The sequence below is a fragment of the Neltuma alba genome, unplaced genomic scaffold, assembly GCF_004799145.2.
Source record: "Neltuma alba isolate B1F8T4 unplaced genomic scaffold, ASM479914v2 tig00011679_pilon, whole genome shotgun sequence".
Lineage (NCBI taxonomy): Eukaryota > Viridiplantae > Streptophyta > Magnoliopsida > Fabales > Fabaceae > Neltuma > Neltuma alba.
The window spans coordinates 8,895-113,782 of record NW_021636318.1 but is presented as its reverse complement, the minus strand read 5'-3'; the positions used below and the strand labels follow the sequence as shown (position 1 = coordinate 113,782).

The 104,888-nt window shown below is 36.5% G+C and overlaps 16 protein-coding genes across 26 annotated transcripts in view; 6 read left to right on the top strand and 10 right to left on the bottom strand.

Moving 5' to 3' along the window:
- Nucleotides 1-10,373: 10,373 nt before the first annotated feature.
- Nucleotides 10,374-16,564, bottom strand: LOC114716551 (39S ribosomal protein L41, mitochondrial). 3 transcript variants are annotated; one of them, XM_028901564.1, is made up of 4 exons: nt 16,319-16,564; nt 11,842-11,938; nt 10,878-10,942; nt 10,374-10,740 (listed from the first exon to the last, which is right to left on the bottom strand). In XM_028901564.1, exons 1-4 carry the CDS (start codon nt 16,478-16,480, stop codon nt 10,672-10,674), a joined length of 393 nt encoding a protein of 130 aa, XP_028757397.1. In that variant the 5' UTR covers nt 16,481-16,564; the 3' UTR covers nt 10,374-10,671. The 3 variants fall into 3 exon arrangements, with proteins under 3 accessions (XP_028757397.1, XP_028757399.1, XP_028757400.1); XM_028901566.1 differs by lacking the exon at nt 16,319-16,564 and adding an exon at nt 12,654-12,734 and having other exon boundaries at nt 11,842-11,993; XM_028901567.1 differs by lacking the exon at nt 16,319-16,564 and adding an exon at nt 12,094-12,207 and having other exon boundaries at nt 11,842-11,993.
- Nucleotides 14,879-16,311, bottom strand: LOC114716545 (probable polyamine transporter At3g13620). Its single transcript, XM_028901555.1, has one exon. The coding sequence runs from the start codon at nt 16,190-16,192 to the stop codon at nt 15,092-15,094; it is 1,101 nt and encodes a 366-aa protein (XP_028757388.1). The 5' UTR covers nt 16,193-16,311; the 3' UTR covers nt 14,879-15,091.
- Nucleotides 16,565-22,343: 5,779 nt separating the features above from the next.
- Nucleotides 22,344-35,546, top strand: LOC114716542 (isoamylase 3, chloroplastic). The gene is made up of 24 exons (XM_028901551.1): nt 22,344-22,835; nt 23,273-23,336; nt 23,419-23,487; nt 24,053-24,210; nt 24,470-24,563; nt 25,622-25,858; nt 26,373-26,477; nt 26,846-26,950; nt 27,322-27,456; nt 27,546-27,632; nt 27,997-28,048; nt 28,688-28,751; nt 29,284-29,383; nt 29,710-29,810; nt 30,684-30,735; nt 30,934-30,996; nt 31,842-31,931; nt 32,009-32,081; nt 32,822-32,901; nt 33,246-33,350; nt 33,431-33,529; nt 33,626-33,687; nt 34,267-34,375; nt 34,972-35,546. Exons 1-24 carry the CDS (start codon nt 22,702-22,704, stop codon nt 35,083-35,085), a joined length of 2,352 nt encoding a protein of 783 aa, XP_028757384.1. The 5' UTR covers nt 22,344-22,701; the 3' UTR covers nt 35,086-35,546.
- On the top strand, nt 35,275-37,879 carry LOC114716525 (proline-rich receptor-like protein kinase PERK9). The gene is made up of 2 exons (XM_028901522.1): nt 35,275-35,362; nt 37,443-37,879. The coding sequence occupies exons 1-2, from the start codon at nt 35,275-35,277 to the stop codon at nt 37,877-37,879; spliced, it is 525 nt and encodes a 174-aa protein (XP_028757355.1).
- Nucleotides 37,880-39,635: 1,756 nt separating this feature from the next.
- Nucleotides 39,636-40,536, bottom strand: LOC114716549 (blue copper protein-like). The gene is made up of 2 exons (XM_028901561.1): nt 40,362-40,536; nt 39,636-40,276 (listed from the first exon to the last, which is right to left on the bottom strand). The coding sequence occupies exons 1-2, from the start codon at nt 40,525-40,527 to the stop codon at nt 39,870-39,872; spliced, it is 573 nt and encodes a 190-aa protein (XP_028757394.1). The 5' UTR covers nt 40,528-40,536; the 3' UTR covers nt 39,636-39,869.
- Nucleotides 40,537-42,013: 1,477 nt separating this feature from the next.
- LOC114716546 (uncharacterized) lies at nt 42,014-44,988 on the bottom strand. Of its 4 annotated transcripts, none has more exons than XM_028901556.1 (6): nt 44,533-44,988; nt 44,155-44,427; nt 42,936-43,132; nt 42,700-42,805; nt 42,491-42,610; nt 42,014-42,321 (listed from the first exon to the last, which is right to left on the bottom strand). In XM_028901556.1, exons 1-6 carry the CDS (start codon nt 44,722-44,724, stop codon nt 42,184-42,186), a joined length of 1,026 nt encoding a protein of 341 aa, XP_028757389.1. In that variant the 5' UTR covers nt 44,725-44,988; the 3' UTR covers nt 42,014-42,183. The 4 variants fall into 4 exon arrangements, with proteins under 4 accessions (XP_028757389.1, XP_028757391.1, XP_028757390.1 ...); XM_028901558.1 differs by having other exon boundaries at nt 42,936-43,090; XM_028901557.1 differs by having other exon boundaries at nt 44,164-44,427.
- Nucleotides 44,989-46,482: 1,494 nt separating this feature from the next.
- LOC114716547 (uncharacterized) lies at nt 46,483-47,826 on the bottom strand. Its single transcript, XM_028901560.1, has 5 exons — nt 47,581-47,826; nt 47,431-47,502; nt 47,271-47,356; nt 46,977-47,176; nt 46,483-46,742 (listed from the first exon to the last, which is right to left on the bottom strand). Exons 1-5 carry the CDS (start codon nt 47,766-47,768, stop codon nt 46,641-46,643), a joined length of 648 nt encoding a protein of 215 aa, XP_028757393.1. The 5' UTR covers nt 47,769-47,826; the 3' UTR covers nt 46,483-46,640.
- A 2,351-nt stretch (nt 47,827-50,177) lies between these two features.
- LOC114716550 (uncharacterized) lies at nt 50,178-51,641 on the bottom strand. 2 transcript variants are annotated; one of them, XM_028901563.1, is made up of 6 exons: nt 51,595-51,641; nt 51,436-51,519; nt 51,270-51,352; nt 50,965-51,164; nt 50,627-50,728; nt 50,178-50,279 (listed from the first exon to the last, which is right to left on the bottom strand). In XM_028901563.1, exons 1-5 carry the CDS (start codon nt 51,603-51,605, stop codon nt 50,636-50,638), a joined length of 471 nt encoding a protein of 156 aa, XP_028757396.1. In that variant the 5' UTR covers nt 51,606-51,641; the 3' UTR covers nt 50,178-50,279; nt 50,627-50,635. The 2 variants fall into 2 exon arrangements, with proteins under 2 accessions (XP_028757396.1, XP_028757395.1); XM_028901562.1 differs by lacking the exon at nt 50,178-50,279 and having other exon boundaries at nt 50,493-50,728.
- A 1,672-nt stretch (nt 51,642-53,313) lies between these two features.
- Nucleotides 53,314-54,852, top strand: LOC114716544 (RING-H2 finger protein ATL54-like). Its single transcript, XM_028901554.1, has one exon. The coding sequence runs from the start codon at nt 53,453-53,455 to the stop codon at nt 54,560-54,562; it is 1,110 nt and encodes a 369-aa protein (XP_028757387.1). The 5' UTR covers nt 53,314-53,452; the 3' UTR covers nt 54,563-54,852.
- Nucleotides 54,853-59,730: 4,878 nt separating this feature from the next.
- Nucleotides 59,731-61,154, bottom strand: LOC114716559 (transcription factor bHLH96-like). Its single transcript, XM_028901578.1, has 3 exons — nt 60,687-61,154; nt 60,191-60,592; nt 59,731-60,109 (listed from the first exon to the last, which is right to left on the bottom strand). The coding sequence occupies exons 1-3, from the start codon at nt 61,059-61,061 to the stop codon at nt 60,014-60,016; spliced, it is 873 nt and encodes a 290-aa protein (XP_028757411.1). The 5' UTR covers nt 61,062-61,154; the 3' UTR covers nt 59,731-60,013.
- A 14,468-nt stretch (nt 61,155-75,622) lies between these two features.
- Nucleotides 75,623-76,931, top strand: LOC114716558 (RING-H2 finger protein ATL11-like). Its single transcript, XM_028901576.1, has one exon. It carries the CDS (start codon nt 75,911-75,913, stop codon nt 76,916-76,918), a length of 1,008 nt encoding a protein of 335 aa, XP_028757409.1. The 5' UTR covers nt 75,623-75,910; the 3' UTR covers nt 76,919-76,931.
- Nucleotides 76,932-82,794: 5,863 nt separating this feature from the next.
- LOC114716557 (putative clathrin assembly protein At4g40080) lies at nt 82,795-84,261 on the top strand. The gene has a single exon (XM_028901575.1). It carries the CDS (start codon nt 82,826-82,828, stop codon nt 83,969-83,971), a length of 1,146 nt encoding a protein of 381 aa, XP_028757408.1. The 5' UTR covers nt 82,795-82,825; the 3' UTR covers nt 83,972-84,261.
- A 255-nt stretch (nt 84,262-84,516) lies between these two features.
- On the bottom strand, nt 84,517-87,167 carry LOC114716524 (protein DETOXIFICATION 27-like). The gene is made up of 8 exons (XM_028901520.1): nt 86,910-87,167; nt 86,284-86,825; nt 86,101-86,187; nt 85,947-86,003; nt 85,300-85,538; nt 85,089-85,207; nt 84,916-85,005; nt 84,517-84,828 (listed from the first exon to the last, which is right to left on the bottom strand). Exons 1-8 carry the CDS (start codon nt 87,165-87,167, stop codon nt 84,775-84,777), a joined length of 1,446 nt encoding a protein of 481 aa, XP_028757353.1. The 3' UTR covers nt 84,517-84,774.
- A 1,015-nt stretch (nt 87,168-88,182) lies between these two features.
- On the bottom strand, nt 88,183-91,686 carry LOC114716523 (protein DETOXIFICATION 27). Its single transcript, XM_028901519.1, has 8 exons — nt 91,417-91,686; nt 90,783-91,324; nt 90,606-90,692; nt 90,462-90,518; nt 89,753-89,991; nt 89,001-89,119; nt 88,792-88,878; nt 88,183-88,699 (listed from the first exon to the last, which is right to left on the bottom strand). The coding sequence occupies exons 1-8, from the start codon at nt 91,684-91,686 to the stop codon at nt 88,649-88,651; spliced, it is 1,452 nt and encodes a 483-aa protein (XP_028757352.1). The 3' UTR covers nt 88,183-88,648.
- A 6,582-nt stretch (nt 91,687-98,268) lies between these two features.
- On the top strand, nt 98,269-99,123 carry LOC114716522 (extensin-like). Its single transcript, XM_028901518.1, has one exon. The coding sequence runs from the start codon at nt 98,269-98,271 to the stop codon at nt 99,121-99,123; it is 855 nt and encodes a 284-aa protein (XP_028757351.1).
- A 1,608-nt stretch (nt 99,124-100,731) lies between these two features.
- The window catches only part of LOC114716540 (chaperone protein dnaJ 1, mitochondrial), a 7,865-nt gene continuing 3,708 nt past the window's right edge, over nt 100,732-104,888 (bottom strand). Inside the window, exons 13-20 of one of the 5 annotated variants that reach the window (XR_003737647.1) lie at nt 104,463-104,554; nt 103,983-104,054; nt 103,380-103,436; nt 102,506-102,554; nt 102,323-102,392; nt 101,964-102,053; nt 101,182-101,371; nt 100,732-100,944 (exon numbers count right to left, since the gene is read on the bottom strand). Coding sequence is in view for 4 of the 5 variants with exons in the window: in XM_028901547.1 (XP_028757380.1) it covers nt 101,850-101,886; nt 101,964-102,053; nt 102,323-102,392; nt 102,506-102,554; nt 103,380-103,436; nt 103,983-104,054; nt 104,463-104,554 (467 nt within the window). In the remaining variant the exon portion in view is untranslated. Of the gene's footprint in view, nt 100,945-101,181; nt 101,408-101,713; nt 101,887-101,963; nt 102,054-102,322; nt 102,393-102,505; nt 102,555-103,379; nt 103,437-103,982; nt 104,055-104,462; nt 104,555-104,888 lie in introns of those variants that run through there. The other 4 variants (XM_028901547.1, XM_028901548.1, XM_028901549.1 and 1 more) reach the window with 4 other exon arrangements.

The window sequence follows — 104,888 nt, the reverse complement described above, 5'->3', positions numbered from 1 at the left end:
TATTTAGTTGGGAGAGTGAGGTGGCACGAGAAGCTTTAAAGGCGCCGGAGGGATAGGGATACGATATGAGGATTTAGAGGGGAGAATTATAATTATAAATGGGGAATTTGGAATACCAAGTGGGGACACAGAGGCTCTGATGAACTAACCCCCACTAATCACCGCACCTGCCCACATACGCCACTTGTACTCGCAACCATAAATACTAATCTCTATCATGTTCTCTGCATCTTCCTTGTCAGCCCCACCCCGACCATCGCCAACTCTAATTAATTATTACTAGCTTCGTATCATTACATATTACTGTTCCGTCACTTATTATAAATTTTTTTAATTAAATTATACGGCTTAAGAAAACAATTAAAATTAGTTAAAACTAATTAATATGTAGTAACTGTAATTTTTTTTTCAAATATACTCTTATATATAAATGCGTAGATGTGAGAGTAATAGTAGGATAAATAAAAAAGGAGAATATATTAAATTATAAGTAAAATAGTAGTAATACATTAAATGTTCAGACAAATTCAAAAAAAATCTTATAAAAAGAAACAAACCTATTTAAAAAATTAAATCTTATAATAAGAGACAGAAAAAGTACTCCTAAAGCTCATAATAAATAAAACATGTCATTCACCCGCTTCCTCGTCATTTTTTAAACCTATAAAATATTTAGGGGAGTTGGAATGTTGGATCCACCAACTAAATTAAATTTAAACACATGCTCTAGTTTCTGCTGACTCAACCATTCATTTTTACTTGGCAAGATCTGTACAAATTAATTAAATAAATCATCCATTTGTTATATAAATTAAATTAAAATGAATTCACTTTTTCCTGTCAACTGTGACTTACTTGACCTCCAGCTTCAAAAACTCCAGCCTTGAGTATAAACTCATGCGCAGAACATGCCACTCTTTCTGGCAAAATAGAATTTTGTTCATCAAAATGTATATAATGCGTACGTGACAGAATTAAATTATCAATACATGTGTTTGGGTTTTTCCTGAAAGAGAAAAGTTGGATCTAAACCGTGGACGATGATGTTGAGTTATTTGTAAAGAGCACGAGGGGTCCCACCATATATCTTTGTCATTTCTGAAGTGGGGTAAGTAACTTGAACATCAGATTCGGATGTGTCCATATTACTTCTGCGGTATGCTATCTTGTTGAATGAAACCTCTCCTGTCCCGTAGTGCTCCGTTTTTATTTTTATTATTTGGTCATTGTCAATTTTTACTAATTCACCACACCAAAAATTGAACGCATTAAACAATCACACCGTCGAGTCCAGGAATTGGCTGCATCTAATTAATTTAACCAATATTTTACTCGTGTCAATTACGGGCTTAGTGCATTTAATACTCATCTCATCTCAAATATAAGAATCATCTTATAATGTAATTTATAATACAAAATAGATCTTATGTAATAGCCGCAATTTTTTATTGCAGAATACTTAAATATGAAATTGATTAAAAAAATACTTAAAAATTGAAATACAGAGTTCCATGAGCAGTAATCTGCCTGTGTAATGAATGGCGGAGGTGGAAAATTTTAAACCATGTTACTTGAAGAAAATCATACATTAAATGAAAACGAGCAACGGAAGAAGAGATTAGTGCGTCTATGAAAAGTATACTTCTTCATCATTTAATCATTTGAAAGAACATACATTCATGGTTTGGATTTTTTTCCAATGCAAAGTGTGCAAGACATATTTACAGCGATAGAAATAAGGATAATGAATGCTTCAAAGTTCAAACATTAAAATTAGTATTGTATTGTGTGTTCAGTATTTATTTTTGGTGTCGCGCGCGCACAGCAGCAAACTCTCTCTCTCTCTGTGCATTATAATATTCCATAAATTTGTAAAGAGTGAATTACTGTTAAGGATTTAAATTGGGCGCTGAGCCGGGAAATTCTAAAAAGGGACCATTACATAGCCATTAGAGGCTTGAGTATATATCCATAATTGGCAATGGTCTAATGCAATTAATAAGGGACATCAATGTCAGTATACAGTTATGGGGTTTTCAGCGACTTTTAAAAATAATTTCATAAAATTTTATCTTGACTTACGTTAAAATATTTTTTTAAGTAATTTTAGAGTATGCCAAATATCTCATTAATGATGTAACTTGAGGAAAAATGCGTTAATGATGTAGGCCAACAATAAAATTAAGCCCATTTTTGGGCTGGTGAGTCATCCAGCCTGAAGCATTTTTGGGCTGTTCCAAGGTTTTGCGCGAGTGGCCCGCCATTTTGTAGAATGCGAGGACACGTGGCGAAAAACTAAAATTCCCGGAGGAAGTGAACTACTCCTCGGTCCTTAATATAGAACCCAATTATTGAGTTGGTTTGGTCCTAAATATAAGACCCATTTATCATATTTATCAATAATCTCTAATTACCCCTATAGTCAACCATAATCAGTAGAAGAGGGAAGGTGAGAAAGATGATTAGTGTTTAGGAAACGTGTCAATTTATTACAATTAACTAACTTACCTAACTCCCTTAATCCAATCAAATTAGTTAAATGGGTCTTACATTAAGGAAGGAGTAGTATGGAAATCAAACCATCACTGCTTTGGGTCAAAAAATTTATAATTAACCAAAAAAACAAAAACCGTGAAAGCGATAGAGACAGAAAAGAAAGAGGTTCGTTGGATCAGATTTCGAGATAGTTATTACTCCTCCGGTCCTTAATATAGGACTCAACTCTTGAGTTGGTTTTAGTCCTAGATATAAGACCCATTTCTCATATTTATCAATTTTTTGATTTTTTTTAAATTACTCCTATGGATACTCCCTCAACCATAATCAAGTAGAAGAGGGATATGGGGTATTAAGAAAGACAATTATGGTATTTTAGGAAAAATTTGTCATTTTTCTTATAATTAACTAACTTACCTAACTTCTTTAATCTAATCAAATTAGTTAAATGGGTCTTATATTAAGGATCGGAGGAGTATATAATAATCAACTAAAAACCTTATTTGACGTGCCTCAGCCTTTTGATTATGATGAGTTCACTGCTTAAATTATTTCACGTGTTTGCGACCCAAGGACTAATTTATCTAAATTCTAAACATGTGTTCACCAAATATAGAAGAAGAATTGTCCCCCTCATATAGGATAAGGATTTGAACCTCTCACCCCATCCGCCAGTAAAGTTATACCAGCAGGAGGCAAAAAACGGAACAAACCCTCTGAATGAACTTGATTATTACTGGTCAAAATTTCATCAGTAACCAAGCAAGCAACTTGATCGAAGCTTCCTGTAGAATGCCAAATTTCCCATCAGTGAGTAACTTCACTGGTGAATAGAATATCTGCGAGGGAGAGGGAAAATGTGAAGAAATTTCCGTCGGCTACTTTTCTTATTCCCTCTTATCTGTCTACCTAATTATGAACAATATCCATCGGTCATGATGTAAAAAGGAGGAGGAGGATAAGTTTATTGAAAACAAGCAGCAGTGGACTTGGAAATCTAAACCAACATTGAAAACTTGAAAAGAAAGCAAAATCAATTTGGCAAACACCAGCAGACCCTACAAGTGCCACTCTATACGTATCCCGAGATGTGATAGTGGTTCACAGGTGCTAGCTGTAGTTTGCAGATTAAATAATACCCATCCGCAAGGGTCAGCTGAAAAGTGCCAAGATATGCAAAGTGAATATGAAATACTATCTCCCACCTTTAATATAAGATCCTCTTTGATTTTTATTTTGGTTTAGATATAAGACCCCAATCTACTTTGTTTCTCATATTTATACTTTTTTTCCAAAATAACCCTTCTAACAATGATAGTTCTAGTCAATACACTTGATTAGCAAGGATATTTTAAGAAAGACAACATCTATTTAGGATAAATAACTAAATCAAGTTACTTTCTTAATCTCCTCAAATTAGTCAACTGGCTCTTATTATTAGGATCAGAGGTAGGATATAACTTATAATCATACCATTTGTAAATCTTGATCACGCGCACATGTGTAAGTATTTTAATTTGACCTGAAGTCATGATCATCATATATAACTTTGTGCATTTACATAAGCAAAGATACTGTCTAAGCAATATGCATGATGCGACCTATATGAAATGGTTCAATTCCCTCAACATTTACATCCCCAACACATTACCCACGGGAATTATGTTTGTTTCCGGTAGAAAAATCGATGAGTTATGCAAAGTTTATGATCAACACAGACCCTAGAGGCTGGCTAATAACAAAGTGTATAATATTCAGTTCCTAACGTATACACTAATAACATTAAACGGTATAAAATGTTCGATCGCGTGCTTCTCATATGGTGGTGAGTACAAAAGGAGCTGTGTAACTAATCATGGGCGCGCACTATAGTACGTCTATTTTTCCTCTAGCACTACCGTACGTATGTCTTTGTATAATGTTTCTTATTATTAATTTTTTTATTGTTTGGAGGGCATGTTTTCTGGTACTAGAACATGTACTGCGGAGTTGTCGTGGCGAAGATGGGATCTGCTCTTCTGCTGCTGTTTCTCTGGTTTCGATTGTTTTTATATTGGAGAATTCCAGGTGTGGGAGGAGGCACTGAACTGACTTTGAGCTGTGTGTAGTGCCAACTCAACAGTTGGAACTTTACAACGCATGCAAAGGGCAGCTTCGTCCAAGACTTATACATGGACTCACGGGTCCACGAGCTGTCAAGTAGGGCTACGTTTCCGCATCACGACCACCTCTGCATGTGTATCTGACTACATAGACTAAATCATATATAAGAAAATTCCAAGTCTCGTACCCCAATACATTGGACCCACCAATGAAAATTTTAATCTAATTAAGCTCCAGAAATCTTCGGTTTGATCAGAAAATTTTGACAACTCCTGCAGCAGCCAAGTCACTCCACTAACAAGTCATCTGTCTGCGCAGCTAGCTAGCTGTAATTTCGTTATTCAATTTGTTCTCCGGCAGCTTGTTCTCAACCTTGTTGGTCACAACACGCAGGGCCAGACAACTTTAAAAGAATCAGATCTTAAAAAGGAACAATAATTCCTGTTTTTTTTCCTCCTGGATTCGTTTGCGAAGATACAAGAACTACAATACCTGTTCACATAAGCAAAAATATTGCTGCTTCTTTCTCCTCTCTCGGGGTTCAAAGGAAAAAAGAAAAAAAAGTGTACAGGACACAAGATTAATACTGTATACAAGAATACACATGCATTCCATCCAATTCGAGATCTTCTTTCTTCCCGTGTTTGGAAAAGGAGAAAAATGGAAGAAACACTATAATCCACCCAACACTAAGGCAGAAAAAAAAATTGAACTTAACGTACACCAATTAGAGAATCATCATCATCATCATCATCGTATATTTTAACAAGCATATCTCTTGGGACTTGTGGAGTTAAGCAACCTGGACCAAAATCCACCTTTTCTAGCACCCGCAGCCACGGAGCTGCTCTTGACGAGTCCTTTTTTGCCGTTCAAGAAAAAGATGGATGAAACTGATGAAGAGCTATTGCTGCTTTTAGACTCCGTAGTAAAAGAGGAATGATGCAGAGGAGAAGCACAGGAAGAAGCAGAAGAAGAGCAAGACAAGACAGAGAAGAAGCACAAGACGTGGAAGCAGTAGAGTAGGAGGAGGATGGGGTTATGGAGGTTGGAAGAGAGAGTCGAGTAAGCTTTTCTCTTAAGCAAAGAGAACACACGCCCGGTGATTGCTTATGCTTCGAGTGCTTCTTGCAGCGACCGTCCGGCGGCTTGAACCACCCAACTCCGTCTTTGTCCTTCGAAGATTTTCTTAGTTTTAACATTCTGGTCCTTTTCCTGCATCACTGCGATGGTGTCGGTTTATTATATAGACGCAATAATGTTAAAGGAAGGGTGTGTTTCCTTGATGCTTCATGGGAGCTTCCTTTCCTTCTTCTCAACATGGCCTTTTTGACATAGTGAGGGAGTCGAACGTGGACGGGTGAGATGGACGTCAGTGGGACCCAGGGGCAGAGCCGATGGCTGTGATTCGCTGAGAGTCGCATTCACAGGAATGTGGAAAAAGGCAAAGCCGTATCAATTCAAGGGGCGGCCTAAACATTTCTCAAAATCAAACCCACCAAGGTCCACGGCGTAACCCTTGGGTAAAGAAATAAATCTAGTTTGGATCTCACCACTGATCGAATTTTGTAACGGGAAGAGTTCGAAAATACTCTATACTAGACCCGGTAAATTGCGCTAGAAAATCATTTCACATGGGAGTAATCTGTAAACCAGAGAGTAAAAATTTTATTGCATTGTAAAACTAAAATTAAAACATCACCCTTTTCTAAGCCAAAATTACCTGGCAGTCCAAACTAAGAAGATTAAATACAGAGAAGTCCCAAAAATTTTAATTTTACAAGTTTTCCTTTGAATGACACAACTTGAAATCTAAACATAAAAGTTTGTCTTATAAATTAAACATAATTTCTTGAATTTAACTTATAAATATGAATTTTTAGGATCTCTATATTTAATATAAATATGAATTCTCTAACCTAGGGCTATGGATAATGTTGTCTTTTTCTAATGTAGAGAGGACAATAGTTATTAGTTATATCTGTTAAAGATGAGTGTATTATTAGGCCTCGGAAGGAATTCACTATATATTTTTTTTTATGTTCTTATCTATGTTTATGAATACATTTTGTGATTTTTCTTCAAAATTTCAGTTTTTGAAAAAAAAAACCATGAAAATTATATTTTATCCTCAACATTAGGTTTTCTTTTTCAATTATACTATGTCCAGGACAATGCAATATAGTTACCTCCAACATTTTTTGTGATAAATTTAAGTTTATTTTGGTTGTATTGAATACATTGGTGATAATAACGGGCTAATAGCCTAATACTATTACTCCTCTACTTTAAGTTTATAAAGTAGAGAGAAGGTCTTGTTGTTCTATTTATAAGTTACATTATTAAATAGGAATAAAGTTAAAAAATAGTTATATTTTAAAAAAGAATTAATACAATTTAAGATTTTTTTTTGAGTCTGTGTAAAATATATTGAAAATGCATTATAAATTGGATCTGAAAAAAATAGGAAAAAAATAGGTTGCCTGTAAGAAGTTGGTAGTTGGATTGAACATATATTCATTTTTCTTTTTTTTTGCCAACGCATAAATTTATTTTTCTAAGCTGCTTCTCTGATTTTTTTTCGCCATGAATCTGTTGTTCTTATGTTATCTATAAAGTAAGGAAAGAGTATTATCTTTTCAAAATAATTCGCATGATCAAAATTATTATGCCAAGGTATACTTTTACTCTATAATTTATTTTACAGCCTTTTTTTTTTGAAAAAATATATATTAAATAAGAATAAAATTTAAAATTTTTTAAATGTTAAAACAGAGTCAGCGGAGTATAATATTTTTTTTCAAATTAAAACACATGTTGAAAATACCGCGAATATAAATATGTCAGAATATTACTATTGTACTAAAAGAATTAAAAAGTTTAGTTAATATTTGCTCTAGATCTATGCTAATTTGTAAATTGTGGGATTAGACGATTTGAACGGTAGGTTATATTTTTAAATTTTGATTCTTTCAAATTTAAATAAAATAAAATGGAAAAAAATAATCTCTTACTGTCAACTGAAAATAATTCTACACGTGCTGGCCAAAAAATAAAAAGCATGTTTAGGTGCATTGCTCTAAAAAAGTTAAAAGATAAAGCGAGCAGACAATTTTGAAATGAAGTTATTCATCATTGATATTATCAATAAATTTGTACTACCTCCTATCTTATTTATAAGATCTTATTTGTAATTTATAAATAAAACTAGAAGTAGTATAAAATATAAAAATATATAAGAAGTCACACCATCTATAATGCGCGAGCAATATAACTTAGCTTGATCTCTATAAAACCACTCTAGTCAACCAATAGTGTTAGATAAAAATCAAAGATCAGCCGGCTTATTTTCGTATCGATAAATACTGTTCATAGGACAGTACTTGCTGCTTGCGTGTGGCTTTGTGTTCTGAAATTTTTTTTCTTTTTAAATTTTAGGCTTGGTATTTTAAATTTCAAAATCCCCTCCGCTCTCCTCCTTTCTTCTTTTCTTCATTTTTTGGTCTTTTGTCAGGCATAGTGCTTCTCTCTCTCCCTCCCTACTTTTTCCCTTATCTTTTAAGGAGGTTTTTTTTTTTAATTGAAAAGTGTCGTCATTACAGAACCAACAAATTAAAAACACAACAAGTAAAACTCTCATCATCGCCAGTGGAAAGCGTTTGGAGACACCCATGGCAATGGAAAATTCTGAAGATCAAAACTTTTATGTGGCTCTTCTGCCACAATAAAATTCACACGGCGCAACTAAGAGCGAGCAGGGGACTTCAACCAGATAAGAGCTGTCCATTTGGGTGCAACCAAGTAGAAAACGCTATGCACCTTCTTTGTGAGTGTGTCAATGCTAAGGAAAGATGGAAAGGTGTAATCAAGCCCTTAATGTGGGAAAGCTTCTATTCTAAACAAGGAGTGGAGTGGGTTACATGGAATCTTACAAAGGAAGCAGGAGCTGATCATACTAAGAAAATTCCTTGGGCCACCCTCTTTGGTTACATTTGTTGGGATATTTGGGTAGATAGGTGTAACCGGCTCTTTAATACAACAAACACTAATAGTCCAAGCAATGGGATGTCTACTTTTTTTAGAGCTTGCCTTGATCAAGACCTACTAGAAAAGTGCCAGTTCTACAACCTCAATGGAATAAATGAAAGGCAAAGCAATAGAGATGTGGGCAGAGAGGTCAGGCTGGAGGTTGATGGATTGGTACTGCAAGATGGTAGAAGCGGATGTGGTGGAGTCATAAGAGATGGAGCAGGTAATCGGATCTGTGGATTCAGCTGCAAGCTTACTAATGTTCCACCTGCGATTGCGGAGGTAATTGGCATTATTCATGGCCTTAACATGTGCTGGAACAGAAATTACAGAGAAGTCTCACTCCTTTCTGACAGTTTAGAGGCAATCAACCTAGTCACCAGAGGTTGTGATGACCAACACCCTTTTAAGGATGTCATTGATGATGCCCGTATTATTGTTAACCAAAACTGGAAGGTTTTGTTGTACCATGTGTATAGGGAGGAAAACCATTTGGCTGACTATCTAGCTAATCTATCCCATAGCCTTGATACTTCTTTTAGGATCCTTGATCAACCTCCCCTTTTTACCAAGAGGTGGAAGGTGATGCAGAAGGTTAAACTTCTTTTCTTTGTTTTGTATTGTCTTGCTGTTCTAGCTCTGTATCCAGTTTTTTACTCAAAAAAAACAAAAAATCTCATCATCCTTCTTCCCTACTTAGAAAGAGTGGGGGGTGACTCAAAACACAAAACAGGATGTCCAAACTATGAGCAGCTTTAACTAGGAGGTCCGCACTAGAGGTCTTCCCTGTAGATGAAGAACGGCAAGACCTGCCAATATCTATTCAGAAGCAATCGTGCATCATTTATAATGTCATAAAAAGGGTGATCTGCATTGCAACCTCGCGAAACCAAATTTATAGCTTCTTTAAGGGGTGTTTGAAAAGTTATAAAAGTGCTTTTCAAAAATATTTTTACATAAATTAAGACAAATTATTTCGTATATCATAAAATTATTTTTAAAATCATAGTTTTGTTTTTATCTAAATATCTCCAAAATAGCTTCAACCCCCCTATCTCTCGCTGCGGATTGATAACTTTCCTAGAAGAATCAACGCTCCTTCTCCTTCGCTTACAAACACTTTGTGGGAGCTAGAGTTCGCAACTCTGGCATCCCTCTCGCCGGGAACCATTGGGTACGCATTATCAATATGAATTTATCTTAACAGCATGATCCTGCTTTGTCATTATGCAATATAGGTTTTAAACTTTTCGAGTTCCCGCTTTTTTGTTGTGGTGCAACAGTATACTATATATTAGTTATAAGAGCTTGGTCTTTTCACCCTACAAGCTCACTTGGACTCATAGTACCTGTTATTGTATGTTATATTATTGCATATATAAGCATTAAATGACAATAAGGAATTTTGTTAATAATATGGGTTAATGCATGTTATATTATTGTACATATAAAAAAAGTAATATGATTGAGCCAGCAAACGTACGGGAATTTTTGTATGTATTCCATCTAACCACACTTAAACCCCCATCGCATCACATATTCGTCCTCTGGTATACTTATTCATTGTTCCATTGATTAACATGTAAAAACAAGTTTTATATTGATGTAGCAACACTAGCACCACAATCCAAGTATTGATAGTGTATTAGTGTTTAGTTATTTAGGAATCAATGGGAATGTGGATAACATTGTGTAAGGCAAACTTCAAATGGAATTAATCGAATGCAAGCATTTAAACGGACATGTGATGTGGAATAATGAAAGAATTTTGGCATCATTCAGTCCAAAAAAAAAATGGTAAGCATATTGTTTTTTATGGAAGGCAATGCTCCTGTGCATCGCATGGGGGAACATGCTAGTTGTTTTAATACTAACATGAATATTTTAGTCGGAACTTAAATAATAATCTACATAAGGAAGACAATGGACATGATTTTGCCACCATGATATATGATAACTGCGTAGATTATTTCTGCGGGAGATACAGCATAACAAAGAACGATGAGCTGCATGGACAAAATCATCCTCCACTATTTGGTTACACTATTTAGTCGCCTCAGAAGCCTCGGAGGTATTGACTTCTCTAGGACACTGAGACACATAAGGTTTGAGCTGCAAAACAGAAGAGTAATATTTAGCGATGAGCTTGGAGTATACTATTCTAAGGATTTCGGGTAGAATCACAGGGACGCGACAAGCACTAACATAACAAGAAAGAAGAGTACGCAAATATACACAAAGATGCAGACCTTGAAATCAGTCAGATCGGGGACGACATAGTTTGGCAGTTTTTCTTGCATTACTACATATCCACCTGCGAGGATTGGGTTCCAAGGATACAACTTTTACTCATGTTTGGAGTTATTAAAAGTCATCAACATACACTAGCAACAAACTCCCAAGATAAAATCAATGGAATTAGTTCCTGAAGGGCCACAAATTTAATCAGTCAATGTGCTGAAAAGTTGAAAAAGCAACTTTAAGCCTTAACCAGCCATATATTAGATCAACAAAAACAACATCCTGAAGTTGACAATCTCTACAGCTAGAATTTCAAAGTTGTAACTTATAATACAATTCAGTAAACATCAGCACAAATATACTAATACAGCTTAGACTTTCTTTCTGAAGACAAACAAGTAGTGACAGATTTCAACAATTCTGATATTCAAATTGCTAGGATATTAACAACCACCAATGCTAAATTAAAAGCATGTTCCCTATTTAAACTCATAAGAAAAGGACCCCAGAAGGGTCTGACATTCAATCAAGCAATCCGTCAATCCCAAAGATGTGTTGCTGAAAGTTAGACATTGACATGAACAATTTTCAAATGGGAGACTCACAATAGAGGAAACTCATTTGAATATATATATATTTATATATATTTCCACATTCAGGGATAATTATAATAATAAAAAAGACCATAATGTGGTCTAAAGACTCTAATGTCTAAAGATATTTACGTCCTGACCTCTTTTACTTGTTTGATATTCTTATGTTGGAAATGTGTTAGCCGGAAGTTCTTAACAGTTTTCTACTTCTATTCTATCTCTTAAAACTGAATTCCCAACTGCTCCTCCAAAGAGAAAGATGTACTCAAATAAGTTAACAGGTTATATAAACCATCCCAATGGTCCATCCCCAATGTGTTGTGCAATAATAGTAAACACCAATCGCACTGCAATGTATTAAGGTGAAAGGTGAACAAACCTTTGCGCGTGTGGAAACCAGTAGGCTTGCAATTTTTCCCTTTGTAGTAACCTCGTGGAGCGCGTTTTGATGATAGAATGTCAAGGGATGAAGTTCGCTTCCTTCGAAACATCCTTCCTATCCCTAGAATTAGTCCCAAAGGCATCGTATCCCTATTCAAGAGTGACAGAATATAATAAGCTGACAATTAAAAAGGGAAATCATGAATGGGTTCAGGAAGAACCATCACTACTCGAATTCAAGGAGAAATACCTTTCAAACCAGGAACAATGTTAGAACAAAATCACTGAACGTCTTAGAATAAAACATAGTATGACAAGCTCAGATACAGCTGCCAAAGCCATCGGACGCAAGAAACAAGGAGCTGTAATCTTCTTTGTGATAACACGTGCGTTTTTCAAAACAAACATTCAAACAATTAATCAAATTCAACGCGCGGCTAAACACTTTCAGGAATATTTACTCGGACGAAAGACGAACTTTAAGACCTATTTCAACCATTAATTTTGAAGGCGCTCGCGACAAGCATTGAAAAAAAAAAGGGTCACAAAGCATCGCCCCTACTACCTGGCAAAGTAAAACCATGCAGTCACTATTTTGCTCGGGGCCAAACCATTTCATACAAATAGAACTGTATGGTATCAAATTCGACATGCAGAACTATCCCGGCCAGACCCTATCATCGAAGCAGTTATAGTTTAAACCCTAAACCCATAAAAGTTTTTGAAACTAGAGATCAGAAAATTTATCGCCTCCTTGCGGGGAACTTAGCTGGAGGTAGGAAAGGAGAGGTGAAGGGATCTGACGCTTACCGTGATTTCAGTGCGGGCTGCCGATCGTCACAAGCCGTCGTCGAGAGCAACCTGAAGTATACGATTAGAAGGTAAGAAAGGGGAATTTGCTTTCATCACTGGGCTGCCTCGGACCACCCAAGTGACATAATTCAAGTTGGACTAGGTATGGCCCATTTTGCATCCATCTTGTTGACAACTCAAACGATCAGGGCCTTGAGCCCTTGAGAGTGAGAAGAAAGAAATATTGGAGGGGAAAGAAGCTACTGGGTCAGAATGAAGACTTGGGCTTGAAATAGTAAGGCCCAAAAGTTTCGATTTAAGTCAGACCTACCAAAGGGGAGGCCCAACCTTCTGTGAGGGGCCTCCAGAACTATTATTTTCACCCGAAATAACAAGGGAAGCTAAGCTTGAGAAGATGAACTAAACAAACAGAGCCTAGCTAATGTTGGGATGAAGATCCCGGAAAGCTGCTCCTATGATCATGGCCTATAAATTCCTGCAGGAAGAAAAACTTAAAATTTCAAAAAACCTGTTGATCTGATTTGGATGCCGAAGTCACATCTTCTTCCTCATCATGCTGTCAGTCCACATAAATGGCCCAGGGATGCTTTGAAACGCAAGCGAGTTTCGAGATAATCTTTTCAAAGCATCGGGATGGATTATGGATGCAAGAACTAGTTCCAAATTTGCTGTAAACTATACGAATTAAAAATTTATTTCCCCTATTTTTTATTAACAAAATAATTAAAATTTTTATTTACACATCTATTTTTCTTGTTGAAACTTTTTATCTTATTTAATCTTATGATTAGACAATGCTTGATTAAGATTTCATTCTTGAACAACATCCCGTCAATAGACAATACTTAAGCAGGGGCTAGGAATCGCGTAAATGATTTCCATCGCCAGTCAAATCAATACAATTGGAATATTATAATAGTTCAAACTAACTATAGGTTGCAGACCTCGGACTTTCTGTTTCCAGTCCCAGATCTGCAGTCCCCCCCCCCCCCCTGAATGGTTTTAGGACCGCATTGCGAAATTTTCATGGGAAACTAACTTTCCCGTAAAGAAATGTTGCAGCAATACTGATGAATTCTTGTGATTGCAAACAATAAGTGTTAGCTGGTTCATGTGTAAATGAAGGAGTTGTGCTTCTGGTGGATCTGGAGATTCTAACGGGCAGAGGTTTGATTGGCCTCGACATTTAAATGCTGAGACGTTGCAAATAAAACTGTGACTTTGTGATTACACCGTTGGAAGCACACACGATGACTTTACCTATGGCTATGAACTGTCATGCGTGCTTCATGGCAAAGGAGGCGGGGACGTCTATCTGGCTTATATGTAATTGCACCCGGCTCTATATTTGGTGTGGTCAGTCCTTCCTCCTCTGGGCATGAATTCAAATTTAACTTCTTTTCAGTTTTCACACTTACATAATGGAACCTGATACAAAAACCTCACTATTTTCCCACGTATAGCCTTGCTAATTCAGTAGTTTTCGTGCAAGACTCCGCAGTCTAATGCATCTTTATTTCATGATCAGGCGGTTAGGGCCAGTCCACAATGTTGGGCATGCTGCACAAGCTTTGTTTTCATTGAAATTTTCCTATTTCACCATATATATATATATATTTATGTTTATATTATATCACAATCACTTTAATCTCAGGCTTCTGCCACTTTTGTATGGAAAAAAAAAAAATTAAAATTCACTTTTCCTCCTCACAAGCGGCAGCAACACATTGAGTCATTGAAGATCAAAATCTAGGCAAAGCCCGGTAATCACTAAAAAAATATTTCTTATATTCATTTCATACAGTAAAATCACTTAAAATAAGCTAATCTAAACACATGATTTTAACCAAGAAAGAAAACATGAGCCAATAAATGTCAAATAATTCAGTCCCAAGAAAATTAATGTTAAATAATATCAATTGCTCGTTAATCGTGATCTAGACTTTGTTTGGGAGGTTTTCACCACAAGCACCTGAAAGTAGAGCCTTATTGTTTTGGGTTCATGCCTTATATTTATAGATGATGTTTGGAAGGTTTAAAAAAGGAAGAATTGCAATGAGATCCCAAATAAAAAAAACAATTGAAAAGCAAGTCCCAGAAGTTGTCATTCTCACTATAGGACTTGTTATTATAGGTTGTTGAGATTGTTATTGAGACCTTTCGGTAATTATTTCTGTTCTGTAGGATTTGATTGTAATTCTCTTTTTTAAAAAATCAGAGTATACAAGAAAAAATAACTTTATTTTCTTGGTTTTACTTTGACACACGTACTGATTGATCACATGAGAAACCAACGGTTCCTGAAGTACAATGGAGAAACATTTTGCACCATGTCATTAAATAAAAAGGTTAAGATACAGTCAAACACCTGCAATTCACAAGAAGGATGCAATCATCATGGATATCATGGTCATAGATACAAGTCAGTTACATCACTAGACACCAGTTTCAGGTTCAGGACGAGGACGATCTTCATCAACCTTGCCAACGTTAAACTTCATCCAGTTCTTTGACTTGCAGACGGTCATGAGAAAGAAAAAACCAATCCCCGCCACCGTCATGATGCCACTAACCAAATAAACAATCTTGGTAGCTATAGCTATTATCAGTATCAAAAACGCAGATGGTATCAAGCACATAATCACCAGTAATGGCAGCTTCACGGGCACCCGAAAAGGCCGATCAAGCATAGGCGACTTCCATCGCAACCAGAGAAACGAAGCAAATTCCAATAACATGCCCAAACTGTACAATAAATTCGCAGAGGAGATGATGTCTTGGAAATTCATGTAAGAGACTCCAAGTGCTATTAAAGTCGAAATCATAATTCCCACCCAGGGTGTATTGAACCGTTTAGATCGAGCGCCGAAAAAGTTGGGCAGGATTCCGATATCTACCATGCCCACACACTGATAAGCACAACTGCTTAGCTGCGCTTCAAACAGCCCAATCGCCGACAAAACTGAACCAAATTCAATCCAATACTTCAGCCATTTTCCGGCAATCATTTCTGCGGCTTGAGCATGAAACCCAGATTCCCATTGAGTCTGATCTAGAGGAATGGATCCGATGACAGCGATGAGTGGGATCAGATAAGACAGGCAAGTGAAAATCACTGAAACTAAAAGAGCCAGGGGGAAAGTTTTCTGGGGCTTATCCACTTCTCCTGCTAAAGTACTAACATTATCCCAGAAATTCAAGTTCCAGAACAGAGTGTTGAAGAATAAAGTCCAATCCTTCTTCACTCCCTTTTGACCTAAACTGAGCCATCTATGGGGACGAACCTTGGGAATTGCAATAAGAGACATTAATATAAAAGGCGAGAGAGAAATAACAGCAAGTATAACAGCAGCATATCCAACAATTGTCAAACCAGTAAAATTGAGAAACGAAAGAGCCAGGGTAAAACCCATTATTGAGATGTAGCGAGGCCAGCCCGATTCGAGAGCGGGAATTGCTTTCTCGACGTAGTTAATGCAAAGAACAGGGAATGAAGCAATATTGATGACGCCACAGAGGAATTTCCACGTGCCCATAAGAGAGCCCCAGAAAGGGCCAAAAGCACGCTCAGCCCAGACGACGTATCCACCGTTACCAGGAAAGGCGGTGGATAATTCTGCAGTAATAAGAGCTTCTGGGACACTCCAGATGAAGGGGAAGACAAGGAAGCCAATGATGGCCAAAAGGGGTCCTGCCGCCTGAACTGCTGGCTCCTCGCCATACGGGCCTCCGGCAACTTCAAAGTATATGAGGAAGATAAGAGGGATGAGACTAAGCTTTTTGGTTCGGGACAGGGACGCAGCCGCCGGGGCCTCCCCAGTCATGGTGGATCGGGTTGGCCTCAGCAAGTCTCTTCTTCCACGGGCTCTCAGACTCCAGAGCGAGCAACTACCGCGCTAAAACCAGATACATATATCTCAAGATTTTGTATCCCATGGAAGTTTTTTTTCCCGATACGCATCGGATCCCATGGAAGTTATCAATGCATATTCAATTCAAATGCCTGTAAAGACGAAATTATAAGAGATGCCGTATTTTGAAATTATTAGATATACTGTATTTTAGTGGAAACAATATAGAGATTATATGGAATGTAACAATTTGAATTCTCCGAAATAATTTATGTTTAGATTAGATTAACAGGTTATTTTTAACATTTTTCTTATTTGATTTTACTATTAAAATTACTAATTATTTTTCTAGTTGAAAATGTTTATTTTGATTGAATCTGATACGTCCACCGGCGTATTTTTAAAGTATGATCTCGATCCTTCAACTTCATATTATATTTTAATTTCCTTTTTATTTTTTATCTCTTAATTTCATTTTCTTTCGGATGCTTTGAGTTTTAAAATGTAATGGGGAAAAAAAATCTAATCTTAAAAAAAAACTCCATCCCCCTTTTGCCGGCTTGAACGTGTTCGTAATGTAACTGATCGGAGATCAAAGTTGTTGGCAGCAAGGTTCACTCAATAGCGGCAGCATTATTGAAGATGCTTTTGAATCTATGTGCCGATGCCAAACTCCAATCGCCGACCATGAAAATCGGATATTGATCCTCCCAGATCTCTCTTTCGTTTTCCCCCCTCAAAATCCCGTCTTCAAGTAAAAAGTAAAGAGTTCAAGTTTAATAGTTTATACTGTTATTGTGTCACCTCAAAATAATTTAAATTGTTAATATTTGATTTGTACATCTTACAATTGCAGTACGTTAAAAATAAAAAGATTTAAATTTATAAAATCTTATAATAATTGTCTTATAAGATATTAAATCTAAACTATCCTTTTTTTCCCCCAAAAAGAGAAAAGATGTATAGATCTGCTTTCATAGATTTTTTTTTTTAATGTAATACAAGTAAATACACACAAACATATTAAGGCTAGACACATTCAAAAACTCATTTAAATATGATGGGTGGTGTTGCTATCACACAACTAGCTGTGGCTAAAATTTCTGGGAAAATTTTTTGCTTTCATTTATTGATATCAGTTTTAGCCATATGTTTTTAGGGTCAAAACGAATGTATATTTCCAATAGAGTACTCATATGGTAAGTGAGATTTTTTTTTTTTTTTTACCAGCATGTGGTAGGTGAGATGGAGAGGCCGTTCGGTTAGGGGAAAAATAGCCTATTACTGATGACTATGAGAATATAAGGTATATATATAATGATGGAATAGAAATAATTGTACCAAATAAACTTCGGAGGCAGAAAAACAGAGAGGGTTCACAATCCAGTAAATGTTGAACGTGCTTTTCTTCATCGACGGCGCAATCTATAAGTCTTGTTTAGAAGCTACAATTAGACATTTTTGTTAGGTTTATTTAGATGCTGGAACTATTCCTCTATTTCTTAATATAAGACTCATTTAATTAATTTAATTATATTAAAAAAATTAGGTAAGTTAGTTAATTATAAAAAATGCGACATATTTTTTCTACAATATCATAATTATTTTTCTTAATACTCCATCTTCTTCTTTTACTTGATTATGACTGAGGGAGTATCTACAGGGATAATTTAGAAAAAATTGATAAATATAAGAAATGTGTTTTATATTTAGGACCAAAATCAACTTAACAATTGAGTCATATATCAAAGATCAAGGAGTATTTACTTTTCAATTTAAGAGTATTTTAAATATTAATGGTGGTGAGGTGGCTAGCAAAGTTAATACGCAAGGGTGAGAAATTGTTCTGTTAGCATTTATTACCCTTAATTGGTTGACATTTTCTCTTTGTTTTTTTTGTTTTTTGGGCCAGCACTTGGTTAACATTTTCTTAGCACCGTTTCTCTCTCATAGGGCAAATTCTTTTTATTGAGTTTTGAAAGTTAGAGGCCAAAAAGCATTTAATGAAAATAATGAATCAATTCAAGACTTTGCATGAAGTCAAAAAAGAAAAGATCATTTGCCTTTTCGGCCCTTTTACCGCCCTGTTCACGGTAAAATGAGAAAATCATAATCAGCCATGGACACCATGGATCGGACTTGTTCATCATTTTAAGGAACGGAGGAGTAATTGGATAAAAAACGCTGGCAAAAAAAAAAAAAAGGGAACAAAAAGGGTCCTGCTATCTCTGCAAATTGATGAATTTTCACGTCCCCATTCAGTTATAAAAATGCGTTTTATCATTTTTATTTCTTAATATAAGACTTAGTTAGTTAATTTAAATAAATTAAAAAAGTTAAAAAAATTACTTAATTACATCATATATTATATATTATATGATTTTTCTAAAATACTTATATATATTATTAAATTATATATCAGTTTATAAGCAGATAAATTAGTTTCCAAAAACAGAAAAAATATAATATTTTAAAATAATTTATTTAATTTTTTAATTCTTATAAATTAGTTAGTTAAGTCTTATATTAATAATCAGAAATAATATTACGTAAGAATTAGTAAATCATTGTTAATCATCTATAATTCAAAAAACGTCACTTTTGATTCCAATATCTTTTAACAAAAAATAAATCCATCATGTCCCAAAGCGTAGGAATTCTTTAGTGGGTTCCTCTTCTTCTTTTTTGGGTATTTATTATTTTTCTTAACAGTTAAAAAAAGATTGCATTTTAAAGAAACTAGCGGTCTAACACAGAATTAACCAATTTTCTTAGCTTGTATAATTAATTAGCCCATATGTTTGCCTCGACGAGGTATTTTAAGTGACCGTAATTGTACTTTTGATAAATATTTGTCTGTTTTTTTTTGACAATATATACATTTTGATTTTTTTTTTTACTTGAATGAGTAGATGCTGGCTGCAGCATGGAGGGCGACTAACTTGTTTGGAAATGCATTGATTTTCACCAAAACCAACATAAAACCAAATATACACATCATACTCAGCCTGATACGTTGTGAACCCTCCTGATCAACTATGATTTTAGTTTCGTGTAGCACTATCAATATGTTACTTCTGGTATTTAATCTAAAAATTAGTTTAATATTTTATTTGATCTTAAATATACAACTTTGATATACTTTGTTTTTTATATTATTCATTTCTTTTTAAAGTAGTCCTTATAGTAAATATCTATATTACAAATTTCATTATATAGTAATTCTATCTAATATATATGATTAGTAAAGGTATTCTGGGAAAAATAACACCTAATTATTATAAATAATTAATTTAACAAATTATTTTAATTTACTTAAATTAGTTAATTATCTTTTAAGAATCAATATGCAATTTATATATATTGATGGAGGTTCCACAACGAGAATTATATTATCTATCATTTTTTTTTCTTAGATTGAAACCGGATATTGCATTACCACTTCAAAATAAGTTACAAAAAGAGAGAGTCACTCTATTTTTCTTTTATCAATTTTTAACTCAATGAAGGGTAATCAAAGATATAAAAAATTCCTATCAAATTATATGCTGACTTAGCAAGATCATCATTATACAAGAAATATGCTCTATGCATACGTGAAAGAAACTATACCCTTACTATTAAATGAAAATTATAATTCGTATCATTTACCATTAAATCATATTTAATAATAACTATTAAATGTGGTTATGAAAATACAAATAACTTTTAAAAAAAAATCCCCTTTTAACAATCACACATTTATAAGTAATTTTAATAAATAAAAATATAATGCAAACAAATTTTTCAAAGTCACTAGTGAAAAAAAGTATCCAAATAAATATTACCAACATCATTTTTAATCAATATTAATAACAAATTCATGATTATCCAATCACAATTAACCCAATTAATTCTTTTACACCATAATCCAAACGGACACTTCTACCACTCAACCAAAAAAGAGGCAAAAGATTTGTTCATGAGATCGGATCATTACATGGTGCTTTCGCTGGTTTTGCACGTTAATCGATTAGCGTTGGATTAAAATTTCAAGAGCAGAGTGTGAGTTGGCAGAGGTGGGAAGTTAGATCCAGTTTCTTCAGCTTCACAATCCCAAGTATATCTCTCGATTTTGATTCCCCAGAAAACATGATCGCTAGTTATCGGAGATATCCAGCGAGACAAGTTAGATATTTCCAGGAAAAGACAGAGACATGGATCCACTTGCCCCTTGGACGGACTCCATTTTTCCTTCAACCAGACGATCGCGTTCTGATTACATGCAAGAAAATCCCACCTCGCGATTAAATGAAAAGAATAACAATGTTATATGACCCCAGAATTTTAAAAAATATTCAATCAATTTTTTACTACTTTCGCTATTTTTACGACTTTCGCTCTTTAATACTAGCATAAGAATTTGAACGGTTGTCCTTAACACAAGAGTAAAGATACCATGTCCCACAATAGCCAACACGTTTGCACAGAGACTAGCTCCTCGCGCTTGCCGTGCAAATTGAATCCTCTCATTTAGAGGTACTTTTTGTACCATGATCATGATGACAATAGATTATTGGCAAAATCTTCAACCATTTAATAATAGGGTTAAGGTGCACTCAACACCCCGAACTATTTTTTCAGGTGTATCCAATATCCTAAAATAATTTTTGGTGCATTCAGTGTCCCAAACTAATTAAAACGGTGCATCCAATGTCCCAAACTAATTAAAATGGTGCATCCGTATCCTGGACTAACAGAAAAGTTAAGTTTGATTGTTAGTTGATCGAAAAATCTGACGTGGCGGACACGTAGGCGTCTGATGTGTATTATTTTGACAAGTTAAGGTGCGCCCAGCACCCTAAACTATTTTCCCAGGTGTACCCAGTGTCATAAAATAATTTTTGGTGCATCCAGTGTCCCAAACTAATTAAAATGGTACTTCCACATTGCAGGCTAACAGAAAAGTTTCGTTTAACCGTTACCTTATTGATTCAGCTAAAAGTTGACCAAAAAATCCTACAGGGCGGACACGCAGGCATCTGATGTGTATTATTTTGACTGAAAATTTAATTTATTTCCTCCTCTTCTAACGTTTATCTTCTGCTAGTTTTTAAACTTAAAAAAAAGAAAGACCACCGATCCACCCTCTTAAATCCTAGTACATGTACCACCCATTCAATCCCATCTTCATCTTTAACATTTTATCCCATTTCTTCCACCACTCCGATTTGAAACCACAACCGCTGTCACAGCACACTTCCATCTTCATCTCTGTCGACTCCTCATCTGACTCACATTTGCTTTCCTTCTCGTAGAACACAGTAAACTTCCCCTTGGTCACTCTATCGACATCGTCATCGCCTTCCGAGAAAACACCCCCGCCACCGGGCTCGTCTCAGGAGCTTTAGTCAAAATAACACACATCAGACGCTTGCGTGTCTGCCATGTAGGATTTTTCGGTCAATTTTCAGTTGAATCAGCAAAGTAACGGTCTTACAAGACTTTTCTTTTAGCCTGGGATGTGGACGCATCGTTTTAATTAGTTTGGGACACTGGATGCACCAAAAATTACTCTAGGACACTAGGCGTATCTGGAAAAATAGTTTAAGGTGCTGGGCGCACCTTAACTCGTCAAAATAATACACATCAGACGTCTATGTGTCCGCCACGTCAGATTTTTTAGTCAACTAACGGTCAAACTTAACTCTTCTGTTATTCCGAGATATAGATACACCATTTTAATTAGTTTGGGACATTGGATGTATCAAAAATTATTTTAAGACACTGAGTGCACCTGAAAAAATAGTTCGGGAGGCTGGATGCATCTTAACCTTTAATAATATGCCAAACAGAGCTATCTTGAATGTGTTCCACCCGACGTGAGTCTCGGTAAATGGCATGTTGCTTGCACCGGCCTCTCTCGAACTTCTCCTCTTGCTCTCAAATCACTCTATCGGATCACGTGGCAGACGTGAATTGCCATTTTGATGCCACGGAAGCCTCTCCCGAAATCATAAAAGCGTCGAAAATTTGTGCCAACGTCTTGTTGCCAGGGTGATCATAGGCCCCATTCGCATTTCCCCTTCCAGTAACTACAAGCACGAACCTGGTTCCTCCCCCTTGCCACTCACTTGCGCTCTCTGTTTCCTCTCGTACTTGAGGTTTCGCTTACAAACACGAACCTGGTTCTTTATGCTCCCCGGAAAGTACTAATGGTGCTTTGCCAGCCATCACTCTGCGGTTCCAGAGCTGCTATTCAGTTTACGCCTCTTGCTTCAGTTTCTTCCAGTCGCGACCGCGGGGGCAGAAGTTCATTTGCAGGAAATTCTTCTGCGCATGCTGCGGGGTAATTAATTAATATTTATCTTTATTTTTACTGTAATTTGATGCCTGTTTTTGTGGATCTGCATGTGATGGATTGTGATTCAACTTCTGGAAAACATAGTGTAAAATGTGGTTCTTTTATCCATGGAACTGAGGGATGCATGTAAGCATGCTGATCGAATAAAGTAATACATGCTGGAGCTCTGGAATCTTGGTTAACTGTTGGTTCAGGTTTGGTAATGTATACCCACCCGTTGCTAGAGTTGGACTTTTAACGAGTTTTATGAAAATTACTAATCCGATTGATTGTCGGCAAGTGCAAGTGGTTACTCTTGTTATCTAGATGATTTTGTCGCTAATTCTGCTGGTGACAAGGACCGTGTTCTTCTTTGACGTATTTACAAGATTAGAGAAGTTTTCATTGCTTTATTAGATTTTAACTTGTCTTAACCTTACCAGGCTGAACTTAAGCAAGCAACCATCGGGAAGGAAATCAAACATCGGGCATAGAATTCTTAGTATGGTATGTCATCGCCATGCACTAAGAACTCGAGAGACCTATTAACACTATTGTAAATTTTGATTAAAGTTTTGGCTTACGTTAGACAAGGGACAGTGCCAAGGCTGGTACAACTAAGGTTCATGGTCGTCGTGCTCAGGAAGGCGTACTTGAGGTATCCATACAATTTTTGTGTGTGGTAATGCACTTACGAATTTCTAAAGTTTTGGGACAGAAACTGTGATCTTTATTACAACAGAGATGATTGCAGAACAAGTGGAGTAGTTACTGCAAAGAAATTTTTATAGGAACTACTTAATGCAGCTTAATTTGTATATTTACTCGTCCACATAAAAGCAATAAAACCGGGCTGGTGGAACCAATTGTTAAATTTGAATTTTAATCTGATTTTTCTGAGTAGGCGAATATGCATATATGGCCTTCAAAGTTACGGAAAAACAAATAAAGGTGGAAAAACAACAACTTGAGATGCCTCTACTTGTAAAGTTTTATATCATGAGCTTTTCCTTGTCTGATTTTCTAGATTTTCTGAAAGGATATAAAGCCAATACATCATATGTAGCGTATCTATTATTTATAACTTTAAAATAATACTGTGCCACAACATTCTCGCCTATGGGTTCTTTTTTTTTTAGAAAATCTTTTCCAATTAGGTTCATTGTTCTTCAGTTCAGGTGTTTAATGGGAGTTGTCCATATAATATCTTATTGCAATTGCAGGAAGAGGTTTCTGAAGTGACCACCCCATCATGGAAGATTTTTCCTGGCCAGGCATTTCCATTGGGTGTATCAGAAGTTGAAAATGGGATAAATTTTTCCATTTTTTCTCAGCATGCTACTTCTGTGACACTTTGCTTAGTCCTTCCTGAAAATGAGAGGTGAATCTGCATGTCTTTATTTATCTTTCAATTTTTGGACACGAACGGTCTTTATCTTGCAAGCGATGCTTTGTTGACTGTAGCATTGCCCGCACTTTTTGACCCAAAAAAAAAAAAATGCCTGCACTTTAGTGAGGCACAACTTTACACTTACGTTCTGATTTTGCTTTACGACAATATTCTGGGTTTATACATATCTAAACCTTTCTGGTCTCCTTTAGTTTTGCTTATTTTTCTTTTGTTGGTGCAAATTCTTCAGGGGACATAGTGGCACACTGGATGGTGGCATGACAAAGCTGGCTTTGGATCCCCATTTGAACAAAACAGGGGACATTTGGCACATATGTATTGAGGTACCCCTGCTGTTAGTTCACCTGAAATTCTGCCTCCCTGCTCTTTAGTTGAAATTGCACCCTTCTCACTTGTTCTTAAACTTAAAAAGTACAAAATCTGTGTGAATATTGTAATGGCCTTCCAAATCGGAAAGTGGTAAGAAAGGTTCTCTCTCTCTTTTTTTTCTTTTTTGCATCTGCATAAATTTTTTATATCTATTGCAAAAATCTGTATCTGATGTGTCTCCCTGAACTGACAAATATGAAATTTATTCAGTGTATGTTGCTCTGCAGTAAAAGTATTTAAATTGATGAACAGAAGCACATAGCATGCTATTTGAATGTTCATGGTGGATTGGTTGCTCTTATTACCAATGGTGATGCATTTTGTTAATTGGAATTTTTTACTTGTAATGGAAGTAGACTTTTCAAGTCTGATGCAGTTGTACTATATTTCTATGCAGGCGAAAGTTTCAATAACTGACACGATGCACTTGTTGACCCTGTCTGATTTTTATTGGACACTTGTAGACATTAACTGTATGGATGAGAATTTTCATGAATGGGGAGATAAGTTGTTGAGAGATTAAAACATTTTTCAATACACTCATTAGGCGCTTGGTGAATTTGCTTTTGTTCATGGGGCAGCCAACCTAATTGATCTTAAATTTTGGAATTTTTGTGGGTTCTGTGATTATTAAAAGGTGTTTGTTAGATATTTATAGGAGTTCATGTAATTAAGTATATTCGATGCTTGCATCTTTGGTTTTTCATGAGAATCATCCATGCTGCTATAGTATTAAACTAATCTGTGTTGGAACAATTTTGAAATTGATTTATGTAAATATTATATGCTTATGTAGTAGCAATGAAGTCATGAGGTGCAAATATAGCTCAAATTGTTTTTGTTATCTGTTACAACTTGTAAGTGTTTTCCTTGGCTTCTGAGTGTTTAATCTGTACGTGTCTCTCTTCACTTTTTCCCTTTTATTTTATTTAAATTTTGTGATGCAGAGATGCTTAGATGATACACTAAAAGACAGTACCATGTTAACATGTTTTTCCACTCTGACTTACAGGATCTTCCACGGAGTAATGTTCTCTATGGTTATTGTATAGATGGTCCTCAAGACTGGGGGAAAGGGCATCGGTTTGACAGCAGCATTGTGCTTATCGATCCTTATGCAAAGCTAATTGATGGTGGGCGATATTTTGGGGATACAAGCATGAAGTTGTCTAAGTTTCTCGGCACATATGATTTTGACAGCTTGCCTTTTGACTGGGGTGAAAACTACCAGCTTCCAAATATTCCAGAGGTAGTTTTCCTGTGACAGGAAACCTCTTTAATACCCTCTGAAAACTTCACAACGATAATTATTGGCTTTTGAGAGGCCTGCTCCCTGCTAAGATTTCCCCGGCCAAAGTTCTCTTCCTGTCATCAGTTTCTTCCTTTGAACACTTCCTTTCAACTAATCTCTCAATCACTCCCCCACTCCGTCACTGCCTTCCCTTTTCTGCAGTTTGGACCTATCAGCAGTCCTACTCTCCTCTTTTCTCTCCTTTTTGTTTTGGGCTGCAGCATTTGGTGTGCCATCCTATCTTCATGCTTGTATTATGTGTTAGCTCATAAATGATAATTATCATGAAATCCCCCCCCCCAACAAGATTAAGGCTTCATAATAGTGGATTTCTTGGATGTGGCGGCAGATGCATCTATCTCTATCATATTTTACCTTTCTCTACGCATTTATAGATGGAGCCAAGTGATTTTCATTTGTGTACTTTGGCTGATACTAGATATTTCATATGTTTGGCTGTCTGCTCTTGCAGAAAGATCTTGTTATATATGAAATGAATGTTCGTGCATTTACAATTGATGAGTCTAGTGAGTTGGATCATGACATTCGTGGCAGCTATCTTGGTGTTATTGAAAAGGTAATAATTATTCTTTTGTAAGAAATCAATATCATATTCTGGTCTGTGGCCTCTGAAATTTTCTTTAGTACCTGTGATAGCAACTGAATAGAACTTAGACTGAAACATGGAAGGGAGGATATAGTTTCTGTTAGAGAGATAAGTGTATATTGAACATGTATGACTTGTATGGAGAGGAACAAACTCCTAGCACATAAACAAATATTCAGAAGAAAATTTCTAACTAGTTCTTGATCTGATATTTATACTAAACATCCTAATTGATCAAATACAACTAAAATAACTAATGGCAGAGGAGGGGTATTATGTTTTCTTATTGAAGTCAAGTCTTATGTTTTCTTATTTTCACATATTTTATTACTCGAAAGATCCCACACCTTCTGGAGCTTGGTATTAATGCTGTGGAGTTGTTACCTGTATTTGAGTTTGATGAGCTGGAATTTCAGAGGCGTCCAAACCCAAGAGATCACTTGGTAAGTTGGAGAAGTGGTATGTTCTACTGTGTGTTATGAGGTGTCGTATAATAGATCCTTGTTTTGTATGTTTGTTTTTCTCATACCGTATGTGTCATTATGTGCAATTCAATTTCATTTGGATATTGGGGCAATTATTTTGCATTATATGTTTATGAAATTAAAACTGATCATCTTAAGGATGAATAATTCTAATGCCGTTATTTATGTCTCTTCACTGCAGCAATTAGTAAATGGAAAGTTAAGCCGACATTTCTAGTGTATTTGTGTTATTTGGCTTTGCTAATTGAAGATGTCAGTATCTGTAATACAGACTTACTAAATGTCCTTAATGTACTGAAATTTAGTTTTTCCAATATTGTTTTTCCAAGATCAATACGTGGGGTTATTCAACAATAAATTTCTTTGCTCCAATGAGTCGCTATGCTAGTGCTGGCGGAGGACCAGTTAAAGCTTCCTGGGAATTCAAGCAAATGGTTAAAGCTTTACATTGTGCTGGCATAGAGGTGGCATGAGTACTCAAACCTCAAGTTATGAATGGGAACACACTTTATGTTTTGGCTTTTAAATTACAGTGGAATTTATTTATAAACAGGTTATTCTGGATGTTGTCTATAATCACACTAACGAGGCTGATGATGCAAACCCGTACACTACTTCATTTCGCGGAATAGATAATAAGGTGATATTTGACTTGAATTTCTGTGATTATCTGAGTATGGTATCTACATTTTGGTTTCTTACTATATGGTCTGGATATATCTGAATGTTTGACTCGAATTTGTGTGATTGTCTGAGTATGGTATCTACATTTTGGTTTCTTACTATATGGTCTGGATATATCTGAATATACTGTAAAGCAGTTTGTCTTAGAAATCAATATATATTTTAGTTTCCATGTCAGTTTCTCCTCCACGAAGGTGCCCTGTAGATAAGTTCAATAGTCTATGATTGTCCTCATGGTATAGATCATTGAAAAAAATGCGCTCTTCCTTTATTTGAACCATCCTTATTTTCTCTTGACATATCAACTAAGGTATTTACAGGTTTATTACATGCTGGACAATGATGGACAATTGCTGAACTTCTCGGGTTGTGGTAATTCAACATTTGTTTTAGTCTTCAAGGTGTTATCTTTACAGTTTTGTTCAAGTTAATGTCCATTCTACTTCACCATTTTGAAGTTCTTAGTCATCAAACCATTAACTCAAGGTCCATCTACACAAGTCTCATAGTCGAGTTCTGTGGGTCTGATGTGTGACTGAAGTACCTACTATTGTAAATGGTTCCTTACAGAAAACAACAATGTAAAATAGACTCTGCTACGTTGTTAGACACCAGTGCAAAATGCACCATGATATGATGATGCCAATCAAATAGGACTAATTCTTTCTTTGATGTTCATAGGGTCAATAATACGTTCTTACTTCAACCTATACTAACACAACAGGCATATAGATATAAAAAGTATGGATTGATATGGAATTCTAAATTTGCAATGAAAGTATACTTTGAAGTTCACGACTAACTTGCGAACCGCCTTGTTTGTAATTTTTATGAAACAAATTTGCCAAATCCATTTAGTAAAGTGATATGTTCTATGATAGGACATGTAATTGCAGACTTCTTTATGCACTGTTAAGAATAGATCTCTTTTGATCTAGCAAAGATTCAGTTTACTGATGTCAATATGTGAAGTTCTCTCCTCTGAACTTTGAAGTAATTGTTTATCCGCAGGAAATTCATTGAATTGTAACCATCCTGTGGTCATGGAACTTATTCTTGACAGCCTTAGACACTGGTACAAACTACTTGGATTGAATCAATTATGGATATGGTTGCCAATTACATATCTTTATTTATCTCATAGAATTCATGTAACTCCAGATTCTTCTTGTTATTATATTACAGACTTGTTAACTTGGAATTTATGATATTCTGGCCTCCTAAACTTTTAGGTTTAGGTACTCATAAATCTTAAAATTACCTGTTTTACCCTCTTTTTGTATGGTTGTTTACATAGTCAACAATGTAGACTATGTTTCAATGTGGCCACTTTCATAATCGTCTTTGGGGATCCAATCATGTTTGACAGTCTAGCACAATAGCTTAACTGCTGTTAGTTATGTGAAATAAGTAATCTTCAGTGAGGGTGCATAAATTACTAAACAATTCCATAATAACCTTGTATAACGTGAGGAACTCGAAATTCTATGCAAGCACTATGCTACTTTGTGATTTATATATTGTTATTTTTTGGTTTTAGAGTTGACTAGCTTATTCACATCAATATGATTGTGCTTACTGATTAACATTATTTCATATTATTGTAGGGTGACTGAATATCACGTAGATGGGTTTCGATTTGACCTTGCTAGTGTCCTTTGTCGAGGAATTGATGGGTCCCCACTTAATGCTCCCCCACTAATCAAGGTAATATTTAATATGCACAGCATGTTTTGCTGCAAATAATTTGCTGTGGTGGAACATTGTTGAACATTGTGTGTTGAGATATAGTGATAGTGATTAAGTTGCTCTTCCCCTCAGCAAAATAATTGCGTGTGTAAAAATTTTGCCACCATTATTTATTTATTTATTTTCTGCAATCATTTGAATATCAAGGCACATATGTGGACACAATCAAGTGCAACTTATAGGAAAATAGGAATTTGGAATGCAATTAACCATTTTTGAGTTGTCAAACATCTGAGGAGCTAAACTGCTTCTTAAGCATACCAATCTTATCATTACTTGTCCAGGCGATTGCCAAAGATGCAATTTTATCAAGATGTAAAATTATTGCGGAACCTTGGGACTGCGGAGGTCTCTATCTTGTTGGAAGTTTTCCAAATTGGGACCGGTACTTCTTGTTCAATCTCTTGTTTATGTTTATTTAATATAATATGATTATATTACTGCACAATTCAAAAAAGCATCCACCTATGGACTTAAAGACTTCTGTAGAAGCTAGTCACTAATTTGAACTGTAACATTGAATGAATTAATTGTGTTACACATTGTTATGTGGGTTTTAATAGTAGTTAAGGAGGTTAGTTGGCTAGGGGACTAGTAGAAATAGGAGATATGTCAGTGTAAGACCCATTAATGTGTTACTATGTGTCAATTGGTTTTCCTTGACAATGCTCCAATCTCACCTCCTGAACTGCTTATGGTTAGCATCCCCGACCTCACGGCCATGTACTGCTGAAAACTTCGATTTGAATTAAAGACTTCTTAAATTCATCAATGACGTGCGTATTCTACTCTAAACAATTGTGATTATGATCATCACCACTTGGAGCTCCACCCTATGCTCAAGATCTCCAAGGTGTTCATGCGGCTCTGATACCAAACATCAAAGGGTATTATTGACTTGTTAGACACTTGTTACACTCACATATTCTCTATCTTTACTAATCTCCTAGCTAATTAACCTCCTTAACCACTCTTAAACACCACTTAAAACACATACATTTGTGGAACTTGATCTTTTCAAAATGAGATTGATCACTGCAACTTCTGATGATCTGCAATAATGCTGATAATTAAACCTCGAAGCCTACTTCGTAGATTGCATCTATAGGTTTTTATTACAATGGAAACAATAAGTTGAATAGAATAATTTCTGAGATGGATCTCACGACTTCTCTGGAAATTTTTAAGAGGAAAAGTATATTAATTTTTATATGGATATAATGATCGCCCGGTTGTTTAATGTTCGTCTTTGATAAAGGTGGGCTGAATGGAATGGAAAATATCGTGATGATATACGGAGATTTATCAAGGTAATTGTAAGGGAAGGAACCTGGCTATTTTGTTTTAGTTGGTTAAGCAGTATTATTTGCAATAGTAGCTTGCCATCTCATCCATCAGGTTGCTCAAATGGATATTGTTATTTCTTTTGGACCTGTTGAGAGGAGCAAAATACACTACTTGTATCTTTTATTCCTGATTTGTCGTCTTTTTACCCAAATATAATCTAGGGTGACTCTGGTATGAAGGGGAGCTTTGCAACTCGTGTTGCTGGATCTTCTGATCTTTACAGAGTGAGCATCACTATTTAGTGCATTTTATGCATGATATTTCTATTGGTTTAATCCTTGCTTCTTCTTTTTCTTGAACTCGTGTGGACTTTTATGATATTGATCCGTTGTGCTAGAATACTAGAGAGAGTTCACAATACTCTCAATTTACAATATATACCACAAATGTATGATTTTTAACGGAAAGAAGAATTTAATGAAAAATAAGCCAATTCATTCAATGGATGACAGCGGTCGTAAACCAGAAACCACAAAAAATCCACTACCATAAATGTTTGATAATCTATACAAGGATAGCTTTTTCTGGAACTTATTATGTGGTATCATCACAACAAGGCTCTTTCCTAATTGCCGAAACCAGATAATTTTTCCTGCAAAACTAATTTGGCCAAAGTTAATGCTTATAATTAGTTGTTTTGGTGAATTCTATTTGCTATTAGTGATCATAATTCCCTCAAAAATCACCTAGGTCCAGCATCTGAAAGCTTGTAGTTGATTTTGAGAAAATTGTTATTACTTAGATGTAGGCATTCACCCAATTTATTAGTTCAGTTGTCAATGCAGTTGTCATCTTTGTTCTGGTTCATGGCAAATATGATGTAAATATGTTCTTATTTTATTTTCTGACTCTTTTCCTCATTACTTTCAAATACTCTTAAGTTTCTTTTTATTGAAGTGGTAGACAATATCAACTTTTACCCCCTGCATTTCATGTATTGAATTCGTGAATTTAAACTTTGTAACAGCTGATGTTCACTTTCCAATTTTCTCGCAGTTCCTTTTTGAGAAAACTAGACAACTAGTTATATGGTAACAGTTTGGTTTGTTTTCATTCATTTATTTTACAGGTGAACAAACGCAAGCCTTATCATAGTATTAACTTTGTTATTGCTCATGATGGGTTCACCTTGCATGATCTTGTTTCATACAATTTCAAGGTACTTAATTCTGTTGTCGAGTTTGTCACTCGTCACTGGAACTTAATATCTCCTTGACTTGATTGTTGGTTTTATAGCACAATGAAGCCAATGGGGAAGGTGGAAATGATGGGAGCAATGATAATTTTAGCTGGAATTGTGGTTTTGAAGGTAGGGTCCAAATTTTAATGCTTTATCTGTTCTGAGTAATCTTATTCTTTGATTAGCAATACCCATTGCACTTTTAGACCCTCATGTTTTTTTCCAAACCGCTTATCAATGTGTAAATATATTCGATGCTGTAGGATCTGAATATCAGGGGAAAGTGCACAGTTATTGCTTAAGACAGAAATTCACTCTCCTCGTACCATGTACTCACAAGTTTCATATGTCAGCATCGCTAAACATTGTCTGATAATGTTATTCATACTACTTGAATCATCAATTGCCTAACAAAAAATTCATACAAAAGTGATTTGATATGATAACCCTGTCCCAAAAAATTCTATAAAAATGAACCTTTGCATATAGTTTGAGTTTTTCATTGCAGCATTGATGACATTTAGAAAGCAACTATGTTAGAGCCATTGCTAGACACTGCTGAGCGCATTTGTTGTTAGTCCAAGTAATACATACTTTTTCCTCCGTGGTTGGGGAAATATTTAAGAAGGAGCTAAGAGATGAATCTGAAAAGTTGGCTACATGCGTGTCCCTCCTTTTTTTGGAGGACTGGCTGCTTGGCAATATGGACCTTGTAACCTGAACCTTTTATCAAAGAATTCAGGATGTTGACAACTTGCATATAGTTTCTAGGTGACTTTTTCCAAGGGTTCGCAATGTTTTCAGTCAAATAATTGAGTCAGTTTTGAACTCAACTATTTGAATTATCTGTATGTCTATATATATGACAGGGGAAACTGACAATGCTACTATAAAGGCTTTACGATCACGGCAAATGAAAAACTTCCATTTGGCGTTAATGATATCCCAGGTACATATTTGAAAAGCACTATTACGTGCTTTCAATATTTTGTCAGACCGTGAATTTGTTTGGTCTTCTACTGAACTTCTACTAAATTTAATTTCTCCAGTTGACTACTCTTTTTTTCTTTTAAAAAAGCAGTGTATATTTAGTTTACTTTGTTCTACTATATGGCATTTTATTTTCTTTTTTATTAGAAAAGAATATCGTAGCTGACTCACCTAATGGGATAATACTTTGTTGTTGTTGTGTTATAAAAGAATATAGAAGATGCTGCTTCATGATATCATTTGTTTGCATTCTGCTGCTGGTTCAACTAGTTCAGTGACTTCAGTATTGTGATAAATGACCAGGGCACACCAATGATGCTAATGGGAGATGAGTACGGCCATACTCGATATGGAAATAACAATAGCTATGGGCATGATACGGCCATTAACCATTTCCTTTGGGGTCAGGTAAGGTTATAACAAGTATACTTTCGTTTTCACAGCTTTGCCGAGATATTTCTTAATGGCATGATCTGTGTGCTTATTAGTTGAAAGCACGGAAGAGTGATCACTTCAGGTTTTTCTCAAACATTATAAAATTCCGGCATGGGCATAATGTATTCAGTCATGACAATTTTCTTGGCAAGGTAATCTCTTGCTTTGCATTTTAGTAAAGTAACCACAAATGTTGATGCAAATACTTGGTGCCAGTTGTTCTTATTGAGCAATCATTATTTATGCAGAATGATATAACATGGCATGAAGACAATTGGGACAATCCTGACAGCAGATTTCTTGCATTTACGTAAGAATCTTATTATATATGTATAGTGGGAATTGAAATTGAAATATCATATCGCATTTTCTAAAGGTTTCTGTGGGCATAATTTGCACTATTTGAGCATAGAGATGTGTTTATAACATAACTTGTTGTGACAGCATAATAGCTTTCTGTCCATAAACCCATCAGGATTTAATGGAACTCTTGAGCCATATAATTAAGATTTCATTCTTGAACAACATTCTATCAGCAGACGATGCTTAGGTTGGTGCCAGGGATCGTATAAATTATTTCTACAGTCAGTAAAACCAATATGTTTTCAAGATTATAATTGTTCAATTCGCTATAATTTTGTAGACTTCAGTGTTTCTGTCCCACTCTCATATGTGCAATCTTTTTCAAATGGTTCTAGATTTCACTACGAAATTTTCATGAGAAAACTAGAGTTGTACTATTGGTGGATCTCAAGATCCTAATAACAACTAACCGAGGTGTTTGATTGGCCTTATCACTGAAAAAATCAACATTTTTCTTCAATGAGTTTACCTCTGACTTTGTGATTTCATAGTCAGGAGCACTTACAATGACTTACCTGCGATGCAGGCTTCATGACAAAGGTGGCAGAGACATGTATCTGGCATTTAATGCTCATGACTTTTTGGTTAAAGTCATGTTGCCTCCTGCCCCAACAAAGAGGAGCTGGTTTCGAGTGGTTAGTTCTTTTTGGCATGAATCCAAATTTAACTTCATTTCACCTAACGCCCAGAAGCACTACCCCAGTTATTAAAATTATCATCCCCTGGGCACTGGCTGCCCTTTGAGGTTTGGCAAGATGACTGAAAAAAGTGCAATGCGAGATTGCAATCAATTCAATGAGGACTGATGGAACAGGATGAATAGAGAGAATAAGAGGGGAGCAGAACCCAAAGATTGTGTTAAGGCAGTCTGATGAAACCCAGAAATCAAACCTTTTATGTAACTTATAATAGTTTAATTTGGTTTAGCCTTTTCAAAGAAAGTGAACAAGCATATATTCTAAGTCAACTTTTGGTTTGGTTTTAAACATGAAAGGTGACCAAGTTGAACCAAGGAACGTCTTTAGGAATGCGCGTGCGCGCTGCATTTTTTCACCCCGTAAAGTGATTAAAAATCCATGGCGATCATTGTAGTTTGGAAAAGAATACAGCACTGCTTGTTGTGCACCGCCATCATTCAAGTCCTGAACAATGATCATTAGTGCCATTTGTGAGAAAATTTACTTTCCGGTTTTCTGTGGTTTTAATTAGAATTCGGCCTTGCTCCATGCAGGTGGACACTAGTCTCGAATCTCCGGATGACTTTATCCTCGATGGTGTCCCTGGCTTAGGAAGCACCTACAATGTAGCTCCATACTCCTCCATTCTTCTGGAAGCTAAGTCTTGATTGCTCAATTTTTTCAACCGCGTGAATACCGGAAAGCTGCTTTAAGTTAGTTATTCCCGCACTTCAACGAAGTTTGAGCTTGACTTAGTAACGTCTGAAGTGTAGCTTGACACTTGTAGATATATACCAAGCAGAAGAAAACCTATATGTGTGCAAAATGAATGAGCATCGCACTTTTGAAGGGGATTAATGTCGGATTATTTCAAGAGTCCAACAGGACTGGATAACTTGGACGTAGTTGATGCAGAAATCGAGGAGTCTGTGAGCATGTCATGGCGTTTATTTTGGATTTGTGTGTTCTCTAAGTTCAACATATGATGTACCAGTTCATTAATCAGAAGAACAGTGTGTATATGTGGATTTATGGGTTTTTTAGAATATCACGGAAAATAACTCATTTGAACTTTCTATTGTATGATTGACGACTAGAGGGTCGCAACAAATTGATAATTTACAATTAAACTTGCGATTCACGACTCAGCGTGTTGGAAATTTGAAGACAAACGAAAAGGGATCCAACGTGTCTTCCCAAAATAAGAATGCAGAATTTTGGGAGGCGGGATTTAAGCACCTGAAAATTTGCGTTCTCTTGTTTAGTAACTTTTTTTGTTTTCTTTTTCCCACACCACTTATATTTGAATAGAAAAAGTTTAAGTGAGTTGGATCTCGAAAATTTACTAGAATTAAGGTATGCCTCTAGATTTGGAGAGCTCCTATAGAGATACTTATAAATTGCTCACCAGTAAGGTTTTCACATCAGCAACGAGATTTGAATTTATGACTTTATAGGTTATGAATTGACTTCTTACTAATTAGACTAACTCTTATTGATTCACACCACTTATACCACCTTTAAAGAAATTCGTATTTAAATCAGGGCTGTTGCATCCCAAAAAAAAAAAACTCGGTTAATACAAAGTGATATAGTCTTGAAAGAACCCATAACCGCATGGTGGATCTGAGAAACGGTCTTAAGTTCATTAAGCCGAAACCTACTTTCCACTCCTTTTGAGCTCTTTGCACTGATTTCTTCGTTGTCATTCTTTGTAACAGCAGCAACCCCTAAACTTGAAAAATTCGCCTCCCTTTTATACCGTGTGATAAGACAGAAGAGAGAAATATTTGGGTTGGATGAAAAGTAAATGAATTGTCCCTCAGTCTTCAAGTCTTCATTCAGTGCTTATCGTTGTGATGACCACCATGTGCTCATCACTATAATGCAATTTAAACTATCTAAAATTTAATATAGATGGTTCAGATTTAAAATTTTTAATATACAATTTTTTCAATGATAAATTTATTTTTCAAAGATGATATTATATTTATTTTAAATTTTGTATCTATTAAAACAAAAAGTTAATTAAAATGTATAAAAGATTTAAATTCAACCTAAACAATCTAAAATCAATCTGGATGGCCCAAATTGTGATGAGCACTTCATGGTCATCACTGTGACAAGCATGAAATGTGCTCCTTAGTCTTTACGTCATTAGGTATGGTTGAAAAATTTAACCAAAAAAAATTGTTAATTTCACGCCATAGTGTGAACTAAACAAGGAGTTAACTTCCTCAGTTTTTTAGTTAGTTTCATAAAAAAATGCACGTAGATAAAACTGCTAAACTGTTTTATCATTTTTTATCTGATCAAAGGATTCATGCTAATTGTTATTGTTCATCCAATCAAGTTACTTTCTGTCCCATGCCTTCCATTCAGTCTGCACAAATAAACAATGCCGGAACCATAAACCAAAGAATTAATGATGGGATTAAGTAAGACTAAAAATTAAATTTTTCTCTTTGGTGCTGCTGTTTTAGATGAGTAAATTACCATGTTGATTATTGAAACTAATAGCGAATGAGTATATGGATAATAAATGTACTGCATGTTGGGTGTATATATTGGCAAAGAAGAACACGGTTACCAGTATGCAGGAACTTCTGCGTGTTTGTTGGAAGCAAATATAGTAAAGCAGGGAAACCAAATGTCCTGGCCACGCAATTGTTCTACAACGGGAAAGTCCCGAACTTGACGGAACTACAAAATTGACCGAAAAGAGTTCATAACAAACTGTGGGAATTTCTATGTCCGCTGATAGGATCCGGTCATAGCGCTTGACTTGACTGGTTAGGACCCGCCTAGAAAATGTTCCCTGGCGTATTGACGCCACCTTCCTGGTTCCTATATATACCGTGCCAATATCACGCCCCCCTCCTCACTCTCTCATCCCAACTCCTTTTTTTTTTTTTTCCCCCTCCCCTCATTAATTTAATTCCTACTCTTAATGGCTTGCATGGCTCTCTCCTCCGTCCTCCTCTTCACCTCCCTACTCGCACTATCCCCTCTTGCTGCCTCCCAGCAATCTCCCTCTTCCTCCCCGGCCTCTTCACCCTCGCCCTCACCTCCACCCCTGCTTCGCCGCCGAAATCCTCTCCTGCGCCGGCCTCTCCACCTCCTCCCCAGGCCTCTCGCCCTCCTCCCAAGGCTTCTCCCACCCCCACTCCCCCTCCCCCTTCCCCTCCCTCTCCCCCTCCATCGCCTCCTCCTCCTTCCCCCTCTTATTCCGCTCCTCCTCCTCGCAAGATGGCGTCTCCAGCACCCCCTCGGACTACCTCACCTGCCTCTTCCCCATCCTCCACCACTCCTCCATCTCCAGCCGCCGATGGGCCCACAGCCGTTGTTGCGCCGTCGGATGCTCCCGCTGCTGGGACTCCTGCCTCCGGCGCCGTCGTCAACAGAATTTCGGCCGGCGGATCAGTAGCCGCTGCTGCTTTGGCTGTGGCATTGCTCGTTTAGATCGGATCGGAGCATGGTTAGGCTTTGGATTAATAAGTAGCGTGAGCACATTGAGCCCGAGTGTTAGTGATACCCTTCTTCGAAACTTGATCCGGTCATAGGTGGACGAAAGATTAGACATTGTAGGAAAGTTTTTGGCACCCCGAAGAATTATCATTTTTTTCTCATTTCATTGTTTCTGTTGAATAAAATGACGATTCTTTACTCTTATTTCTTTTATCTCGATTCGATATTATTATTGATAATTTATTATTAAAAAACAAAATAAAAACACAAACTTAATCAAGTGATCATACTGCCTCCGGTCCTAATTATAAGAGTTAGTTAACTAATTTGAGGATATTAAAGAGAAAAGTTAAGTTAGCTATTTGTAACAAATAGATGTTATTTTTCCTAAAATATCTTAGATATTATCTTTCCTAAAATATCCTTACTAATCAAGTATATTGACTAGAATTATCATTATTAGAAAGATTAATTTAGAAAAAAATACATAAATATGAGAGACAAATTAAATTGATATCTTGTATTTAAGATCAAAATAAAAATTAAACAATGTCTTGTATTAAAAACCGGAGGTAGTATTAAAAATAGTTGCTTCAAAAAATAATTACTTTTACGACAACAATCTGTGACTTGAAAAATGATTATTAAAGTGAAAACGGAAACGGTTTTCCTTGCTTTACATTTGCAAAAGTGCGTGGAAGGGGATTGTCCAAATTTTTTATTTTTCGGTAACAGATTTTTAAGTATAAAAAATCTACCAAACTCAAAACAAGTACTAAAAATATACTTCCAAAGTCACGCACATATTTCCCACCAAGAGAAGAGGCATGTGTGTGCCACCTGAGGCTAATTTAAGTACCAAGAATACGGTAAAATGGAAGTGAAGATCAAGAGTTATATAAAAGACAAGGCGGCAGGTATGTAATTTTCTCCCCCCTTATATTTCTTTTCTTTTCTTTCTTTTATATAAATAAAGAACACGTATATTTTTTTTTTTGGTACATAAAATTTTTGGAAAGGGATTGGGTTCACCCACGATTCAAAGGCAGGACAAAATCTCCCTTCCTCCTAGGTCATACTAATGTTAGGCAGGACGAGCCATCAATTACTCTCAGACGTTTATCTAGGCACCTAGGAGCTAGGATGCTTCCCCAAGTATCGTGACTGGAACCACAACAAAGTGGTACTCCCTAAGAATCAAACACATACCAACTTGGTTATATGTCTCACCCCCTTTACCAGCTGAATTCACTGATGGTGGGTAAGAACATGTATGTTTCTTTCATACGGCTGGCCTCTTCCGTACTTTAACTATTAAAATGAAAAGATTTTTGTACCAAAAACATGAAAAGATTTAGTGCTCAGGCCCTAAGCATAATTGGGCCTAAATTTGGGATCTGTTCTTCAATTGTTGCTACTGCGATTCAACTCGAACGGGCTTATAGACTGAAATTAGTTATTGCAGAAAAGGATATGGCCCATAAAAGTAAAAATGCAGATTACGTGTTCCCATTCCCATGCCCCAAAACACCTCATAAAAGGGTGAAAAAACAAATTGCCGTGCAAGTCATTTTTTTTTTCTTTTTGGGGGGGGGGGGGGAAGCAGCTTGTTGTATCTTCAATCACCTTCTTCAAATACACTGACTCAAACTTTGCTATGTCTGTAATTTTCTCACTTCTTGTTGTATCTTTGTATCTTTTTTTGTTTTTTGCTGAAGCGGAAACGTTAGCCAGTTAGCGTCCGACAAGGTGAAGGATCTTGGAATAATTACTCAAGAGGACACACACAATAACAAGAGAGAGAGAAAAATAGAGAAATAATTAAAATAAATGGAACCATAGATCAGGATAAATACTACTAATAAAAAATGAAAAATAAAGTAAAATAGGCCGAGCAACCAGCAAATGGAGCAAGTTAAAAAAAGACGATGAAAGCACTGCCTCTGTCCTGGCAATACGGAGCAGGGGAATGTGTAGCCATGACTCACAGAAAGCGCAACACGCCGTATGAAACCCAAGAAACACTCAGAATAGCCACAACGGGCGAAATGCTCCCGGCCGAAGAAGACGAATATGTCGTAGAGGATGGGGTGGTGGTGGAGGAGGAAGATGGGGTGGTGGTGGTTGGGGTATCACTGACAGACGAGCCCTTCCCGGGGGAAGGCGTTGCGGAGGGAGCAGAAGCTTTTCCGGCCTTAACATCAACAGATAGCTTCATGCCACCACTACAATGTCCGGGAACAGCACATATGAAGTAGTGGGTGCCGGCGGTCTTGAGGGGAATGGTGGTGGCTCCACTGCTGTCTGTAGAAAGCGAATTCCCGGTGGTACAGGATTTGTAGTCGCTCTCTTTAACTTCGTCCACTGTGTGCCCCGCTCCATAGTTAAACACTGCGAGGTACGTTACATCCTTCAGAGTTTTAATTCTAAACATGATTATCACACGCAAGCGAAACAATGGTTAAGAGCATCTTACCAAGAGAATCACCGACTTGGAAGGTTTTGCCGCTAGCCCAGGTGCCATAATCAGCGCCGATCGCCCAACCAGAGGTGTCTCCGACGGTGTAGACTTTGGCCAGCGCCGGCAGGGCCATGTTGATCGCTACTAATACACACAGAATGCAGACGTCGGAGAGTGCCATTGTATGAGATAGAAGGTAACGGAAGAGGCTTTATCGCTTTGAGACGGTGTGGCAGATTGCTTTTGCTTATATAACTGTGGAGGGAGGGGTTGGAGTTGTTAGGGATTGGTCCACTTGGTCTTATCTTGCATGAGGATAGCTTGAGTTACACTTCACACCTAATGTGGAGAAAAAAGTGGGCCTCTTGCTCTTTTCCAAATTTTAATTATAAAATAGTGGTTGAGAGGAATTATTCTGTTGCAGTCACTTTGTCGTTGACATGATCTGCCTGCGTGTTCTCTGTTGTGATAGATTGCGAATTAAGGAAAAATCAACACAAAGGTTAACTCCAGATTAATTTCGTTGATATCTCAACTTTTCTTAGGTTGATGGGAATCAACCTTCCTTATATTCGAAATATTTGATGTTATGTTCGGATAGTTTGTATGTGCGCGTGCGCGCTTGTCCTATTCGCATAAACTGCAAAAGGAAGATGGAACTTTAGAAAATGAGCGTTTTCTTAGAGTCTACACATCCTCAGTCGCCAAAACTTTCTACACTCTGCGCTGTGTATAAAGAATGTATCTGCATAGTTGTGTTATCTTTAATTCTTCATACCCAAATGAAGTAGGTAAAAAGTAATCATGCTTTTAAAGGTGGGGATCCCGTGTAAAATAAAAAGGTTCGAGAACGAGGCAAACTTTGCAGGTACATTAATATGGGAAAAGCTTGAGATGGAAGCAAGAATGAACAAGTCAAAGCGAAGAATTGGAGTGATGTTTATAACGAAGGGACTTGAGAGATGAATGGGGACCCTGGGAAATCTTGATCTTAACTGCCTACCTAACACTGACTTGCAAAGTCATCTGTCCAGAGGCTCTTTGGACATGAACCCAAAAGCTTCTCTTGCTATTTCAATACGGGGAAAAAAAGAAAGTTATATTTGTTTTGGGATGTAGGGTCCACTGCATGCCAAGTGTTCGGCTATTAGGCTGGGCTCTATCAATATTGAGTTTCTTTTAAAAAAATTATAAATTTTAAAATATTTTATATTACAGTGTTTAAGGTTATTAGACAAATACAGAACGATAATTAACAACCTCATAAAAAAAGTTAACGTTAGAAAAGGACTGTTTACCATTTTTCAGTAATAATATGAAAAACACGAGTGTTGGAATTTGAGAGCTTCAGACCAGAAAAAACAAAAAGAAATTTGAGAGCTTAAGTAATGGTGAGATCATGATTTCGTGTGAACCTTTTTTTTCATCCTCGATGTCCTGAATCGAATAATTATCCTCCCTCAGACAAATTCTCTGGATTATCGAACACCAATCAGCAAAAACATTTATCAGAAATGAGTTCTGCGATAATATTTCGTGAGAATGTTCGCTAATAGTGTGGTGTCACAGCATTGTAGATTCTATGCTGAATATAATTTCCTTTCAAACTACTTGCTACAGATGTATGGTACATGAATTGATCATAAGTAACCATTGCAAGGGGAATATACTGTTCAAATACAAATGTCAAGAATATTACTATTTCGTAGAAGAATGATCAACGACATTCTTACAAGAAATACGCGTTTATGAACTCCATCAGTAATCGGAAACATTATCAGATTTTTTTTTTTAGCCCGAAGAAACAATAAGGCCTGTCAATAATACACAAGTAACATCACTTCTTATGCATTCTAGAGTCAGGAGAGTTAGTTTGTAACGGTGACAAAGGTGTTCTTGCCGTATCCATATCCTCAAAATCAATCTTTCTCTCAATTGGGCTGCTTGTCTTGGGACTAGACTTTCTCTTGTTTGACTGCAAAATCCAAAAAAGAAATTAATCAATAAATCTTACTAAAAAGAGTCATATATTCATATCAAAGGCGTAGAAAAAGAAATGAAACTGCAGTTGCAATGCAACATTGGCAACCACGCTTGCCATGGATGTATATTTGCATGATTTTCTTTAATATAAATTGTCTCACCGTGGCAGATGCACTGCTACTATGTTTCCCACCAGAACCAAGATGGTTCCTTTCCTTTAGCTTCAGTAGCCTTTTGTTCTCCTTGTTCAATATGTTATTTTCATCGGAAAGTAATTTGACCTACATGTATCATAATTGTTCAAAAGTTAATCAAAACTAAAACAATGATAAAACAGGAAATGTTCACAACATAGTCAATAAATCTTCACCTCCTCCTCAGCTCTGTCAAGGTTAATCCTCAAATGCTCCTTATCTTTCTCGAGTGACTTCACCTCAGCAACAAGGGACAAAACTTTCCGCGTTGATGGCTTTAGGCTACCACCATGTAATATAAGTTTACAAATATCAATTAACAAAGACTGGAATGATAAAAAGTTGTTAGCCCTAATACATATGCGCTGCTGTTGTTTTTGCCGTATGACATTATACGAGGGCTACTACTCACCAGTTCCACATTGTTAACAACTTCTTGCAAGCTTCATTTCCGCTGTTTGCCTCCAAGAACGTATATGCAGAAGCACCATCTTTATTTGTAACCACTGACAAAAGGGCGTCAAGTAAATTCTCTTCCACTTCTGTGCTATTAGAAGATGCACCATCCTTAAGGGCAAAAAAAAAAAAAAAAAATCTGTCAGGCAAAATCTGCAACCAGAGGAGCCGGCACTTGCAACAGTGATTACCAATTCAAGATCGTAGAATTGTAATTATAAGAAAACAATACTAGCATACTCCTGTATAGGAAGTTTACTAATAATGATAGTTGATTACTGGACGTCATCATTATGATGAACCCCTATAATTAAGGATCATTTAACCGAAGCCAAAAGTCAATAATATGATTCTGGTATAAAGGGTAAACAATGCATCATAGCTATGATAAGTGAGAATACAAAATGAATTAAATCTCAATGATGAATGCGATAAATGAAAATCAAAACTAAAATATACTATTACTATTATAAAACACTAGATGCAGCAGCTTCCACTCATATATCAATATCACTGCTTCAAGACAAATGTAAGCAACCCCCACCTCTATGCCTCAGTTAAAGGAAGAGAATGGAAAGACTGCGAGTAAATTGATTAAAATAGTGATTATATTACCATAGCTCATCATAGTTTCATGTGCTTGGCGCGTATCTAGTGTGGAGGGAGCTCCATTAAAGGGGTCAATTTAGGTGCTTTATCTCTACTTGTAGGAATGGTTAAAACTTAAAATTTATATGCATGTATAAATATGTTCTGGTAATGAATTAAAGGTCTGCAAGAAGGCATTTTCACACTCATTGTCTGGGATACTCATATGGCTGCTTTCCCTAAAAAAATATTTTTTAAAACAAAACCAAAAAAGAACGTGCTCATCCAAAATTCTAGGCATCTGGCCTCTAATATGACTTGTAGCATTAGGGAACAGAACACTGTCTAATGCTTTCTTGAATTTCGGCAAATTAAGCACATGTAGTTGAAAGGCAGACTTAGAGTGCACCCAGCTATTACAGAAAATGGTGAATTAAGTTCCAAAGCCATTTCTATCAGTTACGACTTTCCTAGAAAATTACATATTTTTCAAGTTGACAGGATGTTGATCTTAGCTAGTAAATTGAAAGGGAAGGCGTAAATTTTGATGGACATGATGGGGGAATGGTAAAGGAAATTGATGGTACCGATCGCACATTGTACTCATGCTTGTAGTACTGCAATTCTTCCAATAACTTTCCCAACTCCTCTTCCAACTGTTGTGCGCGGAACTCTGCCTCCTTTGCCCGTTCATCAGCTTCGTTTCCAAATTCCATCAACGCTTCCCTGTCGCGATCATAAAGCGAGCATTCTCTATCCCATTTATGACATTGACTCAACAGAGTCGCACACTCGGAAGCCAATTTCTGATTCTCCTCAACGAACTTCTTCAGAGCTTGGGCGTTCATTGTCGCTTCAGACTAATCGAACAGAAAATTTAAAAAGAAAAATTCTACCAATCGATTTGGGAACCAATAATCACGAAAACCAAAAAAAAAATTGATGAGGAAAATGGAAAAGCAGACCTTAACGCGGTCAATCATTTGATCTTTCTCCTTTAATTTGGAGAGTAAAGAAAGGCGCTGCTGGCGTAGGAGCCGTTGTGACTCTTCGGAGGCTCGAAGCTTCGACTCTAAAGTCCGCAACGAAACCGGAAGACCCAAGGAGTCGTCGATGGATTCTTTGAGATAAAGATCTATATCTCGAGGAAGATCCATGCGGATGTTCAAAACAGAAGCGCTTGAACAGTCTGAGGAATTTCGAGGGTTTTAACAAGTGATGAAGACACGATTACTTTCAGGGCCAGGTTCAGAGTGAAATCGAATGTGTGATTCAGATTACAAGATTGAGAATTCTAAAATTTGGAGGCAAAGCTACTTTCTGGAAATCAAAATCAATAGAGAAAGAAAGGCTTTAATTGTAAGTATGAAGACACAAGACTCGAGAGACCTGCTTGTCTCCCTCGCTCAGGGTCAGGGGGATTCAAATTGGAGGGGCTAACCGTTGGAATGGGATTTAATTTAAAATGCCGAGTAGCGGAGGCCATAATGAGCTGACATGGAAACATATCAGTTTTTATTTTTCAAGCCAAAACCCTTTTTTAATTGTTTCTCGCGTTATGTTGAGTTTTCGAATTTTCAGACCAAAAATGGTGGCGAATTTTAGGAGCAGATCCTGGGCCCAAAACGAGGGAAGGGCGGGTCAGGCCCAAAAGGCACGAGGCCTTTAATCAATAAACAAGCCCATCCTGGAATTTAATCTTTTTTAATATTTGTAAATTTAAAGCAAATCTCTCATCTTTTCACTGTTTTTTTTTTGGGTGCCATCGAATCTTTTCACTGGTTTTCACTTTTCAGCTCTTTTTTTTTTTTTGGCCAGAACACTTTTCAGCTCTTGAAAAATTGTAGAATACTGATATAATATGGTGTCTGTTATTGCTTGCAAACCAAACCGTATATTTTTAATCCAGATAACTTGCTCTTGTCGCTTTCCCCCTCACCAATCACCGCATTTGCTTGTTTAATTTACCCAAGACGGCGCTGGTCACAGTAATTTCCATAACAAGGATGAGTCAGATGCCAGATTACAGAAAAATGAACTAATAGACCCGGACCGATATAACGCTGCCATGGCTGTGAAAGTCAAATCACAAGAAAGCCGGCATCCATGACTTGTAAGCCAGTAAACATTTTCGAACTAGCGCGTTATAAATTCAAAAGCACTAATCTCGAGGTACTTACCAAACATAAGGGGAAAATAATGACGTAATTACGAAAATGCATGTGGGATAAATGTTCCCTTCTTATTTTATATTACATCCGGTTCTAATTGTAAAACTTTATTGGTAGATTATAAACAAAATGTTATAATTAGAATTGGAAGTCATGTATATATATATATATATATCCAAACTGGTTTGGTTGGCCAAAAAAATATTTTCAAATTATTCTCTCAAGTTCTTAATCGTGATGTTTGAAATTGATTCATTACAATTGACTATAGTAATATAGTTTCAGAATTTCATTCAAAATTAATTATTGCATGGTTGACCGAAATCTCAATTTCAAGTCATGGATGCGAAAATTAATTTTTGAAGTTTTTATGGTATAACTTGCCTCTTTGAATTCAAAAATTATTGTCAATATAACATTCATTACCTTGTATATGGGGAAAATAATAGAAAAAGAGAATAAAAATTACAAAATTCTAAATTGAAAATTCTCACAAAAATGACTTATTATTTATAAGTTAAATATTGTTGTCAAAACTTACTAAAGTGTTGTTGTAATGAATTTCGATATGATATTTTGTAATTTTCACGGCTTTTGTATGTCATGTTTCCTTTTATATATCAATTCTAAATTTTCATTTCTGACAAAAAAATTCTTAACGTTATTTTTTTCAATTTTTGAGCAGCAACATCTAAGATTAGAAAATACTTAAGCTTAATAAAAAAATCGATGAATCAAATTCACATTATTTTAATAAACTTACAAATCATTTAGAATATGATCAAGCTGTTTCACAAATCACATTTATAAAAATGAAATTACTTACGTAAAAAAATAATTAGTTTCAGATCCGTCTCCTGTAATATTTCACCCACAAAGGGAATGATACATTGACCACTTCTTTACTTGTGATCTTCGGCTTTTTGTTCACTGACGTCGACGGTCTTGTCTTGATGAGTGCTTGAATCGACGAACGAGTCCACCTCCTTTCCCATTTCTTCTACCTGCAATTTCATCATCTAGCTACTTGAATTAATAATATTAATAATTGACGCTTGGAATTATGCATTAAAAGGCCAGGCGGGATTGAAATGACCGAGCAATTTATTGGCTTCCATATAATGGATAAAGATATGGAGAGGGCAAGGGATCAGATGAAGCTAGCTGCGATATTGAAACTGATCGAAGAGAGTCGTTGGAAGTGAGATAAGCAAAATGTTAAAGGTCAAAAACAAAACCTTTTCCAGGACGTCTCCTGCTAGATGGGCCTCTTCGTCTATTTTTTCAGCCACTTCTTCAACGAACTCAGCAGCATCTTGGAGTTTGCCCTCAGGAAGATGCTTGGAAGCTGCTTCAGCCACCTCCTCCACCTTCTCAGCCACTTCTTCCACCACGTCTGAAACTTCTTCCGCGCGCTCTATTGTTGTTTCAACTTTATCTGCACATAACAATAGACACTGTAAACAACTATATATGTATATCCTCTTTGATACGTATTCAGATGGGCATTCTGATCTCGAGTTCTTAGTCACCTTTCAATTTCAGCAACGGTCCCCATTTCCCTTTGGTGAAGAAGGATAGAAGTATCGTCACAATTGTTCCAAGAATCCAAACTTTCCTGCCAGAGAATATCGTGCCAATCTTTATGAACTTCAGATTCAGATTAAGCGAAAGGTTGAGAAAAAACCTTACCAATGGCCAGGTGAAGGATCAGCAGGAAAGGGCGTTTCTGGGGGTACCCCGGCGTGGACTGCCACGTTCTTCCTGCATGATGAGTGGTTACATGGATATGATTTTAAGAAGCAAGCGAATCTATCTAATAATGAAGGAGACATAACGAACATGTTTCTTCTGATCCCAAGTCCAGCGTTGAAGTCTCCCATCAGTCGAGATAGCTTGTGTTTTGGAAGGGAGGAGCGCTCGTGCTTGAGCTCTGAGATGATTCTGGCATCAGCTTGTGAACCCTGACACCTGCGAGAAGTGTATGTGGCGGCACAGGTAGATTGTTGAAGGAAGATTGTCATTGCCATAAGGAAATCTGAATCTAAATCTGCAGATTTTGTAATCAAGGACGGTGTTGAGGAGGGGAGATGGTGTGGACAATCAAGGAGTATGACTTCCTATGGTTTTATGGTGGGTATTCCCGATTGATAGTCAGATACTTATAATATTAATATACTACTCTCAATACTTAATCTTCTTGACTAATTTGAGTAGATTAAAAAAAACTAGTTAAATTAATTATTTGTAATAAATAAAAGTTATCTTTCTCAAAATATATTATTAATTAGGTGTATTAGATAGAACTATCATTATTATAATAACCATCTTTAAAAAAAAAATATATATATATATATAAGGAACAAAGTGGATTAGGATCTTATATTTAAAAGCAAAATAAAAATCAAATAAACTCTTATATTAAAGACCGAAAGTAGTATTATGCATTTTCAACAAGTTCGACCAAGTCTCTGTTTACTAAATCTTATTAAAATCCTCAACTTGCTCTAAAGTTTATTTCCTTCACGCTATCTTGCGCTTCTTTTTTCAGAGGAGTTCCTCAAGTTGAAAACTCCACTGTTATTGTCAATTTATATGTCTCAAAACTTCTTATCAATTTTTTTAAAGACCTCATTTTAAAGAACAACAGCAGAAGTTGGATAAATTAATTATACCAATTCGTAAGAAATCACGCGAATTATTTTTCCCAGCACGTTTCTCGATTATCACGGTGTATTATATGTCTAATTGCTTTTTTTTTTTTTAATATGCCAAGTATATCTAATTCCTTTATGAGGGGGAAATTGGAAGGCACTTTTTTTTTCCATAGCGAACAAAATTTGTGTGAATGGCATTCGAATCTTATCGAGCAGAGTAAAAGAAGTATGCTGAAAAATGGGAAATGAGATACAAACAAGGGAATATGCAGACCTCATGAATTACGAGTCGACTTTTCACCAATTCAACTAACTCTTATTGGTTACTATTTAATAATAATTGACTGATTAACTTTTTTTGGGGTACAAATTAATTAATTATCTAACAATAGGCTGTTTTACTTTCGTAGAAATTTTGGGCCTCGTTTGGATTTGGTAACAAGGAAGCCCATACGGCCTAATTTAACGGGGCACGGTGACTTTGCTTCATAGGACGTTGTAGCCTTATGAGTTTTTTTTTTTTTTTGAGCTGAATGTAGCCTTATGAGTTTATTAATCATTATCCTCCCCAGATATTATAACATTAGGGAATATACAGACCAAACGAAATAAAATACATTGACCTTCCTTATATTTGGTAAGTAATAATACATAAATTATAAATAGATACGAGCAGCTTCCGATCCCCAACATGATTCCAATTTCCTTGGCAAAATAGGCATATTATACGTTCGCGCACACTCAACGGGAGAGGATGTCATTGTGTGTATACATACAGACACATATATGAAAAAATGTCATAAAATATCCATTAAATTTTAAAATAATAAATAAGTAATACTGACTATTCTTGTGAAAGTTTTGACATACTAAAATTGCTTATTTAATATTTAAAAATCAACGGATATTTTTTTGGGAAATTTTCGTTCAAGGACCACACTACAGAATTAATTTCAAATAACCCCCAAAACTTTCTGAAACTTCACTGCAGGATCAAGGGGGCAAACTGATATTAATTTCACAAAGAAAATGATGTCATTGCCCCTCATAATACTTATTGTAGGGTGACATGTAAATAGACTAATTTCAGTTGTAAATAACGGTATGTATGTTGCAAATTGACTAGTCCCACTTGTAAATGAGCTCTCTCACACTCATTCACTCACAGACACCTTTTTCAGGTGAAAGAGGTGATTGTAAATGGACTAATTCTAATTGTAAATAAATATATGTATGTTGCAAATGGGCGCTCCCACACTTATTCACTCACGGAGACCTTTTTCAGGTGAAGGAAGTGACATGTAAATGGACTAATTCTAGTTGTAAATAAATATATGTATGTTGCAAATTGTCTAGTTCCACTTACAAATGGACTGTCCCACACTTGTTTACTTAGACACATTCTTCAGGTGAAGAAGGTGATATGTAAATGGACTAATTTTAATTGTAAATATATCTATGCATGTTGTAAATTATCTAACCTCACTTGCAAATGGGTTCTCCCATACTTGTTCACATGAGGGGCAATAGGGTCATTTCCTTTGTGGAATTAATATCAGTTTGTCCCTTGGTCCTGCAGTGAAGTTTCAGGAAGTTTTGGGGGCTTTTTGAAATTAATTCTGTACTGCAGTCCTTAAACGAAATTTTCCCTATTTTTTTTTATATTTCCTGCATACCAGTAGACTTTTTGGAATTGGCGTGGCAATTATAAACTCGAATTCTAGACCTATAGGCTCTAGCGTAGTTCTCCGGAACACGTTAAAATGAATAAATGCCATTTTCTTTAATACTGATGACGGCGTCCAAATATTACTTTTCGCTGTTTCGCATACCAGCAAAAATTACACACACACACACACATGCTTAATAAATACGTAAGAATTAGCTCACATACGAAGTGACATGTCAGGTCCCAAAAAAAAAAAACGCAGTGACATGACTGGCTTATTAGTATATATTCCATCAAGCGGTAGCCCCCCCCCCCCCAAAAAAAATCTTGAATGATATGTATAACAAGTAAAGGATATCGATAAATATTCTCTAAAAAAGGGATATCGGTAAAACTGTATTCATGGACATGCGTGGTTGATGAAAGTAGGATGCGACTATAAGTTGTAGGGATCCCATTATTAATTAGTTGATACAAAAAGGCTTCACAAATCATCGTTATAATAAAAACGATATATATATATATATTAAACCACACAGGGAATTAATTATGTATTATATTGGCCACTTCTTTACTTGTGATCTTTGGCTTCTTCGCTGACGACGGTCTTATCTTGGTTGTTTGAATCGAGGAACGAGTCCACCTCATCGCCCATGTCTTCCACCTGCAATATCATCTAATCGAATTAATAAAGTAACGATTGACACTTGGAATATTAATGATTTAACGACAAACCAGGAGGGATCAGTGCGGCTTAGCAGTTTATTGTTTGCAGTGAGTAGTGGTAGATATAGATAGAGAGTGAATAAGGGATTAGGTGAGGCTGTGTCAAAGAAAACGAAGAAATCCGGTCCTTGTTAGCAGCGAGATGGCTAAGCAAAATGTTAAGAAGTGAAAAACCTTTTCTAACAAATCTCCTGCCAGATGGGCATTTTTTTCTATTTCTTCGGCCAATTTGTCAATGAACTCAGCAGCATCTTGAAGTTTTCCCTCAGGAAGATGCTTGGCAGCCGCTTCCGCCACCTCCTCCACCTTGTCGGCCACTTCTTCCACGACGTCTGAGATTTGTTCCAGTTCCTCTATCGTTGTTTCAACTTTCTCTACACATAATAATATTATTGCGCACCCAGTGTAAACAACTATATATGCATATTCTCTTTGATACATAATCAGAACGGGTGATCTGATCCCGAGTTCTCAATTACCTTTCAGTATCAGTAACGGTCCCCATTTCCCCTTGGAAAAGGATAAAAGCATCGCCACAATTGTTCCAAGAATATGAACTTTCCTGCGAGAGACTCGAGCTATTTATGAATTCCAGATTCAGATTATAAAACGAAGAGCTGAGTAAAATCGGGAGGAGGGACTTACCAATAATGGCCACCACCAGGTGAGGGATGAGCAGGAAGAGGGGCTTCTTTGGGTGCACTGGCGTGGACGACTGCCAGGTTCTTCCTGCATGACGTGTGTCATATATCACATAAATTACAACTCAAACATAAGTTTTGAGCATGGAATAATGAGGCAAACCTAACGAACATATTTCTTCTGATCTGAAGTATGAATCCAAGGTTCAAGTCTGGCAACCGCGACAGCTTGTGGTTTGGAGCGGAGGACCGATCATATTTGAGTTGTGAGATGATTCTGGGATCAACTTGTGAAGCCTGACACCTGTGAAAAGTGTCTGTGGCGGCGCAAGCAGATTGTTGAAGGAAGATTGGCATCGCCATACAGAGATCTGAATCTAATTCTCTGGAGATTTTGTAATTATATAAATTAAGGACGACGGCGTTGAAGAGGGAAGATGTGGACGAGCCAGGAGGCCTATGGCCATGGTTTCGTGGATGGATCCTCCCAATTGGTAATCAGACGCTTATATATTAATATATTGTGCATTCTCAGCAAGTTCCCCCCAAGTCTCTATATACCAAACCTTATTAAAATTCTCAACTTGCTCTGCATTATGCTCTTATTTTAAGAGAAGATTCTTAAGTTGAAACCTATCTATAATGATCAGTTTACTAGCGATGACTTAAAAGTAGCATCTCGTTAATTTTCATAAAATCTCCTTTTAAAGCAACGACGACAACAGAAGTTGTATGAACATGGTTATACCAATTTTCAACGCATGGCGACGGCGTGAATTATTTTTTCCATGCAGCCCGGTTCTGAGTTATCATAGTCACAGTTTATTATATATTGGATCCTAGGATACAGCCAAAGCATATGATGCCTTTTGGGTGTTTAATTTAGCTTATCTGGAATATGAAGTAAATATATCTGGGCAAGAATTACAATTAGGTTCCAAGAAAAAAAATAATTACTAAAAAGTCCTATTCACAATCTAAGTTGTCTATAATAACAAGTTTTAGAGTAAAAAATGATAACTTTTAATACTTATTTTGTAATTATTTTTTTTTAGGATCTCAATATAATTTTCCTAGTATCTCAGGCATTTTTAGGCCAGCCCCAAGATTCGCAAGCAGCATAAGACCACATCTTGAAGCAGCATAATTCTCAGGATTCTTTTCTGATTTCTTGAACCAATTGGCCTGATTCTTTTGGGCTTGGTAGGCCTCCTCCACCGTTATTGTTCAGCAACAAGCCACGCAAAAGGTGGTGAAAACCAGGAGGCCCATAAGGCCGAACCCAATGTCGCGTGGTCATTTTGTTTCCCGGTTCCGTCTGGCCTTACCCATAAGACCCAACCCGGGCAATACAGAGTCCGACCCGAGCTATCGACCAACCACCCCGCCCCAGTGACTGAGGACCCCTGGTGTTATTTATTATTGGGGTGATGTAATTACCACGTGGCAGTCAAACGCTGTTTAGAGCGTCAATTAATTGAGCTGCGAGGGTATTAGGGAGTGCACCAAACTTTACGATAGAACATCTGGTCGTCTTGACAAAGACTTGGTACCCCAATTCTCTCTCTCCCCCTCCCGATTCTCCTTTCGTTAATAATAAGTAATTGGACCCTTTCGATTAAAAAAAAAAAAAAAAACGAACAAGAAAATGCTGAGAAGCAAACACCATGGAAGCACAGGAGCAGCGGACAATAAATAAAGCTTAAAATATTATGTCGTGTTTCACTTGAATAATTTGCAAGAATTTGAAAATTGTAAGGAAAATTACACCAATGAAACTGACATTTGAACTAACTTTAATTAATTGCATAATGTTAAACACACCGACCCCAAATAAACTAGAGAGGCACAAAACTTATTTCAACTCGTTATCAATACCACCAAACACATCCAACATAGTCCAAACTTTGGAAAGGGACAATGAAACATACAAAATTTTCTTTTTCTTCTCCCACGGTTGAAACAAAAACCCATCTCTTTAACTCTCTCGTCCTGTGGGTAAATTCCTTCTTAAAACGCCCATGGCGAGGATACACAGGAAACTCTTACCAGCATTATCCAGTACAAACGAAACCAATGTAAACGAAACACAAGATTGTCCTGAATTTTGCGACCCAGCTTGCCCTTACAGCTGCTATTCCTTCCCAGACTACTACTTCCCACCACCTCCGCCTCCTCCGCCTCCCTTTTCGGCCACTGATCATTCCAGCTCAGGTACTCATATCTCCTCCTATTTCATCATCCTCGCTTCCCTGTTCACGGTCATTTTTATTCTCCTGGGTTTGTACGTGATCAAAACCAAGTGTTATGCTAATTGGCGTGGCTGGAGACAAAATGGATCCCGATCAGAGGCCTCAGACCACGAGTTTCTTGATGAGAACCAAGTTGATCACCCTCTCTGGTTTATCACCACCGCTGGTCTACAGCAGTCGATTATAAATTCTATCACAGTTTGTAAGTACAAAAGGGGTGATGGGTTGATTGAAGGAACCGAGTGTTCGGTGTGTTTGAACGAATTTCGAGAAGATGAAACCTTGAGACTCTTGCCCAAGTGCAGCCATGCCTTTCACATACCCTGTATTGATACTTGGCTGCGTTCTCATACCAATTGTCCTCTCTGTCGTGCTGGGATTGTCTTGAGCAATGCCAGACCTGAGGCTTCCGTGTCAAATTTGGCTTCGAGGGACCTAAACTCGGACAATTCACGCAGGAACCAAGAGATTCAGCCTGAGAATCCGCTAAACGATGGTGAAGTAAACAACAATATGCAGGTAATTGCAAATGGGGCATCTGGAAACACAGCTGGAACAGTGGAAAGTCGAGACTTCAACGATAATTTGATCTCAAAGGAGTACGCGAATGTTGCACTCAATGGTCCAAAAGAGGATCATGAGGATCTAAATGAAGGGAAGCGAATCGAGATAAGGTCTATGTCTATGGATTCTAGACGGGCAAATTCTTCTGCTTCGGAACCCGAAGAAAGCCTTCCGGTGTTCAGAGAAATTAGGCGCCCCTCTGTTACTAAATGTCTACAGCTGAGCCCTGTTCCTATGAAGAGGTCGTTCTCTTGCAGTGGAAGGATTCTGTCTTCCAGAGATCACAGGAATCTGCATATAACTCTTCCATATTAGAATTTATCATCTATTCATGATGTGTGTGTGTGTGTGTGTTGTCGTGCTTCTTCTCTTCAAGATTTTTTTGGGGGTGGGATGCATAATTGTTTATACAGAAGACATAAGAGGAAAACTTGTGGGAATTTTATTCGAGCTCTGCTTCGGAAAGATAAAAATGTTGTGCCAATCAAGTTGGAGGCAGACTAGACAAGAATAACTCTGCTGCACCAGGTGCAGAGGCAGAAGTGCCGAAGGGTTTGATTTTTGTCCCAGAATGATGAATCAAACAGTTTTCTTTTCATCAGGAAGTGCATTGTGTGATTCTGACATCTGAATGAAGGCTTGAATTTATCCCCCCGCCCCAAAAGTTTGGGTTTTGATGGGAGGAAGACTTGTGATTATCCTCTACTTCGACCCAAAAAAAACAATTAGTTTCTTTGGCAAATAATTGAAGTTGGGAGAGAATTATATGTGAGAAATCGGTTATGAAATCCAAGCTAAAGATCATGGAATCTCCGGAGGGAGATGAAGATGAGGGAGAATCCGCGTAGTTGAAACAGGGGAAAGCTACGTAATTATATTAAAATGAAAGAAGACGATTGCTTCCAAGACTGGCATAATTATCATGTTAGTCACCAAATCTACCAATTTTAGGTGAAACTTCCATAATGGCTACTCTCCCTCTCCCCAACGCCAAGATTAGAGAATCACTCAACTCACCTATGGGCTATGGCTGCTGACCAAGACTCCCCACTTCACAATTCTCCCTAAATATACATGCACACGGTTTTTTTTCGGGTGACAATAATGAAGAAATAAAGGACTAATCAAGATTGGTTCTATGCGGAAAACATCTTCCTTCACAGTCTTCTTTCAAAATATCTTCTAAAAAAGTCGGAGGAGCATGCCAAACTGCCTTTGTTGATCCTCGCTTTTGCAATAACCCCAGTAAACTGCCTTCGGTGAACTTCGACTTGCCAGTCTCGCCCCATACTTCTTCGGATCTTCTGAGAGACTGAGTAGTATCCGTTAATACTTTCCCCTTCCACAATAATTTTTCTAAAACCCAAGTCCCAGTACAACTCCAATTCTTCAAGAACACCTCGGGCTTCTACTTCAGTTGCATCACAATCATTCAATTTGATCGTAAACTCTTTTATCCATTCCCCTCTATCTCCTCCGATAACCCCTCCACAACCCATTCCTCTCTGCTTAGCTGTTCTATCCACATTTAGTTTATACCAACCCAGTGGAGGTGGCTTCCAAGAGACCGCTATAATGTGATATGAGCTATCCTGACGGAATCCTTCATCCCATTTCCTTTGATGACTATTTATTTGCCCCTTGATCAATTCTACGTGATTTCTAGGCACTTCAAAATTCTCCACATGTATTTGTAAATCCCTCCATTTCCATATATACCAGCAGCATGTTGCAAAAGTTTCTGGCCAAAGTATCTTCTCGGTTGATCTCCTACATGCACATGTTTGACATAATGGGATTCATGCATCAGAATTTGCATTTAAAACCCTAAACCAACTCCACCTTTTCATGTTTTGTGTAGAGTGGTTTATTCACATATTCACCTAACTTCGCCTCTCAACCTTATCTTCATCTAACCACCTGTATAAAATATCATTTTCATCGTTCACTAATTCTTCCTGTCATGTAATTATCCACAAAGGTTCATTCATTTTTTCTTTTATTTCTTTCGAAGTCCATTGGTGGTTTTCTTTTCGGCAACACCTTCATGTTTTGTGTAGAGCGGTTCATTTACATATTCACCTAACTTCGCCTCTCAATGTTATCTTTCATCTAACCACCCGCGTAAGATATCATTCTCATCGTTCACCAATTCTTTCTGTCATGTAATTATCCACAAAGGTTCATTCATTTCTTCTTTTATTTCTTTCGAAGTCCATTGGTGGTTTTTTTTCGGCAACACCAACAGCAGCACCAGCAAAACCAATAAAACTGTTGTAGTAGTGGCACTATTTTTCATAAATTAAACCTTTTCTCTCTCTCTCTTTTTTTGAGATATGACGGTGAAAATAAGCCTTCTTCAATTACCACTCCTTGGGTGAATCCAATTACAAACCAGACTAATCTGGATCGCACATGTGGCCTCCAATTAAGGGTATAGTGCTGACCAAGGGGCAGGCTGTATTCCCAAGGCTCGAACTCGAGATCTCTAGTTAAGTGGCGAAGTGAGGTTGCCAACCACCGTTGGTTAAAGAGAACACTGTTTTAATTAGAGAGAAACTCATCAATGATTAATATGAAATTATGTTCCTTTTACAAGTTATGGTTCATTTACTAAACTCCATGTAGTATAAAGATCCGCCTCTAATTTAAAAGAAGATTTTGTTTTTTGCGTTGTTTTTTTTTTTCCCCATATTGTGTTATCAAGGACCCAAACCTAAATTAAAGACTTACTGGTCTATCATGACAAACTATGGGCCGAAATAGAGAAGGGTTGGCTTTCACGTGGCACAAAATTTTTTTAGTGGAATTGACAGAAAATAAACAGATACAGTGTCAGCTGTGGGGCGGCGCCAAAATGCAACTCTTTTTAAGTTTTAGCCACCAAAATTCAACTATTTCTCCGGTTTTCAATTTATTGTATTTTGTAAATTCATTTTTTAATTATTTTTTATTGTCTAATAAAACTCATACCTATTTTGATACTTATACAAACTAAATTTATTTTTATTTAATCATAATCTAAACAACTTTTTACTCAATCTAACTTTTACAAACTAATTTTTATAAAATTTAATCCAAACACAATTCAGATAACTCAATTTAATTTTTATCTAATCTAACTTTTTAAAAAATTAAATTGACAATAAGCTATTTTTTTAGTCACAAATCCAAACTAACCCAGTCAGGTGTGGGGTGTGGACAAAATTTAGTTTTAGCCACCAAAACGCAACCTATTTGTAAATGTATTTGGCCCATAAACTACTGCCTTGATCGAATCGAAACAGACTTGGCGTATACTGTTGTTAATAAAGATCGGCGTAGAACATTCTCTTCTGAAATTTTTTGAGTCATTTCAGTAGGAGGGGGAGCAAAATGAAGTGGGGGAATATCGTATTCTTTTCCTGCAGCTGATTCTGTTTTTCAAAATTCCCAATGATTTCGAATTCCCATCATTTCGCTTGCGAAACTTCTCCCAAGTTACCTACAAATCTGTACTGACCACGTTAAAGAATCTCCCTCCCAGCTTTTCCCTTTCCCTTGTCCCTTTTATGTAATATGTTTGATCCATCATTTCCCCACACAGTTCACTTCACCAGTTTTCCTTCCGGGGTTAAATCACATAACTTATCTCGCAAAAGAAAGTGTCTTTTTGCGTTTAAATCTTACGCGGAAAGTTTAATCAGCTGCGTGAAAAGCAAGAAAATAGTAGGCCTTAAAATGGATATTTAATTGAATAATGGACAGACAAAGCTCATCAGTGCTTAACTGTGTTGGAAAAGTTCTGATAAGAGAGGTCGACCCTTGGAAAGTTTGCCAAGGCAAGCTAGGCACACCTTTATAGCTCTTTCCTTTTTCCCTAAAGTGACAACAAAATCTAATGGATATTTCATGGCTTGGATGTGAAAGCTTATTAAATTGCTCATAGAAACATCACCTGTGGATGAATCCTACGCGGAACATGAGTGCCAAACGCAATCAGCTAACGCTACGTCTATATTTTAATTAAGATATATATGATCCTTATTCCAGTTCCAACCGTGATTCACTTTGTCTTTTTACGACATTCTCTGCGGCCAATATTAGAGGCTGAGAATTTTATCATTGTTGGGTTCCTTTTCTATAATAAAGTAGTTTCTTTTGTCATCAACTCATCATAAAGAAGCTCGAAGCTTTCATGAGATTATAGCCGACACGACATTTTCCCCTCCAGGTAATAAAAGTAAAAAGAGAAGGAAGAAACCAAAAGGGATTTGGATTTTTTGGTTGACAAGAGAGCTTTGAACATCCATATGGTGCAAGCCATCCTGCAGCAAGTGAACTTGTAATCTGGACGGTACGAAATTGCGGGGGAAATGATCATCACGTTGAATCTCTCAGGCATTGCTAGGTTTCTTGATGGGAAGGTCTTTGTATGTTACTTTTTTTCTGCCTGTATAGGACACACGATCAAATGAAAAGATCATGATTCTGTACCAATATTCCAAGTACACAGAACCTCCCTCCAAATCCAAACCGGAGCATCATTACGTTGAGGAATTATGAAGCGGACAGAGAGATAATCAAAAGGGTGTGGAAGAATATTCACATGTGAAAGACAACATGGAAGGTGATAGCTATGCATATGATTATATGCCGAATTCTTTTTAAGAAATGAATCGCCAAGAAAGGTGCGTGTTGCTGTCAGCTATTTTGTGATGATTCTGGTGATTATTCAAAGCCGATGTGGTGCTCAATATTCTGTCTATCTTCTCGTTTCTCTTCCTTTTAAAAGTTCAAAAGCAAACAACTTGTTACGTCTTCCAGAAGGAGCCAAGCCTAATATTGTTACCCTCATTAAAGCTACTTTTGATAGTGCTTCAGCTGCAATGATTAAGGGATCAACTGTGTTTATTTTATCCAACACATGTATAATCTATATATCATATATTATTTAAGAAATTAAACAAAACAATGTTATTCATTAGTCATAATTTGTGGCGCTTATAAAACCTAACGTGTAGCCAAGAACGACATGGAAATGGAGATATAATTACAGATCTCAATATATCAGTATTTTCCCCTAAAATAATTGATTTTTGAGTCTATTTGATGGCAAAAATTAAAGCTACTTGTGATTAATTCTCCCTGCATGCGAAGCTTCGTGGATAAAAAGGTTTAGTGAATGAGACGAGTATCATATCTTACAAATCGGGAAGCTATTTGGTGGATGTCCCGTTTAAGAATATATATCTCTTAAACACATAAATACTTTTCAAAAAGAAGAAAAAGAAGCAAACCTAGTGAATCCAGTGGCGTCTGTAAATTTAGTCACAGCTAGGTATAAATATTACGAGCTTAATTAATTTTTAATTTTAATTTGTTCATAATAACAAAGTATGTAGATTAATTACCAGCGAGGAAGGCTCCCCAAATTGGTTCACGTGTCTTCTCTCTCTCTCTCTCTCATAAGCTAATTCATGGAAGCTCGACCCAAAAAGACATAAAAACAGCTCTAAGCACTAGCCGTGGTATTTTATTAACACGAAACAAGAAATTCTTCGAGTCATGTGACGTTGTTGGCTGTACATGCCTCGAGTGAAATTGGACTAGATGGGCCACGCCTTGCACAAGCTACTCATTTTCACGCTATCCTACTTAACTTAAGATCTGCACAATTGTTTTGTTCTTATTAGAGGTTCCGTTCAGCCAAAACAAGATCGATTATAAACTCTTCCAATACAATAATAAAAACATTAATACAACTGAAAAGGATTTCCTCAAGTTTCAACAGAAAGCAGCTTCTTCTTGAATTCTGCGCATTAGTTGATTCACAGCAGCTGCAATTTCATCTACTGTGTTCAACTGACTCTCGTCCTCAACCTGTTCCAATCACGAATCCAATTAATACTAATATTGATCATAGCATACAGAAGAAACAGGAAGAGAAGAAAAGCAACCAACCTTAACGCTAACAGAGTACAGAACCATATCGTCGAGAGTTGTAGTAACGTTGAGGTGAAGAATGCAGAGTCTGAGACTCTGAAGCCCAACAACCATCTTCACAAGCTGGCCCGGCCGTTTCCTGGAGAGTATCTTGAGGTTCGCGTGGCTGTCCACCAAGCTCACTTCTATGTCGGCGGCCCCGACCTCCTGGTTTTGTCCCATCACGACGTCGTTGGCGGCCGTACAGCCGGTGCTGCCCTGAGTTGCAGGTGTTGTGTACTGTGGAAACGAGAAGAAACCGGCAAAGGGGCTGTGTTCTGCGCGGGTCCCTGTTTTGGCTTGGCCCTGCATCGACTGTAGATGTTGTTCCAGCTCCTTTACGAAGTTAATGGCGCCTCCAATTATAGAGGCTTGGTCACCCTGTTTTTGTGACACGCCACAGGAAATAAAGTAAAGAATTTGAATACGGATCAAAGAAGGAGGAAATGAAGCAAAGAGTACAAATTGTACTGACCCTTTGAACATAAGAAGAAGGCATCAAAGATCGGAGCACGGTCAAGTACTCATTCATCTGCTTGCGGCGATTACGCTCCACGGCAATGTGGGTCATCCTCTGGCTCTCGATTTCCTCCTGGTTCTTGGTTGTCTTGGTGCGACGTCGTTTGCGACGTCCTGTGGAAGCCGCAGGGGACACAGATTCTTGAGGAGACGAGTTTGAGCTATCCCATGACTCCTTCACATCTTGCAACACCGAAGAATAATCCCAATTCACATTGCCTGTCATCCCCACGAAGCCTCTCTCTTGCTCTGCTTCTAAACCATAGCCAAGTCCTGACATATAACTATAGTTGAAAGGATCTTGTGGGAATACCACAGCCTCGAGAGCCATTGTTCGCTTTGACGAAGCAGATAGGAACCTTTTTGGGTTATAAGGGGGGGAAAAGAAAGGAAGATTAATTATTATGAGATGAGAAGGAGGAGGAAGAGAACGTTGGAAAGGGAAAGGAAAGGAAGAAAGTTGATGGGGGCATAGGCACAAACGAGACCAAACAAAGAGGCCCTTTTATGCTGCCCCTAAGGCTATGAAGATTGAAGCAAGCGGGCCTTAGAGCTTTCAAAAATGATTATTAGTAAATCTACAGGTCGTCACACGTGAGCTCAGATTTTATTTCGGATTTCATTGTGGCTCACTTCCTTGACCGGTGACCCTTCTAACTCACAAGTCACAACCACACCTTCTTCTCCCATTATTCCACTTGCCCACTTGTTCCTTCCTCTGTTTCCTGTCCCTTATATATGCACTTCATTTCATCTTCTTTTGACAGCCATCTCTTCTAACTTCTACCCTAGTTTTGGGCCATTGTTGATTGCTTCATAATCAACACAGTGACGATTTAAGCTAATACTAATATTTCAAGTCAACCATTAGGTTACATAATTTCAGTCATTCGGTTTCGTTCTGCGACGTCCCATCACAGCTCAGATTCACAACAAAATTAGCCGAGAACTAATCTCATACACATGGTAGATGAAATATCTGACTTCCAAAAATGGCATCTTTAATTTTGCCCATTTCAGTGTGAATCTGAGAAAACGGTTGGCTTGCTAGGATGGGACCAAAAGCTTGAGAAATCCAGTTACACAATTCATCAGATTCCTGTTTTCGTAGAGGGAGCAGAGGCTCCACTGTGAGGACAGTTTAATTTCCATTACTAAGTGGTCCTTCTACCGAGTGCCGTGCCTCGTTTCAACGTTATACTATACACCATCAAGTTAACCTTCTAATAATTGCGTATCATATGTATTATTTAATTACGCTACAGTAATCGTATTATAATAATCCCAGGGGGGGGTCGACCGTGGTTTTATAATATTTGGTGTTAATGGGGTGTTGGACATGAAAAAGAGAAAGGTGACGAAAAGCTGGTGATTACTCCGAGTCCAACCAAAGCAAGATCGATCACAGAGTCCGTAAAATCTAGGGAAGAAGACGAAACTTCAATATATATATATATTACCAGCAAAGATAAGAATGACAACGACGACGATGCTGCTAAGTTCGAGCGTCGAGACAAGTTCAGATTTCAGAGGAATCCATATGACCATTCAGAGGACCACCCTGTGATCATCTAATTAACCATGAACTGAACGCCATGGCTTTCCCTAACTTGGTCCGCTTCCCGAGGTGTCTAGCTACGCTCTTTCGATCCCTGTCATTTGGGATTTTAATCTTTTAACTTAACTTCAACCGATGCCAGGCCCGGCTCACAAGCTTTACTTAATTCACCGTTTGACCCCATCTCGATAAGACATTCTCTAGAGGTTTTCTTCCCTCTTTTTTCGGGTCCTGTACGGAGTATTGCCAATACCATAGCATTTTTTTTCTCCTCGATTCATGTCATTATAACCAGTATTTGAGTTATTCCCTCTTGTTAAGTTTAATTATTAATTAATAGAAACACTTGTAATGCTAATCTTTGATGTCCGTGTAGAAATAACATTAAAATACCGAGGAAAATCCAAACCCAACTGGCACTCCTTTGAACGTATCAGACAAATAATTGTAGATTATAAGATGCCGTGACTCAAAAATCTTAACAACACGGCACCTTGGTTAATTAATTACCCTCTTGCTGCTAGCTCTAATAAAAAATCAAAATATTATTATTACACACGTTCATACTTAACTAATATAAACCTGTAAAATGTTGTCAGTGAAAAGAAAAAAAGAATGGGAAAAAAGACTGATCTAAGATGATGGTTAATTGCAGCATTTATCGAACAATTAATTTCACATCTTTCTATATATATATATATCTTACATGTTCATCGTTCCCCATGCATCTTGGATACCCTATACAACAATGCATTCTTCATTTAGTGCAAGATGCATCGAAAATATTCATTAGATGCATATATAAAAGTACAAATTGCCAACAAACTCCTTAAACTTGGTATATTAAAAGTTTTTCATCAACTTGTTATTAATTAACTAACATCATGTACCTCGCCAAGCTAATGGTTCACAAAGAAAGTTTTGTCTTTTTTGCATATTAATTCATATAACTTTTCGATGAGGTGTTCCCTAACTGCGCGTTGGTCGGTTGGAGACCACGTGTACTATTAAGGAACCACTGCTGTAGATGTCTCTGGTTGAAGTTGCAATAGTGTCTTTAATTTGTTTGTTTGGGAATGATGATTCAATCTGAAAATGATGAAATGGGAGGATTCTAATGGCTTGTTGGTATAAGGGGAGGGGAGGGAAGGGGGTAGAGGGATTTTTCTCCCTTTGGGTTGTTAAAATTTTTTGGAGGGGAGGAAAAAAAAAAGGGGGAATTTCACTGTAGGACCGCAGAAGGCAAATAATTTCAAAGAGCCCCCAAAACTTTCTGAAACCTCACTGCAGGACCAAGGGACCAATCTGATATTAATTTTTAGAGTGAGATTACAATAATACCCCTCCCTTTTTATTTTATTAAAAAATAAATATTTACCGGAGTTACTGTTCCGGCCACCGGAGGTCGGAGGTCCGGCCATCGGCGCTCAGGTGGCCGCCGTCGGGGTCCGGTCACCGGTGGCCGGAACAGTAACTCCGGCGGGACTTCTGGTGGCCGGAGTTTTTTTGTTTAAAACAAAGTGGCCAAGGGAGGGTTTGAACCCAGGACCCCTTGGCACACCAAAAGAGTTGTAACCACCAAGCTAAGCAACCCATTCAATCATAAAATGCAAATAAAACTACATATAACAAAATAAACGCAACAGTCCAAATGTAAGTGAACAAGTGAAATTAGACGATTTACAAGTGGAATTCAGAAATTTACAACAAAAGTTAGGCAATTTACAAATAACATAATATAAGTCATAACCCAAAATGCAAGTGTTTACGTGCAAATGAGCAAGTAAAATTTGAAGATTTACAATAAAAGTTTATGGATTTACAACCCAAATTTGGCAAACACAAGAGAATTCACAACCTAAAATGTAAGTGTTTGAATGTAAGTGAACAAGTGAAATTAGACGATTTACAAGTGTAATTAAGCAATTTACAACAAAAATTAGACAATTTACAAATAACATAATAGAAGTCATAACCCCAAATGTAAGTGTTTAAGTGCAAATGAGCAAGTGAAATTTGAAGATTTACAATAAAAGTTTATGGATTTACAACCCAAATTTAGCAAACACAAGAAAATTCACAACCCAAAATGTAAGTGTTTGAGTGTAAGTAAACAAGTGAAATTAGACGATTTACAAGTGTAATTCAGCAATTTACAACAAAAATTAGACAATTTACAAATAACATAATAGAAGTCATAACCTCAAATGCAAGTGTTTAAGTGCAAATGAGCAAGTGAAATTTGAAGATTTATAATAAAATTTTATGAATTTACAACCCAAATTTGGTAAACACAAGAGAATTCACAACCCAAAATGTAAGTGTTTGAGTGTAAGTGAACAAGTGAAATTAGACGATTTACAAGTGGAATTCAGAAATTTGCAACAAAAGTTAGGCAATTTACAAATAACATAATATAAGTCATAACCCAAAATGCAAGTGTTTAAGTGCAAATGAGCAAGTAAAATTTGAATATTTATAATAAAAGTTTATGGATTTACAACCCAAATTTGGTAAACACAAGAGAATTCACAACCCAAAATGTAAGTGTTTGAGTGTAAGTGAACAAGTGAAATTAGACGATTTACAAGTGGAATTTAGAAATTTACAACAAAAATTAGGCAATTTACAAATAACATAATAGAAGTCATAAACCCAAATGCAAGTGTTTAAGTGCAAATGAGCAAGTGAAATTGTCGAATTTCACTTGCAAATCTATAAACTTTTGTTGTAAATCTTCAAATTTTATTTGCTCGTTTACACTTAAACACTTGTATTTGGGATTATGAGTTCCATTATGTTATTTGTAAATTGCCTAATTTTTGTTGCAAATTTCTGAATTCCACTTGTAAATCGTCTAATTTCACTTGTTCACTTACATTTGGACTGTTGCGTTTATTTTGTTATATGTAGTTTTATTTGCATTTTATGATTGAATGGGTTGCTTGGCTTGGTGGTTACAACTCTTTTGGTGTGCCAAGGGGTCCTGGGTTCAAACCCTCCCTTGGCCACTTTGTTTTAAACAAAAAAACTCCGGCCACCGGAGGTGTCGCCGGAGTTACTATTCCAGCCACCGGTGACCGGACCCCGACGGCGGCCACCTGAGCGCCGGTAGCCGGAACAGTAACTCTGGTAAATATTTATTTTTTAATAAAATAAAAAGGGAGGGGTATTATTGTAATCTCACTCTAAAAATTAATATCAAATTGGTCCCTTGGTCCTACAGTGAAGTTTCAGAAAGTTTTGGGGGCTCTTTGATATTAATTGTCTTCTGCGGTCCTACAGTGAAATTTTCCCAAAAAAAAATCCCCCCCCTCCCCTCATAACCCTCTCCTTTTAAATTGGGATTATTTGGAGAAAAAATATAATATTTTAAATTTCTTTGACTAATATATTTATAACTAGTTTTAAATATGCTTATATTATGCTTATGATATTACATTATGTGTGTAAAGAATGGTAACTATTACACTTTTATCAAATCATAAAAAATATCTCTCCCCTTCATTTTCTACTCATCAATCCAAATAAGATAATATTAAAATCTATCCCCTCCACTCTTTTTTTTGAGCCAAACACACCCTTAGAATTACAAGTGAAAAGTTCAAAATGTCGCTTTTATATGTATTTCACATGCTTCTTGTAGTAGCTCGCTTATCTTAAACCCCTTTCAAATTTATTAATTACAACATCAATTTGTGAAGCCAATATGATCGGCCACCATTAATCTGTAATGAATAGAATCTAATAAATGAGCCACAATGTTAACAAGTAGTCACGAACTATTGATAAGGATTATTAGAGTTTTATGCATAGAATCTAATAGTGTAATGAATTGATGTTTAATGTACATATATACATATAAATACATATACTTGCACACATAGTGAAAGCGAAAAATGTGATTTAAAAAGTGCACGGAATTTTTTATTTCCACCAATCTCCCAACATTATTCTTCTCGTAGAAGATATGATATATTTATATCATGTTATCAAAATAAACTATACTTTAATTGTTTAAGTAAACTATACTAAAGAAACTAAATAATGAAAATATTTAATCAAATTTTTATGCTAAGTAACTTATAGTCATTTGACCGTCTTTTTATTCCATTGATGCGTGCTTATATTCAAATATTCAATCAAATGCAAGAATAATAAGAACCAATTTCATTATGTTGTAGCCATAAGAAAATATCTTGAAAAAATAAAATATTTCTCTGGTTCTTAATGTATGACCTAGTTATTAAGTTAATTTTGATTCTAAGTATAAGACTTATTTATTATATTTATTAATTTTTTTTCTAAATTATCTCTATTATACTCCCTTAGTCATAATTAAGTAGGAAAAGAAGGAAGGATATTAAGAAACATGATTATGATATTTTAGGGGGAAAATATCATATTGCTTATAATTAACTAATTTACCCAACTTTTTAAATCTAATCAAATTAGCTAAATAAGTCTTATATTAAAGATTCGATAAGTATCTTAATGATTCCATTAATAAAACTTGCGGGCCTTATATTTTATAACAAGACTAAGGGGGTAGTTATATTTCTGAACTGGAATTGGATTATCGCGCGCGCGTTCATGTAGTTGCATTTTATGATCATCACAATTATCATTATAATCTGAAATATAATCTGCACAAGGTATATAATAGACAACAATGATGATATCCAGTTCAAACGACATACTTATTTCTGGGGATTAGCGGAAAGGAATATCAATTATTCAGATTTACATACAGCAGGGGGAGCATTATTTTCCAGATCCCTGCCAACTATCCCGGGAATAGTGAATTATTTATTCAACTATTTTTGATTTGATTGGCCCAACGCTGCCATTATTATTATTATTATTATTATTATTATTATTATTATTATAAACAGCCAACAACTTTGACAAAGGATGGATAAAATCAAAGTCATTGAATGATCGAAATAATAGGCATGCATAGAGAGGATGAGAAAATAATGAGCATCTAAAGATCTAGTAGTTATATAGTTGTGAGTTGTACGCTATATATATTTCATGTTGACGTAGGGAGGCGGCTTAAATATTGAACACGTAGGAAGAATCAAAGCAGGGAAACCCTAGAGGAGATAGCTTAAGGATACGTAAGGTGTAGAAAGCGCGTAGGCATTAGCGAGTTAAATATGGGAGTTTAGGTTGTCGCATTTGGCGAGAAGAAGATCGATGTGGGATTAAATAAATGGGGGAATGCTCAATCGCATGTGCTCGCTCCACAAAATACGCTACCGCTAAACTATAAATTAATAACCGGGGCATGAGGCCACAGTAAACAGGGGGCTTATCATTAACAGGTAGGGGAATAAATTAATTAATTAATAAGCCAGCTGATTTGGTCTAATTAATTAATCAATCAGTGTGGGGGCTACGAAAACACCGGAATAATCGTAGGCCTGTTGACTCGTTGAAGAAACAAAAGGGGTTCATAAGGCTGTGAAGGGAGCTGATTCTCCCGGGAACCTGCACTGCCTAGGCCCTAGTGTGAAATGCAAATATAATACTGCGGCGCTTTAGCGTTGGTGTTTGGTGAGTGTAATGCACTATGTATTCACCACATACATGCACACGCACGCCCTATTGTTTAGGAACTGGGGATTTAATTAGGGAGAGGTAAGGTTTAATTTATTAATTAAAATAAGTAAAATGAGAAGGGAGAGACATGGAATGAGGGTAATTAAGTAGTGAAGCAGGTGAAGCAGGAGTAGTACGTACGTAGAATAGTGGAAATAAATATAAGCACGCATGTTGGTACTGAAGGTAGGTGGGGGTGAGTAGTTTTCTGCGTCGCAATATTGTACTCTAATACATATACACACCGCCATGATCGGTGCCCCAATTCCTCCTTTTTTCCTCTGGACGTTCCTATTCATCATCATTATTATTACTCCTTCATTTCTGGATTTATAACTTCTCACCATCAAATACATTAACCCAAACCTCAAATTCCAATTACAGTGACCAACCCATCACATTGCTCCGCTTCTGTTCCCCTTTAATTTGATGATTTACTAATTTATACGAGCTCCCAAATTAATTTCCAATTTTGGAAATATTTCTTATTAAATATGTTCTCTATTTTATTATTGAGCACCAGGGAGATTCCTTGTGTATGCTGCCAGCTGTATCAGTTGCCCTTCTCCTTTTCCCTAGACTTCTTTTCCCTTTGCTTGACGCGATTACTAAACTAAGCTGGCCCCTTCCTCATCCTATACAACGTACTCTACATTAATCCAACATCTTTGTATATATTATTCACTAACACCCAATTTCTTTGACTGAGTGGTTTCCTGATATTGCTTTTCCTGGCCGCCCACATTATTGGGTGAGATCCACGTGACATGGAAAATTACACCCAAGGCACTGAAAGGAATTCACAGTATTAATTTATTGCTTGTCATTATTCTCTCTCTGTCTCTTTGAAACGAAGTGAGAATTTTATTTCAGACTCGCCATCTTCTTTACATACGGTTTGTTCATTAGGATGATCGAACGTCTGTGTTCATCATATATAAATGAATTAACTCGGAGTTTGCCGATGGAAAATGCCCGTCAGGTATCTGTGACTGTATAGTTGTCGGAGATTAGGGATTCAATATTTTTCTAATTAAGCTCCACGTACTCTTTAATTTAAAGGCATTGTTAAACAAATATTATCTGCCTTCAGTTTGGTCCTTTCGCATAATTTTCCCTATTCATAGCTGTTACAACTTTACTTTAAATGGCAACATTTTTCATAGTTTGAAACATGAACGTGCAATGCATAGATTAAAACTTATTCTACCTGATTTGTCACCGAAAAACAAACTTATTATACCTGAGTAATGCAATTTCACACTCTAGCTTATTATTATGGAGAAATTGATATTCCTCCGATCCTTAATATATGATCTAATTATTGAGTTTGTTTTGGTTCTAAATATAAGACCCATTTATCATATTTATCAATTTTCTCTAAATTATCCCTATGGATACTTCTTTAACCATAATAAGTAAAAGAGAGAAGGGAGTATTAAGAAAAATAATTATGATATCTTAGGAAAAATGTGTCACTTTTCTTTTAATTAACTAACTTATCTAACTTCTTTAATTTAATCAAATTAGTTAAATGGATATTATATTAAGGACCGGAGGAGTATATTCACTGGCTGGGTGATGTGTTAAAACTTTCCATGTAATAGGCTGCTATAAATTAATGAATAACTATCCATCGACAGACTTGATGTGCATAATTAAGAGTCCTGAAGGAAAAGTTCGAATGATTAATAACGCATATGAAACTTGATTGCCTCTGTTTTGAATAACTGGATTACCTTCGTCACTGGACCCTGAATTATCAGAAATATATTTAATTACCGTCTATATCAACAAATTAAAGTTGAGTAGTATGTCCAAAAATGGATGGCCAAGAGAGCTAGATTGCCGTCAGTCTGTTGATGCAGTCGTGCTTGCCTCTTGCCACCGTAAAGGAACCCTAAAATTTCCCCCTCCTTTTTTGTTTCTTTCTGAACTTCTTTCAACGTCCCAGCTAAAAGGAAAAGCAATATTTAATGTATAGTTAACGTCACACACACACACACACACACATTTGTGTGCATGCACCTAACCAATTCGGTAGCCGTATGATACAAGAAGCACGAAGGGAAAAAAATTAAAGTGGACATGATGACAGATTAATTATGAGATTAAAGCATTTAAGAGGTGTTTGAATATCCAATAATCACTTTTCAGAAGCACTTTTCTGCAAATCGAGATAAACTCCTCCACATATTTACTTCGTATACCATAAAAGCACTTTTGAAATCATGGTTTTGATTTTACCCAAACACCCCCTTAATGTGACTGCAGAGAGGGCTCTTTTGTAGGATAGTGCATGGGATGCAGATCAAACAATGTTAGAGTGAGATAGCAATAATGGAAACGTCACCAACCACTTTGCATGTCGCCGCGATTCTCAAATATTATCATCACTTCATAATTTCACTTTGTTAAAATTCAATCGACTTTTAGTTTCTGGCATTAAAATAACTCCCACTTGGCCTTCCAAGTCCATAACCCGACACATATATACAGCAGCATTCAAATATTTTTGAACATTTCGATGGAAACTTTATGTGCCTAGCCTAGTATACCTACCTGTCTCATATTAAATTAATAAATAAAATAACTGTATTGTGGGTTGCATTGCCGGGACATAATCTAAATCTCAATTCTCATCTGCGATGTACGTGGATCGAAAGGTAATTAATCATTGCAATTTGAAGTGCTTACTACGCAATTGTTTCTTTTTTTTTTTTTTTATTCACCTTATTGGAAGATTCTCACTTGAGATCAATTATATATTCTTCTTAACTGGTCTCCGAATCAGACAACATACATATGATGAGTCTTCTTTTTTCTTTTTTTTTTATTTGCAAGTTTGCCTTGATGTGACAATAAAATATACTGTAACAATGTATATTAACAGGTTTACGGAAACGAACCTCAAAGCAAGCTAAAGTCGGTCGATAACTCGATATACATGTTTTGTGTGTGTGTGTGTGTGTGTGTGAATTTGGCATGCCGTAGACCTATAATTAAGGCTCGTTACTCGAATGTTCTTAATTAAAGCCAGGCTTCTAAATCCCAATACTTCGTATAGGGAACTATATATTTAAGCATGCATGACTTGAAGAAATTAAGCTAATATTTAAATGAAATTTTCGAAGGCTAATCCCCATGAGGCCCAGGTGGAAGGAATCAGACGAATTCACCTTCACGCTTGACGACTCCTGTAACCAAATTAAAGATAACCCGGTACAAATTTGTTTATATTCATGTACTGTATTATTGGAGTGGCATCGTCACAGCTTTGTCCCCATATGGTTGGATTAATTAGGGTGAAGAATCGTCATCCTGAAATTTGTTTTTTTTTTGTCATAGAAATTCGTTAATTTGAGTTCCTTACTTAATTTCTGGGATTTGCTTCTCTCATCGCCATTGTCCTCTTGCATTCTATGCAATGGATCAGCCCTCTTTACTCATCACATTAAATATTTATCACACCCGTTGACTTTGTCAACAGCATTTCTATCCCCTTGGATTGTCTTTCTCATTATATTATTTCTGGTCCTAATTATAAAACCTCATAATTTATAATCTACAAACAATGTCTCATAAATAGGACCGAGGGTAGTATGTTGTTTTTTCAGCTTATATGTTATTTGCCTCCTCTAATTATTATCTCACATTCTTGCTCGGCAAAAACATACCTGGCTGGCCAAACTACAGAGAATACCAACAAAAAGACAGAAAAATGAGGGTGGTGTTTTTCAAGCTAAGCTTAAAATAGAAAGGCCTTTTTTTTTATTTATAAAGGGAGACATATTCCATCATCAGAGTATAACAGTGAAGGAGCAAACCTGATCCGACGGCAAACTGGAAAATAAAGAAATATCCCTAAGAGCCATGCGATCCTTAAATAGACTAGAAAGAAAGAAAACATCTTCGTGTATAGAATAGCAAAGCCAATTATTTCCCGAAACAACGTCTATTTGTAGTGCGCTTGTGTGCAACAGATGATTCCAGCGGTTGGAGTGCGGGCGCAATATCACGATAGCTAATTTTTTGTGACCTTTAAAATTTGGCGATTAAATTTTCTAAATTCTTAATTTTAAATTCATGCGAATAATTTTATTGTCATTCATTTAGTCGTTATAGTTCACTAAAATACAACACCTTAGATGAGTTTAATGTAACATAACCTTAATTACATGTAGAATTTACATTTTATTATTATTATATATATGACTTTTGAAATGCATCACGTTCATTTATTTTCATAAAAAAGAAGAGATATAAATTAGGGACTCTGGGGCAGGGTTTACTTTGCTACTCGGGTCCAGTTGTTCGCGTGTGATGGTACTATGGGCTGTATTTAATTTGGGCCCCACATTGAGGGAACAGAACCGGATCAATTTGAGCCCCATCCCTTAATTTGCAATTTGGGGTCGAGCTCCTACCCTCGCAAAACCCAAAAAATGGAAAGTAAGGGGAGAAAAGGCCGCCTTTTTCGTCAGCCTCCAATCCAAATCCAATCAGTCGATTAATAATCCACAAGCCTTTTGAATCCTTCTAAATAAACAGTGTTTTGTTGTGTGCAAATATCCATCATACCCATTCCAGTTGGTCAACTTTTTCATTTATATAAATATTTTCCACTTTTTATTTTTTAATTCAAGCGACTGATCATTATTTAAATGTATTCAAAGGTCATCAAAAACATTTTTAGGTGACAGGATAATATTATATCTAAAAAACAGAAACACGTCATTTGATTTTATCAACTTTGTGTGCATCACTTAATCGCTAAATTTAACATATGATCTGCCGTATAATAATTACTAAAATGTTATCCTTACTATTTAATATTATCATGATTCATTGTTGGCCAAAAAAAAATTATTGTCATGATTCATGAGTACTCGTCATGTTTTTCAGTCAACTCATCGGCTGCCTTCAAAACCTGAAAAACCGAATCAAATAATGGAAGGAGTTAGTTCTCACCCCCTAAAATTGCTCTTAGAGTAGCCAGGGTTAACTAATTTATTTAACTTACTTATTCCATTCAAATTAGTTAACTCGATGTTATATTATATTAAGGATTTGAGGTAATCCTATCTTTTTGTTTTGATTGAATCAATTGTCGAAACGCCTCAAATAATGACAGTGGGAAAGTTAATTACCATGAATGTGTTTGCATTGCATCGATTTGCGACAGCTGGGAAATGGGCATTGAAGCATATATAAAAAGATTGTTTAATTCCATTAATTTATCTTTCGTTTTGCATTAATTTAACTAATTTATCTTATTTCGTGCAATTAAATTAATGTCGTCGGTATATAAAAAAGAAGCTAAGGGAGGCCAGTTACAACAGCCCCATCTGTTGGGGAGTAAAGATACAAAACATGGAAGTCCAAATAATAGGAGAAACACACGATACAGCGGGCGTAGTGTTTATTTTAATGCAGATGAAGCATATATACGAGATACACGTTCCCTAACCCAACAAGCTATCAGTAATATTATAGTAAGATAAATATCAATGGGATAAGGTTGGTCGCTATCAGTACTAAAATGAGGGCGTGGACTTTGAATTTTGGATACAGACGGACACATCGATCCATATCATGGTGGCAAACGAATACCGATCGAGCCTTTCCTTTTAATCATCTTATAGTATATACAGCACTGAATCCTCTGAGGCCAACGTAACTCTGATAGTTAATTATTCTTCAACCATATCTTCCAATAAAATGTATGTGTTAGAATCCCAGATTGATCATTCGATTCTAAATCTTCTTCCATGTATTGATGTCTCACGGAACTTTATTCGCATCACGCCCCATGTTGAATTTCATTTTAATGTAATCAACCTCATGAGTCATGATATAGTTTCCTATGCACGCAAGGTGTTTCCAACAATGTCATGATATTGATTTTTCACTTTACTATGATAAGGATATTTATTATTGCTCCCCCCTCCTCTACGAATCAATATTCAAACAGCACACCTTTCGTCGGTCTTTATCTATTTACCATAACGATTTCGTACACGTTGAGAGAACTTCCTACATTGATAGTATTTTCATTCAGATAACTGAATGAAGAAGCCAGCTTGTCCTTCGTACGCATAACAGTCTAATTCTAACTTTATGTGGGAATTATATGTGTGTGTGTGTGTGTATGATATTCGTTGCGTACCAACTAATTAATGAAAAATGAAGATTTAATTTGTTTCGCGTCTCACATGTGAGTTGGTTGTTTTGTAAGTTCCTCTTTTTTGTGCTTTCGGCGTAAAATTGGATTCGTTGGGAGGGCTCAAAATGAACTGCTTAATTAAGTTAGACCACAGCAAAGTGTAAGTGATCTTGCTGATTACATAACCTTGCTCAAAATGATCTAGTTTGAGAGGTGATGAATTGGCGGCAAATCATAGATAATTATATATGACTAAATATTTTCTCATTATGACTTCGTCCATGTTATTTTATCCTCACGGTGTCAATTAACAACTAAAATAGTTGTTAGCAATATATCATATGTTGGTTTCAATATATATATATATATATATATATATGTATACCTTGTGAAAAATATAATGGGAATATTCGGATCACAACTCGCAAGAGATTCTGATATATCTTTAGTGCCCAAATTAGAATGAGATAGGGATGAATGGACAAAGTCATCGGTGAACGAAAATAAGCATATACACCTTATTAATGAACACCTTATTTCCTATTATTATATATTTTCAGAGAGTCTTGTGTGGGATGACGAAGGGCGGATATAAATAGTTTAGTAGTTTTGGGTTAACATGGTTAGCCAAAAGGGACAAAATCTTCACAATCATGAACGATTAATATTGCCATTATGTGTCAGTTCAAAGCCTTGAAGAGTTGGGTTAATGCTGGATAGTTCAGAGAATAAGTCAAATTCTGAGGCGCTGAACTGTTTGGTTGGATTTAATGCGAAGGTTTAGACTTCAATAAGATTCATTATATATTCTATGAAGATTCAGATTAAATAATAAGTTGGCTCCAATATTATAGATTACAGTTCAGTAGAAACAGATCGAGTTCACAAACGACTTGACCCATGAATACAAAATCTGACATTTTATAATGAACTTGACACGCACGTATATATATAGGTTGTTGGACATGATCGATTAGTTAAAAAAAGAAGATTAATGGGACCGAGAAGGTAGATGGAAGAAGAACGAAGCGGAGAAACATGATCCTTTCGTTACGCACAATGGAGCCATTTTTGTAGCCTTCTCATTGCCTGGAGCGTCGCGACCAGACATTCAACGGTGTGGGCATATATTAAACAATATGACACGCGGGATGAAATCGAATGTCTGATATTTCTTTTTTTATTAGTTGCTTTTTTGCCCTTTTCGCTTTCTCATTTCCGATCGATCGGCTGGTTTTGCCTTGTGGGTGATTGTATTTGGTTTAATTTCTCAGGGGAAAATGTAATAGAAACGACGTCGAGAGACGAAATTGGATTGTCATTTGTAAAATGCGGGGGAAAGAGAGAGAGAGAGATGCAAATGCGAATCAGTTTTTTGTTATCATTACTAAATTAAACGTTTGTTATTATTATTAAACGTCTATACTCTTAACTTCCCAAGCTTCATTCGTTTGTTGGAGCTGAGAAAGGATGCTGGCTGGCTAGCTCTCCGAAAACTCCCCAGTTGGCAAAACTCGGTTGCTGCTTCTATTAAGATAGACCTTGGTGGGCCACACTATGATTTTCAAGAGTCGGGACTCAGAACCACAACCTTTCTCGTCTAGCAGACCTCAGCACGACCCTTTCATCATATCCTCCGTCTCTTGTGACCTTGAAATCTTCGACATTCCTGCATCGCCATTCGCCAGGTCAACCAGAATATGCTCACGTTGTTTTGTTGATATCCCCTACCATTTTGCCTTCGATTCGCCTCCCACAGTTCACCAACAGTGTCCAAGTTTAGAGTCTAGTTTGCTCTCATGATCAGCTGTTATGCTCATCTCCCGGCAGATTCCTCCTCCCTCTGACCATGGTCGCCCTTCTTCTCTCCCTCCTCCTCCTTCTTCACTCCTCTTTCCCTTCCTCCGCACAGCCCACATTAACCCCTCCTTCCTCTCCTCCGGCCGATTCATCATCGCAGCTCCGGTTCGATAAATCCATGGCCATTGTTTTGGTCATCCTCATCGTCGTCTTCTTCGCCTTGGGCTTCCTCTCCGTCTACTCTCGTCAATGCGCAGAGCGACGATTCCGAGGAACCGACGATTTCCCGATTGGGAACAGCGAGCGCCACCCCCGCGGCCTTGACCCCGAAATCATCCGCACCTTCCCCACCTTCGTCTACTCCACCGTCAAGGGCCTTAAAATTGGGAGAAGTACTCTGGAATGCGCCGTCTGCTTGAACGAGTTTCAAGACCACGAGACTCTCCGTTTCATTCCCAAGTGCAGTCACGTCTTCCACCCCGGTTGCATTGACATCTGGTTATCCTCTCACTCTACCTGCCCTGTTTGTCGGGCCAACCTCGTTCCCAGACCGGGAGAAGTCTCCTTCGTCGCCGTCCAGATGCCCGACTCTCCCGCTGAATCCGAGCACCAACAACACGCCAGCGATATCATCCAACATGATCAACAAGTAGGTGAATCATCCCCCAAGAACAGAGACATCGTCTATCAGAATCCTCCGCCGAGGTCAGGGATTGCGAGCTTGTTTCCACGATCACACTCGACAGGACACTCGCTGGTTTCTGCGGTGGAGGACCGCGAGAGGTTTACTTTAAGATTGCCGGAGGAGGTGAGGAAGGGGCTTATGCGGCCGGCATTTGAGAGAATGAGCAGTGAGAGAAGTGGTTACAGGACAAGAAGCGTGGGGAGTGGAGTTGGGCGGTTCGAGCGGTTCAGGAGGGAGGGGCGGTCCGACTGGTGGGGGTTCCTCCATAGGAATGCTTCGTCGAGGGAGAGCAGCAAGAAGCCACATGCGGCCATGGAAAACTTGGAGGAAAGATCAACGGATCGGTTATGTGCAGAGCCAAGGCAGGATTAGACGCATCGCTAGCTTAATTACATTCATTTCATACTTTGGGCCTCACCAACTTTGCCTGTGAATTTGAGGTTTCGCGTTCATAAGTCATGCAATCTTTTCCTTTCACTTCATTTTACATTTGAAACTGTAGGGTAAAAGCATTGGCGCACATGTGGGATCATTTTAATTAAGCACTGAAAACACAAAAGGATCTTGTAAACTATATATATTAGAGGTGTGTACATGCATTCCTGCTTCAATTCTTTCTTTCATACTATGTGCCGTAAGTAGTTTAGTTAGTTTAGTAAGGATATTTTAAAGAAAATAATACTTGTTTATTATAAATAATTAATTTCATAAATTTGTTTACGTATTAGAATTAGTCAACTAGTTGTTATATTAAGAATAAGGTATAATATTTCTTTATTTTCAGCTTATAATTTTTTGTCATGTCCCGAATCATACTCATGAAAGGCCAGCCCGCTTTTATCTTTAGCTCGGAATGGACGGTTAGTTTGATTTAGTGGGCCAGGGGTCGAAGATAAGCGTGACTATTGTGCCCAGTGTTAATTATAATTGTGTGCATAACAAATATACGTAATAAAAAAGAGTTCATCTATTTAGTAAAAAAATTGGTTGGTAACTCATAAGGTCATGATTTCAAATCTCATTGCTGATTTGAGGATTTTGTTAGTGGGTGATTTATAAGTATTTCTATAAGTGTTCTTCAAACCTAAAACATGTCCTTACTTTAGTGAGCACCCGAAATTTAATTCATTTAAGTTTTTTGTTTTGTTGCAAAAAAACGAATATAAGTATTCTTCATAAAGGTTACGCAAAATAAAAATAATATTAAATATCAGTTCAAATTATATCACAAGCACTTCATAAAATACGAACAGTAATAAAGAAAATAGAATCGTACCTACACATGCTTCAAAAATCAACAATTCAACTAAACTAAGGAAATATAATTTTCAAATACCAAAACAAAAGGAACAATTTCGACGAGCTAGCTTAATGTCTAAGTTGTTTCCAATTTTCGAAGGAGGATCTTTCCTAATGTAATCAGTTATCAGGTTATGACTTTCTAATATTAATCATGCCAGCTTACTTTGACTTTTTGGGAACAAGTTTATTTGTTTTGCTCATTGTTTAATTAACAAATGACTTTCATGTTTGTTATAAAACTTAAAAAAAAGTAGAAAATTAGAAAAGAGAATTAAAAAGAATGGAAGTCAAAGTATTTCTCATACCATTAATTTAAGATATTGAATACATGATATATATATATATATATAGCTTTTATTTATATGTACAGTTTTACATCTTTGACAAAATCTAAAAATTATTTAATAATAGAAGATAATTGTGGGATATAGATATAATGAGAGATACTACTTCCGGTCCTAATTATAAGAACTAGTTAACTAATTTGAGGAAATTAAAAAAAGAAGTTAAGTTAATTATTTGCAATAAACAAATGTTATTTTTCTTAAAATATTTTTGCTAATCAAGTTTATTGGCTAGAACTACTATAGTTAAAAAGACTACTTTTGAGAAAAATACATAAATATGATAGACAAAGTAGATTGAGATATTATATTTAAGACTAAAATAAAAATTAAACAAGATCTTATATTAAAGATCGGAAGTAGTATTAAAAATGATAAGAGATAATAGGAGATAATTTGATATCCATAAAAATATTATTATATTCGTAACAACGTTTATTTTTACTGGATGGGGAAAGGGAGGAGAATCTGATACTTTTTTAACGCGCACGACACACGCGCTCATACATTATGGGGAAAAGTCGTTGTGAATTGAGTTTATAAATTATGCTAATTTTCTGATCCCAAATATAAATATAAGAGTTAATTAACTAATTTGAATAGACTGAAAAAATATGTTAAGTTAGTCATTTGTTATAAATGGTTGTTGTCCTTTTTAAAATATCTTTACTAATCAAGTATATTAATTAAAATTATTATTATTAAAAAGACTATCTTAAAAAAAAAACATAAATATGAAAGATAAAGTAGATTAGGGTCTTATATATATGATCAAAATAAAAATTAAATGAGATGTTATATTAGTACTGCTAGCCACGCTGAATAGAAGTTGAATTTTTTTTTTTTGGGGGGTTTCGGCGCAAGTTGAAAGTTAAAATCATAATCAAGTCATAGAATAGATTGGGTCAAACTAAAAAGGCTTTGAAGTACCTATTGCTGATTGGGCCTGCATAATAGATCAATGACCTCTCTTCAGCTATATTAGCCCTTACATTATATGTTGAGTTTACTTATTTGGGAAAATAACAAATAAAAAGGCTGAAAAATATCATATCAAATCAGGTACCTAAAAATTAAAAATGAAAAAAAAAATCTGATATGATATTTTACCAATGTAGTTAAATAACTAAAATATCCTTATATCAAAAATCTTACTAACAAATTTTGAACTAACAATTATAAGCGTCGAACAGCAAATAACAAGAAATACATTGACAATGACAAATTATTTATTAACAAATTATGAATTGATAATGATAAGTGTTGAATAATAAAGACGAGAAATATACTGATAATAACAAGTTTGATAGCTTTTTTTGTCAAATCTAATACAATAGCATTTTAGTCATTTAATTATATCTGCAAAATATTTAATCAAGCATTACTTTTTTTTCCGTCATTTTCAACCCTTAGGTACTTGAATTGAAAAGTGATAATTTCAGGGTTTTTTTTTTCCTGCTTATTTTCATCCCCACTGCCACTTTTTGTTACTTTCTCTAAAACGGACCATTAAGCCAATTCTAGGAGCAAACCATATTTTAAGAAATAATTGAACAAATAAAAAAGAGCGATATAAAAGCAATTGAAAGGGGGAAAAAAGTGGCAATTTGAATCAGTGGGTAATTTTTGCATCCTCAACAATCTCCTTTTAATTAAGAGGCCGTCTTTGACAAAGGAGTTAGGGGGTAGTTCTTTCCCTTTTGGTTAGGTGTTTTGTGGTTTTCCGAAGTTGTACTCGGTTATTATTTTAAAAAAAAAAAAAGAATCAGCAAATAAATATATTAATGGTAGGCATTTGAAAACAACGCAAGGGACCATCATCCGTCCGATGCAGCCAACGAACAAAACAATTTCTATGAAAGAAACGGGAGCAACACATGCGAATACTTGCTCTACCACCTTGAAAACTCTCAAGCAAATCACACAATGATGCAACCCTTGTACTTGTTCAAGCTCTACCCTTTCCAATCCCTCAGTGGATGAATTAGTGGCAGGAACCGACACATTATTATGTTGATGTTTCTCCATAGATGCCTCCACAGTTTGATTATAATCATCACTGTGGTAGTAATAAATGTAAACCTCAATATGATCAATCATGCTCAGAATCCTGTCATTTCTGTGTGTATTATTAAGCATGTTTCCTGCAAGATCCGGGATTCTGGTTTTCCATGGAGTCGTGATCAGGCTCAGGGATATCCAAAGTAGATAAAACGTCGCTTGTTATTTGCGGTACTATGTCCTCTGAGATCCTGCGCACGGTCTGTGTAATACATATTGCTCTAAATCCTATTAAAGCCAGGGTGAGGAACTTCATAGTATTGTTTATCTCTGATGAATGTCGAGTGAAGTATGGATCGCCCCATTACGATGAGGTGCATCATCGGGATGAAGAGAATAACCCATCAAGAGAACATGACAGCAGTATTCGCAAAACTGCCTTTTGGAAAGAAGGGGAAATTTCGAAGTACGAAGTTGTTTGAAAAAATGGGGAGTGCTAGATTGATAAGGGAATAATATATAATAATTAAACATGAAAACTGAAGAAATCAATCGATCCATCTTGTTTATCTTTAAAAAGTATCAGATGAAACTCATATGATCTAAGTTTTTGCGTTTTATATTAAAAAATATTTTTTTGGAAATGGTTCCCTAGGCTTCGATTACTGGCGTTTGTAACAATTTTCTCGTGTAAGCGTATACCGACAAACACAAAAAATTATCGTGTAAGCCCACTTGCCTATGATCCAACATGCTCAGGGCTACCTTTGCTTCCTTCCTCTCTCTCTTCCCGTTTCTTCATTTTTTTTTCGTTTATTTTTCTTGTCACTTTCTTACATTGCATTTTCTATATTCTTATTATTTTAATTATTCGGCATTTTATCAATATCATTTGCATTGATATTTTTCAATATATATACACTTAATATCCGATAGTTTGGACTAAATAATAAATCACACCATATAAAAAATATTATCTATGCATAAAAATTTTTATTAGGAATTTCCCTTTCTAGTAGATTTTAGTATGAGTTGGAGAAAATATTTTTAAGGTGTATCAAAACTCGCTTTAACGGAAGTTAGTGATACATTTTATATATTTTAAAAGAAATCACATGAAGGTTACTCATTATATTTCAAAAGAACTTGTGCGAGTGATGTAGATCTAAATTTTTAATCAAATTTAAAGTAAAGTGAAATTATATCTTGCGAATTATTTAAATTTTGTTCTTAATAATATTTGATGAGTTTTGATATGTATTTTGGGTGAAGATTATCCATACAATATTTTTTAAGATGTGGTTTGTTAATGCTTTGAGTATTTTTCAAAAAAAAAAAACGCATCAAGTAATTCTTGATAGGAAATATAAACTTCATCATGACAATTGTTACAAACAAAACCCTTGTCATTTGTGTCTTGAAATATCACTAAGAAATTTAACGAAATTACCACACATATATACTAACTATACTGCACTAAAAAAAGTATTTTTTTTTTAATCGATAAGCCTTCTTCTAACAAGTTCTCGTATAAAATATTGAGCAGTTGAAAGCAAGCTTCATTTGAAATGCATGACTCTGGCTTTTCGAATTTTGAAGACAACATCGTCCAGGACGAAGGGGTTCACGCAAGGTTTCCCGTTTAATGAGATGCTTATTTCCTCTATCATTGTCAGCGCAGCTGCAATGTAAAGTTTCCGATGCGTCTCTCAATTGTCAATGACAATCACCACCCATTATGATCGATCTTATCATAAATATTATTACCTCTAATCCTAATTATAAAAATCAGTTGACTAATTTGAAGAGATTAAGAAAGTAAGTTGAGTTAGTTATTTGTTTTAAATAGGTGTTGTCTTTCCTAAAATATCCTTACTAATCAAGTGTATTGACTAAAACTATCATTGTTAGAAGGACTATTTTGAAAAATATATATATATAAATATGAGAGACAAAGTGGACTGGGATCTTATATTTAGAATCAAAATAAAAATCAAACAGAATCTTATATTAAAAACTGGAGGCAGTATATAATTTCCAAATATGAAAAGCGATGGTTTGAAATTAGGCTCAATAATAGGCTTTTATAAAGAAAAGCGGGGACAGTTACTTGGAGGAAAAGAAAAGGCAACAAATCACTTTAATCGAAGTGGTAATAATTGAAATGTTCAAATTAAGGAGCCTTGCATTGGCATTGAAAAAAATAGCCTCACGAGGCCTGAAAAAAGAAAAAAGAACAACACATGCTTAGTGGTCTTCGAAAATTCCATGGCCTCCCCGCGTCAACAAGCACAAGGTAAACGCGCCGCTGAGCTCATCAATTGTGATTTTATTTTCTTGTCTTTGGGTGTGTTTGGATAGAAACCAAACCATGGTTTCAGAAGTACTTTTATGGATTACGAAGTAAATATATAGAAAAAATTATCTCGTTTTATAAAAAAGTGCTTCTGAAACCACGGTTTTAGGATATCCAAACAGGCCTTTTGTACCAAATATCTTTACTTAATGAAAGTCATTATTTTTTATATTTATTTATTGATTATTGACGTTATTAGACAAATGGAGTTGCCTTTTCCGAAGCCGTGACTAAGTGCGCGGATCTGGCTACCTGACTCCGTTTTGTGCCAATAAAATGCAGGGCCTCCGTGCTCCCACGCCATATCATTTCCGAGTCTTCATCTTCCATCTTCATCTCCTTCGCATTCTTTTTCTCATGGCGCAGAAAAAGAGGGTCAGAAATTTCATTTGCATTCTCAAAGACAAAGCCTCAGTTTTCGCAGCATCGCTATCCCTCAGACGCCACGTGTCTACTGTTCGCGTCTCCATCCTCCGTGCCACCACCCACAGCCTCTCAACTCCTCCGTCGGAGGCCCGAATCCTCGCCGTCTTTTCCGTGGCCAGCAACGGCTCTCACCTTCTACCGCGTGCCTGCATCAACGCTCTCATCGACCGACTTCACCGCACACGCAGCGCCGCTGTGGCCCTCAAATGCCTCCTCACATTACACAACGTCATCGTCCGGGGACCTCTCACTCTCAGGGACCACCTCGCTTGTTACCCTTCCTATGATGGCCAGAATATCCTCAACCTCTCCGCCTTTCGCGACGACTCCGACGTCGAATCGTTGGAATTGTCGTCTTGGGTTCGATGGTACGCTGGTGTTCTAGAACAGAGTCTATCTGTTTCGAGAGTCTTGGGTTACTACTTGAGCTCATCTTCGAGCATCAACGTCAAGAATGCCAAGAAAGGCACGCATGATAGGAAGACTTTGGGGCTGTCTAATTCGGAATTGTTTCATAAAATAGATGTTCTTGTAGGTTTTGTAGAGCAGATAAGTCGAGTGCCAGAGTCATTACAGCTTCAGAGGAACGATTTGGTTTATGAAATGGTGAGATTAGTGGGTGAAGATTATAGAATTATTCAATATGAAATTTTCCTGAGGGTAGAAGAACTGCGGGACAGGGTGGAAGAGTTGGAAGTGGGCGAGATGGCAGAGTTGGTGCGTGATTTTACAAGATTGCAGGACAGCAAGGAAGGATTGGTACTATTGTTTGTGAACAGGAAAAGAAATGACGGCTTCTGGGAGTTGATTGAGCAGACAAAGACGAAGGTGGCGACGAAGAAGGAGGAGAGAGAAGGGAGGTGGCTGACGGTGAAGACGAGCAGGAGAGACGAGGCGAGCGAGTTGACTCGGTCTAACAACCCGTTTCTAGAAGCGGGACAATGGATTCGGGTTCCTGCGACCCGGTTGCCTCGAATGGTTCCAACGGTCGGATAATAACGGTAGACTTCACCGGATCCCAAAGGTATGCCTATTTTTGTCTTTTCACTTTTTGGTTGGGCCTCAAAAGAAGTTGCTTTAGACTTTTTTTTTGTTAGCGGGTGGCTTCTTGATTGCTTTGTGTAAATAGTCGTTAAAAACATTTCACCTGAGTTTTCGATCCTTAATATGTGTATTGATAGAATAGGATATGATTTTTTTCCATCACACCGGGAACCGGGGTAAGGTACAATAAAAAGCTTCCCCATGTGGTTAGAGCAGGGAAAAGAGGAAGGAATTTTTTTTTTTTTTTGGTTACAGGTTATTGACATTGTTTTTGTAATGAAATATTCAAGTCTTGGATTATACGTGAGTGATTAGTGATTAGCCCCTAGCACTATTATAAGTTTTTTAAGCTCTGACCTTGTGCCTTAGCTATTCAAATTAAATGGTCGATCATACGCAACGACACGTACTATTAAATGAAGTGGTGATTTGACACCAAAAAAGAATGAAATGGTAATGAGTCTTTTGATTAGAGTTGACTGACCATTAAAAATTTGATAATTAATCGGACGCAGCAGTATACTGTGATACTTGGGGCAGTTCCCGGCACGTCATAAATTTTGCAATCAGGGACTTTCATTATCGTTGATTTTGTTCTCGCAATTCCCACGTAAGCCACGATCGGGAAATAAATAATGAACAGCAAACTAATGAAAAGCAATCCGCATCGGAGGCAAATGAACAACGGCAACTTTGAATTACAATGTTGAAGGAATGGAGGGAACATGGCGTTAAAATGAGATTGTAATTGATGATCAGCGTGGACTAGAGCTTGACCAATTGTTAACTCGAGCATTAGCTTTATCGGCCTGAAAATTCAAGAAAGCAAAGTCAAAAATCAATTCCCAGAAAAAAAAAAAAATGGCAGGCTGATGCCAGAAGAGAGGGGCTATGACCTCTTTATCCCAGTCGCATCGTGCGGTGATGATGAACAGTACGAGGGTTTGAATGGCGGTTCCCCCAAAGATCATGCCGCCCCATATACCCTGTGAAGAGCATGCCTTAACACAGTCAAATGAGTTGTCACGTATTTGGAAAAAAGCAGCAGAGACACGGAAAACGATGATACCTGAACACCCAATTTGAAGGCCCAGCCCAACAAGAATCCAAGTGGGAGCCCAATAACGTAGTAGCATCCTACGTTTACATATGCTACCGTGGCCTGCCACCCCGAACCCACTGCCACTCCTGCGCCATCACATTTTAACAGATCAAACATTTCCTCATCACCAGTTTCTGGTTATAAGTGAATGAAGTAGGGGGTGGATTTGGATGGATACCAGACAAGACGGGCTGAACACTGTTGAGGAGAATGGTGATGGCTAAGAGGTAAGCAATGTGGTCGACGGCCTGAAGCACATCAGAAACGGAGGTGAAGATGGAGGCGAGTTGATGGTGGAATACAATTATTATGACGCAGAAGAAAAGCCCGATCACCGATGACTCTGTCACTGACACCTGCATCGCAAATTTTGCCGCTTTTCCATTCCCACTTCCCAGCTCGTTCGCCACCCTCACCCTGATGAACATCATCCACTAATAACATTGTGATTCGATGTTTAAGCCAGACCCAAGGCCACCCTGTTTCTGCTGTCAGCTTCTAATTACTTTGATGATGTGAAATATAACGCGACATAAATTCTGAAAAGTCGGTGGCCGTTGGTGAAAGAATGTATTCGGCCGCCAAATTATTTAATTTAAAAATAAAACCCGGAAAATTATAGTATGTATGCTTTTATTAAAACTGTGTCCCTCACTTATTCAACATATCCTACAGTTTCACGCACTCGTTGCATGATTCATATAAATCGTACTATCAGAATTAGCTTGTTGGCTCTTGTACGTTTTAATTCAATCCTTTGCCATTAGAGTGTTAGGGAGAGAAGCGAGCGAAGAAAAAGAGTAATTAAGAGAATGAAAAGGGTACCCAGCACCGGCGAAGAAAGCCAGAGGAACCATTAGTTCCCATCCGTTGATGGTCATGCTGCGAAAACAAAATCCGACCGTCACATGCTGCTTCTTGTGCAAAGTAGACAAAAACAGAGTAACCGAAGCTACAAAGTATAACCAAGTTCTATTACCATATGGACAAGGCATCCACAGCAATTGTAGCATTCTTCAGATACCCAGTCATCAGTATGAGTATCCTGTAGTACCAGTTCTCTAAGCTGCAATATTAACAAACCCAGCTTACATTGTGACGCATGTGATTTCTCTCTTTCAACCCGTCGTAGACAGTAAATTAAAGAAGCGTATAACCATACCAGAGCATCACCCCAGAAGCAACAGAGAGTTTGAGGTATTCCCAGAGTCCCGAAAAGGCTTCAATGGAATAACCAGTCCAAGTTAAAGGACATCCCCCACAAACCACGTACCCGTACATCCCAACCACCAAAACCCACCACGATATGTCCAGAGCTATGGCCGCACCAACCACCCCAAAATCCAGCACATACACAAAGAGCCAACTTGTTACCACATTAACCACTAAACCCACCAACGAAACCCATGCCACTACTCCTGCCTTCAGCTGGCTCTGCAGAAACCTCTGCAAAGGGAACTGAAACGCAAAGCTGAAGTGAAGTGGTATTAGCCACAGTGCCACAATCCCGGACTCCTCTGCCACGTCTTCTGATTGTCCTAACAGTTTCAATATCGGAGCAGCGAACACGTACACGGGCAGCAGCAAAAAACAGCACAGGAACAGAACAATCCATGACCTTTGCATAAATATTCCCAGCATGCGATGCCTCCCTGCCCCGAACGCCTGCCCGCACAGCGTCTCCAACGCGCTTGCCATTCCCAGCTGTTTCAAGAAAATCGTTAGAGAAAGAACAATTAAAGTGAAAAACGGACAGTTGTTGGAAGTTGCTCGGATTCTAGAAGGTACGAGGAGACCGAAGTTGAAGCCGACAATGACAGTGTTGGCGATGGAAATGGCGGCAAGAGGAACCTCGCCCAGGTGACCGGCGAAGGCTTGGGTTACGACGTTCATGGTGAAAGAGGAAATGCGGGCGAAGATAGAAGGACCCACGATGACCCATAGTTTCTGGGTTTCAACCCAGAGCTTTCTGGCAAATGTTTCTTTTTCTGGGAGGAGAGTTTGGCTGAGATCGTCGTCGTCTGCATGGCTCGTCACGGTTTCCATGGGTTGTGGATCTTGCTCCCTACTTCGTCTTAAAAGTTAAAATTATGGTGACGGGTCCGCGACGGGTCCGGAAACGTAGCAGCTATGCTGCGCCCTGGCTCTTAATTCCCCTTCTCCTTCTTGGGTTCCACGAGTCAGTTTTGAATCGGAGCATGTCAGTCCGTACTATTTATAGCATCCGAACTCTAATACTCTAGGATTTTGTTTTGATTTAGTACTAATATCCATGACATTTTTTTTTCGAAAAAATGTTTTAATTAGGATGAAGGGAACCGACGGCTCACAAATGGGACTCATGCTGCAAAATGCAAATTATATATTTTGAGATCACAATGATATGCCTCTTTGCCCCTGTTGACTGGTTTAGGTCGTTTACGCTCATTACTTTCTCACCACTTCCCATTTAATTTGACCGTCATAGGAGCTCTCAGCGCCACCCTATTTTGGGCAGTTATCGGCGTTAATAAAAAGCTGCACTATTGAATACTGATGATAACTGCATTGGGTTATCTAGTTACGTAAGTAGTCGTAACCAAATGAGGAATCACGTTGCTGTTGGTTTAGGACGAGCGGCTATGGAATAGTTGACTCTCATCACGCCACCAAGAAAGAAAGAAGGAACACTCCCCGCTCTCCACTCGCCGTTCTTCTTCAACAAATACTTTTTAAAATGGCCACACTCCGACAGTGAGATAGAGATAATAATGATATGCGAGGCCTTAGCGAACAAGTTAAAATATTATCATTATTCATAATTAATAAGTATAGACTACAACAATTGGCCAAAACAGAACTACAAATTATTTATTATGCGAAAAAGACATCAAGTATCGTTTTCCTTTTATTAGTGAAGAGTTATGTTAGTCAATAACAAAAACATGTCAACAGACTAATAAATTATATATTCGATTTCTTTTAAACATATCGATGATAATGAGCACTTTTAAGAATTGCAGAAACCCAGTCTTTTCCGGGGAACGAATCGCTGAAACTTCTAAGTACAGTTGATCGCATATTTGAGCAATTGAGCAAGACAAATATATGCTTCGAGTGTAAAATATATCGTTTATTTGGTTCCCATTCTCAATGTTATCTTCGTAGGTAAAAAGAAATAAACAAAAGAACCTGCCAAACACCAGCGTGCCAACATACATGAAACTGACACAATATTTTCGCAACATACAAGAGCTGGAAATAACTTAACCAAGTTCACTCCCCAAGGCAAGTCTACCTAACGGTCTAAGCATATTGCTTGGGCAAATGAGATGAAATTGAATGGCGTGCCAACCTCCAGGAAAGTAAAATGAGGTCGTCCATACTACTCTATTCCATGTCCCTTCATTGGGAAAAATCAAAGCCGTTGATGATATACTGCCAGAATCATTGATGATACCCCGTTTGGCGATTTCTGCCCTTTCCTGTCAACAAATTTGAATAACTTTTGCCCAATTTATAATATAAATCACCATGTTTTCCAGCTATTATTGGGCCAGAGCCGCTTCATTCCGGATAAGAATCTCTGCTTTGCGCGCCTGTACATGACAAAGTAACCCCCATAGCTAAATATGCTATCCTCCCAGAATTGAAAACGTAGTACTTTCCAAATGGTCCCAAGCTTCGTTACCTCTTTTTCCCAATCGCACCTCATGGTAATGGCAACCAAAATCAAAGTTTGAACGATTGTTCCACCCAACATTCCAGTCCACATGCCCTGACAATGAAAAAAAATATCATAATTAAAAACCAGAAGGAGCTGGGAATAAAGTGCGGCATTGATATCATAATACAACAATGATATTGTAGTAACTTCGATAACAGCAACAGTACACGTACAGTAAGATCCCAAGGTAACAACCAGCCCAGGAGAATACCAAGAGGTATCCCCACCAAGTAGTAACTACCCATGTTTATATAAGCCACCAGAGCTTGCCAACCACATCCAACTGCTACTCCTGCATATCAGCACATGCCACCATGTGGTGCAACATTAGAAATTTACGCTGTGAGAAGTGAAAGCACAAAAATAGATACACTAATGATACACCGAATGATAAGTGTTAAAGATCAATAATTTCAGGTCCCAAAAAGGATTAAAAGTTGAAATTTTTATTTATAAATGTATCTATATTTTTCTTAATTAAATTTTGAGTTTTTTCTGCTGTATGAACTACTCTCTAGAGGCTCCATGTTAGAAATCGTGTCCCCAGTTCACAAGATTGGAAGGTAATGAACCCACAGCTTTTGGGCCAAAGATGTCATGTGGCTATAACATGAGAATAAGGATAAAAGATGGCATTCTGGGTTTCGGCCCAGACATGAGTGAGGAATGGGGGGTGAGTGGAAGAGATAGAGTATGTGGGAATGGGGGGGATTGTCAGGGAAGTCTGGAGGTTCGTTGGGAGGCAAGCAAACTGTGAGTGACTGTCGTATGGGTGAGACTCTAGCCTCTCAAATGCTAGGTAACCAGTAAGTGGGCGAGTGCGTGTTTTCTGTCATTTCCCTTGTAGTTCTCTGGTTTATACTATCATTTTAATAGCATTTTCAGTTTGGGTCCCATCAAAAGCAAATAGCGTCTGATTTCTCACCTGAAAGAACTGGCTGCAAGCAGTTCAGGAGAATTGTAAAAGCCAACAGGATTGCTAGCTCATTGACCATTCTGATAACAGGTAAGCTTGTTGTGAAGATCAAGGCAAGCTTCTCATTAAACACCATAACTATCAACCAAGATATAGATCCCACCACCAAAGTATTCACCACTGATACCAAAGCCGCAAATTTTGCACCTTTTGCATTGCCTGCTCCAAGCTCATTTGATACACGCACCCTGAATTTAAGGATGTCAAATGTTCTGGATAGGAGTGATCACTAATTGGTTTTGTATAAGTGGTTATTACTTGCGGCAAACATATGAACCAATCATTTACTATCGTTGATATCATAATAAGTCCTAGGGCTCTGCTGGAAAAAAAAAGTGCTGATTATAGTCAACATGCTTGTTTATGAGTGACGGACTATTCGTTTGGATGCCTAATGCGCAAACCGCTTAACAAAAATCATCTGTTAGTTAATCTTTATGCCAATGGAAGAATAGAAGACATGTTCTGCTCGTGAAGATGACTCTTCCAATCACTGATTAAATCTATATTTGGTGCAACTCAGTCCTTTTGCAATCATGCCAATGATCTCACCATACGATCAACTTTTCTATCTAAGTTTTTCCCCTTACAACCATCGATTATTTAGTATATGTCCTACGACAGAAAGAGAAAGCGACACTTATAACCGAGGACATACCCTGTTGCAGCCAAGAATCCTAGCGGTATCATAGATTCCCAACCATAGATAGTTACACTGCCAAACAAGATCAGAGGTTGGAAAAGAGGCAAGGAATTGAATATAGAGTAGTTGTGATGAGAACGGCTATAAATAGAAACTTACCAGATGGAAAGAGCATCAACTGCGACTTCGGCGTTGTGCATATATCCTGACATTATAACCAACAATCTGTAGTAGAAGTTCTCCAATCTGCAATTTTGCACTCATGCCTTCTAACAATCGCACCCACTTTCAAAGATTCAAAACGCAGAGGGAGAAGGGCCAGTGTTAAGTACTTACGAGAGCATAACCCCAGAAGCCACAGAGAGTTTGAAAAATTCCCAGAGGCCAACAAAAGCTTCGACAGAAAAACCATTCCATGCATTCGGACACCCACCAAAAACAACATAACCCCAGAGACCCACAACTGACACCCACCACGAGAAATCGAGAGTAAGCGCAGTCCCAACAATCCCAACTTTCATCTTGTAAACCAGAACCCAGCTTATAAGTGCATGAATTGCGAGAGCTATCCCAGAAACCCATGCTATGACAGCTGTCTTCAGCTGGCTTTGCAAGAACCTCTGCAATGTGAACTGAAATGGGAAGCTCAGGTGAAATGGAACCAGCCAAATCGCCACCAAACCTGTTTGCTCCGCCACTCCATTGGGTTGCCCGAGGAGCTTCAATATGGGCTCCGCAAAAATGAACATGGGCAGTAACAAAATCGACGATAGGAACAGAACTATCCAGGAACGTTGCATATAAATGCCCAACATGCGGTATTGTTTGGCCCCGTAGGCTTGGCCACAGAGGGTCTCGAGCGCACTCGCCATGCCGAGCTAGCCAAGACAATTGAACACCCATCCCTGACTTAAATTGTGGGCGAAATTCACAATAACTCAGATTGAGACTGAGAGGAAGAAGGTTTTACCAAGAAACCGAAGCTGATTGAGATAAAGAAGGTACATGCAATAGAAATAGCGGCGAGATCGAGTTCACCGAGGTGGCCAGCGAAAGACTGAGTGATAACAGTCATGGAGAACAAGGCAAGGCGGCTGAAGATGGAAGGACCTGCTATTTGCCAGATCTTCTTTGATTCTAAACATGTTCGTCGGAGGAGACACAGACGATGATTATGCTCTTGCGTGTTCTGTGGCAGCGCCGGCCGTAGCAAGGGATGCTCTGCTTCTCGCACAGCCATATTTCATTTCAAGAGCATCGAATCTTAGAGTGAAAGAAGGTTCCTTTTACGAGTTCTTTATCAGGTCACCATTATCGGCAGGGCCCAAAAGGGCCTGGCTTCCTGAGTCAGATGGGTTCGTTTCTTAACTTGACGGTGGGAGATACGACCCGCCTTGCCCAATATGATTTCTAGAAGTCAACTGAAGATGGTATGATGCTCTTCGGACTTAAGAGCGCTTTCTTGAGTTTTACTTTTTATCTGTCGTCTTTGACGTTTTGTTGTTCTTTTATCGTCTTGCTGTGGCTTTGTTCATGGGGGAGTTTAATCTCCGTCTATTGATATAATACCATCTGCCTCTATGAATAATGCATCTTTTTGGGGACAAATCCTCTTTTTTTTTTTAAAAAAAAAATAATGCATGAAATCACATTATGGACTTTTTTTAATGCGAGAGAAATTGCAAAAACGAAAAAGAAAACAGGGAAAAGAACGAAAACAACTCAAAACCAAAATAAAAAACGTACTATTCATGGATGCGAAAGTGTAAGTGAAGCCGCTTAAGACATAGGTCTCGTCCCCCATTACCTTCTTTGCACAGCAACCTTGTTAAAATTGAACCCCGCTTCATGTGTGTGCGTCTACGGGAGTGTTTGGGTGACACCCCAAACCATGGTTTGGGGACCCAAACCATGGTTTGGGGAATAATCTACCCAAACACCTCCTCCAAAAACCAAAACCATGGTTTTGGGTCAAAACCATGGTTTTGACTCCAAAACCATGGTTTTGGAAAAAGCAAAATTTTTTTGCTTTTGGAGAAAAAAGGGAGAGTGTGAGGGCCTATATGATATGTATCTTGTTATTTTTTTTATAAACATATTTTTTATAAATATATTTAATCTTATATTTTATAAATATATATACACATTAATTATTTATTAATTATATTATCTTATGTATTATTAATTATGTTGGTAAAAAACATATTATTAACAATTTTATTCCTTCAAATTAAAATATATCATAAAATCTATTTTTTCTGTAATTATCATATTAACTTATGTCTTTTTTTAGTAATTTGTATATATAAAAAGTGCTTCTGATAACAACTATCCAAACACTCTCACTTCTCAGAATCACTTTTTTACAAAATCTATTCTTCACAGAATCTATTTTCCCCAGAATCTATTCTCCAGAATCACTTTTTCAAACCACGGTTTGGTTTCATCCAAACACACCCTAACGTCATTGCTCCCTGAACCATGCTTATTCATTCATATCTGCGTCTTCTACATATAATAATCTCCATCTTTCAAAGTGTTGCCGGCTTTAGAATTCTATTGGCCAGGCTAGCATGATTTTTTTTGTCTCTTACTGATTTATCCTCTCTTCCGTAAAAATAATTAAGGGGAGCATGAGACAAAATAAGGATATGTAATTGTACGAAGTTAAATACTGTTGCTGTAGAAATAATAGAGGTGCTTGACTTGAAGCCTTCATGCTCAGCTTCTCGGATGGGGATCCTTTATTTGCAGAACTTTGGGCGTGCCTTTTCGGACTTCCACGAGCATGAGACGGGGTCAGTTTACCCTGAATACATTGGTAAGCAAATTCTTAAATTACTAGTCTCCATTTTGATTTTCCTGATAAACTCACTTGGAATGGAAATTCTTTTGAGGCCTACTTGGTCAGCGTCAAACTTTTATGGGCTTCCTCAGACATTGTTTTCACAGCAGCTGTAGAATTTTGGAACCTCCTTTGGAAATTAAATATGTCATATAAACAGCTGTTTTTTATTTGAAAACTCACGTATAAACTCTACTCGCAACTGATATTCTCAATAGAGCTGGTACGGGCCCAGCCCGCCAGCCCGTAAAAAAAAGGCGGGCTCGGGTTGGCAATATGCCAACCCGCACCGTTTTGAGCCCGCTGCGTCGCGGGCTAACCCGCAGGTTGGCGGGCAGGCCTGCTTTTTTTATTTTTTTTTTAATTTTTCATATAATTTTCAATATAGTTAAAATATTTTGACCCTCAAATTCTACATGAACAATTAAACATTGCCTCTTTCATATCATTGCATAAGTAATTAAACACTTTATATATTTGTGATTCTGTGTGTAGTTATACGAAAATCATCGTCCATCTTTTATTTTTCATTTATTTGTTGTGTCACTATAAAAGCCTTTATAAAATTAAATAAAAATGTGATACTTATACATTTATACATAAAATATCTACTTAATTAATTTGGATAAGAAAACTAAATTACTTTGAATAAAAAATTAGTTAAATTAATTATTTATAAAAAAATATATTAGTTTTTAAAAATATATTCTTAAATTATAAATTAATCTTCACTTTATTTTATCATAACTCACTACTCAAATTCAAGATTCGAAACCTAATTTTAACATTTCAAATTAAACTCAACCTATATTAATAATAATAGTTTTTATTTTTTTAAAAAAAAGAATATATAGGTGGGTTGCCAGCCCACCAAGGTGCGGGCTACTTCAGCCAGCACCGCTGTGGGCTGGCCCGTATCCGCACCACCAGCCCGCATTACCACCTCTAATTCTCAAGAACCACTACCTCAACACTTACGTATATTGGTTGTGACTTAAAAAGACTTCAGATCATCAGCTTATTTTTTGTCTTTTTTCTGGAGCTAGTTGGTTAAGATGTTTTTCTATTAAAATTCCCACTTCTTTTATAGAATTTAGGAATTGGTTTATTTCTTCACTGATGAAATTAAACAAGAAAGGTTTGAATTATCTCACTCATAGACTAATATGCTTACTCAATATCATCTCAAGGAAAAGAAACAGAATGCTTCATGAGGGGGGGGGGAATCATCCTCTTGCTGTGATACAGGAAATCAAGAAATATAATTTCTTTCTCAGTAATAACTTTTGATCTTCCTGCTCGTCTAATCAGAGTCCCATCCTTAAACACTCTTGTTTGAGTTTGGACAAAAATAATTGGGATGTGCTGCTATTTAAACATAAAACAATGAGCACACATTATTGTCATGATATTATTTGCCATGAGGGGACACCGTTTAAAAAATTCCCATGGCATACTCAAGTTTCTACAAGTTCTACTCTTCACTGTAAATGTCTGCCGGCTGCCCTATCATAGATCCACAACCCCAACCTATAGATATCGACTCTATTTAGGTTTATTGTGTTGAAAAAGGATTTTTTTTTTTTGCCAGATTCCTTCCATTGACGTCTCTCTTCTTAATATCACGTGGCAAGAAATTCTTGCTCTTACCCATAATTTCTCATCTAGTATCAATGTTTTTTCTGAATCTTCTTAATTTTAATTATGCTATAATAGAATTGTTAAGTGTTTGTAACTTGTAAATATTTATATTATAAATGTCATTTTGTCTCTGCTTTAAAAAAAAAAAAATGACGAGCATGAGACAGGGGACAGATAGCCAAGTTTATTTGAAGAGTGACAGCTGGGATGCGGTTAATTTAATGAAAGAAGGCATCAATCATATGCCCGGAAACTGGGATTTTGATTTATGCGGGTTTTTTTATTTTTTAATTAAGAAAAAACAAAGATGACCATTAGACTACGAGTCTTAGGCTGTCAGGGGCGCAATGTATTACTGTTAATATATTAATATTATAAACTTTAAATAACTAAAAATGTGTGAGTAATAAAGAATTAATTAAATTTTGTTTTCGAATATATCATTATAATAAATGAAAAAAATAATTAAAGACAATGCGTGAAAAAATATGACAAAAAAAAATTAAAAGTAATATTGACAAAAATATATTGAGTACTAAGATAAGTTTAAATTTAAATTTATAAAAAATACCACACTCCTCCTGAATTAATTTTAAAGGATTCGCCCTTTGCCTATAATATATGGACACTCACACATATCACGCGTTTTTTTGTACTGTTGTGCGTCCCCGCAAAATGAAAATACCCCCATACCGTGTCGCTTTTTCGGGCCAAGGTGTCGTTGTTATTATTGCTAGGAATAGATAGCAACCTTATAATAGTCCTCAGATTCTAAAATCACGTGGGCTAATCAGTAATCAGCAATATAATCACGTGCTTTAGGCTGTCAGGGGCAATGTATTACTGCTAATACTCTTCCGATCTTAAATATAAGATCCTTATACATATTAGTATAAGGATCTTATATTTAAGACCGAAAGAGTATATTAGTATTAAACTTTAAATAACTAAAAATTTGTGAGTAATAAAGAATTAATTAAATTTTGTTTTCAAATATATCATTATAATAAATGAAAAAAATAATTAAAGACAATGCGTGAAAAAATATGACAAAAAAGTAATTAAGAGTAATATTGACAAAAATACATTAAATATTAAGATAAGTTTAAATTTAAATTTATAAAAAATACCACAATGAGCAATATAATCACGTGTTTGTCAGCCGCCACGTAACTTTCAACGGCGATCAGTTCCAGCTCGGGCTAGTACATTCATATATAGAGGGTGTGTTTGGCAAGCACCCCAAACTATGGTTTGAGAAAAATATTAGCCAAACACCCTTAAAAAAATCAAAACCATGGTTTGGGTTCAAAACCATGGTTTTGACTCCAAAACCATGGTTTTGAGAAAAGCATAAATTTTTTACTTTTGGAGAAAAAAGGGGAGAGTGTGAGAGCCTATAGGATATGTATCTTATTGTTTTTTTTATAAACATATTTTTTATAAATATATTTAATCTTATATCTTATAAATATATACATATTAATTAATTATTAATTATATTATCTTATATATTATTAATATATGTTAATAAAAAAGATATTATTAACTATTTTATTCCTTCAAATTAAAATATATCATAAAATATATTTTTTCTATAATTATCATATTAATTTATGCCAATTTGTATATATATAAAGTACTTCTAATAACAACTATCCAAACACTCACACTTCTCAAAATTACTTTTTCACAAAATCTATTCTTCCTAAAATCTATTTTTTTCAGAATCTATTCTTCAGAAGCTATTCTCCAAACCATGGTTTGGTTTCAGCCAAATACACCCTTAATGCTTTATTCCGTTACAGCCTGTAGAAGAATTTTTTTCTTTTTATTTCCACTTGTCTTTTTTCTTGTTATACTTAATTCAGTTCCTTGTGTTTGTTGGTTTTTTTTGTCAATATTATTGTTGATTTTATACTTTGATCAAATTTTAATGTTAATCTTTATAATTCTAAATAGTATTTTTTAGTTTATATAATCTCATAAAAAATTCTAAATTTGGTCTTTTTTCCCCGATAATTCTGTTCTATATACTTAAGAATAGTGTTGATTAAAAATTAACACTGCTAAACTCAAGTCAATTTCTTATGAAATTTTAGGAACAAAAAACCATGATAGGAATTAAAATTAAAATTTTATCAAATTATAAAGACTAGTATTAACCCTATGTAACCTGCCTACGTGTCTTTCTTTATATTTGGATTAATATAATTTTTGGTCCTTTAAGTTTGTACTCATTTTGGTTTTGGTTTCTCAAGTTTTAAACTATATGTTTTGGTCCCTCAAGGGCAAAATTGTCTAAGTTTTTATTAGATCATAGGGACTAATATTTTAAATGAAAAAAATTTGAGGGAGTAAAACCTATGATTTGAAATTTGATGGATTAAAATCAAAATTAGAACAAATTTAAAGGACCAAAGTTTCGATTAACCTTTTTATATTTATAAATCTTTTTAATATTATACTGGTTTCTCAACATTTAGGTAATTTTAAAATGTACAAAAACATTAATTAATTAAATAGACAATAACCGATGTCTTCAAAATTAGAATAAAAATTAAGGTGGTTGAGGCAATGGCTTTTAATTGTCAGACCACATCCAAATCATGACTCAACTTGTAATAATTAAATTATTATTTTTCTACTTTTGTGTCAATTATTTTGAGAAATATTAATGAAAACTATAATATATAAAAAGTTTCGCAAAATAATTTAAAGGAGGAAAAACAGTAGTAAAATTAAAATAAGATATACAGAGTTCAAAGGTAAAAAGTAAAAATAAATATCTAAAAGATAAATGCGATAAAATTTATAATTTGAAAAGTATTAGCGCGATGATATTAAAAATGCATGTAAAACCTTGTGAAGGCATAAAATTAAAATACGTTAAAAAAACGTTGAAAGAATTAAAAACTGCACGAGATTTATTGGAAGTCATAGTAAACATTTGTGTCTCAAATAATATAACACTTAATGACATGTTTTATAGTCTGTATTGATGTTAAATAGGTAGGTTTATTAACATGAAGAGAGGCACAGGACGGAGATGAGAGAAGCAAGCATGAATATATCATATGCCCGATGATGGCGCTAGCAACCTGTATTATAAAATAGGCTGCCCCATGCTGTCCAATGCCACTCAGAAGCCCAGCGTCACGTTATCAAAACCAAAAAGAAACAAGAAAAATTTAGCGATGTGGGAGTAAACAAATACAGAGCATGTACCTACCATGATTATATATAAATCATGCTAGATTATGAACTGGACCTTTGGCATCCACATTTGTTATCTGTTCTTTTTGTCCCCCCCCCCCTCTTCTTTCTTTTGGCAAAATGGCCTACCCCTATCACTCTCCACCACCACCGCTTAATCAGTATGACCATCCAAACTGGTCGCCGCCATCCCCAGTAGCAGCGCCGCCTCCACCAGCCATCATTAATGGTCCGTCCCTTGTGCCACCATCCTTTCATTCACCCCCGCCAACTACCAATAATGGTCCGTCTCCCGTGTTACCTTCTGGTCAGCCGCCGCCGCCGCCGCCTGCTAACCATGCTCCGTCTTCACCGCCACCTTCCGTTTCCCCTTCGCCACCAACTCCTTCAGTGACTCCCGTTAAGAGTACACCACCAACTAATAACGGCCCATCTCAAGTGCCACCCTCTGCCATGCCACCAACCTCCACCGCAGCGGCACCACCACCAGGTAATAACAATGGTCCGTCGCGGATGGCACCATCCGCTCAGCCATCATCACCGAATAATGCTCCAACAGCTCAAAAGACAACTGCACCTGGCTCTTATTCTCCATCTCCTAGATCACTGTTTCATGCACCTCCGCCCAAGCATAACTTGACTCCTGCACCTTCACAAGGTCCTTCTAAACCACCAAAGCCACAAAGAGGTCCTCACTCCCCTTCACCAGCACCGTCACCTCCTGTGTTTGGAGGATATGCACCACCACCGTTGAAGGCGGTGCCCCCGTCCTCGGACATCGTAGCGCCACCTTCAGGAGGACAGGGTCACAACCACACCTTGTTGATCGCATTGTGCACTTCTCTAGGCGGTGCTTTCTTCATCGCATTCCTCTTAGTTGGTCTCATCTGCTTGGCCAAAAAGAAAAAGAAGCGCCTCACGGTTCCTGCCGGTGAGGCCGCATCTCATCAGTCTGGGCATCCATCCTACACGTGAATCGTAATCTTCGCGGCCATCAGTCCATTTGCTTCATCAGTATTTTTGAGAAAACTAGTGGCTTCGTGAATTGAAGTTCAAGGGCGCGAGTGCACGTGTCTGCCGATAAGACGCTTCACGTCGTAATGTATTTATTTTTCAATTTGTAATTACACTTCGTTGTTTGACCTGATTAAGACTCAATTTGTGTTATTGCTCTGACTGGACTCATGGTTATCATGATTTACGCCCTGTGTATGTTCTCTTTTGCCATCAACATGTGGCGTGTAATTCTAGTTTGTTATGGTGCAATTAATACTCTTTTTGTTTGCATGTTTAATTTATCAAAGAAAAAGTTTATATATACTTTTACCTGTATTTTTTATGAAGTTCAATATTATACGTTGTATTGCCATTAATGGCGCATGAATAACAGAGTTATTAACACATTTTATATCAAATATACATAATACAGAAATTATCAAACTTACAAGATAGAGTATAACAAATATCTAATTTTCATCCTATCTATGAATTTCATATACAATTGCATGGCCTTTTAATTAAATCATACAAACGTCATACACTCATACGACTATTATAGAATATTTATCATATTTTAATTAAAAATTTTAGAATAATTTATAAAAAATCATAATACAACTCATAAAAACATTAATGAACTGTAAGCCTTTTTTTATTATGGGATAATTAATCTCTAGGTCCTTATAGTTTCATCTGATTTTTAATTAAGTCCTTATAAATTTTTTTCTTTTTATCAGATCCTTTTACTTTCATATATTTTTAATCAAGTCCTTATAATTTTTTTCTTTTTATCAGGTCCTTATTGTTTTACTTTGTTTTTAATTAGGTTCTTGTAGTTTTATTTTTATTTTACAAATAATAACATTTTAAAAATAATAAATTATTGTAACAATCTTATGTTAATGTTCTTTTAAATTTTTAGTTAAACAAATATATTATTTATTTTCAATTCGAATTTTTATAATTATAAAATTCAAATTATAATAATAAATTTATCTAAAATTAAAATATGATTATAAATAATTTATATTTAAGTATAATTATTATTCGGATTATTTATTAATTACTAAATGATTATATTAATTATTTTGTCCAATTATATAATTATTAATTTAAAAATAAAATTAATTTTAAAGAATAAAGTTAATAAATAATTTTTCAAAAACTACAAAACACCTAATTAAAAATAAGTGAAACTATAAGGACCTGATTAAAAAAAAATAAAAAGACATAATTAAAAACACATGAAAGTGAAAGTAAAAAGAGCTGATTCGCTAACACAATCCGTAACGATGCTTGGCATCTTATCACCTCACCGGCCACGCGTTCCAGTTGCGTGTTGAACGTTCGCTGCCATAACTTGGATGAAACTTCCTTTATCTTTCTAATTTTGTTTTATGTAATATTACAATATATCTTTTTAATATATCATCCTGGACTATGCATTCCGCCGATCTGATTCGCCATATGAGCATAACCATATAAAGCGCATCTGTGGTTAGCGGGAGAACAGCTCGTTGCACATTTACAGAAATGATTTTCAAAAAAATTTCATAACATAATTAGCATTACAAGCATTTATTCTTAAAGAAAACTACGAGTGGGGCTCGTAAATGTAATGATGTTAAGAATGAATTCCATGATATCCTCAACCTGTGAACAAAATCAGCAGATGGATCCTCGAAAAGTATGAAGTTAAACCTATTTCATTGAAGACGCTGTCTGAAGGACTGAACGCCAACAAATAGAACTATTCTGCCAATAGCTTTTATCCCAGTTTGTTCATTCTATCTAGCCCTGTTTGCAATAAACAAGCGCACAATTAGCACAAGAGTCAAGATACTTGTTCAAAAATTAACATCTGCAGGCAAACCAATTACTATGTCACGTAAAGATAACAGATTTCCAATAATGATCAGTCAGAGTAGCCAACACGACCAAGAGCTTTCAGCCTCCTGATTATCTAGTTGATAATTTAATACGAGAATTGAAAATATGCAAAAAAGGAAAGGAAAAAAAAAAAGATTTTGGTACCTTTCACTAACACAATCCGTAACGAGGGAGAAAGCAACAATCGCTCTTTTCCCCTGGTAAGGAGCATTGCAATAATTTTTGAACAAGTTATCAGCTCAACAATTTATTGATGAAGAGGAGAATTAACATCAGCACGGATAGTTCCAACATAAACCATGGACCCCTCACGTATCCGAGAATTTGCTGCCACCTGTAAGTTCAACCAGTAGATAGCTGCTGATGAAGCCTGTTATCCATTTTTGCATTTTCATCACAATCGGATGCCACTCAAGCAAAATTTTAATCATAGGCAACGATAAATGCTACTACCTCTGGTCCTTAATGTAAGACTAGTTGACTAACTTGAGTATATTAAGAAAATTAGTTAAGTTAGTTGTTTGTAATAAATAGGTGTTGTCTCTCCTAAAATACCTTTACTAATCAAGTGTTCTTTGATAAAATATTTAATATGTGCAACTATTACAAGGACTAACTTAGAAAAAATAGATAAATATAAGAGATAAAATGGATTGAGATCTTATATTTATGACCAAATTAAAAGTCAAACAAGCTCTTATATTAAGGACCAGAGGTAGTATTAAACAAAATCAATTAAGCTAGCATGCTAGACAAGATTTTCAACGATGCCAATGGACGGGCAAACTTTATGTGCCAACAGCAGCACGCCACTACTCGTGATATGCCTCCATCCGATTAGCCATGCAACTGTCAAATTTTACGTTGGCATAAGGCAACAAAAACGTGTACAATATCTCGAAAGCTAATTTATAGAGGGAACATACCAATTTCCTTCGATCTGTGAATTGTATCCCTCCTTTATTTCCTCCTTGGCAAGTTCTTCTAGAATGGCTCGTTGTCGTTCATTAATTACACTAGAAAAGGATGAGCAGATCAGAAGTGAGATGATGCAACTACACTGAAAGCGTGCTAATGCTCACGCATAAATAAGACCAAATGGGAAAATGGTGAGTATTTGAATACAAATGCCGATTTATAATGGCACAGAAAACATCAACTGAAGACAAATTCATTGTGATACTTTGCTTGTTCTCACACTTGAATATGACTCAAACGTTAAAGCTATAGTAATAATCAAGCACTGAGCAACATATTTCTCAAGATGCTAATACTGGAAACCTACGTGGGGAAGTTAACACGGAAGCGCACAAACTGATCTCCATGGTCTACAAGAAAACCATGCTTCGGAAGTCCTGCAACAATAACTAGCATTAGTTGTACATTTCAAGCAGTGGGTGATAGAAAGAAAGGTACGCCTGCCGACAATCGCCCTTGATAGAAGGTACTATTCATTATAAATTCATACCTTTGCCTCTTAAAATCAGAAGCTGCCCTGGTTGAACACCCTTAGGTATCTGCAAGGAACATAGTTGCACAACAGAAAGGATGAGGTCACGACTAGCAGAAATGTGAAATTATTTCGTGGCAAGTTCGAAGCCATGATTTGTTCATCGCCAGTCAGGTCACGATAACTTTCCCCACCATGATCATGAATCTAAAATTTATTGAATAAACACAAAGGAAGAAAACGAACACAATTTGAAATAAATATGGGCAGTGCAATTAAACAAAAGTGGTCAATCTCGAATTTTGAAATTAGAAACCCGATTAGTCTTTTTCCTGGAAGGTATTTTGGGATTCAAGAAGAAGTCCCCAGAAATGTTTTACCGCAACATTACATTCTCTTCATATGCAACAGAGAACCGGAACAAAGCAACACATCCATACAAGATTTTAAATCTCTTGCATGTACTATTAGCATTATGGGGGCCATTCTTGCCTGAACCAAAAGTTTATTTTGTTAGATAACAATTAAATTCCGAGGAAAGAAGTCTTAAAAAGTGAAATTTCTTTCCCCAACTGTTTAGTAATATGCCATTCTTCAGGGGCAAGATTTACATCCTCTTTTGGTTATCGGAGTCGATTCACACTCCCTTGTTTTTCAAGTATTAAAAAACTATAAACAAAGTACACAAAGTTTGTAGTAAAGATTCAAAGCAAAAAAGTTCTGGAATGGATTTTTGCATTTACTAGTAGGAGTATGCCTTTATTTTGTATCGCAATCTATGAAAAATTTATTCTCCAACGAAAAGAAAGGAAAAGGGTTATGCTAATTTTCTGTGTCAATACAATTTCAGCAGAACAAAAGAAAATAGTGGCAAAATAAATCATACTCTTACTTTTACTAGCGTCTTCCCTAATAAAGTAGGGACCTCAACTTCACCACCAAGAATAGCCTGTAAGAAATTAAACCTTTATTCTATCAATAAAACTGCTGCATGGTTTGATCAACAGAAACCCAGATCAATAAGGTGCCAAAGACGGTATGTACACCAGACCTTACGCAAAAGTTCAAGGAATGGGATATAAATCTAAGAAAGAACAGCTAACTTAACAAAGCCGTATTCCTTACTTAGATTGTAAATCCATTGCCTCAGGCTGGAGGAAAGTGGGTAAAAAGGGGATGGGGGGTGGGACAAGTTTCAACACATTCTTCATTCTATATGATATGCATGTAATATGAGTATGCTTTACAGAACTTTTCATTATGACAACTGTATTTGGCAGCATTTCCAAGTTGTCCAACAGTAAAAGGAGAAGCACATCATCAATTTAGCAAATTTAGACTGTATGTGAATATGAAATAGATTAATAAATTAATAATTATATGTAAAACTAAAAGTAAGGCGCAGCTTCAGGTTCATCGGAATATCATTTTTAAGTAACCAACAAGCGAGCCAGAAACAAAGGCAATTGACAGGTTAATACTACTCGATTCTCACTTGCGTAAAGCTGATGTTAGACTCCACATAAACATCTGCACCGTCTCTGGCAAAAACAGGATCCTTAGCGACCTATATTGCCAGAAAAGCAAACTTCAAATGAGAATAAAAAATAATGATTATCAAGGAAAAATAGACCAAAATATAATTAACTATGACCAGCAAAAGTAAATGGCAGTACCGCCAAAGCTTTTCATTGATCTAGAAGTTTGGTTTTAAATAGTAGTGTAAACTTCTAGATAGCGATATGATTTTTCATGAAATATGTCACTTTACTGAAAAAATAAAATATTGCAGCAAATCAAATTCATGAATGCTAAATATCAAAATTTCCTATAGGTTTGATTGAGACTATCTCAATTTTTAAGAATTAAGAAATAGGCAAATTTACAGATTCATAAACCAGAAAATCAGTATAGATTAACCTGAGAACAAATCTGAATTAATAAAAATGTTTAAACAAAAAATGTGTAGGCATGCCTTTATTTTAATATATAGACTTCCAGGTCGACCTCCACGTCCAGCAGCATGTCCAGCTTCTGGCACATGAATTGTATCTCCTGAATCCACACCTAATAATTCAATGAAGACTACGATTAGATCAAGAAAAAAAGTTAATATAAAATAAAATTAATGAATGATTCTTCATTACACACAGGTGGTAGAGAAGATCTAGGCAAGAAATTCTGCACCCCAGATGCTTTCAATTTTTAATTTAAATGGGTTTGTTCCTTAACATTAGTAATAGCGAGCCTGATGCCCGTCCCATAATGCACTGGAATGGATACAGTATTGTTCAAAGTAAATCAACCTAAGCTGGAGAAGAGAGGATAAAAGGTTATCTGGAATTGGATTAGGATAGGAGAATATAGTAAAATAGAAATGTGAGGATATGCATAGCTGGAT

What these genes read in the sequence shown, in the direction of transcription:
- LOC114716545 (XM_028901555.1), bottom strand. Translation starts at nt 16,192, where the DNA reads ATGGGCACGTGGAAATTCCTCTGTGGCGTCATCAATATTGCTTCATTC.
- LOC114716551 (XM_028901564.1), bottom strand. Translation starts at nt 16,480, where the DNA reads ATGACTGGGGAGGCCCCGGCGGCTGCGTCCCTGTCCCGAACCAAAAAG. An exon ending in TGGTTTCCACACGCGCAAAG is followed by an intron (nt 10,943 to 11,841) that starts GTTTGTTCACCT and finishes CAATCCTCGCAG; the next exon opens with GTGGATATGTAGTAATGCAA. An exon ending in CCGATCTGACTGATTTCAAG is followed by an intron (nt 10,741 to 10,877) that starts GTCTGCATCTTT and finishes TCTGTTTTGCAG; the next exon opens with CTCAAACCTTATGTGTCTCA.
- LOC114716542 (XM_028901551.1), top strand. Translation starts at nt 22,702, where the DNA reads ATGGTGCTTTGCCAGCCATCACTCTGCGGTTCCAGAGCTGCTATTCAG. An exon ending in AGCTTCCAAATATTCCAGAG is followed by an intron (nt 25,859 to 26,372) that starts GTAGTTTTCCTG and finishes CTGCTCTTGCAG; the next exon opens with AAAGATCTTGTTATATATGA. An exon ending in AGCAGATTTCTTGCATTTAC is followed by an intron (nt 33,688 to 34,266) that starts GTAAGAATCTTA and finishes CCTGCGATGCAG; the next exon opens with GCTTCATGACAAAGGTGGCA.
- LOC114716525 (XM_028901522.1), top strand. Translation starts at nt 35,275, where the DNA reads ATGTCGGATTATTTCAAGAGTCCAACAGGACTGGATAACTTGGACGTA. An exon ending in GTCTGTGAGCATGTCATGGC is followed by an intron (nt 35,363 to 37,442) that starts GTTTATTTTGGA and finishes GCTGCCTCCCAG; the next exon opens with CAATCTCCCTCTTCCTCCCC.
- LOC114716549 (XM_028901561.1), bottom strand. Translation starts at nt 40,527, where the DNA reads ATGGCACTCTCCGACGTCTGCATTCTGTGTGTATTAGTAGCGATCAAC. An exon ending in CCAAGTCGGTGATTCTCTTG is followed by an intron (nt 40,277 to 40,361) that starts GTAAGATGCTCT and finishes CGTACCTCGCAG; the next exon opens with TGTTTAACTATGGAGCGGGG.
- LOC114716546 (XM_028901556.1), bottom strand. Translation starts at nt 44,724, where the DNA reads ATGGATCTTCCTCGAGATATAGATCTTTATCTCAAAGAATCCATCGAC. An exon ending in TTGACAGAGCTGAGGAGGAG is followed by an intron (nt 42,611 to 42,699) that starts GTGAAGATTTAT and finishes TGATACATGTAG; the next exon opens with GTCAAATTACTTTCCGATGA. An exon ending in GTAGCAGTGCATCTGCCACG is followed by an intron (nt 42,322 to 42,490) that starts GTGAGACAATTT and finishes TGGATTTTGCAG; the next exon opens with TCAAACAAGAGAAAGTCTAG.
- LOC114716547 (XM_028901560.1), bottom strand. Translation starts at nt 47,768, where the DNA reads ATGGCAATGACAATCTTCCTTCAACAATCTACCTGTGCCGCCACATAC. An exon ending in CTTGGGATCAGAAGAAACAT is followed by an intron (nt 47,503 to 47,580) that starts GTTCGTTATGTC and finishes CTCATCATGCAG; the next exon opens with GAAGAACGTGGCAGTCCACG. An exon ending in GATCCTTCACCTGGCCATTG is followed by an intron (nt 47,357 to 47,430) that starts GTAAGGTTTTTT and finishes ATTCTCTGGCAG; the next exon opens with GAAAGTTTGGATTCTTGGAA.
- LOC114716550 (XM_028901563.1), bottom strand. An exon ending in ACCGTTACTGATACTGAAAG is followed by an intron (nt 51,165 to 51,269) that starts GTAATTGAGAAC and finishes TATTATGTGTAG; the next exon opens with AGAAAGTTGAAACAACGATA. An exon ending in CAGGAGATTTGTTAGAAAAG is followed by an intron (nt 50,729 to 50,964) that starts GTTTTTCACTTC and finishes ATGATATTGCAG; the next exon opens with GTGGAAGACATGGGCGATGA.
- LOC114716544 (XM_028901554.1), top strand. Translation starts at nt 53,453, where the DNA reads ATGGCGAGGATACACAGGAAACTCTTACCAGCATTATCCAGTACAAAC.
- LOC114716559 (XM_028901578.1), bottom strand. Translation starts at nt 61,061, where the DNA reads ATGGCTCTCGAGGCTGTGGTATTCCCACAAGATCCTTTCAACTATAGT. An exon ending in CTTCTTCTTATGTTCAAAGG is followed by an intron (nt 60,593 to 60,686) that starts GTCAGTACAATT and finishes TCACAAAAACAG; the next exon opens with GGTGACCAAGCCTCTATAAT. An exon ending in TGTACTCTGTTAGCGTTAAG is followed by an intron (nt 60,110 to 60,190) that starts GTTGGTTGCTTT and finishes TGATTGGAACAG; the next exon opens with GTTGAGGACGAGAGTCAGTT.
- LOC114716558 (XM_028901576.1), top strand. Translation starts at nt 75,911, where the DNA reads ATGGTCGCCCTTCTTCTCTCCCTCCTCCTCCTTCTTCACTCCTCTTTC.
- LOC114716557 (XM_028901575.1), top strand. Translation starts at nt 82,826, where the DNA reads ATGCAGGGCCTCCGTGCTCCCACGCCATATCATTTCCGAGTCTTCATC.
- LOC114716524 (XM_028901520.1), bottom strand. Translation starts at nt 87,167, where the DNA reads ATGGAAACCGTGACGAGCCATGCAGACGACGACGATCTCAGCCAAACT. An exon ending in GCTTTCTTCGCCGGTGCTGG is followed by an intron (nt 85,539 to 85,946) that starts GTACCCTTTTCA and finishes GATGTTCATCAG; the next exon opens with GGTGAGGGTGGCGAACGAGC. An exon ending in TGTTCAGCCCGTCTTGTCTG is followed by an intron (nt 85,208 to 85,299) that starts GTATCCATCCAA and finishes GTGATGGCGCAG; the next exon opens with GAGTGGCAGTGGGTTCGGGG.
- LOC114716523 (XM_028901519.1), bottom strand. Translation starts at nt 91,686, where the DNA reads ATGGCTGTGCGAGAAGCAGAGCATCCCTTGCTACGGCCGGCGCTGCCA. An exon ending in CTTGCAGCCAGTTCTTTCAG is followed by an intron (nt 89,120 to 89,752) that starts GTGAGAAATCAG and finishes GCTGATATGCAG; the next exon opens with GAGTAGCAGTTGGATGTGGT. An exon ending in GGTGCGATTGGGAAAAAGAG is followed by an intron (nt 88,700 to 88,791) that starts GTAACGAAGCTT and finishes TGTCATGTACAG; the next exon opens with GCGCGCAAAGCAGAGATTCT.
- LOC114716522 (XM_028901518.1), top strand. Translation starts at nt 98,269, where the DNA reads ATGGCCTACCCCTATCACTCTCCACCACCACCGCTTAATCAGTATGAC.